Genomic DNA, 144179 nt, shown 5'->3' with positions numbered 1-144179 from the left:
AAGTAAAAGCTCTATACCATTAAGGGAAAGGATGCACATTGATATGTAGTTAGCTGACTGAAACACAGTCAAAATTAACTGTGGTCAACAAAATTATCTTTTGTAGAGGTCCTTTAAATTATGACTATCCAGTTTGCAGATAAAAACAAAACACCAGCAATAAGAATCAGCCCCATCAAAAAGTGGGCGAAGGATATGAACAGACACTTCTCAAAAGAAGACATTTATGCAGCCAACAGACACATGAAAAAATGCTCATCATCACTGGCCATCAGAGAAATGCAAATCAAAACCACGATGAGATACCATCTCACACCAGTTAGAATGGCGATCATTAAAAAGTCAGGAAACAACAGGTGCTGGAGAGGATGTGGAGAAATAGGAACACTTTTACACTGTTGGTGGGACTGTAAACTAGTTCAACCATTGTGGAAGTCAGCTTGGTGATTCCTCAGGGATCTAGAACTAGAAATACCATTTGACCCAGCCATCCCATTACTGGGTATAGACCCAAAGGATTATAAATCATGCTGCTATAAAGACACATGCACATGTATGTTTATTGTGGCACTATTCACAATAGCAAAGACTTGGAACCAACCCAAATGTCCAACAATGATAGACTGGATTAAGAAAATGTGGCACATATACACCATGAAATACTATGCAGCCATAAAAAATGATGAGTTCATGTCGTTTGTAGGGTCATGGATGAAACTGGAAACCATCATTCTCAGCAAACTGTGGCAGGGACAAAAAACCAAACACCGCATGTTCTCACTTATAGCTGGTAACTGAACAATGAGAACACTTGGACACAGGAAGGGGAACATCACATACCGGGGCCTGTTGTGGGGTGGGGGGTTGGGGGAGGGACAGCATTAGGAGAATACCTAATGTAAATGACGAGTTAATGGGTGCAGCACAACAACATGGCACATGTATACATATGTAACAAACCTGCATGTTGTGCACATGTACACTAGAACTTAAAGTATAATTAAAAAAATTAAACTCATGAACCAATTCTAAAAAAAAATAAAAAAATAAATGCAGGTTTATCTGACTCCAAAAAAAAAAAAAAAAGAATAGCTTCCAGGTAGATGAAATGACTTTCTATAATAACATTAAATTCATAATACATTATTGAAATAATTATGAAATAATTATTTTCATTTGTCAATGTGTGTCTGTTTTCCTCATAGCATTTATGCAGCAGAAGCATTAAGGTTCACAGTGAAACTAGCAAATAAATGACAGGAAAACATTGACACATTTCCTAATTAATTTTGTATATAAATAACTTTAATTTTATTTTGAGAGTGGCTGGGTATATGGATTTAAACAGAGAATTAAGCTCCAGAGTCATTTTATAAAGAGAAGCTTTTAAAGTAACAGATGTCAAAGAGTCTCTAAAGATGCAAGTTTTCAATATTTGCCAATTTCTATTGTTGTGGGTTTTCACGGGCAAATAATCCAACATGGTCCTTAAGATTTTTCCATTTTACATATCACATAAGCAACATAATGGGTTAGTTTTTGGCAATTTTTGTATAAATGAGGTTTGGATTTTTTTATTAGCCCACGTATTTCTTTTTAAATGAATATCGTCTCCCAGTCTCACAAAGAGTATGCCTTCTTAACGTGTTATTTTTCTGGCCTTGATGAAATTTTTTTTAAGCTGGCAAAATTGAAAATTATATTTGGAACAAATACGTTCATTCTAAGAATCTGAAACAAAAATAACACACCACCTCTTTTTTCTCTTTTAATCTCCCCATGATTCTTCTGCTTTAAATTGTTTAAATTAATTACTTAATTATATTTTACATGCTTATAAATTTTATGATAATATTTTGCCTTTAGTTTCTCAATTCTTTATTTTATTGTTGTTTTTAATCAATTGATTGCATGAAACCAAGAGAGAAATGCACTATTTGCATGTGGGAAATAAGAAGCAATTTTGATTTTAATGGTGTTTTAAATCTCCCTTATTTATATGGTAGTCTCCCCATCCATCTTTGATGGTAGAGAAAATTATTTTGGCCATCAGAGATATTTCATTGTTCTAGTAAAAGACATGTTTAGGTTATGATAATTAAATTTGTGTTAAACAATAAAATGAAAAATATATGCAATTGAGATTTGGAAGCACTTGGCGATTTGTAGCAGGCTATCCTTTGTAAACACTCTGAATTTAAGGAGCTAAGGTTTAAACATAAAGAAAAATGACAAGACAATAATCCTCAAAATATTTCATTCTCAGTGAAATAGGTATGTGAGGAAATAAAAAAAAACACGAAGGTTGTATGTATGCTTCTGATGTCGTTGACACTTTGCCAAATACCAAGAGGATAAATAATACTAGAACAAATGGAGTTCTTGTTTTCAGAGTTTTAGCAATATGACTGAAGCAGTAACGCAACTTGAGAGTTGGGGCTAACATTTTAAATACAAATATTTTTTCCAAATGAACTCTTAATTCACAGGATCTTTCTAATAGGACTATCACTTTAGGGATAGTTTCCCTCTGATCTTAAGTCACCAAACATTGCCTTAGGTTTCTTTAGCTCTAAAAAAAGTATAGTTTCAGAAGTAGAGCATGGAACACTCAGTAAAACTTTGTTGACTAGATCTTAGTCCTATGGCTACATCTAATAACAGAAGAGGCTGGGAAATAGAATCTCGATGTGTGAACAGGAAAAAGATAAGAGCCTGGAGTTTGGTAATCACTAGCAGTCTCTAATATGGAAGAAATATTGTTGCTTTTTCTTCTTTTGAAAAGCATATTTAGTTACAAAATTAACAGAAACATATATTCTCTTCAGAAAAAAATTAAAACATTACAAATGAAAGTTAAATTCTCTTTGATCACTACCACATTTTCTTGTAGCCCTCCCGCAGGCATAATTGCAATAAGAAGTTTATTGTCAATTCTTGCAGATTACTTTCTCTTTAATAAGAGAGAAGCAATCATTCTGGGAAACTAGGTCAAGGAATGGAGGAAGTAGCCTGTGTAAAAACAGCAATTGCATAGTTCTTACTATGCTACCCACTCTTCTAAGAGCTTGGTGCATAATAAATCCTCTAATCATAACAACAAATCCGTGAAGTAGTTATTGTTATTACCACCTTTACTTTACAGATGAAGAAACTGAGGCACAGGAAGGTTAATATGTTGCTTAAGCTCCCAGAATTAATACTGAAATTGCTTTTGCAAATATTGTGAAAGTGAGAAAAACCTGACATAGGAAAATTATGACAGTAAAAGAAATGTGACCTAACTGATTCTCTTGCTTCTAACCCTCAAGCTGCCTTTGTTCATTCCTGGGCATAGGCAAAGCTAATTTTGGGAGGAATTTAGTTTATATTTAACTTTGAAACAAAGATGATAACTGCCTCTTCTCAAAACAAACCTCCTTTTTGGGGGACCAGACCACCTTTGTAAAATGAACAAATTAGTCACAAATTAGAAATTACGTGGCTCAGGAGCCACGTATCCAGATGCCACAAGATTCCTCACCTCCCCAGTTGCTCCTATGGATACATCATTATTGTAAATCCTAAGACTGGTGTTCGAGGTATTTTTCAGACCCTGCGTTGTGTTGGATCTGCTGGTGCCACCCAGCCCAGTGAACTGGCTCATTTGGTCTTGTGGTCCCCATCTAGGAGCTGACTCTGAAAGAGGACAGCTTCAACTCCCTATGATTTCATCCCCAACCCAACCAATCAGCACTCCCCATTCTGTAGCCTTCTGCCTGTCAAACTGTCCTCAAAAAATCCCTAGCCTCTGAATTTTCGGAGGGGCTGATTTGAGTAATACTAAACTCCTGTCCTTCTGCTTAGTTGGCTCTGCATTTATTAAACCCTTTCTCCATTGCAAAAACCTGTTCTCAGTACGGTGGCTTTTCAGGGCAGCAGGCGATATGAACCCTTGGGTGATTACACTGTTCTGTGGATCTGAAATGGTAATGTATGCCATTTCTCTCCAGAGTCTGTGTGCCCTCCACCACCTCTGACAGAAACGATGCAGGATGTGCTTCATTCATGACAAACCTGTGAAGACCAGAATCACCCTCCCATTGTCAAGAAGTAGAAAACTCTATGATTTCATATAGAAAACTCATGTGAAACTCTATGATTTCACAAAACTCTATGATTTCACAATAGAAAACTCAATGATTTCACAAAACTCTATGATTTCACAAAACTCTATGATTTCACAATAGAAAACTCAATGATTTCACAAAATGTGGAATCATTGTTTTAAGACAAGGAACAACAGGCAGTGCAGGCCTATGATCCCTAAGAGAAGGGCAACAAATGAGTCAGGTGTTGGGGCTGCTCTAGCTACTGGACACAGAGAAAAAGGATTCAAACAGAGCCTACTGTGATCATGAGTTTTATGAGACACGGATCAGAGTTTAGGGAGGTTGAGACAGGTAGAATTGGTGAGGAAAAGTACCAAGAGGACAAAGCTGCCAAAAGAAAAGTTTCCAGAAATCTGCAAATGTGTAGAGTCAAAAAGTAGTTCTAGGAAATGACCAAGTACTATTGACCTCTAAAGAGAAAACTGCCTAGTGCTCTCACAGGAGCAAGAATCATGGCCGTTTCCAGCAGCCAGAGTTGACAGACACTTTTGGATACGTGGGGCTTTCCGTGTAGACCTTCTGAATGGCCAGGCTTATTGGGACCAAACAAGCCAAAAAGAACACCAAAGACCTGCCCTTTAAAAAAATTAAAAAAAAAAAAGATTCTCAGAGAAAATAGATATCAATATGTTATATATAAACCCAATGATAAGAGATCTTACATTAAACATAGATTGATAAATATTCCCTTTATGAGAGTAAAGAAATAAGCTTCCAAAAGATAAAAAATCTGTAAGCCACTTTACTATCCACCAGCGCAGAGTCCAAAACTCTTTAAAATAATAAATAAAAGCAAGCACTCAGTAGCATAAAGTTTGCAAAGTCAAGCATACAATCCTGAAATTACTAGACTTGCAAAATGGAGGAAAATGTGATCCATAATAACAAGAAAACACTCAATCTCTCTAAAGAAATAGAGAGGCCAGGCACGGTGGCTCATGCCTGTAATCCCAGCACTTTGGGAGGCTGAGGCAGGCAGATCACGAGGTCAGGAGTTCAAGGCCAGCCTGGCCAACATAGTGAAACCCTGTCTCTACTAAAAATAAAAATAAAAAAAAAATTAGTTGGGCGTGGTGGCTGGCACCTGTAGTCCCAGCTACTTGGGAGGCTGAGGCAGGAGAATCGCTTGAACCCGAGAGATAGAGGTTGCAGTGAGCTGAGATCATGCCACTGCACTCCAGGCTGGGCAACACAGGAGACTCTGCCTCAAAAAAAAAAAAAAAAAAAAAAAAAGAAATAGAGAAGTGATGTAGATGATGTAATTAGTAAATAAGAACATTAAAACAGATTTTATAAATATACTCAATATGCTTAAAGACTTATAGGAAAAATCAGTGAGAAGAGGAATGAAAAATACAAAAAAGGAACACTTTGAGTTAAAAATCAGTACATAAAATAAAAATTTCACTGGACAAAATTAACAGCTAATGAAATACTGTAGGAAAGAAAGATTCTTCAACTTGAAGACATAGCAATAGAAACTATCCAAAATGAAGAAGATAGGGGAAGATAAAGACTGAAAATAAATTAACAGAGACTCCAACTTTCTGGAAAAATAGTAATCTAATATAAATTTAATTTGAATTCCAGAAAGAAGAGATAGGTAAAATTATTTGAGGAAATAATAATTTCCAAATTTGATGAAAATTGTAAATCAAGGGATGCAAAAAACTCACTAATTTCAAGCACAATAAAGACAAATTAAAAAATACCAAGGTATATCAAAATCAATTTGTTGAATGCAAATAATAAAGAAAAATCTTTAAAGCAGCCAGAATACAGCGACAGATTACTATAGAAGAGTAAATATAAGCATAAGGGTAAATTTCCCATCAGAAACTATGCAAGACAGAAAACAGGGGAGGTGACTCTTAAAAATACTGGGGGAAAAACTCTGTCAATTTAGATATACACAGCTAAAATACCTTACAAAAATTAAGGAGAAATAGACTTTTTTTTTCACAGAAATTTTGCAGAAGAATAATAGCAAAGAGAATTTGCATCTTTACTGCAAAAAATGTTAAAGCAAAATGTTAAAGCAAAAAAAAGCAGAATGTGAGACCAGATAGAAATTTGGATCTCTAAAAAAGAAATATAGAACTCCAAAAATAGTTAAAATAAAGTTGGATAGGAAAGGCATTTCTTATTATTGTTATCTGCTCCTACAGATAGATGACTATCAAAAGCAAAAATAGCAGCCATGCATTTTGGGGTTTCAGCCTACATAAAAGTAAAATTTATACCCACCGTAACACAAAATGCAAGTTAAAACCACATGGTGACAATATTTCGCACCCACTTGAATGGCTAAAGTAAAAAATACTAATTTAAGAGTCAAGCAAAGATGACAAGATGTACAGGATTACCTGTGTAGGATTATGTGGGTATGTTCCGTAAGACTTACTTCCAACTCCCAAAGACAGCTGTGATAAGTTGTGTGTTGCCACTTACTCTTAGAATAACCTGGGGAAATTTTCATACTAAGCCTCCGGTTCCTTGTCAATAGAATGAGGATAACATAAACTTTTGTGCCTAGCACACAATAAGTACTTAATATGCTTTGTCAACTGAGAAAATTTACATTATAAATTCTTGTGAAAATATATTTATTATTAATTCTTCCCTTATTTTTCTGGCTGCAAAACCAGTCTTACAACTTCTGAACTGAGTCAAGAATGTGTTCTATTAGAGAAGAAGCAAATCTGATTTCTTTCACATACAAACTTGTGAAATTTGAGGTTCATAATAATCAAATGCATGTTTCGAGAATCAGAAACATGACTTCACGGTCAGTTGATTGATTCAACTTTTGAACTCCAGCATTACATTCCACAAAGATTTACAATGGTTTTAGCATTATATTTTAGTATTTATTTATTTATTAAACAAGTTAAGAATTGATAATTAACCATTCCAAAAATACGATATATACATAATATTCAGTGGACAAAATTTAAAGATACCCATGAGGCTGTAGGTGGTAAAATATGAAATGCAAATGTGAGAATATTTTTGTTTTTTAATATTATTGAGGCATAATTGATATAGAAAAATTGCACGTGTTTATGCTTTTTGATGAGCTTGAACATATGCATGTTTGCTCTGTTTTATTTTGTTTTAAATTTGGTCACAAGGTATACAATGGACTCTTTATTATCTGAAGCTTCAGGGAGGAAGCGGCAGTCAGATATTGAGGAGTGAAATGTGCACCTTCACAAAGGAGCAAGGCTCCTTCACAACCAATCCTAACTTTTCACTGCTAAGCGTCAGCCTAATATATCATTTATAAAGGCTCATGACAGACTTTTTGTAGCTACAAAGGGCTACATTTGGTCAAAGCCTTCTGGAACTTCTATTAAGTTTCCAGATGTTTTGGCAATAGCTTTCAAAAAAAGACAGTTTTTGCTAACCGTAACTTAATTTTACTAGTCTAGGCATTGGGATGAACTAGTATTCAACTCTTCTAAGCTGCTTCCCCTGTTCTATAAGGTATGAGTGCGCTGTCTCTTTCTCTGCCAGGTTTTGCATTTTGATGGTTTCCAGGAACTGCTAAGAGTGAGATCATCCCTGAAGCAGTGACTGCCAGAGGAAGGCGAGAGACATATGGTGGCCTTACAGGTATTCTTTCCAAATCTATATTAAGAGATTACATGGAAAATGTCTGCATCTAAATATATGTCTCATGAAATAAAGTTCATGAACCTTTTTTATTTCCTCTTATGACCTATGATTGGGATTTTGTCTGAATATCAATAGTGCCAAAAATAAATATAGAACTGTTAAGATCTCACTGCATTATCCATTATTATAAGGAAATTATAGTAAAGACATTATGAGTATAGAGACAAAAAAGTAGAACTTATAGGATTAAAAATAATGGATATTTTACAGTATTTCATGAGCCCAAGAGACAGAGCGTGAAGAGTTCATGCAGTCTGTGGGGCTGAGTATATTTCACTTCTGTTCTTGCACTTTACCTATTATTCTCTTAACCCTGCACACACTGCCTTCTTGTTGAAAAAAAGTTATGATAGAGGACAATCAGAAGTTCTATTGTTTAGAAAGTAAATGAGGAAAATGTGAAAGTTAGGTATGTGAGATTAAATGTGGCCAGCATGATATAGTAGAAGCGAAAAAAAAAAAAACAAACCTACAGTACAAGGCAAAACTCCTGGTTTCTAACTGTAAGTGTACACTTAAAAATGTTGACATTTAGTTTGCGTTGATTTTCCCCTACAAAGTAGGAATGATATGTACCAGCTTTGAAGCCCACATCATAGGGATTTTGTAAATGACAAATCACATGTTTGTAAATCTATTTTGAAAAGATGAGATATGTATTTCTACAGAGAAATCTTAAGTCTTCTGGAGAGTAAATGTTTAAAAAATCTTCTAAAAATCTGTGCCTTTATTACCTCTTTGTGAATGATTCTACCCTCCATCCAATCACTTAAGCCAAAAATATGGGAATCCAGCACCAACTTTTAAAATCCAGTTTAGTGGTACTTTGACAGCACCCACACTGAGACTCTGAGAGACCAACATAATGAGTTAGGCAACATTGTCTTCCTTAAAGGTTCTCAAGGTATTCTGGACCTACCAGCTTTTTACATTTTGTATCTTATTCATTGACACGAATGGTAAAACACAAGCTGAGCCCATTCCGTAAGGTGTTTGGGACTAAAAGTCTAATGAAAAAGAATTTGAACGTGGTCCACTATGAATTTCAGAGTTGTTTGATAGATGATGGGGAGGGGGACAGTGAAAGTTGAATTGAAGAGATAAATAAGAGGATCTCTAAAATAAATCATGATGAATAAGTTAGAATTTGTGCAATGTGTGCTATACTGAGAGGCAAGGCCAGAGGGTGTCAAAGAATCATGGTCACATTTATAATGTGAAATGTGCTCAACATATTCCTTGCTTGATTGACCTTTTCACTTCTTACAGAAGGCAGAGTGTAGACTGAGTAGAACAATAGTGTTCAATGATGCTGATAAAAAATGACAGTAAAAGATAGAAGCTTTGGTTTAATTGATATGCCCTCACCTTTGATTCTTAAAAGGAAAATTACCATGTTACAGTCAATTTACATGTTTAATTGCCTTATCGAACCTCTGGGTTTGAGTAAGGTATGTTTGGGAATAGTATTTAATGAGTCAGCACAGAGGTTATGAAGCATTCAGATTTGAAATATTATCATAAATGTCACACATTTGTACTTATTGGCAAGTGAGGATGAGAATTCAGCAATTGCACTTAAGTATCTCTTATACTTGTTCTTGATTTTATCTCTACTACCATTGCTGTAGTTTAGACACTTTTCTCAAATTTTTTTTCAAAAAACTTATAACTGATAAAACATTCTTCAATCTTATCCATTCCAAACCATCCTTAACTCTGCTTCCAGAATTGTCTTTAAAACTTGAAAGTCTGGAGGAGGTTCCAAGATGGCCAAATAAGAACAGCTCCAGTCTATAGCTCCTAGCATGAGCGATGCAGAAGACAGATGATTTCTGTATTTCCAACTGAGATACTGGGTTCATCTCACTGGGGCTTGTTGGACAGTGGGTGCAGCCCACAGAGCAGGGCAGGGCATCGCTTCACCCAAGAAGTGCAAGTGGTGGGGGAATTCCCTTTCCTAGTCAAGGGAAGCTGTGACAGATGGTACCTGGAAAATTGGTACACTCCCACCCTAATACTGCACTTTTCCAATTGTCTTAGCAAACAGCACACCAGGAAATTATATCCTGCGACTGGCTCGGAGGCCACAGAGCCTCACTCATTGCTAGCACAGCAGTCTGAGATCGAACTGCAAGGCGGCAGCCAGGCTGGGGGAGGGGCGCCTACCATTGCTGAGGCTTGAGTAGGTAAACAAAGCGGCCAGGAAGCTCGAACTGGGTGGAGCCCACCACAGCTCAAAGAGCCCTGCCTGCCTCTGTAGACTCCATCTCTGGGGCAGGGCACACCTGAACAAAAGGCAGCACAAACTTCTGCAGACTTAAACGTCCCTGTCTGACAGCATTGAAGAGAGTAGTGGTTCTCCCAGCACAGAGTTTGAGATCTGAGAACGGACAGACTGCCTCCTTAAGTGGGTCCCTGACCCCTGAGTAGCCTAACTGGGAGAAACCTCCCAGTAGGGGCCTACCAACACCTCATACAGCCAGATGACCCTCTGAAACGAAGCTTCCAGAGGAAGGATCAGGCAGCAACATTTGCCATTCTGCAATATTTGTTGTTCTGCAGCCTCCCCTGGTGATACCCAAGCAAAACAGGGGATGGAGTGGACCTCCTGCAAACTCCAACAGACCTGCAGCTGAGGGTCCTGACTGTCAGAAGGAAAACTAACAAACAGAAAGGACATCCACACCAAAACCCCATCTGTATGTCTCCATCATCAAAGATCAAAGGTAGATAAAACCACAAAGATGGGGAGAAACCAGAGCAGAAAAGCTGAAAATCCAAAAATCAGAGTGCCTCTTCTCCTCCAGAGGAACACAGCTCCTCGCCAGCAATGGAACAAAGCTGGATGGAGAATGACTTTGACAAGTTGAGAGAAGAAGGCTTCAGATGATTGGTAATAACAACCTTCTCCGAGCTAAAGGAGGATGTTTGAACCCATCACAAAGAAGCTAAAAACCTTGAAAAAAGGTTGGACGAATAGCTAACTAGAATAAAAGCATAGAGAAGACCTTAAATGACCTGATGGAGCTGAAAACCATAGCCCGAGAACTACGTGACGCATGCACAAGCTTCAGCAGCCAATTTGATCAAGTGGAAGAAAGGGTATCAGTGATTGAAGATCAAATGAATGAAATGAAGTGAGAAGAGAAGTTTAGAGAAAAAAGAGTAAAAAGAAACGAGCAAAGCCTCCAAGAAATATGGGACTATGTGAAAAGACCAAATCTACGTCTGATTGGTGTACCTGAAAGTGATGGGGAGAAAGGAACCAAGTTGGAAAACTCTTCAGGATATTATCCAGGAGAACTTCCCCAACCTAGCAAGGAAGGCCAACATTCAAATTCAGGAAACACAGAGAACGCCACAAAGATACTCCTCGAGAAGAGCAACTCCAAGACACATAATTGTCAGATTCACCAAGGTTGAAATGAAGGAAAAAATATTAAGGGCAGCCAGAGAGAAAGTCGGGTTACCCACAAAGGGAAGCCCATCAGATTAACAGCGGATCTCTTGGCAGAAACTCTACAAACCAGAAGAGAGTGGGGGCCAATATTCAATATTCTTAAAGAAACAAATTTTTCAAATCAAAATTTCATATCCAGCCAAACTAAGCTTCATAAGTGAAGGAGAAATAAAATACTTTACAGACAAGCAAATGCTGAGAGATTTTGTCACCACCAGGCCTGCCTTACAAGAGCTCCTGAAGGAAGCACTAAACATGGAAAGGAACAACTTGTACCAGCCGCTGTAAAAACATGCCAAATTGTAAAGACCATCGATGCTAGGAAGAAACTGCATCAACTAACAAGCAAAATAACCAGCTAACATCATAATGACAGGGTCAAATTCACACATAACAATATTAACCTTAAATCTAAATGGACTAAATGCTCCAATTAAAAGACACAGACTGGCAGATTGGATCAAGAGTCAAGACCCATCAGTGTGCTGTATTCAGGAGACCCATCTCACGTGCAGAGACACACATAGGCTCAAAATAAAGGGATGGAGGAAGATCTACCAAGCAAATAGAAAACAACAAAAAAAGCAGGGGTTGCAGTCCTAGTCTCTGATAAAACAGACTTTAAACCAACAAAGATCAAAAGAGACAAAGAAGGCCATTACATAATGGTAAAGGGATCAATTCAACAAGAAGAGCTAACTATCCTAAATATATATGCACCCAATACAGGAGCACGCAGATTCATAAAGCAAGTCCTTAGAGACCTACAGAGACTTAGACTCCCACACAATAATAATGAGAGACTTTAACACCCCACTGTCAACATTAGACAGATCAATGAGACAGAAAGTTAACAAGGATATCCAGGAATTGAACTCAGCTCTGTATCAAGCAGACCTAATAGACATCTACAGAACTCTCCACCCCAAATCAACAGAACATACATTTTTCTCAGCATCACATCACACTTATTCCAAAATTGACCACATAGTTGGAAGTGAAGCACTCTTCAGCATATGTAAAAGAACAGAAATTATAACAAACTGTCTCTCAGACCACAGTGCAATCAAATTAGAACTCAGGATTAAGAAACTCACTCAAAACTGCTCAAGTACATGGAAACTGAACAACCTGCTCCTGAATGACTACTGGGTACATAACGAAATGAAGGCAGAAATAAAGAAGTTCTTTGAAATCAATGAGAAAAAAGACACAACATACCAGAGTCTCTCGGACACATTTAAAGCAGTGTGTAGAGGGAAATTTATAGCACTAAATGCCCACAAGAGAAAGCAGGAAAGATCTAAAATTGACACCCTAACATCACAATTAAAAGAACTAGACAAGCAAGAGCAAACACATTCAAAAGCTAGCAGAAGGCAAGAAATAACTAAGATCAGAGCAGAACTGAAAGAGATATAGACACAAAAAACCCTTCAAAAAAATCAATGAATCCAGGAGCTGGCTTTTTGAAAAGATCAACAAAATTGATAGACCGCTACCAAGACTAATAAAGAAGAAAAGAGAGAAGAATCAAATAGATGCATTAAAAATGATAAAGGGGATATCACCACTGATCCCACAGAAATATAAACTACTATCAGAGAATACTATAAACACCTCTATGCAAATGAACTAGAAAATCTAGAAGAAATGGATAAATTCCTGGACACATACACCCTCCCAAGACTAAACCAGGAAGAAGTTGAATCTCTGAATAGACCAATAACAGGCTCTGAAATTGAGTCAATAATTAATAGCCTACCAACCAAAAAAAGTCGAGGACCAGACGCATTCGCAGCCGAATTCTACCAGAGATACAAAGAGGAGCTGGTACCATTCCTTCTGAAAGTATTCTGATCAATAGAAAAAGAGGGAATCTTCCCTCACTCATTTTATGAGGCCAGCATCATCCTGATACCAAAGCCTGGCAGAGACACAACCAAAAAAGAGAATTTTAGACCAATATCCCTGATGAACATTGAGGCAAACATCCTCAATAAAATACTGGCAAACCGAATCCAGCAGCACATCAAAAAGCTTATCCACAATGATCAAGTTGGCTTCATCCCTGGGATGCAAGGCTGGATCAATATATGCAAATCAATAAATGTGATCCATCATATAAACAGAACCAAAGACAAAACCACTTTATTGTCTCAATAGATGTAGAAAAGGCCTTTGACAAAATTCAACAGCCCTTTATGCTAAAAACTCTCAATAAACTAGGTATTAATGGGACATATCTCAAAATAATAAGAGCTATTTATGACAAACCCACAGCCAACAATATACTGAATAGGCAAAAACCGGAACCATTCCCTTTGAAAACTTGCACAAGACAGGGGTGCTGTCTCTCACCACTTCTATTCAACATAATGTTGGAAGTTCAGCCAGGGCAATTAAGCAGGAGAAAGAAATAAAGGGTATTCAGTTAGGAAAAGAGGAAGTCAAATTGTCCCTGTTTGCAGATGACATGATTGTATATTTAGAAAACCCCATCATCTCAGCCCAAAATCTCCTTAAGCTGGTAAGCAACTTCAGCAGTCTCAGGATACAAAATCAATGTGCAAAAATCACAAGCATTCCTGTACAGCAATAACAGACAAACAGAGAGCCAAAACATGAGTAAATTCCCCTTCACAATTGCTTTAAAGAGAATAAAATACCTATGAATCCAACTTACAAGGCATGTGAAGGACCTCTTCAAGGAGAACTACCAACCACTGCTCAACGAAATAAAAGAGGACACAAACAAATGGAAGAACATTCCATGCTCAAGGATAGGAAGAATCAATATTCTGAAAATGGTCATACTGCCCAAGGTAATTTACAGATTCAATGCCATCCTCATGAAGCTACCAATGACTTTCTTCACAGAATTGGAAAAAAACTACTTTAAAGTTCATATGGAACCAAAAAAGAGCCCGCATAGCCAAGACAATCCTAAGCCAAAAGAACAAAGCTGGAGGCATCACACTACCTGACTTCAAACTATACTGCAAGGCTACAGTAACCAAAACAGCATGGTACTGGTACCAAAACAGAGATATAGACCAATGGCATAGAACAGAGCCCTCAGAAATAATACCACACATCTATAACCATCTGATCTTTGACAAACCTGACAAAAACAAGAAGTGGAGAAAGGATTCCCTATTTAATAAATGGTGCTGGGAAAACTGGCTAGCCATATGTAGAAAGCTGAAACTGGATCACTTCCTTACACCTTATACAAAAATTAATTCAAGATGGATTAAAGACTTAAATGTTAGAACTGAAACCATAAAAAACCCTAGAAGAAAACCTAGGCAATACCATTCAGGCCATAGGCATGGGCAAGGACTTCATGACTAAAACACCAAAAGCAATGGCAACAAAAGTCAAAATAGGCAAATGAGATCTAATTAAACTAAAGAGCTTCTGCACAGCAAAAGAAACTACCATCAGAGTGAACAGGCAACCTACAGAATGGGAGAAAATTTTTACAATCTACCCATCTGACAAAGGGCTAATATCCAGAATCTACAAAGAACTTTAACAAATTTACAAGAAAAAATCAAACAACTCATCAAAAAGTGGGCAAATGATATGAACAGACACTTCTGAAAAGAAGACATTTATGCAGCCAACAGACACAAGAAAAAATGCTCATCATCACTGGCGATCAGAGAAATGCAAATCAAAACCACAATGAGATACCATCTCACACCAGTTAGAATGGCGATCATTAAAAAGTCAGGAAACAACAGGTGCTGGAGAGGATGTGGAGAAATAGGAACACTTTTACACTGTTGGTGGGATTGTAAACTAGTTCAACCATTGTGGAAGAAGGTGTGGCGATTCCTCAAGGATCTAGACCTAGAAATACCATTTGACCCAGCCATCTCATTACTGGGTATATACCCAAAGGATTATAAATCATGCTGCTATAAAGACATATACACACGTATGTTTATTGTGGCACTATTCACAATAGCAAAGACTTGGAACCAAGCCAAATGTCCATCAATGATAGACTGGATTAAGAAAATGTGGCACATATACACCATGGAATACTATGCAGCTATAAAAAATGATGAGTTCATGTCCTTTGTAGGGACATGGATGAAGCTAGAAACCATCATTCTGAGCAAACTATCGCAAGGACAGAAAACCAAACACGACATGTTCTCACTCATAGGTGGGAATTGAACAATGAGAACACTTGGACACAGGGTAGGAAACATCACACACCGGGGCCTGTCATGGGGTGAGGGGATGGGGGAGGGATAGCATTAGGAGATATACCTAATGTACATGATGAGTTAATGGGTACAGCAAACCAACATGACACATGTATACATATGTAACAAACCTGCATGTTGTGCACATGTACCCTAGAACGTAAAGTACAATAATAATAAAAAAAGAAAGATCAAAAATGACACATCTTCTAAGGCCCAGCTTCATGATCTCATGTCTTTGTATTTTTCAAGGAAAGGAGGCTCCCACTTGCTCCTGTCTGCCTCATCACCTCCTTCTATATTTTTCTTAAATAGTGTAATACAGCCTCTCTTGGTTTATTTAATTCTCCTCTTCACCTCTCTCACCCTGATGAAACCTAGCCAAACTCCAATAAATGAACAAGCAGGAAAAAAGAAACTGGAAAGTCTGATTAGGTTATTAAGGTTCATTAGTACTTTAATTCCTTCAGTGGCATCCCAAGACAAAGAATACAAGAAAATCTATTTTCAAAAGCCATAAACCTGTGTAGCCATGCTTCTTACCACTCTCTCTCATGACTTAAATCAAATGTGGAACATATATATATATATATGTATGTATATATGCAAATGTGTATATATACGTATATAAGATATAAATTATACATACATATGTATACACATACATAGTCATTTTTCAGATTCTTTCTGAACACCTATTGCATTTTTTGTTAGAGGAACTTACATTTCCATGGTCAGAGATGAATAATAAACAGCAGCAGCAAAACAAAACACAACAAACACCAATTCAATAAAATAATAAATATGGTAATACGTTCTGAAGAAAATGAAAAATGATACGAAATACAGTGACTAAAGTGTAGAGATGGAATAAGCCCTATGTTAGGTAGGCTGGATCTTCCAGAGGAAGTGATATCTGAACTCAGACTTGAAGTAATTCATCGATACAAATAGCTGGGATAAGCAAAGTCTAAGAAAAGAGAACAACATGTGGAAAGACCTTCAAAACAATAAAACCTTCAGAGTGGCTGGAACATAGTCAGGGGTGCGTGGAGAGAATTGGTTTAAGGTAAAACTGAAAAGTCAATAGGGCCAGGTAGTGTATAACAATAACTTTTCTATTAGCAAGAAGAACAATAACAGTAATAATAATAAATATACAACATGCCAAACACTATTTCAAACAAGCATTTACTGGTTTTATCTTAACAATATCTGTGTGTCAAAGGAACTATTATTAACCACTATTTTGCAAGTGAGCACATGGAGCAAAGAGAAAACTAATGGCTTGCCTAAGATCACATAGTAAAACTTACAGCTGGTAAATGATTAAATCTGTCACTACCACGGGCAGTCTGACTTTAGAATCTATGGTTGTAATCATCATTCTACACTATATGTAGGAATTTATCAGACTAAATAAGTATTTTGATTTCTTCTAAATGTAATGGGAAGCTAATGCAAAGTAGCAAGCAAGGAAGATAAGATATAATTTACCCTTGAAAAAGATCCCTCTCACCACTATGTAGGAGATAGTTTGTGTGTTTGTTTGAAGGGGGTTTGCTTACAAAAATGAAAACAGAAAGGTCGGTTAAAGCACAAGTGCAGTCATTCAGGCAAAAGATGGTCATGATTTGGACTAAATGGTAGTAGGTAAGCTTATGAGAATTTGTTAAATTCATATGTATCTTGAAGGTAAAGATAACAGATTTATTGATCAATGAAAAGAATAGATTATGAAATTAGACTATTAATGAAGACTTAATTTTTGCTTACTGAATGTGTAGATGTCAATTCCATTAACTAAGATGGGAAATATCAGGTGGGAGGGAAGTAAGTTGGGAAAAGTAGGAAATAAAGGGTCTTTGCTTGGAAAATGTTAAGTTTGGCATGCCCATTGGATATCCAAGTGGAGAGTTTAAGAAGATAATTAAAAATAAATGTTTGGTGCTCAGGGCGAGGTGAGGACTAAATCAATAAATTTGGCATCATCAGTATATGGATAAAATTTAGGCCCGGCGCGGTGGCTCACGCCTGTAATCCCAGTACTTTTGGAGGCCGAGGAGGGCGGATCATGATTTCAGAAGATCGAGACCATCCTGGCTAGCACGGTGAAACCCTGTCTGTACTAAAAAAAATACAAAAAAATTAGCCAGGCTTTGGTGACGGGCGCCTGTAGTCCCAGCTGCTCCGGAGGCTGAGGTAGGAGAATGGCGTGAACCTGGGAGGCGGCGCTTGCAGTGAGCCGAGATTGCGCCACTGCACTCCAGCCTGGGCTACACAGACAGACTTCGTCTCAAAAAAAAAAAAAAAAAAAAAAAAAAAAAAAAAAAAAAAAAATTAAAGCTTTTTAAAGCTAAAGGGCTGAATGAGTTCGTCACCTTGGAAAATAGTAGTCATTCTGATTTACCTGTTACGTCTCAAACATTCCATGCTTTCTCATACCTCCACCATTATAGGCAGTTAGGTAATAGTTTTCTCTGAAAAATACAGCTAATCTTTCACATCTTACCCAAGTCTTCCATCTGTAGTAAAACTTTTCCTGATGACCTGTAAAGAGTTTCGGAGTGATTAAAACATTTATTCCAACCATCCATTCATCCATTCAACTAGTGGATGTTGGATAGCTAATCTATGCTACAGAGTTTGCTAAACATTTGGGGTTGCCATGGTAAATACAAAATACTGTATCTCTGTCTTTTGGAATTGTTTGTCTTCATACATCTTCTGGAGCCATATTTCTCTAATGTTGAGTTGTAACATTGTGGGCCATTAAAACAATTTCCTAAGTTTTGGTTAGCTTGAAGAAAAGAGATAGAAAAAATAAAATAGAGGATATCAGAGTGTATCATGCATAACAATAGTAAATAATGCTTTATGAATTATTTTTTATCCTGATACAGCTATCTACCATATTGAAACAATGTTTTATTTTTATTTTTTATGGAGAGTGTTCAAAAAAGTTGGAAAGACATTGTAGGAAACCACTTACCACTTTGTAAGTCTCTCTCTCTCAATTTGACTGAACTCTGTGGGGGAAAGAGCCCAGTCTTCTTACAGCCTTATTACATTTGAATCCTCAGCATGTAGCTCCTGATGTGGATCAGGTAAGCAAGAAATGTTTGTGGGAAAAGATGGTGGGAGGGAGAGAAATCATAGAAAGTGGGATGTTACAAGCAAGCAGCACTTAGTACACTGAAAGTTGGCCTCTGGGGAGTCATGAGTGATTAACCAAGCATTGGGGTTCTCTGCATTGTGATTGGAGGGTAAGTACAGGGCAACTCCAGAAATAAATAGATTTTGCAATTGCTGTACGACAGAATGAAATAATACCTACACATCAAATCAAAGGAAAGTCTTCTTAATGTCTGGTCCTGTATTGGTTGTTATAAGAAACTGACCTTTTGTTTTATAATACCAATTCTATTTGGTTTGAAAAATAAATAAATAAATATTAAGTCATTGTTACTTGCTTCATATCTAATTTATTGATGTAAAATTTTGTCCTCTGTGCCAATGTGCATCTCTGATTTGTAGATAACTTCTTTATTCTCGGTAATAATTAACAGCCTTAGGAGAAAGAAGTCTGTGCTTAAATGGAATGCTTGATCTCAGAAAATGGAAAGAATTTCAAGACTCTGATTACTTTATGACAAAGACATTTTACTACCAGGAAAAATGGTAAAAAGCTTTTACTTTGATTTAGTCCTTGTTTTTCAATTCTTCCATTAAATTCAAATTTTATGTAATAGACCGTAAATATCCATTTTTAAAATTTAATATTTTTTACATAAAATATTTATTTCCTATGTCTTTGAACTGGAATAGAATTTGTGCATGCTGTGTTTTAATTTAAAATACCATCATGACCATAATCTGAACATGTAGAAAAATATTTCTAGACCTCTTTGTTTAGTTTACTATTTTATTAAGAACTTTTCTAAACAAAATGTTCTTATTTTTACAAGTTTCTCAAAACAGAAGGGTAAAATTTTATAAGCTCTGAATATAAGAGGGCTTTGATAATGTTTTGATTAAGGAAGGAAAGAGGGAAGAAATTAAAAAAGGAAAAAAGAGGGTAAGAAAGGAAACTAAAGAAAGGAGTTAAGGGAAGAATAATGAAAAAAATGTATTTAACATCTACGTCTTGCTATAAGGTTAGATTCCCACTTCTTCCAACTTTTTCTCCCTTTTTTCTTTCAGATTATGGTCATAATGATATTTTAAACCAAACAACATTAATAATAATAATAAAGTTTTACCTGGAAACAGAAATAGAAAACACCATAAAAAAGCATGGTCCTGCAGCCACACAGTTCAATCCTATGAAGGTATTCAAATTAAATTCTAGAGTATCAAAACCTTTTTTAAAATCAAATTATAGAGCAAACTACTCTTTAAAAAACAGATTAGACCAGGCGCGGTGGCTTACGCCTGTAATCCCAGCACTTTGGGAGGCTGAGGCAGGTAGATCATGAGGTCAGGAGATCAAGACCCATCCTGGCCAACATGGTGAAACCTCATCTCTACTAAAATTCAAAAAATTAGCAGAGCGTGGTGGCACATGCCTGTAGTCCCAGCTACTCGGGGGGCTGAGGCAGGGGAATTGGCTGAACTTGAGAGGTGGAGGTTGCAGTGAGCCGAGATTGCGCCACTGCGCTCCAACCTGGCGACAGAGCAAGAGTCTCAAAAACAAAAAACAAAACAAAACAAAACAAAATAAAAAAAAAAAAACAGATTATATGTAGCCACATGCCCAGCAGAGGTGACAATGTGGCGTATACTTGCAGTAAAGTACAAATGTGTTGGGGAAAGAAAATTGTATTTTCATAGATTGTTTCTAAGAAGAACATTATTTTCTCTTGGCCAAAAACCCTGAAGGCAGGAAGGGAAACGGAGTGAACTGCATGCGGAGATGAAATAGGAGTGGGAAGTTTCAGACAAATAAAAAGCTGAAATCCCTTTCCACTCTCCCTCCTCACACACATTTTCTATATGGTTACTAAATTCATAACATGTTTGGCACACTGATTAGCATATGGTAGCACTCAATGAATGTTAGATATTATATTGAATGGATTGAAACTGATGGAGTTGAGGCAACACTCTTGAAGAGATACATAAATGTGGGAAGCTGACCAACAGTATCCAAAAGACATCCACATCCTAATCCCTGTTATCTGGCAGAGGGAAATTAAGGTTCCACATGGAATTATAGTTGCTAATCTGCTTTTTTTTTTCAATGAAAAGAATATCTTATATTATCCAGGTAGGCCCAATGTAATCACAAGGGTCTTAAAAGTGAAAGAGGAAAGCTGAAGAGAAGGTCAAGGTGACGTGATGTGAGATAGACTTAATGCAATTTTGCTTACTTGGAAGTTGGAGAAAATGGCTAGGAGCTGAAGAATGCGAGCTTGGTCTAGAAGCTGGAAAAGGCCAGTGAATGGATGGATTCTCTTATAGTGGCTCCAGAAAGCAACACAAGCCTGCTGAAATCCTGATTTTAGCCCATTAGGACCTGTACCAGACTTTTGATCTGCAGAACTGTAAGATAACACACTCCATGTGAATTTAAGCCACTGACTGCGTTAAATTTTCACAGCAATAAAAAACTAATATAACGAGTAAGCAAACTTACAGGGATCTGCAGAAATGATTTTGCTAGTGATGTTTAGGAAAAGTGCAAACAGATCTCAGAGGAGATTGTGAAGATCTCATTTAATGGTTTACATTCTTTTTTTTTTTTTTTTTTGAGGTGGTGTTTCACTCTTGTTCCCCAGGCTGGAGTGCAATGGCACAATCTTGGCTCACTGCAACCTCTGCCTCCCAGGTTCAAGCAATTCTCCTGCCTCAGCCTCCCAAGTAGCTGGGATTACAGACGCTGGCCACCACGCCTGACTAATTTTTTGTATTTTTAGTAGAGACGGGGTTTCACTGTGTTAGCCAGGCTGGTCTCGAACACCGGACCTCAGGTTATCTGCCTGCCTTGGCCTTCCAAAATGCTGGAATTACAGGCATGAACCACCATGCCTGGCCCTTCCTTGGACTTTTCATCATTGCAAAGAACAAAGACTCACAGAAATTTAAGCACTATGGGCAGGGAATGCTTTAAATATATAGAAAGCAATATGGGAGGCAGAAAATCATGGGAATTCTAGAGCAGCAAATGTGAGCATCTAGGTCCTTCAAACCGAAAGATCTGGACCTTTGGAGGAGGAGTTTATCGACCTTCATTTTAAGGTCCTCTATTTAAAAGGCAGGTGCTCTCAGTCTCTCATTCTTTTAGTGTGTCTTCTAACTTCTTGCATAACCACTTTTTTGACTCTACTTTTCCATTGCCCAGCTTTTGATTACGTTTAAGTCTGAGATGCTCTGGTCATAATCCCAAATCATAACCTCTTATTAATGTGAGACCTATTTTATTTACCATCTACTTTATGCTAGTCACAAGAAGCTGGGATGAAATGATTAACAATATGAAAACATCTCAAGCCTCTTGAAACTTATTTTTTGAAAGGATGATTCCAAAATAAAAACTAAATACACCTATTTAATGGCGGAGCTTTTTGAGCAGGTGGGTTGATGATAGTGCCATTTACTGAGCTGAGGTGGGAAAGATTATTGGAGCTTAAGGAGATTAAAGATTATTGAGGCTCAGATTAAAGAGATTAAAGATTAAAGAGGTTTGAAGGTAGAAATGAAGAGTCTCATTTTTGGCATATTAACTTGGAAATGCCTATTTGACATGCAAGGGGAAATGTTAAATAGTCAGTTGGCTACGTGGATACCAGCTGACTGATGTCTCCATATTTCCCAATTTAAATTTATAAGCAGAAGCTTTTTTCTTTTAAATCTACTGAAAAATCCCCTTATCAGTTTACATCCTAGCTTCCTTTGGGTCAGATCAACAATCATGATTCACATGTTCCCCACTTCTTGATTTCACTCCACAGGAACTAATATTTCCTTTACAGGCAGATACATTTGGGTTCAAATACTGTTGCCTTTAGGAATTTAAATGTATTGTAGGACTCTAAGTTCAGTTTTCCCACCTTTAAAGATGTCTAGTAATACCCACCTGCAGAGATTTTGTGGGAATTAAATGAAGTAGGTATACAGAACTGCCTAACTTGAATATAGAATTTCATTCATATTAAGTGATTAATGTGATCATACACATTACCATTTTAATCTTTTAATCTTTACCACTACAATGAAAATACCTTGCTCTAGCTGTCAGATATTTGGCCTTGATTAACTAGAATGTGTATGAATTTGGAGAATTAACAGGGTTTCTGAAATTCTAATTGAACAATATATCAGACACAGAAGAAATAGTTCACAAACATAATTTTAAGGTAATTATAGGTACTAGATGCAGTCTCTGGTCAGGCCACCATTCTCTTTAGATGCCTAATGGATGATTATATTATTGCTATTATTATTATTGGCTCATCTGACCTTTTCTCCTTTCTAAGGAGCATCTCAGTTTTATTTTGTGGACTTACATTTTCCCCTTTGAACATATCTTCATGACACTGTAATCCAGTAGTCACATCCCTTAAGCCAGGCAACTTGACTCTCCCTCTATGGAATATCAATTTTAAACAGGGGACTAATACACTTAAAAAGATTGATGTTTATCCGTACCAGAAGTTGCATGCTAACTAGACTCTTCTTGCTAGAAAACCTTGCTCATAGTTTTTACTTTCTAGTCCTGGGGTGTAAGTCTTGGTCTCTGTGCACTTCCAAATCTGATGCATTAGTATGCCCTGTTGACCTGTGGGTTCCCAAAATGCTCCCAGTAAGTTTCTTTTCATATAAATTAGTTAGAATGGGATCTCTAGCTTGCAAAGAAAGAGTCTCAACTGATACAAAATGTTACTGTAAACATCATCTTAATTGTGTCAGTCCCTTTGAGACATGAGGCTTGACTGAATGCAGGTAGACTTCCTTGGTGCTGAAAGTTGAGGCAGAAGTTTCTTATCTGAGGGATGCCAGAATTCAAGGGGTTGAGAAAGGAAAATCTATGCAGAAAAGGCAAAGGAATATGGGAAAGAAGTTCAGAGAGTCATCAAATTAAATTTGGCCACAAATGGATGTCAAAGCCAGGATTATGGTGGTGGAAATTTGAGTCCAAGAAGAGCTCAAATCAGTCCGGGACAATGGAGCAAGCATGAAAGGGAAGGAGGGTGGAAATGGGAATCTTGGAATTGAGATTAGAGGTTTTGCTGAGCTTCCCTCCTATGGCCTATGAACTGTGTAGGGAAGAGGGCTAGGATAGCTACCCCTCTCTTAAAGTGTTCAGACAAACAGTATCTGCTAAGAGGTGAAAAACTAGAACTTTGTTTCATCCAAGTGTGTCTGTATCGATCTTTCCCCACACCTTTATTGTCACAGGTTCTTTGCTGGAGGACAGGTTGGGCTTATTTCTCTTTATTATGACAACTTTGCATTTCATCTGCTTCAAGGTATATATTTTGAGTTTTTATGCACATTTGACTTTATTTTAATTGGTGTTACAATGCACTTACCATAACCCCAGTTATCAATGGAACTTTCAGTGTCACTTGTATTACTTCTATCTTTAGCTATAATATTTTGGAACAAAATAATATTTTCCTTTTTAATACTAGAAAATGTCCTTCCCTACTTTTGTAATGTCCATAGACTATAATAAAAGAGTGCTCTAATATACAACATAATGTTTGCTCAGTGTCAAAGATGCTGTCAGTTAAATTTAGAAATTTTTATTTAGCTTTCCCACAAGGCCCCCCTCCACCCCATACCCAGCGATGTTTTTTGTTCATTTACAAGTCTGGGCATTGGTAGACCTTCTCTATCATGTAGACAGTATGAAAATTCCCAGCAAAGTTTAAGTTTTTGTGGGGATGGGGCGGGGGAAATTTCAAAATAAAGGTGGGTCTTTCTCAGAATTTCTAGATAGGTCAGTATTAAGAACATACTTTATAATATTTTCTTCTATAAAATATAGGACTTTAAAACTTAACAGATGGCACCAGAAACCTTTCCCTTCATACTTAGCAAGGGGATTTTTCCAAGTTCCTCCTTACATTCCGAGGCAGAAAATGAAACAGCAGGTAGTGACAATAATGCATTTCTAGACACTGTGCATCTACATGTGATTTAACTACAAATATGTATCTTTGGCATGGAATCACTTCCTCTGAATATAATAGAACCCAGCAAAATCCCACCTTTAATGTAATTGTATGCATGAATTTTTGAATGCTATTCTTTCAAATGAGTATGTAAATAAAAACTGATGTGAGAATCTTTAAAAATCCATGTTAGCTTCTGCAATCCACATAGAGCTTTCTACAGGCTGACACAATTTTAGGGTAATACACAAGTAAATTTAAGCTATTTGGAGCCTATAGAGATTATATCAGAGGATATCTGCAGAATGTCAGCGTTTTTGAAAGAGGTAGGATATGAATGGTATTTAGAAAGAAAAGCTTGATAAAGATCTTTTGTACTATTGTATAGAATTGTTTCAGAGAAATATTATCTTTTGTTTGCTATTAAGCTTTGTCAGATGCGAATCCCAAAAGCATATTGATTTGTTGTCAGTAAGTTGCATATGCTGGATGGATCTGTTTATAGAACTATTGTAGGAAGCTGATTTCATTCTGCCTGTGTGGGGCAGATAGCAGTAGAAAAAAAGATCCGATTTACCTCCACTATACCGTTGACAAGTAATTTCTTCATGCATTTTGGATTTGATTCATAAATAAAGTATAGAGGAAGCCAGCTCATAAATCTAAGGATAGGTTTGAACTATTTTGTTGTGACATACTCTGCAAATTATTTTCTTTCTTCATTTTCACTGCTAATGCTTAATGGATAGGATGTGTTCTTCAGTCTGTCTCAAGATATGAGATACTAGTCATGTTTAATTTATTAGCAGCTAATTTTACTCCCTTTACTCCAAATTTGATTATCTAAAGAATCAGAATGGAAGCTGACATATGGTTTCTCTGCAGTACTGATTGAACATCTGCAATTTATGCATTATTTTAAATTTATCAAGTAAATTGCTTACATAAGTAAGACAATGTTTTATCTTTATTCAATTAGGTTGACTTGAATCTCTACGCTTTTATTCTAAGATGTACAATGTGCTCTGTTGTACAAAAAAAAAAAGAAGAACCAGTGGGCAAAAAAAAAAAAAAGTTTTCTTGAGTTTTGAACTCAGATGCAAATACTTAAAAGGGAAGCTATCATTCTTTGGAAGGGAAGACATGCTTCAGTGGAGAGAAAAATGAGGAGGAAGAAATTTAGAGCTGTAACTCTGGCTTTATGGAAGTATGTACCTACTAGGAGAGCAGCAAAAATGTTATCTGTCTCCTTCTTCTCCTCCTCTTCCTCCTTCTCCAGAGAAAAATGAAGGTTTCCTTGAGCATTTTACCAGGTGATCAATCATATGTGCATGTCTATTTAATTCAGGAATTGGATTAGGTATGAATCACAAGAAAAATTTGCCTGGAATTGTATGACTTCCCTTATTTCATTCATTGTGAGTTTCTCCAGGGATCCTGGGTCTTCATTTAAGACTAAGTGTCTAAAATTCTCCTTTGTAAAGATGCATCCAAACCTGATTGATTGCACTTATTAACAATCTGAAATTCTTTACGTTGTGTGATTTCTGAAAGTCTTTTTCTCATCAAATTTTTCCTATGACTTTCTTTTACAGATACCATAAATTCTTATAGGTGATATACTCGAATAAAATTCCAAACTGTGGTGCTCATGTTTCAGAGTCTTTGGGCTTCAAAATATCCATTTAAAAACTGACAGCACCATTATCCCAGTTCTTCTGCGTTATATCCTGTGGAACATCTTTTATTCTATCTACTTGACTACCCCCTTGTAGATAATAAGCACTGAAACTTTTTTTTTGGTCAAATAGTATCAAATTTGCTATATTTTCCTTGGGATTTTATAAACTTTCAGATTTACTTCTTAACACAGAGTGCCAACCTATGTACCAGACACTGTTCTAGGCACAGAAATATAGATGTGAACAAAAATATGCACTCTTTAAGCTTATATGTGTGCATCAGGTGGGACAGGGAAGGGCAGACAATACTAAGTCAACAAATAAATGAACAAAGTGATTTCTAATAGTGATAAGTGCCAAGAAAGAAACCTGGGCAATTTTCAGAGTGTGATAGGACTAGGTAGTTAAGGAAGGCTCATTGGAGAAGGTGTTATGTGAGCTAAGATATCACTGTTACAAAAAAGCTGAGGATGTAAAAATCTGAGGAAGGACATTCACCCAGAATGAGGGGCAACTGCAAAACCTGTGGAAGAAATAAATTCTTTGTGTCTGAGGAGTGTAAAGAAAGTCAGTATGAATAACGTATAGGAAACAAATGACACAGTGGCAAGAAGAAGGTTGTAGGGCACATTCAGGTCAGATCATATTGGTCTTGTAGGCCCTGCGTGATTTTGTTTAAGGAGCCATCTATGATTCTAGGTGTGCTGGTATTCCACTGGTTGGTGTAAGCCAGGGAGTGACAGGATCAGATCATTCATTCAGGCTTCTCTGTGCAGGATGAATATGAATAAGGGAGCTTGACTCAATGAGTTCCTAAGTGCAAGCAAAGAAACCAGCTTTGGCTGGTTTAAGCAGAAAGTTATATTTTTTGGTCAGCATATTGATTAACCCAGAAAATTGCCAGGAAGGTTGGGGAAACAGACTGAAACACAATGAGAATTACATCACCCAGCTGGTAGACCAGGCTGCAGCTGAGGTCTCACCCAGTTCTGCACACCTAGAGGCCCTGCGGTATTCTGTCTCTGGATATTGACTCCTCCCCAGAGATGTTCTAGTCTCTCTACTTCTGTGGGTCACTAGCTTTGGACTCAATGTCCTGGGAGTTGTCTTTGGTTTCTGAAGTTCTGCAAGAATAAAAGCTATAGAAATGTGCATCCTGTAATTTCAGCTCCTAGAGCAGGAAGCAAGTTTTCACGGCACATGCTATAAGTGTAAGAAAGATTTCATAAGCTACACATATAATAAGGTGACATATATTCACTATAGCAGCTTGTGCAGTGGTTTAGTGGAGTAACCATTTGGCTTGGAATAGCCTGGTGGTAGTAGTGAGAGAGATCTTGAGATTCTAAATTATTTGAAGGTAGAGATTTCTTTTGCCTGGATAAGGAGGATGAAAAGAGAAAGGAAGAACTGAGTGAAATTCTTATGTTTGGGAATTGAGAGCCTGGGTGGATGGTGGGAACACTGAGAATGGGGGAGATGAGGTAGAAGGTGGGTGTGTGTTTGGCCACATAATCAATGCTCTTTTGGTTATGTTATATTTTATATAGCCGTTAGACATTTAAGTGGTGATGCCAAGTTCAATTAATTCTAAAATTTAAGGGCAAAGTCAAGGGTAGAGATATAAATATGGCTTCAGAGGCATCTTGTCCCTTTTTCCAATAAGACATTATGTTTATTCCTGCCATTTGAGACTCTTAAGAATTTGCTTTAATGGTATCAATTATCTTCCTACTTAACTTAATAACTTTAAATAGCTATGCTAAATAGTATGTAATATGAAGTAGAAACTCATCTACTGAGCTTTCATGGCACCCTGTAGTATTTTTTCATTTTTTTCAATTGCTTTATTTATTTCAAATGGATTTATTTAATGGGTAAAATATATGTATTTATCATGTACAACATCGTGTTTTGAAGTTCATGTACATTGTGGAATGGTTAAATCATGCTAGTTAACAAATGCATTACCTCACATGGTTGTCATTTTTGTAGTGAGAGCACATATTATCTACTCTCTTAGCATTTTTCAGACATATTCATATTCATATGTTATTTTCCATTGCTTCCTAACACACAGATAAGTGCTTCTGTGATTAGGCCAGCTTTGTCACTCGATGTCCCGTAGGCCTGATCCAATTTTTGTTGTTGTTGTTATTTCCCCAAACTGGAAACATTATAGAAGAATGTTTAAGAGAATTTTGGAGTATGACAGACCAGAGGTGGCTCCTGGACAATACCAGATATTGGCTGTATAATCTAGGGATTCATTAAACCTTTCTAGTCCTCATTTGTAAAATGAAGATAATAAGACCTATTCCATGGGGATGTGGTGAGAATTAAATGAGAGAGTGTTCATAAACACTTGGCACACATTGAGGTACTCAGTACATGGTAACTATTTTTGCTAGCCATTCCCTTACCTTTCCAAATACAAAAAAAAAAATCATCCTTCAAGCAAAAATTTATCCTTCAAGTCCAAACTCATGAAGCTCCTTGAAGTCTTCCTCAGCTGGTCAAGGCTGTAATTGAAAGCAGTAGCTGTCCCTCCAAAGGTTTGTTGAAAGAATGACAAAAGTTTGTAAATATCCAAAAACAAAATGCAAGGAACAGTCAGCCCTCTGAGGTTGAGGCTGGAAGTCAAGTCTAAGAGGATCCCCTTGCCTTGCCACAGGACTGTGAAGTCTTGGAGTCTTTTATCCCTGCTTCTATCTGTGCATCTGTGCCACCCAACTAGATAGATGCCATCTAATTTCTCTGTGCTCGCCTAGTTTCTCTGCTTACAAAAGACTTCTCTGCTTCCCTTAATTTCCTGTTGCATATGCTTCTGGCTTGTTCTGATTTATTTCCACTATAGCACCATGTGAGTTTACAGGTCACATGAACTGTGACTCTTAATTTACATGTCTGTGACCTTCATTTAAATTTTCCAGAGACAAAACGTTTGGCTTAAAGTGTTTATGATTCCTTTTGGGTCAGATGTCCAGCTGTAACCTGGGTGCAAAATGAGGCTGCGTGTATTAGGCTTACACCATTATAGAAGTTGTAGGCAGAACAATTTAAGCTAGCTAGAGTGGTTTTTGGGTACAGAAGGTAAAATAATTTGTTGTCGGGGTAATTTGTTTATAAAGAGTAGAAGGCCACTCAAACTAGCTCGGGTAATAAGGGATTTAACTGGAAGGATCCACGGGGAACATAAAAATGTAGGACATAAAATACAGCTGGGTCACATAGGAATTGGAAAATTGTCAGGAAAATTGCCTCTCTCTGTCTTAACCTGACTTTGCAGATCTCTATTTTTCTCTCTGCAGACTGGATGTGTTTACACATTTAGTACTATTAATTGCTTGTTCGACATAGGCAAAGAATTTGTCCAGGCACAGTTCTAGGTTTTCTCTGCTTATTTATGGAAGCAAATCTTTATAATTCTGCTTACCTTGATTCTATCTCCATTGATTTACTTAATTGTAACATTGCAGTGTCCAGGGCTTAGTCTTTCCATCTGTTTTTTTTTTTTCTTCCCTTTATACTAATTCCGTTAGTGATCTCATCCAGTCTCATGGCTATAAATTCTATGTATATGCTGACAACCACAAATTCATATCTCTAGCCTGGTCCTCTTCCCTGAACTCCAGACCCATATCCAGCTACCTGCTTAATATCTCTGCTTGCATTTATAATTGGCAGCTCAAACTTAACATGTCCAATATATGACCCCTGATTTCACCTCCCTTTCTAAACTTGTTCTGATCACAGCCTGTCTCCTCTCAGTTGATAGTAACTTTTATTTTTCCAGTGGCTGAGGCCCAAACCCTTGATGTTATCTTTGACTCCTTCCTTTGTCTCATACCTTATCTGAAGTCAGCAATTCCTGTAGGCTCTACCTTTAAAATATATCCACGATCCAACTACTCCTCATTGCCTCCATCACTACCAGGCCACTATCATTTTGACTTGAATAAATGCACTGAATGTCTAGTTTCCCAACAGTCTATTCTCAATAGATTTTTCATAGTGATCCTTGTAACAAATAATTAAGACTGTCGACTCCTCTGCTCAAAACCCAACTTTGGCATCCCTTCTCATGAAGAATAGAAGCCAATGGTCTTATAATCCCCGCTAAAGCCCACAAGCTCTACCCCCTGCCCGTTTACTTCCAACTTTGTTACTATCACTCTGGTTCATTCTTCTCTTGCTGCACTGACTTCTTTGTTGGTCCTTTAGCCAGCTAGATGAGACCATGCCTCAGGGCATTGTCACTTACTTTTTCTTCTGCCTGAAAATTCCTTTCCTAAGATGTTTATGTGCTTCTCTTCTTCAACTCCTCTAACTTTTACTTAAATATTACCTTTTCTGTGAGGCTTTCCCTTACCGTCTTAGTTAAACGTGTAAGCTCTCCACCTTGCTCTTCCTGTTCTTGCTCTCTGTTTTAATCCATAGCACTTATCTCAGTCTGAAATGATACCTGTCTTATGATTGATTCATTCTCCCCCTCCAGAAGAAAGTAAAGTCCGAGATTTCTGACTGTTCCATTCATTGCTGTGTCCTCAGTATCTAGAAAAGTACCTGGTCATTAGCAGCAGTCAATAATATATACTGAAGTAATGAGTGCATTGATGAATGAGCAAGGAAATAGGAAGTTGTCATGATTTTGTTTGGTTGCTATGTAGAGTATCCATGGAGGAGAGATCATCTTTCTTATATAACTAGAATTTGAAAAGCATTTCACGTTTTCTATTTCATATAACCTATTGTATGTGGTACATGATATTCTCCCCGTTTATCAATGAGGACACAAATGCAGAGAGTGAAAGCAACATGACTGAAATAGAGCTGTCACTTCAACCAAGTTATATCTCTTTTCATCGTCGGTGCTCCTTCTATTAAGACATGCTGCAGAATTATAATTTCTATCCTCCTCCCTACACATAACATTTCTGTTTCTCAAGTGATAGTGAGCACCTTCACTTCTCTTTTCATTGCAGAAACAGCATTGGAAAAAGACATAGAGTTTTGCTGCTTTTTTTTTTTGGTACATAATGTGAAGAAATATATTTTCACAAAAGATAGTGGACTTTGGAGTAAAGTCTTCCATTACTGGAGCTATTGCATTCCACCTCTGACAGTCATTAGTGACCCTTTGCCCTTCTTTCCAGATAGTTCTCATCAGGCCCTTCTGACTTCTGTTCTCCACAGCCTTCCTCCCTTCCCAGCTGAGCCATTTCCTGCTTAAAAGCCCAATCCATTCTTAGGTTCTTGCATCGTGAAGGCAATATTTCCGCCTAATGTTTCCGAGAATGGTAGTTGCAGGTTTTCTAAAAATTTCTTCTGTTCCCCACATTGTCTCTCCTTTCTACAAGATTATTCCTTTTTTCCCTCTTTGGTTTCTATCTCTAATCTTACAAAGTTTTCTCTGTTCTTGTTTGCTTGTTTATTCATATTACAGAGTAAAAGGAAGCATTGGTTGCCTGGTAGGCCTTAAGCATGAAGGCATATCAATGAGTAAACCCACTTCCAAGTGTGAATATCTGGTTTCCTCTTGGTCTCTCCATCTAAGTTTCTGGTTTGGTTGTTGCATTTTGCAAGCTGAAAGTGCTGAGGAGGCCAGAAATCTCATTATTCAGTCTGTAGACTTCCCTTAATCCCTAGTTTGTGGTACAGCACATCAGCTCTCCTTGATGTGTGTCTCCAGGTCTGCAGGACTAATTACTTCATGCACAGAGAGGGCAGTGGAGTTAATCAGTCCTCTGCTTTCAGCTTCCCTGCTCTCCCACAGACACCCATTTCACCTGCTTCAAAAGTACATGTCTCCGATTCCTGAGTCCTTCTGAGATTCTGTGGCCCAAACATAACAAATTAACTCTTGCAGTATTCTCCCCAGACAGGCACGTAGATGAGAACTTTCTGCATTCTTGTGAGTCATTTACCACCCAGAGCAACATGACAAATAGTGTTTAGGTGTCCAGGCTCTGGGGATAAACTGCCTTGGTTCAAATCTTGACTGCCACTTATGAAGTAAATGATCTTGGATAACTTCTTCAGCCTTTCAGTGCCTTCCTCACCCATCAATTGTAGATAATAATATTGCCTGACTTATAGGGCTAGTACAACAATTAAAGTACTTACAAAAATATCCAGCAGGTAATAAGTGCTAGAAAAATGTTTGGATTTATTAGATACTTGTAGGCTTTCCAAAATTTGCTGATATCAATCAGTTACTGTTGTCCTCTCTTCTATTCTTTTGTCTTTGTGGATTTAAAGAGTTGTTCCTCTTCCCTTCTTGTCAATTTAGTAATGTTTTGGGAGGGTGTTGAGTGAAATGCACACCTTTAATATCTTATGATTACCTCTAGCTCAGTAATGAAACTCCCCCAAATTGATGTACCATAAGTGATACATCTCCTTATGTATCACTATGGTAACTGAATACCCATTTTGGTAATCTGTCTGGTACTCGAGTGCCTCTAGAAGATGGCTTCCCTTCCATTCGCCTTCCTAGGCACCTGGGTCCTACTACTGAACTCCAGCCAGAAATCTGCTTAGATTTCTGTAAATCTCATATGCCTGGAGTAACCTTCACCATGCCCAATTCAAAGATACATTATTACTTTTGTATGTTGGAATTTTCCATGACTGTGGCTTGGCCTCAGCAATTCTAGTCACAGTGTTCTTGTTGACTGGGACCAAATTTCTTTTCTTTTTTTTTTTTCATCTTTGGATCCTCCCCAGATTTTAACTGGACCATGCACAGGTGGACTCAACTTCCTTTTTGTTTTTTCTTTCTTTTGATTTCCAAATTCTCCCAGCCATGGATGGTGGCTGACATCTGTAATCCCAGCAATTTGGGAGATTGAGGTGGGAGGATTGCTTGAGCCCAGGAGTTTGAGATCAGCCTGGGCAGCATAGCTAGGCCCCATTTCCCCCCTCCCCAAAAAAAAAAGAAAGAAAAAAAAAGTTTAAGTCAGATTCTCACTTCTCATTTACACTTTTATCTTTTTTCTCTAATTCCTTTCCTTCTGTGAAAGTTAAAATTGTACTTTTAATAAAAGCTTTTAATCCTATGAATTGATAGCAATAAGATGACAGATGTATATTAAATCCACTGGAAATAAGTTTGAGTGGCTATATACATGTGAAATGATAATCAATGCATTATTGTTTGGGGAGATATGATTGTCTTTCCCATTACTAGAATATGAGGCATTTTTAATTTGTTATTGTACATTAACAAAACATTCCAATTTCACCCTAGTTGCACATTAAACTTCCTATTCCAAAAACAGAAACAATAATATATTTTTATTCATAGTTTACTATAGTGAAAATGTCATTTTCATAACCACTTTCCTATGCCACTATTGTCATTACTATCAAATTAAGAAATATAAATATTTATTTAGAGATTGCTATGAATATGAAGGGTTTAAGATTGTACTATATTTACTCTTTCCTCTCACAAGCTTTTGGGAGAAATAGTCATTTTGAAGTGGATGAAAATGACCTCAAGATTACAGAGCTCATCTAAAATATTTAGTAATGTAAGCTGCTGTGTGCTGGAAAACAGAAATTATCTTTACAGAAGCCAGAAGCATTGTAAACAGTGGAATTGAGACTACTAGGCCTGGAGTGGGAAATGTCCCTTGCTAAATCGTCAACTACTAATTAAAATAAACTGCATTTTTTCCTTTATATGACTTTTTTTTTTTTTTTTTTGAGATGGAGTCTTGCCCTGTCACCTAGCCTGGAATGTAGTGGCGTGATGTTAGCTCACTGCAACCTCCACTTCCTAGGTCAAGAAATCCTTGTGCCTCAGCCTCCTGAGTAGCTGGGACTATAGGTGTGTGCCACCACAACCAGCTAATTTTTGTATGTTTAGTAGAGATGTTTAGTAGAACACGTTTCATCTTGTTGGCCTGGCTGGTCTCGAACTTCTGACCTCATGATCCACCCGCCTCAGCCTCTCAAAGTGTTAGGATTACTGCCATGAGCCACCATGCCCGACTTAAACTGCATTTTTATTTGCTTGTTCATTTTTGGTTACAAGTGTGTATACTACTGTGCTATGTTTATTCTTTCTGTGAGGGAGCAGGTGTCTTAATCACTGTACCGGGATCAGCAGAATTTCCCTTATAGAGCTCTAATAAAGCAGAAATCAACTTCTAGGAACACATCTCATGGAAGGAAGGAGGGAAGCAGGGAAAGAAGATAGAAAGGAAAGAAAGGAGGGAGGAAGAAAGGAAGGAAGGATGGAAAAATTTGCTTGAACTAGTTCCTATTCCAATATTCCTTGCCTCCAGTACTGATTTACTGTTTGCTAATGTCATGCATACTCATTTAGACTACAGTCTTAAAAAGATTGCCATCTAAATACAGAGAATCATGTAGGAAGTCAAATAGGAGAGTATTGCTTCTAATTTGAGTTTAGGCCCATTATTGGCTTTGTAAATGCTCAGTCAAAATTACTGAGTACAGCTATCTGGAGACTTAAAATTTTGTAACACTTTTAAAGTAAAAATAGATATATTACAATGAAGATAGGAATTCATCGTGTTTTAATTTTATTATCTGACTGATACTGGAGAGGCATGGTTATCTTTGTGAATTTGTATATTATACTCCATTGTACTACAACAACTCAATAACTCCATAATTTTATTGTTATACTATTATTTTGTTGTGGAAATTAAAAGGTCAAAAGTAGATAATTCAAATATTCATATTATTTCCTCTATATATTTTTGTTTGCTTGTTTAGAAACGTGTTTCTTTCAATTCTAGAGAAACAAATGACTTCTTTAAAAAATAATTCTTTGCAAACCATTTGATAGGAAACCATTTTGGCATTTAGTAAGCCTGTAGAATTATGGGCTTAGGATGCTTTCTATTTTGTTAATAAACTTGAAAATGTTTTGAAAAATAATACTTTTTAAGACATCATAGATGGCACAAACAAATGGAAACACATACCATGCTCATGGATGGGAAGAATCAATAATGTGAAAATGTCCATACTGCCCAAAGCAATCTACAGATTCAAAACAATTTCCATAAAAATACTACCATCATTCTTCATGGAACTAGAAAACACAAATCTAAAATTTATATGGAGCCAAAAAAGAGCCCACATAACCAAAGCAATACTAAGCAAAAAGAACAAATCTGGAGGCATCACATTACTTAACTTCAAATTATACTACAAGGCTATAGTTACCCAAACAGCATGGCACTGGTATAAAAATAGGCATGCAGACCAATGAAACAGGATAGAGAACCCATAAATAAAGCCAAATACTTACAGCCAACTAATCTTCAACAAAGCTTACAAAAGCATAAATTGGGAAAAGGGCACTTTATTCAATAAATGATACTAGGAAAACCGGCAGGGCACATACATGTAGAAGAATGAAACTCGATCCTCATCTCTCACCTTATGAAAAAATCAACTCAAGATGGATCAAAGATGTAAATCTAAAACCTGAAACCATAAAAATTCTAGAAGATAACATAAAAAAACTCTTCTAGACATTGGCTTAGGCAAAGAATTAATGACTAAGACCCCAACAAAACCAAAAATAAGTAAATGGGACCTAATTAAGCTAAAAATCTTCTGCACAGCAAAAGAAATATTCAGCAGAGTAAACGGACAACCCACAGAGGGGGAGAAAATATTCACAAACTGTGCATCTGACAAAGGACTGATATCCAGAATCTATAAGGAACTCAAACAAATCAGCAAGTAAAAACCAAATAATTCCATCAAAAAATGAGCAAAGGGGATGAGTAGGCAATTCTCAAAAGAAGATACACAAATGGCCATCAGACATATGAAAAGATGCTCATCATCACTAATTCTCAGGGAAATGCAAATTAAAACCACAATGAGATACCATCTTACTTCTCTAAGAATGGCCATAATTAAAAAATTGAAAAACAGTAGATGTTGGCATAGATGTGGTGAAAAGGGAACACTTTTATACTGCTGGTGGGAATATGAATTAGTGCAACCATTATGAAGAACAACATGGAGATTCCTTAACGGACTCAAAGTAGAACTACCATTTGATCCAGGAATCTCACTACTAGGTATCTACCTAGAGGAAAAGAAGTCATTATATGAAAAAGACACATGCACATGCATGTTTATAGCAACACAATTCACAATTGCAAAGATAGGAAATCAAATTATGTGCCCATCAACTAAGGAGTGGATAAAAAAGTAGTGTTATATATATATAAATATACCATGAGATACTACTGAGCCATTAAATGGAACAAAATAATATATTTTTCAGCAACTTGGATGGAGCTGGAGGCCATTATTCTAAGTGAAGTAACTCAGGAATGGAAAACCAAATATTGTATGTTCTAACTTATTTGGGGGCTAAGCTATGAGGATGCAAAGGTATAAGAGTGATATAATGGACTTTGGAATCTTAAGGGGCAAGGCTGGAAGTGGATGAGGGATACAAGACTGCATATTGGACATAGTGTACTTGGCTTGGGTGATGGCTGCACTAAAACCTCAGAAATCGCCACTACAGAAGTTATCCATGTAACCAAAAACCACCTGTACCCAAAAAACTATTGAAATATTAAAAAATTTAAAAACAATACTTTTAAAGATTTTTTTCAAAAAAGTCTCACATCAAAACGTTGTATCAGCCTCTCCCTGTCAAACATGCCAGGCTCATGAGTTCTGCAGGTCCAAGGTATGAATGTCCGCCTCCCTGAGTCTCACTGGTCTACTAAGCCAGTTACAGATGATACCAGAGCAGCTTAGTTCTAGCATTTTGTCAAAATGACTATAGCTTCCCAGTAAATTTGTAAAGTGTGGTAGATGGAAGGAGACACCTTCCTGTATATGTATGTATGTGTGTGTGTATATATATATATATATATATATATATATATATATATATATATATAAAACACTACTTTTACCTGAGTTTACTAAGACTCAGAAGAGACAAACCAAAGAGCCCTAAATGTTTTTCCTATTTTGAAGATTGATTTGAATGCCATAAAATATGCAGAGTTCAGAGTTATTTAGAGCACAGTGACTTTGGAGGCAAGCAATGCTGTGAGTTCCATCCCTCGGTGAGTTTTATAGTTCCACTCTTAGTAACTATGTGCCCAATTTCATCCGTAACTCTAGCTCAGAGTTTGCTAATCAGTGGCCCACAGGTCAGATCTAACCCTTAGTGTTTCATTTAGACCACCTTTTCAGATGTTTATTGTTGCTAACATGCAATGGAAACATCTCTGTTTCTAATTTTACTTAAGAAATCAGAAGCTCTGTCTGAGTGATATGCACACGCCCCATCTGGGACCAATCGGCTGGAGCAAAGTGGCTGCTGCTCCCTTCTGATGGCTCTTCGTGACACCACCCTCCTCCCTCAGCCCACACATCTTGAATCTGTGAACCTGCCTGGGACATGTATCATTTGGCAACCTTGCTTTAGATCTAGGGCAGCTCTTAGCCTACATAGCATCATTTTATTATTTAGAAAAAGTGACCCTGGCTGCCCCATGCAGGACATAAACTGCATTTCAGCCTCCTCTCACTACTTCAGCCAAGAGTCCTTTTTAGCAGACAAACTGCCCAAGTTTATGCAGCATATACAACCAAAGCCAACATATCTAGACAAAATGGAGGTCCTTCTTGAATTCTGAGGTTGAGTGAGCCAGTAGAGATGAATCAGCACAAGTTAATCATCGTGTCTTGGAAGAAAAGACCAAAAAAGAAAAAAAAAAACCCACAAAACTGGAAGTCTACTGCTTTGTTTTAAAGGGACGACAACATTACTGGACCACACAGGCACATTTAATTTATGTTGTATCAGTAAAGCTTTTGTAAAGATTTCCCTTAATGTTACCACTTTTCAAAGTTCAAATCCAGTTCTTTCTTTTATAAATTTGAGCTTTTTCACAAATAACTAAACCTGAGTATTGTGGAGTGACTCATATGCTGATGGATCGGGCTTCCTTTTTAAAATAAGCACTCTATAGAGACATTTGAAAACCAAATTCATAAAACAAGGCTCATTTTGTCATGTGTGGGCATTCATAAATGTCATAGCTAGGAAAGGAGAGAAGAAGAATTTCCTTTTTCAATTGTTAAGCACTGCCTAGGAGTCTCTCCACATGCAGTGGCATTGTGATGAAGTTGTACAAAACCTTTCTAGCTTTACCCCAATGACTGCTTTAATAAGGACACTTGAGATAGGCTTGAAGGAAACACACCATGCCTGTGCTTTGCTTACTGATGGTTCTACACAAAAGCCTGATATTGATCTGGCATCAGAGGGGGTTTCTGAAAATGCTGGAGATGACGTTCTGTTAAAGATATATTGGTAGAGTTATTTAGAAAGAAAATAATTAGGTCTAGTTTTCTGTGGTAACTAATCCATAAATACTTTTGGATGGAAAAGCTTAGCATTCTGAAGCACTGGGCAAAGTTCCTTGTGTATTAGAGGCAGGGGATCAAGGGCAGATATTTACAAGATCCTTTAGGTTGTCACATCCTCAAGCTGCACAGCATGAGGACTATTTGTAAGCCAGAGTTATTCTTGCAGCAAACATTCAAGACTGCTAAGAAGGAGCAGTCTGTGGTTTGTCAAGTGTGCATTATTCTAGGTGACCCTGGGTTAGATTTGCCCAGATCATATGCAAGAATATGGGAGAAAGTGTAGGCAGAAAAAATTTGTTTGTTCTGTGGTGGTTCTGTACTAAACTTACAGTCAGACAATTAGACAGTTGAATGTGCTTCATATTCTTATGATTATTATTATTTTACTAATTTCATTATCTCAATTCTCCTCAGAAGTAAATACAACAGTTAAGCTACCTGGGGTCTCAATAAGCCACATCATTGACTCCGAGGCTCTAAGACGCAGCAGCAGTGGAGGATGAAGCCCAGTGAAGGTGTACTGAGTAGTTTTCCATTTTAACATGCCTCCCACACTCTCAACTCAATATTTCACAGATTGGGGTTGACAAGCAAAGTTGTCTGAAGAATGCAGCCTGATAGTCACATATTATCTGTCAAGGTAAAAACTCCCTTAGGGTTTTGGGAAGAAGAATCTTTTCAACCTGACATTTAAAAACACTGCAGGTTTCAGCCTGTCTACTATCCCCCATTGCAGAGACCAGTCTCCAAATGCTATACCATATGATAGCACCCCACAAATACAAGACAGAACAAAGATGCATCTGACACTGTTTGAGTCCCTCTCCTCAAACAGTCCTGGATATCACAGGCAGAAAGAAAGCAACCTAATTTTCTGTTAAATCAAGTGCCCTCATTAACACAGCTTGATTCACATTGCATCAAGTCAGTACTGATGGAACTGTCTATGATAGTCAGGAATACTTAATTACTGAGGAACAAATCACTGTTTATTGTTAGTGTACCATTTTAAATATTTCCAGAGCTTGGCCAACTGTGTTTGGATGTTATCTGATAATAGAATATATATTTAAAAAATATACCTCTTCTGCCAGTGAAAATAATGATTATCCCTGGAAGGGTAAATTATTATAAAATTCCTGTGAAGGATGAGGCTATGAATTAAATTTATTTATTTGTTCCCATGCAGCCTTAATGTATCCCACCTTCAATATGGACCATCACCTTTCTCTGTGTCTGTGTCATCTCAGAAAAAAAGCTCTGGAATTCAGCATCATAAAAGTAGATATCTTCAATCTAGGCCCTCTCCCTCAGATTGATTTATGTAGTTATGGTATCATCCTTGCTGGGATTTCCCAAATCCATTTTTCCTCTGTATATCAGAGTCTTCTTCCTTTAATAATAAGTTCTGTAACTTTTCCTGCCTGCTTTTTTCATACGTCTCTTTTTAATGTTAGTCCAGTCTCTTGTTAACTCATGATTGGATTACTGAATTCTTTTAAATGTATTTCTGTTTTCAGGATTTTCTATCTTTGAGATTCTATTTTTACTGTAGCCCAAGGTATATATAGTCACTATGTTGATTCCAGGTATCATAACACTTGACTATTGGACATTTGGCATTGATCAGATCAAATATAATACCTATCTTCAGATTTCCAGTCACTTTAGCTTATTGCTTTCTTTCTTTTCTTACTGCATTTGTTTTCTTCTGTGTTGGTTGTCATGACGTCCCTCCAGGTAAGCTAACACTTCCATTCCTTTCATATGGCACCGCTGCTGAAACTACATCCAAGTTTTCTATGCCTCAGAAAGCCTAGAAACTGATTGTTCTCCCCCTTTTCTATTTCTCGTTTCCCTTCTTTATCCGCCTCCCCCCAGCTGTCTCAATGAATATTTAATGGTGGTGCTTCACAAAGATGATATCAAGAACAATCTTGCAATGGATGAATAAAAAACGGATGAATAAAAAATGGCAACAAGGAGCTTACATAACCAATATACTTGCTGGCTTTCTCTTGCTTACAAATAACATGTGATCCTCCACTTCATTCCCCCAACCATCTGCCAAAGTTATAGTCCCAGGTTTGCTGATTTAAGAGTTCACTCTTTTGTAATTTCCCCTAATAATTCATGGTAAAAACAATGTTCTATATTCAAAATCATGCTTTTACTACAGTGAATGCCATATTATATGGAGTTGGTACCACATCTCTAATAATTAATTTTAGCTTCAAGGTAATTAAAGATGGTTTAAAGTACAAGTTGGAAAATTGATATTTCATATCATTTCCCTGGGTCAGTGAAGAGAAACAGGCCCAGCTGCTGCCTGAATGGGATTACCTTTCAGCCAACACACATGTGGCTATTTGGGGATGAGGTTAGAGCTCAGTTAATATTCAGAGAGGTTATCCCACCACAAATGTAAACTGATGCTCTACTGAAGTCATTTACAAGAGAACCATCAACACTCTAGCAGGAACACCCACCTCAAGGGGACGGGGTGGGGAGTTGTATTAAGGTGGAGGTTTGTGTGGGGGCTTGAAGGATGAGAGGAGATTTCCTCAGAGGACGTGGTGGGCATTTCCAAAAAGGGGATGATGTGTACTAAAGCAAAGCAGCTGGAATAAGGTAAGGATATTTAGGGAACTGCAAGTTCAGGGAGGTAGAGACATATGTTTTTAAGGAGGAAAGTCACTTGATCAAGTTAGAAGTTTAGAAAAATCCCTCTGGCAACAAAATAGAGGTTGGATTAGTGAGTCTCAGACTATATGCCCGAAGACTGGTGTATTCAGAGCTACTCAAATCAATTAACAGTAGTTTAGCAGGAAAAACTCAAAATTGGTACTTTCTTCAACTATAAGATTTTCTTCCATATTTTCAATTTTTAACATTTCTATTTTTTTTATTTTACCATAAATCCAAGCAGGTGATATAAATAAATAACACATGTGGTATCAATTTGACAAAAAAACTGTATTAACTGAATAGTCATTTATGCTTAGTCTGTAAATTTAGTTTTTGCAAATATGTAATGTCTGTGGTTTTGCTTTTATATTTTCTCAGAAAAATATAAAATTTCACATTTTTTCATATAAAAATTCCCCAGTTTATATGCTCAAATGCATCTCTAAATGTTTCATGATATCCATAAAATAAAAATGACAGGCAAAGCAGCTCTGCTGCTCTGTCTCGTATCTTCTCCGTTTCCCCTCTGATTCTGGCTCTGCTTGCAGGCTGTTCCAGGGATTTGAGTCACTTCACTCTGACAGTGTCTCAGCTCCAGGCTCCCTCCAGCTGCCAGTTGTCTTTTGTTTTTCATCCTGTGGAGGAGCTAACCTCCTTGTGGACAATTCTCAAAAAGAGGAGCACGTGGTTGATGTGTTTTCCCTGCTGATCTGAGGGGTGGGTTCTGAGAGCATTCTGTAGGCTCTGCAGTGGGTTCCAGGTGGCATCTAGTTGCTATGTCTTCAGTGGGCTGCTGGATGATGCATCTTTGCATTTGTCTTTCCTCCTTTGGCCACTCCTGCTCTCTGGAATTTCTTCCTCGATAAGCTAACTGAACACCCATCTTCTCAGGCTCTACTTTTAAGGATAAACCTGTCTTCTTCAATGATAATCTCTCCTTTTTATTGAGTTTGAGTTTCAGTGACCAGGGCCACTGACGTCACTCTAGAAGGACAAGACCTTTTAGGAAGCTATTGCATGATCAGGGCAAATATGATCAGGGTATTGGTCCTATGTAAGGTAATACCAACTGGGAGAAAGCAAATGCCCTGGTTATTTTTTTTTAAGCCTTATATTTGTATAATGCTTTATGAAACTTTTTTTTTTAAGAACATCTCTTTTTTTCCTTTGATTTTATTTACATAAAGTTCTAAAACTGTCCAAACTAAATCCCAGTGTTGATAATCAGGCTAATAGTGACCTTCAGGAAGCAAGGGGCAGTATAGTTATCGAGAGTAGGCACAAGTCAAATCTCCTTGTAATACTTCTATGTTTATGTGAAGTAGGTAAGACAGGGGTTATTTTCATATTATAGATGAGGAAACTGAATTATGCAAAGTGTGAATGATTTTTAAGGTCAGATAGCAAGTAAGGCACAGCTCTGAAAAAGGCTTTTCTACAGATCCCTAATAATGAAATATATGTTTTCCTATGAACCCACCAAAGCTAAGCTGCTTTCTGATAGCTTTCCCAAATTATATCTACTGCAGACTTTGAAAGAGGTCAGTAAATAATACCAAGTTTTTCACTCAAATTCTGAATCAAATGAGAAACAGGATAGAGAATTGGCAGATGAAAACCAAAATATCTGTGTTATTTTTCTGATAAACCTGAAATTCATGAGTAGGGGCTTATTAATTTAACTCCAGAACCAGAAAGACTTACTTAATGGCCCTAAATGTAGTCCCACTGGTCACTATAAGAAAGGAAAAAGGAGCTGGACATCACATGTCAAGTTTTTCCTTAAAAACTCTTTAGTAAGATTAACTCAGTCACTCTGCCTCCGTAGAGGAGAGAGTGAAAGAGTGGAGAGGCACCAGGGATCTTATGTTAAATGGGAGGGAAATGGGAAATGTAGGAAACAGGGAACAAGCTATACCCCTAAACAATGCGATCACTCACTTATTCATTGATTAACAATGTCTACGGAGTAATCATAATGTTTAAGATACATACAGATATAGTAATAAGCAAGGCAGGACGTTCCCTGCCTCCTCCTCCTTGTTAGAATCTGAAATAGTCAAGTATTTCTTGCACAAAATCAAGTATTTACCAGCTTTTTTATAAGTCATAACAGATGATGGTAAAGTGTGCATCATCTAATATGAACGAATTAAACACTTCAGACTATGAGCTGCATGAAGTTGTACAGGTACAAATTTTTCTGTATTTATGATATTGGAAGAGATAATCTGATATCCGACTCTGAGTGACTCTCTCTTTAGCCTACAGAGAAATATTTACCAACCACTTTAATTGTCTGCATCACCATTCTTGCTTCAAAGTGGAATAGATATCTTACTATAACCCAAATCTTATTCCTTCACAGTTATAGAAGCATTGATTATCAATTTCTCTCCCTCTCTCTCATACACACACACACACACACACACACACACACACACACACACACACACACACACACACCACTGATCCAACATGCCTATCTATCTAACCATTTTGTTTTTCATTCCCTTCAATAGAAGTTTCTAAAAAGAGATGTTGGTCTAAAATCACACATTCCTCCTTCATCAGTTTTGCCATTGTTTCATTACTCAACAGGTAAATAATTTACTTTCTAAACCAGTCCATAAATCTTTTCTTTATTGTCATTTACCATGATCTCACAGCCACTCTGGGTAGTGACTGGCCTTCTGAATGTCCCATGCTGTGTCATGACTTTGTGTCTTTGTGCAAATAGTTCCCTTTCCATGAAAAGTCCCCATCTTCTTCTGTACCTTGTGGAGTCTTTACCTTTTTAAAAAGACTCAGCCTAAGCTTCATCTACAGATTTACTTATTTCTCAGCTGAGAAAACTGACCTGTATTTGTGATCCCTTAGAATTCTCTGAATATCTTTATAATGGCAAGTGATATATACTCCATTATAAGTACTCATTATTTATCTCTTTGCCTCCTTAAGATATGAGCTTCTTAAGAGCATAGACTTGTGTCATTGTCTTCCATATCCAAAGTCCAGCTCAGTGCCTTTCTCATAATAAGCTCAAACAAATGTTTGTAAAATGATCAAAGGAATGATTGCAAAAAATATACTCTGAGATGGTTGCATACGATGTTTTCATCAGATAGAATATACAGAAAGGGTTGTTGTAGGACAAATATGTTTGATTCAAAAATTGATCAATCTCCTTATCTAGTAACAATGGTGATCATACCTTTTAAACGAAGTAAAGAGGAGAGGGAAAATATTATTTATTAGAAGGCAGAGACTACATGTGCCTAATATATAGTATATTTTATCTATTATCATTGCTCACAGTGATGGTGGAGTAAACACACACACACACAGTCAGACAGAGAGAGAGAAAGGGAGAGAGAAATATGAGCAAAAAAGAAAGGACAGAAACAGAGATAAATATATTCAAGATTACAATAAAACCATTGATTCCATCAGAAATAGCCTTGAAAAAAGCATGGGAAGATTTGATGTGCACAAAGGAATGCAATTTAAGAGATAAGATTATGAAGCAAGGAGCAGTAAGTCTTAGGATCTATTGAAAATTATAAAGTTACTATGGAACGTTATGATTGTCTTGTGGGAAAATTTAACAAAAGCATCGTTTCTAAAGTAACAATCAATTTGATTAGGCAAAACATTTTTTCCACAATATAAGAATTCTCCTTTAAAAATGTCTTAAAGCTTTTTTGAGAAGAGTTTTACTGTAGGGTAATTAATAGGGTTTTTTGATGAGACCTATATTCATATCTCAGTTCCATTACTAATTGACAAATTGTGTTGCTTTGGGCAGGTTATTTTTTCTCCCTTGACCTCAGTTATTATTTATTCAATGGGGATAGTCTCTACCTGGAAAACTGGTTTCCAGATGTAGGAATGTATGTGCTAATAGATGATCAGTAAATGGCAGTCATCACTAGAGTTACATTAGACATTGCAACCTTATACATACTCACTATAGTGTTAACACACATGCCCATGTATAAATTTGTGAATAATTCCTATCTATTTATGTCTCCAGTTTTGCCGTGTCCCTGAGGTCCAGGTTCTTGTTACCAACTCCCTAATTATGATAAAGTCTCCATGAACATGAGACATGCTTAGAAGTAAACTCCGGTTTCCCTCTCGTAATTTGAAGCACCCGGGTTAAAGCTGCATATATTGTATCAGTGAATCAGATCTGATCATATGTGAATGTGAGTCTAAAAAATAGAGTAAAAATAGAGAACAAGAATTGTGTGAACATTCATATTGAGGTGCAAGTTGAGTTGCAGGATGAGGGTGGAAAATTCTGGCCCTGATCGAGGCAGAAGTGTGCACACCTGCTTGTGACATGAGCACTGGTGAGTTAGCCAAGGCACTGGCATGGGAAAAGCTAGGAGGGAAAGCAATGCCTTTTTAGTAAACTACATGGCTATGTAACCAAATTATTGTCTGCAGTGCTCTTTATTTAAGAACATCTTAATATGAACTATTAAGTGTTTTGAATGTTTATGTAAAAGGAACAATTGCTAACTCTCTGTTAACCACTCTCTTGCTTGTCTTAGTTCACTGCCTAGGGTCTCTAGTGCAATGTTGTAGGAGTGACAGTAGTACCATTCTCGTTCTATTTCTGATTTAAAAGGGAGTATTTTTAATATGACTGCATTTAGACTATTTATTGCAGTTTTCTGTGTATTCATAACCTTTGTCAGGTCAACCACTGTCTTTTTAAGAAACTACTTATTTATCAAAAATTCACCTGCCTACATGGAAACAAAGTAGTAGAAGAAATAATTTCTCTTTCAACAACATAAGTTTTTTCAATAACACAAAATGGAATGAACATTTTGTGTTGTTGAAATACTTATGTAATCAATGCCTTGCAGACCAAAATGAGATGAATTCATGATTCATCTGCAACATATAAACAACTAAGACTAATAGTTTGGGTTTAAAAGGCTGAAAATTTCTGATGAGAAAAGGCATAAGCCTCTGAAATAAAATATTTTGCAATTCTAATTAGAGTCCAATTGCAGTAAATCCTTTAGTTGCAATTTTGCACTTGCATATATATTTCAGACTTACAAATATATTCAATTAATCCCTCAAGGAATCTTACTCTCTTCACTCCAAATCCAGCTTTAATATTTACAGAAATCACCTCAAATTATGTAAATATTAATGAACACCAAATTAAATATACTAACATTATAGGGTTATTCTTGAGAAAAGTCACTTTATTTTTATTTGGTTCGGTTAAATTAAGGTGTATGTTGTCAGTTCCTGTATGAAATTTATATTTAGTTTTTGTAAAACTTAGAGACTGAGTGAGTATAATTTAGTATTTTAAGTTATGATTGAGGTTCAATATTGATATAAGATAAACCTAAAAATATTAAGCAATTGAAAATGCAGGAATTAGGGAATAGGAGCATAGATTTCTCAGATTTGGTTCCTGGCTCTGGCCCTTCTTTGCTGTGTGGCTTTGGGTGAATAAATTAACCTCTCTGTGCTTCAGTTTTCTTTTCTGTAAAATTAAGATATTAATAATGCCCTCTTCTTAGAAGTAGTATGAGAATCTTAATGTGATAATATAACAAAATGTCTTAGAACAGTGCTTGACATATATAAGCATTCTGTAAATTTTTACTATGGTCATCATCATCATCATCATCACCATCATCTCATGAAATAAGTGATAAATGATTCTTTGAGTATCTCAAATGTACTTCATGTTAACGTTTTAATAAAACATCATATATGGTTGCTATAGGAATAGCATTTTGAATTCATGCCTTCAGTGAGTAAAATTTTAAGCATAAGTCTACATTATTATTATTCATTATCGTTAAAAATAAAACAAGGAAGGGACATACGGCATGGGCTTTTCCTAACAAGTCTAGAGTGGTACCTATTGTCTTTACCAGCTATGATTTCTCTAAGCTATCAAAGGTGGGCAAAATTGTATTTATATATGCTTCATAACTGGCAACACTATTATCTATCCTGCGTTAGTCTTCTTTTCGGAAAAATGCTCAAGTTCCCATTGCCATAACAACAGGCTGCTCTCTTTAAAACAAGATATGCTCTGAGTCAAAGTAAAATTGTTTCCATGGTAACTGCTACATATTTAAGTTCAGCAGCCTGTTTTTTAATCAGTCAAATTGTCCTTTGTCAAAAAGCAACATATATGGTTACTAATATAATTACATATATTTTAGAGTATGATAAATAAAGTAGAAAAATTATCACAAAAACAAAAAACAAAATTGATTAATCCCTTTTCATAGTCACAGTTTCTTGTTGGTAAAATAAAAACCCCCACTGTACATACATGTGCCAATCCATAGTATATCTCTAAATTGTAAAATGTTTCCATTTTATGTATATTTTACCACATTTAAATACAATCCTTATCACTAAAAATGAAAATGTTCATGGTCCATATCTGTTTTATTCTTTGTCTTTCATAAAAAATAATGTCCAACTATTTTACATATGTTTTAAGTTTCATAGTAATGCTTTTATCCTTTTGTTTCAGATAATCTTTTAACCAATGAGTTAGATAAATCATTTATTCCCTCATTAACTAGAGCAGATTCAGAGTTGACTTGGTTATTCCCTTTATCACTTACCTACTTTCTGATGGTTCTTCTTAAGGTGGGAGTGAAATTGGTCATGATTGCTGTGTTTACATTATCTGTCCAGGAGAGAAAGGCCAACAGTTTCATTTAAGTGATATTCTAGTGAACTTTATTTCTTATTTACCATTGTGTTAAAGGTCACATTCTTTGTATTTAGATAGAACTGGGTTTAAGTCCTGCTCTGCAATTTTTCTAGCTATGGGACTTTGGGCTTAGATGTTCTCATTTGTAAAGTGGAGTAAAATGCATACATTACGTATTGTTGTGAGAATTAGATGAGACAATGCATGTAGAAGGCTTCATGTGTATATTACCTTACCTAACAATGCCTGGCATATAGAATGCACTCAGCTGTTAATAGCGACCAGCATCATTAGTATTATCACCTTCATGAGTCTGACTTGAATACTAACAGTATATGAAAAAGTTACTGATATGAGCATATATACAGCTCTTCAACATTGTTTTAACTTTCATTTAAAAATATTATTTTTATAGTCTAAAGATCTGTATAAAATACAATTATATATCTTATGAAAGCTTTTCAGCATTCTGAGATCAATGTTAAAATAGTTAATGTAAAGTTGTTTTAATCACCAATTGGTTTTTTGGTTCTTAGACTAAAGAACTCCAATTTTATTTTTCCCTCATAATTGTTATGGCACCCAGCAGATCAGATAACTTTAGGCTGAGATATATGTCAGATTTTTTAGGACAGTTCTGAATTTAAATGCCCTGTTTCATTGTTCCCATATGTATAGCTGCACCTGTCAGACACTGTGTCCTGATTTTTGTGTAAAAACTATTGTCACTATAACCGTGAGACTTGTACTGTCTCTGACTTTGGCATTGGCAGGTAATTCCAGTCAAGATTCCAGGTCTCAGAGTGCAGACGGCACCTCAGCAGGGTCCTTGTGCTGCTGCAAAACATGCTGGCGAAGTCCCATGATGCCAGCCGACCTGACAAGAAGCTTCAGAAGACAGCAGGTGGCTCTTGTTCATCTTTTCCTTGTTTGTTTTCATGGGAAGGGCAAAAAGGGCAGGGTGTCCAATACCTCAATAATTGACTGCCAACTCTTTGTTTTATTGTCCAGTTTTAACACCTACTATTAGGTCTGGTATTGCAAATTATGAATATTTCAGCCATCGTGGTATAAAATTTCATGAAGGAAGGCCCTTTCTATGCCAAGTGTGGCCTGTCCTGAAAGAAGAATTAAGATCAGAATGATTAGCCCTGAGAGATCATCCAGTTTAAATCCCTCATTTGATGGCTCTTGGTGAGAGATATGCCAGGCAGGGCTGAAGCCACATCCCTCTTTCTACTGGAATAGTGAAAGAGTGAGTTCACACTTTCAAAGGAATCTTTAGCTCATCACCTCTCTTCCAACTCTTCTGACTATGGAAAATTATTTGAAATTTTGTTTAAAAAATCTATGGATCAATGTCTTCAAGAGGTTTGAGGGAAAACAAGGCAAACAGCAGACAAGATGAAAGGTGCTTGAAATTCAAGCATCCAGGAGAAAGTATTTGAACTTGGAATAGAACAGAGAAAGACTGTCTTAGTCTGCTTGTGCTACTATAGGAAAATACTCCAGACCCGGTAATTTATAAAGAACAGAAATTTATTTTTCACAGTCTGGAGGCTGGGGAGTTCTAGATGAAGGAAGTGGCAGGAAGTGAGGAAGGCCTGTTCATAGAAGGAACTGTCTCGCCCCTACATTATGGAAGAGGCAGAACGGGTAAAAGGGGATAAATGCTGTGTCATGACATGGTAAAAGAAAGAGCAGAAAGGGCCAAAGGTAGTTTACTCCAGCCCCTTTGTGTGTGCTAATCCATTTATAAGGGTAGAGCCCTCAGGACTTAATCACTCCTCAAAAGGCCCCACCACTTAATACCACCACAATAGAGATTAGGCTCCAATATGAATTTTGGAGGGGGCATATTCAAACCATAGCAAGGACTCCATGAAATAGCAGAAAAATTATTCTTGGATAAGCATAAAGAGAGAACAGGGTAGATTAAACAAAAACATTTGGAGTAAGCATCTGAGTCTGTAAAACCAGTTACCCAGTGTATTAGTTTCCTAGGATTGCCCTAACAAATGACCACAAACAGCAAAAGGCTTAAAACAGTAGAAATGTATTGACTGACAGTTTTGGAGTCTAGAAGTTCGAAAGAAAGGTGCTGGCAGGGACAGGCTCTGGGGGAGAATTCTTCCTTGTCTCTTCCTGGCTTCTGGTGGTTGACAGCAATCCTTGATATTCCTTGGCTTGTAGAGGCATCATTCCAACCTCTACCTCTGTCTTCTTCACAGAGTCAGCTTGACTCTATGCCTCTTCTGCTTTCCTGATTAGGACACGGTTATATTGGATCATGTCACACTCTGAGATTTCTGAGATTTCAGGATGATCATGAATTTTGAAGGGACAGCGTCCAATCTAGTACATCTGTTTTTCTTTTCCATACACCCACACCTTATCTGCAATATGGTAAAATACTGGGAAGAGCTGGCGACATTGCAGAGTACAAGCCAAAGGTTAGGGATTGCATCAGACAGTGACCTGGAGGAAGAAGTATGTCGTGAAAATATAGAACCACAATTTGTATAATTGTGGACTGGCTGGTGGACTTGGGATATAAGCAGTAATAAATTAACAGTTTCATTGTACCTTATGGGACACACTATGCATAGAAGCAACACAGGCTTAGAGTAGGGAGGCTTGATTTGGGATTCTGGTTGGCAAGCTGATTCTTTAAACATTTTCATGGACAAATTAGGAATAAAATTTTACCCCATTTAATTACTGTGAGTATCAAATGAGATAACATTTACGTAAGGCATCCAGCCCAGGAATTTCCATGGTAATTCTTTTCTCTTTTTTTTTAATATGGGCATATTGATGCATTGGTGTGGTTCAATGTTAGGGATCTCTGCCTCCAGTGAGTAGAAGTTTATATTTATTCAATCTGGGTCAGAAACAAGACTTGCCTCTTTCAGCCATGTAGTAAGATTGAAAGAGAAATTACCTGATTTTTCAATTTTTTTTCTAGAAATGTCTCCTTAGAGTAGAAAAATAAATGTATAAACTGTTCCATTAAGATGGATTTGACAAAAAAAATTCTGAGAAGGCCTGTATAGGCTATATTATATTAACCAAATGTTCCACTACCTTGCAAGAATATAAATAGTTGATATGGCAATGCAAGCACATGGTATCCTTTACATCTGCTTGTGTATGAGCAGGCATTTATAACCAAGGGTCTGCCATAAGCCATAGAATTTAGCTGTATTAAGATGCAGCTTCTTCAGATGTCTTTTTTATCCTATTACTCACTCTGAATTCTGGAAGCAAAGGATCTGTTCTGCATGGAACTGCTCCGCTCTCATCAAACTACTGAGTGGGCGGCTAGAGCAGTACATGTAAATAAATCTGGTAAACAGTGGTTAAAATTAGGACGTGACAACTACAATTTTTTTCTTTTTCATAGCTTCCCTTGGGCATTAATTAAATACAGCATTTTCCTTTGCATAATTATTTTCTCCTTTGTATTTACATATACAGACTATGAATGCAATAGATGGCAATATTAAATTCTGAGGACTATTTCTGAATAGCAGAACTGGGTCATACCCAGTCTGTGAAAGACACTGGTAAAACTGATGCAGATAAATCAAGATTGAGAATTACTTTGTTCGTGGGAGAGTTTCTTGTTTTCTAATGGGGAGTCAGAATTAGGGCATGTTGCCACTACTCCTCCTTGATGTATTTTCTTTTTTCTCTCTCTATTTGTCTTCTCTCTCTCAATCTCTCTGTCTCTGTGTCTCTCTCTCTAGCTCATCTATCTACCTATCTGGTTAGCTATCTACATTATCTATCTACATCTATCATTTTCCTTCTTCCTTTCCTTTCCTTCTTTCCCCCCCTCCCTCCCTCCCTCTTTTCCCTCCTTCCTTCCTTCCTTCCTTCCTTCAATCTTTCATTCTTTGTTTCTTTTTAAAGTATTTTTCTTCCTTTTATTTCTCTTTTTTGAATGTAGATAGTTGAATTCTTCTATATAGAAGGTTTGAACTTTGTTTTTCTCATATATAAGAAGGACAACAAAAATTAAAAATAATATAAAATAGGTGCATATTAGATCTGGAAAAAACAACTTGTCTAATTTGTATTACCATAAAGGACATTTTCTTTCATAAAAAGGTATCATTGTTAATAGTAACATTTAACTATTTCTATGAATTGACTTTAAACCTGTCTGTAAACATGTTGTTTAATATTTATTTCACAAATAACATATATTTATGCAAGAAATTCTGTTTTTTTCAAAACAAGTGTTTGATTTTTTCATGCATAAAAGCATACACACAAACAACACTCATTTTGATGAGTCCCTAAAATCCTTTTAGAAATGCCCTTACATCTAAAAATAATTATTAAATGGCTGGTTTTATCCATCCATCCATTTACTCTTTTAAAAAACATTTATTGACTATCTGCCATGTGCAAAATCTCTGACATGTTGCCTAGTGTTGTAGAAGCTACACAGATACAGTGACTTGTTTTCAAAAACATTAAATCTGCTGGTGGATATATAATGCACTAGCATATATTATCTATAATACAAGTATGAAAGTGTTCATGGTCAAAAAATGTAACACTATAAACAGCTAAAAAAAGTTCAGAGAGGTGTCTAGAATATGGAGCTTTGACATAAATATTAGGATATAATTTTGTGGAAAAAAATCCATGAGGTGAATTTTAAATTTGTATCAATAAATAAGACGCATAAATCTGCATTACTTAAATATACAGAAAAAATCAAAAATTGAATTTCAATTAATGCCTGGCTGAATATGTTGGGGCGAACCCTTGCAATGGTCTCTACATTGTGCTGGGGAATGAAAGCAGGTGCTGGATGACTGAATTATGCCCTTTCACTCTAATTAGGAATATTTATTTTGAAATGCAATAGAAGTAAGGTGAAACTGTATTAATTTTTGCTTTGCCATAGTAGTTTAGTCTAATTTAGAAAATGTTTATTCACATGTTGGTAAATGTTCTCTTAAGAATCAATTTGACTCAAAAAACCAAACATTCAGAAAACACTTATTTACATGTTGGTAAATTTTCTCTTAAGAATCCATTTGACTAAAAAAATAAACTTTTTTTCTGGTATTATTCCTATGTCTATGGCAAATTGGTTCTGGTAACAAGAGGTGTCTTGTATAGAAACCATTACAAAAACCAAAGGGTGCTCTGAACACTTTGAGATCCACACTGCACTAATGATTCTAATGTTTCTAAAATGAAATGACATCTTTTCTGAGAGAATCACACACAAACACATGGATGCTTTGAGCCACCAACAGCTAAGGACAGGTCCTTTCTCTATGCTATGTTAATCACAGATTTTAAAATATTAATAACCTTTCTATCTCTGTCCTATTCCCCTCCTTACATACCCACTTCTCAAACCACCTCTGTCCAGCATGGGTGAGACAATCACTTATGCACATTTCATAATTGGCTGTAACAAAAGCAATTTCCAGAGTTAGATTGATCTTTGGTTTAGGCATAACTGGACCTGTGTTTCCTTTAATTATTATTTATAGGTAATGATAGAGGGTGATAATGATGGCAATATAAGTTTCAAATGTGGTTTGCCATTTATGAATATTTTCTCATTGAACTCTTTCAGTCATGAGATGTAAGAGAGTCAGATTATTTTGCAAATCATCCCTGTAAAAACAAAATCAAGATGTTCAATCAGCTGCCCATGTTCAATTATCAAACCAGTAGTAGGGCTGGGTTTGAAGCAAGATCTTACCTCTACAAATACTGTACTTTCCTCATTTCATCATACTGTTTGTATACTTTTCCTCTAATTCATGGCATATTTTAATTATTAGAGATATTATCTGTAACTATTTAAAATGTTTTGAATCAATAAAATTAGGCCAATGTAGATGAGTAAAATAATAACTTGTAGCTAAAATTATTTTAATGAAAAAGGTACTGTTGTTCTTTTAAAGACAAAATAGTGATTTTTTTCTAGTACTGATGAAGATAACATGGTTGTTTCATTTTGCATGTAGTCTCAGAATTCATTTTGAACAGTAATGGCTAGATTTAACATCTGATTCTTCTGCACAATCTACAGGTAAACAAGCTTTCCCATTTTCTAGTATGTTCCAGTAATAAAACTTGAGGAATTAACTAGTATTAGATGACTTATCTAAGATCATTCTTCAGATAAGATGAGATTTTTTTTGTTTTTAAAACCTTGGAGCTTCTGCTTCACTGCTGAAGTCCCTGAACCATAAAATTTCCCTGCTGCTTTGTTATTTAGCTGGGCAAAGAGCTGTGATTTTTAAATGAAAGATCATGCTGTTTTGTGATGCTCAGCATTTGTAATTAATGCACCTACCATTGACAGTATATCTTTGTATAAAGGTTATTTTAATTGGGCGAATGTAAACAATTAAACCTTGATTTTACTAAATATAGTAAGTACATTGGCTACTTGAAAGTTAATGTAAGAAGAATCACCAGTACTTGAGTTTCCAATTTTTCCATTTGCATAGTTAAAACGTTTTGAACTAAGCTATTGGGCAAAATATTACATTGGGAAATTTTTTTCTTCTTAATGAAGATAGGAAAGCAGATTATATTAATAATACAAAACAGTTAGGTTGATGTGTTTGGATCGCATTCACTAAACTAGATCATTTGGACAATGTTACCTTATTTGATCTACTTAAACATTGGAAGAAACTTGCAGCTATGTGACAAGATTCAGTACAATAAAAAAGTTTGAGATGCCTGGAACTTGCAACATACTGTGAATGAGTTAGAATAATTAAATATAAATATTTTTGCTTCGGAGCATTTGAATTTATTTAATTTTAATTAAAAAGACATCTTTAATTATTTCTTTGGTACAAGAGAAAATATTCACACAGGGGGTTTCATTTTATATATACAGCTATTGTTTAATATGTTCTGTTTCAAGAGAAAATGTATGTATTTTCTTTTCATCCATCACGTGAAAAATATAATGCTTGATTGACCCATTTTTCCCTAAATATCTGTAAATATTTCTCAGCTGTATCCAGGAGATATTTAATCTGCATGATTTCTGATTTCACTCTTAGTGAATAAGCAATAAATGAAAATACTTTTTAAATGAAACAGTATGTGAAAAGTATTAATTTATTATACTTAAGAAAAAATAAGCATTTGTCTTGGAGCACAGTCTTAGAGAAGGAAATTGAGGGGAAATTCAAGATGTTACAATAGGAACAGACAGCCTTGAGATTCCTGCAGTCCTACTGTGATTAAACCAAGCTCGGAGTATGCTTCTCAGATCTTCATTACCTCAGTGAAAGTAAGACTTAAAGTGCAAATATGGAACAACTAACATTGGTGAAAATAATGGCAAAATCCCCTCAAATCTAGTATGATAATCAAAATGTGAATCAAGATCCATTTTAAATGTTATTACTAAGGATTATTTTTAAACATCTGTTAGCTCTTATAACACCCTACATGTGGTAGCATGGAAATGTTGACCAAGGCCTGGTTCCTGAAAAATTCCCAGTGTGATATTTATACTTACTAGGAAACATGTTCCGGGAGTAATGCCTGTAATAATGTCAGAATTTTACTAACATAAATTAAAGATGTAAATTAGTATAAGAGTGTTAAAAAGCTCATTACATTACAATGAAAATCTTCTATGACTGTTGAGGTCAGTCTCTTCCATTTAGTTTTAATTAAATATATACTTGCAATGGGTGTAACAACTCTTACTGAATTTTCTGAGTAATCCAATCAATAAATTAAGTAAACGCAAGGGTGGGGGGGGGGGAAGAGTTTATTTGTTTCTAGTATTATATGAACCAGGATCCAGGTGATTACATAAATTTATTATATTTTAGTCAGTTACATGGTCTTGTGCCAGTGTCTATTTTGTATACTAAATATTACTGTTGGCCAATTACACATAAGCAAGTCAACAACTTCTGGCTCAGTACAGTGTATCCTAGAGCTTCTAGTGCTCCACAGTAAAGGACTTTCAGTGCACACGTGTGTGTGTGTGTGTGTGTGTGCACGTGCATAAAGGTTGGAGGAAATCCTAAAATTCATTTATTTGTTCCCCAGGTATTCTATTTTTATTGAGAGCCTACTACATTTAATGCAATGTGTTGGATACTGGGTACAGGGTAGATGGCAGCAAATAAAATAAATCTAGCTTCTGCCTCAAAGAATTTTCAGTATATATAAAAAGATGAACGTTGCAGAAATATAGGAAACCCAGTATATGATCCTATGTGAGTATATAGCAACTAAAAATAGACCTGTTCTTGGTAGAGATGCCAAGAAAGGATTCTGTGAACAAAATCTGTTTTTTAGACTGATACTTGGCAATGAGTAGGCAATTGCTATGTGAAATATAGGGAAAGATTTCTAAGCAAAGAAAAATAAAAAAGGGAGATTGTGATTTGTGGTATGTACTCAAGGAATTAAAAAGGTTAGTATGATTGGTTGGCATGAAAAGAACATAGGCTAGAATGAAGTTAAGATGTAATATGTTTCCACTATGAAGAAAATGTAGTGAAAAAAATAACTGAGAATGTTTATTTTTTATGCATCATATTATGGCTATCTAATAAACATTAAATATATACATAACTACCTATGATGCTTAAATAAATCTATTATTTATTTACTTGATATTTTGAAATATGGGACTAATAGTAATTAATCTGTTATCTGTCAGGTTCTCATGGTTTAAATTCCTAGCCCCCTACCATGGAGAGCAATCATTTAATTGAAAATATTTCCTTTAAACTGTATTTTCTAATATCTTTCCAGCTGTTTTCTTTCAGTCAGAATTTCTGTTAAAGTTTTTGAAAGTATAACTGAGAACTTTAACAAGAAGTCAAATAAATACATAGTGATATGGCAAGCAGGGAAGAAATAAATCGAAGCCACTTTCACCCATCCAGTCACCTGCTGAAAGATGAATTATAGGTACAAAAACAAAAGAAATATGTGTTGCACCATTGGGTGATAAAAAAGAAATATGAAGGTAACAGAATAACTACTCTTAGGACTATTTTATAATGGCTACTTTTTTTCTACCAATTTCCCTCCTCTTTTCTCCTTGTCAATCATGCTGGGTAACTACATTATAACCACAAATAAATATGTAACCAAAGGCAGTCTAACTAGAATTGTAGGTTAAAGTAAGGAGTAACGTATTATATAAGTTCCTGAATGTCGTTATTCTCTCCCATTACCTCAGTGGCAAATGGTATTCTTTTAGAATAATTATAAGTTAGCAGTTCATTGTACTCACTGTTTGCTGTTGAACACCAACTGCAGAGGGCTGAGCTGAACTCTGTCTCTATGGAACAGGAGAGGTTTCAGAATGTAAATGAGGCAAAAGAGGGCACCTTGAGATGTAATGACCATAGGGATTATAGCTGAACAAAATTCATAGCTCCCCAGTAAATAAATGCATTAATTTTAACTTAGTACATTTTTCAGTGGGGAGTCTCAAATCCTGGTGGAGTTACAGTACTTAGAAATGATAAAACTAAAGACAATGGCAGGAATCTATGTCTTGCATTTATTTCATGTGGCTTCTTTCTTGGGAAGATAATTCCCCAAAGAAATTTTAAGTGTAGATCCTATAAATCTTTTTGATTTTAAGTTTGTTATTTTAAAATAAAAGTAAGTTAGATGTGAATGGCTAGAGTACAATAAAAAGTAGAATTTTCTTGCACTAAATTGGGGTGATAGGTCTGGGACAAACTGCTAAAAGTGAAACAAAGGATTTACATTATTTATAAGAGCCTCAGAAAACTCTAGACTGGCTATTACCAACTAAAGGTATTATATTTACCCTTCTATAGTAAGCAGCTATAATACTTCATAATATATATGAAGCAATTCATTTTGAGCATGAGTAAACTGACAACACAGGGCCTGGATCCTTGAGAGAGGGAGAATATGAGTTGATCTCCACAGACACCCTAGCTTATTGCCTGGAGCACCTTTCCAACCTTGACGCAGGGAAGTGGAGACCAAACAGACAGCAGCAGATTTTCTGGGAAGAGGAAGCAAAGATCAGAGGCCGGGGTTGCTGAGGTCCAGGATTTATGGGATTTATGGGGTAGGGTACCAAAGATGAGTTAGCGTTGGAAAAAAAAAAAAAAAAAAAAAGAGGGGGGGCCAGAATCCTGTAAAAAAAGTTGCCTTAAGTGTCAGCCAAATAATAAGCTGTATGTGCCCGTGATGGGATTCCATGAGTCCTAGCAGAAGAAAACCCTAACCCTGCAGAATGCTGTGAGATGAACAGGCATCTCAGAAGTCCGGTAGCACTGGAATATATGGGATTTCTGGCCAGCCAGAATGAAGAGATCATGGCGGAATATTTCATATATTCAAATGAGACCCAGGAAGTATCTTAAGACTAGAGCTACCTTAGTCTCAGGGTAAATGCTATCATAGATTTGACCTACAAAGCTTAAAACCAAGCCTTGTTTTTTTCTTAGTTATATGTTTTAATTTTATAAAAAGATTTATAGTTTGAGTACATTTCTGACAAGTTAAATCATAATTTGCTTTATAGTTAAATAACTTATGTACAAAGATAATTTTTTCTAGTATAATTTTATTTTTTTAAAAGAAACAAAAATACTTTCTTTTCAGTGGATAAAATCCAATTTACATATAAACAGTAAAGACAATCATTTTAGTATAAATAAAAATCAAATACCATACTTTTTTGGAGCACTTTGACAGAATTATTCCTCAATCTTGATTTGTCTATGTGATTGAATAATATATGTGTGACTTTTTTTGTATTTGAAATAAACATCAGTAAAAGTCATTAGTAAATTCACTCACTGCCAGAACAAATCTCAACACTTTCTAATGGAAAAAAAAATGGATTCTCAGCAGAGTAGTACCCACAACTTCAATTTACCATAAAAAGTTACAAACATATACAAAAACAAGAAAGTAAAATGTATAACATGAAGAAAGATACAGTTGTTAGAAATTAACTCAGAAATGATAAGAATGTGAAAATAACATTATAAATATTTTCATAATTTAATGGGAAAGATGGCTACCATAGGTGAAGAAAAAACTGGGAGATTTCATTTGTGATATAGAACTAATAGAAAGACACCTAAATGGAAATTCTAAAACTACAAAACAACATATGATTTTATAAAATCACTAGATAGGCCTAATATTGCAGAAGAAAAGATCCGGGAACTTAAAGACTGACCAATAGAAACTATCCAACTGAAAATGGAGACATATTTTAAAAAGAAAACTTCAGTACCATGTGGATTAATGTCAAGTGGTCTACCATTATAGTCTTAGAAGGAGAGGAAAAAGAAGTTGAGAAACAAAACTTATGTGAAGCAATGCTAGCCAAAATGTTTCCAAATATGATGGAAAATATGCTGAATATCCGCCCAAGCAGGATAAAAAAAAAAACTAAACTACATCATAGTCAAATTATTGGAAAACAAAAGTAAAGAAAAGCTCTTGAGGCAGCTAGAGGGAAAAAATCATTTCATACAAAGAAACAATGACAAATCAATTGGCTTCTCGTTGGAAACAGTGCATGTCAGAAGACAGTGGTATAATATTTGTTAAGTGCTAAAAGAAAACAATTTTCAATTAGAATTCTATATCTATAAAAATATCTTTCAAAAATAAAGGGAAAATAAAAACATTTTTAGAATTTGTTACCAGCAAATCTGCACTACTGGTAATAAAATGTTAAATGAAGGTCTCTGGGCCAAAGAAAAATTATGCTAGGTGAAAACTCATACCTACCAAAAAAATAAGTAAAAATAAAAATCACAAAATAATGGCAAATATGTGGGCGTATATGAAACCAATTTTCTTTCTTTTATTAATGCCTTCAAAATAGTAAACTTTTTCACAAAATGTAGTATTGTATTATAATACATATAGAAAATATGACAATAATAGGAAATGGAAAAAGGAATAAATGGAAGTATAATATTGTAATGTTCTCATATTATACATGAAGTGGTATGACATCAGTTTAGAGTATTGTGTCACAAGTTAAGCTTGCATATTATTATTCCTAGAGAAACCCTATAACACATTTCCAACAGAAGTGGTCCAATGAAACACCAACACATATTCGACGCACCCAAAAGGAGGCAGAGAAGGAGGAACAAATAAATAAAAAGATGAGATAAAAAGAGAACAAATAGCAAGATGATAAGCTTCAACCCAATCATGTCAGCAATTACATACAATATAAATAGGCTACATACTTTAATTAAAAGGCAAAGACTACAGGCTAGATAAAAGAAGTCAATCCTTCCATAAGCTGTTACAAGAGAAGTACTTTAAACACAAAGGCACCCACATATTAAAAGAATGGAATATATATATATATATATATATATATATATATATATATCATGGAGCCCAATCTTAAGACACCTGGAGTAGCTATATTAATATCAGATAAAGCAGATTTCAAGAGAAAGTGTATTACCAGAGATAATGAGTGACATTTCATAGTGGTAAAATTCATCATGAAGATGTAAGTGCATTGAAGAAAGGTTGGGAAGTGCTGCAATAATACAAGAAGAAAAATGGAGTATTTTGTTTCCTTTTTATTTTAAAACTCAGTAGCATTTCTCACAATACCTACACCTATAACCAATATCAGTTTTAATAATCTCCATGGTTTTGTTTTAAGATGTTTTTGACTATGGAAAACATTTTGGTTGTGGGTACAATAGTTATTTCTCCATTCTTGCTCTCAGAATCCTAATTTTGTTTGGATGGTAATGTGGCCCATCCCAAAGGATAAATCATAATCAGTCTAAGTTAATTGGACTAATTCATTTTCATTTTTTTAATGATGGAAATACTTATGAGCCTTTAGTTTCTCTTCAGACAAATAGGATATAAGAAATAATCTGTTTCTGTGAAAATTTGTCTGCTTCTGTGAATATGAGTCACATAGGGAGAACTTTCTCTCATGCCGTTCATTCCCACCTGAAGTACTGCTGTATGAAGACATGATGTCTGAAAATGCAGGCATTTTGAGGTCATGAGTGAAGCCATTGACAACTTTATCAGTGAAAAAAAAGCTGTAGAGTTTGGAGTGAATGAATTAAACTTGAAATGACCTTCCTCCAGACGTTTTGTGATAGATATTGAATGGCCTTCTTGTTTAAGGAATCCTTGAAAATCCTTGGGAATCCTGTAAAAACTTACAAAAACCTTAGAGATTGATATGACATATTTAAGAATAGCTCCCCAGAATGTCTAGTTATATATTGGATTATATAGTCAAAATGAAGAGCCTATGGAAATAATATATCTAGATGTGATATGTTCCATATATTCAAAGTTCAAAAAATATTAAGTAAAAAAATAAGTATTTTATTTGCATTTTTATAAATGTATAATATTTCAAATTCATTATTCTTATTGCATGTTTTCAATGTCAAATCTTTATTAAAATGGCTACAAAACTGTATTAATATTTATGCCTTTAAGAGTATACTATTTTCAGAATAATTTTAGCTTTATATTATCTACATTATTATAATTTTATAATGGACTTAATTAAACAGATTATTTAAATTGACTGGACTAAGATGTGACTTGTTAAAGACTGATGGCATGTGTGTAATAAGGCTCTTTTTTTGGCTTCCTTCTAATTGATCCTCAAGTGGTGAGTCTGTCACTGTAAGCTCAACTGCCTTTCCCTGGGATCTTTTCTCTGCTGTCTTAAATAAGTACTTCAGACTTCAACTACCATTTGTTTTATTTCATACCATCATAAACTCCATGCTTAGTCATTTTCAATGAATTTGAAACAAACTAAAAATAAAAACTCTATTTTTCATCTTTGGCTTTTTCTTTTAAAATTTCTTTATTGTTTTACATCTTTTTCAACATCTATTTTATACTGAGAAAAATATAAAGAAGCCTCAAAACATATTAGCTTATTCACTCATTTATTAATTTTTATTAATTTATTTGACAAATAAAGAAGAGAGACATTATTCAAATTACATAGGATCATAAAACTATGCAAGAGAGTTTGAAATTTGAAATCTTAAAGGCAATAGGTTCATCAAAGTCTTTTAAGAAGGGAATGATAAAAATAAATTTTACACTTTGAAATACCCTTAAGAACAGAGGAAGGATGGACTGAAACCAGCAGACTGGAGACAATAATCACTTAGAAGATTGATGCACATGATGCATTAAGAGGGTAGACACCAAAACTGAATAATTGAAATGAGAGAGACAGAGACAGAGACACTATATTCAATAGATATTTGGGAGGTAGAATTGTTTGGACTAGGAAATAGATTGAATGTGAATTGTCAGGGAGAGGACATTATTAAGGATGACTCTCTGGTTTGGTTCAGAAGAACATGTATTTACTTTTAGATAGATTGAGGTCAAAATGGATCCGAACTTCAGAAGAGGCATCTGGACTGAATTGCCTTCTTACAACATTGTTGTAAGAGCCCTGTCTTCTTGGCTGGCTCTGATAAATGATGAAGTGCCCTAGGACTCAGTACTATGCTTTTCAATCTTTGATCTTATCTGTCACACAGGTTTTTAAGCTGGTGATTCTCAAATGTGTACTTCCATCTTGATAACTCCACTGATTTACAAACTCACATATTTGTTGTCTGTGATTTTCCAATTGGGCATCTCATATGCACTGTATATTTAACATGGCCAAAACAAAATTCTTAATGACCACTACTTTAATATATTCCTCCAAGCAATAGCATTTCCCCAGATGCTCAAACTCCAAACCCTAGACTTGTCTTTGATTCCTTCCATTTATTAATCTCCCATATCCAAGCTATTAGCAAAACATTTCATCTCTATTTAAAAAATAGATTGTCTCTTCATTTTTTCACTATCTTCATTGTTACTTCTCAATTCCAAGTAAACACCTCTTCTTTCCTGAATTATTGTCATTTCCTTCTCCCAGAACTTCTAGCTCTTACTCTTGCCCTTATACAGTGTATTCTTCAGTTAGCAGGCAAGTGTAATGCTGTCAAAATATATCTAATCATAAACATTTACATGATCTAAAACTTCCTTCACCTTCTCATTACACACTCAGAATGAATTCAAGTCTGAGTTACATATTTCATCTACCATTCCCCCTACTTCTTTATCTACAAATCCGAACTTCTTCAGCTTTCTGTTTCTCAACATGCCAAGTTCATAGCTCCATTAAGACTTTTGTATTTGGTGATTCCTTTACCTGGAATGCTTTGCCTCCCTTTCTTCTCCTGGTCAACAACTACTTATCTTGAAAGTGTCAGCACAGTGCAATCTTTTTTGAGAGAGTGACCAGCCTTCTCTAGTCACTGTGGCATAAGAACGTGTTGGTTTATCTGCTTCATAGCACTTATAATATGATATTATCATTTTCCTTTATTTGTTTGCTTATTTATTTACTCTCTCCTCACACTAGCATGTGATAGCTGTGAGGTAAAGAATCTTGTCTTTCTTTTACCACTATTTCTAGCAGATGGTAAAATTCTTGGTACTTGATGAGCACACAATAGAAAGCTATTGAATGAAATAGCAAACTGCTGTATAAGAAGCAAGAGAAAAAGATATATGGGCCTATAACACAAGGCATTTCAACATTTAATCGGAAAATAGGTGACAGTAGGCTGACAGTCAGGAGAATGCAGAAGGAACACATTCTTTTTTGCCCATATACATATTTCATCTACCATTCCTCCCACCAGTCACATGTAATACATGCAACAGTTTGACACATGGTACAATACGTATTTTAATAAATGTATTAGGAAGAAGGAATTCAATAATAGCATTAGGTGATTATGTGCCACTATTTGAATGTCATAACTCCCCAACAACACTATGAGGCAGTTTTTTCATGTGCACTTTATTGATGGGAAAAGTAAGCTCAGAAATGTAAGTCACTTGCTCAAGTTGCATCCATATGAGTGGCACAGCCAGGGTTTTGGCCCTGTGGTCTGACTCAAAAGTATTTCATCCTTTCAGTATTAGCTTTTTCTGACATTTTCCATAATGTTAAGGGCTTAAGAACAGACTTTAAATTTGATGATTGTGAGGTGTAGATATCTTCAGAGAAGGAAAGGTGGCTTTGTTGGAGTCGTGGTAATGCCTTTTTTATTCCAATAGGTAGAGAAGTGAAGAATTATCATCCGGGAATGGTTGGCTGTCGATGGATGGGAAACCCAACACAGTATCCAGAGATAAACAAGCTGTTGCTGATGTTGTTAATTTTATTTGCTTTTTCTTTTAAGGTCAGATGGACTTGAGTATGTTAAATTCTTAGGAAGAAGTCAGAATGAAGGGGAAGAAGGGAAAATTTAAAGTACATAAGAGAGAGGGTAATTGGGAGTCAAAATGGATCTGAACTTCAGAAACCATACTATTAAAGGAGTGACATTAATAGTATGGTTGGGTCTTTGGTAGAAAAAAGAATGCTCCTCTACAGAAATAAGAGAAGGACGTAAGAATACTATAGTGCTGTTAACAATTCATGAAAGCTAGGAGATGAGAATGCTAAGGCCATGACAAAAAAGTAGAGGTGATGCTCTGGGGAGATTAGATAGCAGTGGAAAATAAAGAGAGATGAGGAGGTGGATTACAGATTGGAGTAAAAACATTCTTCAGGGACTGGAAGCCACAGGGGCCAGACACAGTGGGAATATTTTAAGCATAAGGCTAAATGGATGTGTTTGGTCACTTTAGGTTGAAGATCATATGTATCCAGTGAGACTGAGGTTATTTCCAAGAAAACTTCAGTTGGTTTTATAGAGAATTGACTGAACAATGTGATTTTGATGAGTTTATCAAAGTCTAAAATTGTGGTCTTTTATGTCCAGAAACTGGTGTTTATCTCTACAATTAATGATAATGAGCCCAGTATGAAAATAGGTAGAGAGAGTTATCCATTTCTGGAACCTGGAATGCTCACATACATCGTTGTTATTAGAGCTCAATGTGTAGGTATCAGGTAAAACTAATAAGGAGAAATACATAGGTTGGAAGTGGGGTGCTCAGGGACTTAAAGAAATAGCAGTATTTTAAAATAGCTATTGACAGGAAAAAACAGGAGACTTCACCAAATGTAAGTGAAGCATAGTTTATCAATAGTTTAGCTCAACCACATTTCCAGAAAAAAAAATCCCAATTTTTGAATGATCTTTAATTGCTTCTGTAGTTAAATATGAATATACATTCTTAAAAATAATCACAAATTTTGCATTATTTTGTTATCTTTCTATTTGGACGGTATGCCCCAAGAGATATATATTACTTAAAAATTAGTGTCTTGCCTTAAAATGGTACAAATTAAATTTAAACCAAATCATACAGTACATTCATTGGAGAAGCTAATTATGTTACAATATTTTCTCAAGATTCACTTTGTGAAGCAAATATATATCTATAATATGTATAATATAATATATTAGATTATATATTATTACCTACAATATGTATATGTATTATATACATATTATAGATATGTAAATAATCACTTAATACATTCTTTATAAATAAAAATTTTGTATAATAAACATTTATTTTGAGTCGGTCATACATGCTATGGGAAATATTAACTAGAAGAATCTTTTTAACAATAGTTTTTCATGTTTTCATATTGATTATTCATTTATCATTTATATTTCTAGTATATAGAAGTAAAGAAGGTGATATAAAAGTAATAAAATTATTCGACTTTCTCGAAAATGCAGTGAAAATGGCATTTTTGATAGCAAAGTTATAGCACATTATATTTTAAGATATAATTTGCATTCAACCCACACGAAAGCTTTAGAAATCCATTCCATTTGAAAATTAATTATTCCTGTCCTCAATATAGCCTTTGACAAGGTAAGAAACAGTTGGATTCATTCTAATTTGCTTCAAGTAGTGGTAATTAGAGAGGGTGTGAAGAACAGCTCTCTGCTCAATTCTCTCTAATTATTATAAGACACATATTAAACCTCTTAGGAAAGCAAATGCTTTGAGTCCACTACCTCCAACACTCTGGAAATATAAAGTAACATACTCTTTCCCTGTTTCAGTTATTTAAAGAGAAATACGTTACTGAGGAGCCGTGGCAGATTTTCACTAGAACCATTTTAGATCTAAGTCTTTTAAAAGGGAAAACATGGCATAGACTAAAACTCTCTGAAGATTTTCAGAAGTTTTCCTATCAAATCATATCCTATCTTGTTATTAGTGTGGCATTATGTGTGACATAATGTTCATTCCTGATTAATTTGGTGTCCAATCAGTCCAGCCTAGTGAAATAAGCTTGAATCTGGATTGTTCTATCATTTTTGTGCCCAATATTAGATCATGTGCAAATATGAGGACAATGTCTTCACCCTCTTCATGGCACCGGCACAGAAAAAGTCCAAGCCCTGTGACACTTTACTAGAGACTCCCAATCATGCTGACCAGGTGTTAATAGCCAGTTCTTACTGGGGCTTTTTGACCAATGCGTTCCAGGTTTGCCTAACACTGGATAGATTGTTCGCCATTTTATCCATACTTACGTCTTAGAAGAGTCACAGCATGCTTCCATAGTATTTGTGTAAGTGTGTGGACTACCCAATCAGTAATATTAGTAAAAGATCACAAGTAAGAACTGAAGAGGCAGGAAATAGAGGTGGGATAAGGCGAGACTGGAAACTGGGCTTTAGGCTCCAATTACATAAGATATTACACAGCAGTAACATTTTGGTAAGGGCTATTATATTTCCTTCTGGAATCAGGTAATTGTAGTAACAAGAATAATGGCCCTCCAAAGATGTCCTTGTACCAATTCCTAGTATCTGTGAATATGTTACCTTACATAGCAAAAAACACTTTGCAGATATAATAAAACCATGGAACTTAAAGTAGCAAAATTATCCCAAATTATTTGGGTGGGCTTGATCAAATCCCATGAGCACTTGAAATCAGAGAATAGTCTCCACCTAGAAGAAGAAGATTGAAGAGAAATGTGGCAGAAAGAGAATCAGAGCAATTCCAAGAATGAAAATGATTTGACATGCTGGCTCTGAGATGCAGGGCCCCCTTGCAAGCATGCTTCTTTTAGGAGATAAGGAAGACCTCTAGCTGCCAGCCAGCAAGAAGATGGGGACCTCTATCCTGCAACCATAAGGAACTAGATTTTAATCAACAAACTGAATGAGCTAGGGAGCAGATTCTTCCCTAGAGCCTTTTGAGGAAAACCCTGCAAAGCAACATCATGACTTCAGCCTTGTGAAATCCAAAATAGAGGAACCAACTGTGTCAACAATAAACTTCAGACCTGCAGAACTGTGAGATCATACATTCATGTTGCTTAAAAGTGCTGAATGTGTGTAGCAACAATAAAAAACGACAAGTAATTAATATCATTGTTAATAATTTTTGTGTAAAGTTTGGTTAATTTTTTAGGTAAGCAAAATGACAATAGTGATTTCTTCAAGTAAATGTTTCACTTAAACTCATCAAATTGATTGGTTGTAATTTTAATGTTACCTGATTGCTAATCTAATCTTAATGTTTACCTGTGAACAACATTATATATGGACAATATCTGCCAGGCTTTAGTTCATGAGCAAGTATTTTCACTTATCTCAAATTGTTATAGAAATAGAGGAATAGAAATTAAATACTTTGGTTTATTACGATCAGTTTTCACAAGTAAACACCAAATTGGAGTTAAAAGTGTTCTTCATTTAATATCAGGACATCTGGGTTCTTCAGTGACTTTGACTTAAATAAAGCAGTGTCCTTGAGCAACCCCATTTATTCCCAGGATGAGTTTCATTGTCTGTGAAACAGAAGAATTCATAAAAATGATCTGCAGGACCCTTGCTAGCCCTGAGTCCTGTGGTCCTGGGAGCAGTGCACTGAGGGACAGGTGGAGATTAACTATAGGAGCTGGACGTGGGGAGACAGTTCATATTTTATCTTTCTCAGAGAATTGTTATGAGGACAAAAATGATAACAAAAATAATTTTCTCTCTCTACCTGCAAGTGCTTTCCATCTGGGATTAGATCTGAATTCATTTGGGCTAGCCAGGTGCTCACTTACTATCCCATTGTCTTTCCTGGACTACAAGTCCCTCCAGATGTTGTATATCTTCCTTTAGGTTGGAAAAATGTTTAACTTTTGTTTAAAAATTGCAAAGCAAACACAAGTTTTGATATTATACTTCTGTCAGTCGTTCATTATTTCCGAATTTTCTATCTCTACATTGTTTTAAAAATCTTTTAGGACATTTTGTTGCATTTAAAATATTTCTTTGTTTTATTCTGTTAATAACAACTATGCTGAGCCAGGCATGGTAGTTGATAATATTTTTGGTTAGATAGCCATTTAATGTCTGTTTTAAGCAATTCCATTACTGGGTATATACCCAAGGGAATACAAATCATTCTACCATAAAGATACATGCATGTGTATGTTCATTGCAGCTCTATTCACAATAGCAAAGACATGGAATCAATCTAAATGCCCATCGATGGTAGATTGGATAAAGAAAATATGGTACATATACAGCATGGAATATTATACTCCCACAAAAAAAAGAATGAGATCCATGTCATTTGCATTCGGAACATGGATGGAACTGGAGGCCGTTATTCTTAGCAAACTAATGCAGGAACAGAAAACCAAATACCACATGTTCTCACTTTTAAGTGGGAGATAAATGATAAGAACACATGGACACGAAGAGGGGAACAACACACCCTGGGGCCTACCTGAGGGTGGAGGGTGGGAGGAGAGAGAGGATCAGAAAAAAAACTATTGGTACTAGGCTGAGTACCTGGGTGACAAAATAATCTGTACAACAAACCCACAAATGTACCCCTTAACCTAAAATAAAAGTATTTTTAAAAAATGCTCAGTTGCATTTCATCATCATATATATATTGCTACAAATGGGATTTGCATAACATTTATGCTATGAAAAAATAATAACTATGTTAAGTTAAACAAATGTAAGTAAAATTAAATGATCTCAAATGCCCGAGTCACTTCAATGTTTGAAAACTAAACAATTATAAAATGTTATTAATTAAATGAATATATTTTGTGTAATATAATAGGTTGCCTAGAGGGAGCAGGAAACTTTTTTGGACTCATTTGATTATGCAGTTGCTTAAGGCTGAGATGTCATGTTGCATAAGTTATATATATTAACATAAATATGAACCTAGAGGGGTGGATTTTTTTCTAAACATGGATTATAGCTGCCATGCCTGTGACTTGTTATTTTTTTCCCTTAGGATTGTGTGTGTGTGTGTGTGTCTGTGAGAGAGTATGTTAAATTTGTATTATAGTTTTAGAGTATGCCACCTACAGCCTGATCTCTGTTGTGCTGTAGGGTATTAGGAAAGATCTTTTCCATGTTCTAGAAGGAGCAGCTTGGAGGACACCAGGCTACCATGAAATTCCCATGGCTGCACGCATCACCTTAGTGGTTGACCTGGGCTTTCATTTGATATAAACATTCTTTAACTCCCTGCTAGCAAACTTTACATCTCATCTCTGTATGTAAAGGAGCGTCTCTTCTACACATAGCAAGTCCCCCTCCTGGACTTTAAAACCTATCCTTCTCACCTTTCACAATCCTCTCTCTACTTATTATTCATCCTTCCCCCCAGATTTTCATCACTACCTCTTGTCCAGATTTATCTAAAATGTTTACACATGCTCGAGTGTCTCATGTGTTTAAAACAATCATTTCATTCCCACTACTTTCCATGTATCACCTTCTCATAGCAAAATCCTTGAAACTTGTATGTGCAGTTTCTATTTCCCCATTTCCTACTATCTCCTTAATCTACTTCATTATAACTTCTAATAGCACCAGTTGCTTTTAAGAGGCTAAAATGCATGGGAAATTTTCCAGGACTTATTTTAATAGACCTCTCAGTAGTTTGGGACACTGTTGACCATTCATTACTTATTGATTGCTCAAAGGGTATAATCTTTTAGTTATAAGATGAATACGTTTTGAAATCTAAGGCATAGCATGGTGACTATAGTTAACAATACCTGAAATTTGCTAAGAGAATAGATATTGTATGTTCTCACTACAAAGCAAACAAAAAAAGGTAATTAGGTGAAATGATAAATGTATTAACTAGCTTGATAGTGGTAATCATTTCACAATATATTTGTGTATAAAATCATCACTGTACACCTTAAACTTATAAATTGTATTTATCAACAATGCCTCAATAAAGCTGATTAAAAAAGGAAAAAGAAAGTCTCTTCCCTTGGCTTTAGATATCACACAGTCTAGTTTTTTTCCCTTCTTTCTGGCTGCTTTGTACCTTTCACTGATTAATGCAAATGTTGGAATTTCTCAAAGGTTTATTCTAAGCTCTCTATATTTTCTTCCTCTGTATTCTCCCTACCTAAGACTTCAGTGAAACATGCAGTCTCCCCATGGATGCTTCAAAGGTTTGTCAAACTCAGCAGGTCTGTGACTGAACCCATAATCTTCCTGCCCACACCAGGTCCTTGACTTTCTCCCACCTCCTCACACCTGTCCTGTGACAAATCTGTCACTGAATCCTGTGGATTCTCCCTCCTAAATATCTTTTGAGTCTGCCAACTTGTATATTTCTACGGAATGCACCCTAGTCCGATCCAACTCTCTCTCTCTATGTTAGCATCCTGACAGGCCTCCCTCATCCATCGTGCCCACCTTTCCGTTCCTGTATATATCTCAGCCAAGGTACATTTTCAAAATACACAACTTGGCCCTTTTTATCTGACCCTTTAATCATTCTCATTGCAGAGCAAAAAAGTTAAAAATAAAAACAAGCAAACAAACAAAAACTGAAATCCTCCACAACTTTAAATATAGTTAAAAACAAAACAAAATATCTCTCTATGGACCGATCCTTGCTTTCTGTCTAGGCTTTTTTCTTCTATGACTCCACCTCCTGGTCTTCTGGCCGCCAGTCATATTGTCCCTCTGTGAACTTCTGGAATGGGCCATTTTCCCTGCAACACCATGGTGTGCATGTTGTTTTATCTGTTGCCTCCTTTCTCCCCGTAGGTAACTCCTTCTTACTCTGAGGTCTGAGGTCAAAATCTCTTCCTCATTATGCTGTTACAGCATAATTTATTTTGTATTTTTATGTTTTTTTCTCTTCATTTGGTCAGATACTTATCTCAGTTTGTATATATGCTTTTGTTAATGTGATGCTTGGAATAATTTCCCACTGCCACTGGCTTGCCAGACCCCTAAAATTTGAAAATATATCACTATTTTGCTTTTAGTTCCTGGGTGCCCCGTAAATGTTTCTTTTACATTGAATGAATGATTCTTGTCATCCTTAAGCTATAACCCACATGCAAGTTCCTTCACACCTTCGCAGTACCTTCATTTACATTTCCAAACGTTCCTGCCCACCATCCTCCTAGCACTAACTCCCTACTTACCCTTAACACTCTGTCCTCATTAACTTGCATTTCCAAGAAATATTATCATCCTCTTAACTTCTTCAAAAAATTATTCTACCTATTTGCCTTATCACTACTTCTCATGTACCTTGGGGCTGGAATCAGCTATGAATAGTTTTAGTAAAGTCAAGATAGCCCAATCTAAAATACAGCTTTTCTAGCCCTCTATAAAGTTCTCTCCTCCTTTAATGAATGATAACCAGCTACAACACCTTCTAGCCTTTCCCACTGTTGTTATCTATTAACATCCCGGGTCATTCTCCAACATTTTCCGAAGGCTTTGCCTTCTGTTAACTTACACATTCATTTAAAATAGTTAAAATGATGCTAGGCATGGTGGCTTGTGCCTATAATCCCAGCACTTTGGGAGGCCATGGTGGGAGTTTTTTTAGAGCCTAGGAGTTTGAGACTAACCTGGGCAACATTGCAAGACCCAGTCTTTTATTTTATTTTTTAAATTTTATTTATATGTTATATATTTATATTTATTTTTTATTTTTGTAAAGATGTAGTAATTTTCTGATGCCGAAGGGGTTAGGCAGTAAATAATGCAAGGTGGCCAGACAGAGACTGAGGTGAGTATGCAGTTTAGAATGTCTGGATGGTCTAGAAAAGCCTATCAAGAGAGGCTATCAATTTTTATATTCATAATTGTGTAAAGTGGTGAAGTTTAAAAGTCTGAACCCTAGCTTTTGAGTTTCCAGATGACCTTAAGGAGGGGTGACAGGGCTCTGATAGATGCACCTCAGGTTAGAGAGCTTCTCGTTATAATTTTGCCCTATGCTTCTTTATTGTTTGTCTTCTCTCCAACTCTCCAACCGCCACACACACACAGAGGAACACAAACTGGGTTGACACCCTACCTCACTCACTTATCTTTGTGTCTTTGAAATTATCTAACCTTTGGGGGAATGACAGGGGTGAGAAGGAAAGTTCAGGTACTACTTAGTTCTAAGTTCTGTTGGCTCAGAATAGGCAATGATCTGTCGCGAGCCAAGTGGCTCTCTAGAAACCCTGCCCCATTTACCCGCCTTCCAAAGTGACTGACCTTCTTCTGCTTCTGTGCCTCCCACCCCATACACAGCAGATACACCACCACCTCTGCCTCCCCAACAGTTTGCCAGTTTTGTGTGTGTGTGTGTGTGTGTATGTGTGTCAGAGAGAGACAGAGAGACAGTTCTATGATTAAGTATGCCCACTTTTGTTCCTCTGATATTTCTAGAGTTGAATCAGAGTAGAAGCCGCCAACCTATATCGAGTTCACTTTCTAGTTTTGAAAGAAAAACCCACCAGTTACCTAATTGCCAACAACAATTAAAAAACCTTGTTTCAATTTTTACCTGATGCCTCGGTAAGATTTAATTCTGCTGACCACTCTACTACTTGCAACTATCCTTTCTTACAGAGTTTACTACCTGATTCTCCCCTAAATGGCCTCTGAAAAATGGTCCCTCCTATGTGTTTCAAGATAAACTGTAGTGCCTTAAATGCAGTCTATGAGATTTTATTGTTCTCTCTCTATCAGGGAAGATTCATCCTTCACCACTGAGCTGGGACCCCTGGTGCAGCCTGCCTGAGTCATTAGTCACCAATATGTGCCCCGTGTCAGTCTCTTTCATGTTTATCATGTTTTTACACATTCTGTTTCCTCTGCTGGAAATGTCCTCTGTCCCACCTCCTTTCCTCTTTCCAAGCTTCTCAGTAAACTGCTTTTTCCTCTGGGGAAAAATAAAAGACAAAACAAAAACAAAAACAAAAAATGGAAAAACAAAAAACAACATTACTGGCATTGTCTAGTATGTCAGAATCCTCTCCCTTGTTTCTATATTTTGATTTCATGATTTTTTTGTTGCTCTAATGTTGGATTTACGCCTCTCCTCATGTCCCCTCTGCCTAATCTGTGAGCCGCTGCATGGCATAGACTTTGGTCCTTCAAAAATTTTTGTTATACACTAGTCAGTTAAGAAACCTGTTACATTAGGCCAGGCGCGGTGGCTCACGCCTGTACTCCCAACACTTTGGGAGGCTGAGGCGGGCAGATCACTTGAGGTCAGGAGTTCAAGGCCAGCCTGGCCAACATGGTGAAGCCCTGTCTCTACTAAAAGTACAAAAATTAGCTGGGCGTGGTGACACATGCCTGTAGTCCCAGCTACTTGGGAGGCTAAGGCAGGAGGATCACTCGAACCCAGGAGGCAAAGGTTGCAGTGAGCCACTGCACTCCAGCCTGGGCAACAGAGTGAGACTCTTTCAAAAGAAACAAAGAAAGAAAGAAAGACAGAAAGACGGAAGGAAGGAAGGAAGGAGAAAGAAAGAAAGATGTTACATTAATAAACCTGAAGCACAATAAATATTTGCTGTGAACTAGATCTTCACAGAAATAAACAGTGGGTTTATTGCTAAAAATTTTCAGAGAAAAATTAATATGATTTTTTTCTTTGTTAAATTTTTAGTGAGTAAACAACAATGTTGCCAGCTTTCTACTGGACTAGAGCAATAAATTACTGATTTTCTAGAGGCATAGATATTGATAGACCAAGAAAATTAAGTGTCTTTGTGGAACATGAGTTTATTTTAATGGAAAATATTTGCTAAACTTATGGATTTTATATTATATATTTCGATACCATTTAAACAGTTTAAAATTAAATGAAGTTTGAGCATATTTGTATAATTGCACAAAACAGAAAAATCAGCAAAAAATGAACATATCTGACTTTCAGCTATCTCTTTCCTTTTTTGAGATCACAAAAGTAATTTGGAGGATGATAATCAAGATGCTTAAAGCACCACAAAGGAGATAATTCATTTCTACACAATTATACTACTTCCAAAATGCCTTTGGGTTTGAAAATAAAGTTAATAAAAAGAAAGTCTTTCCTGTAAGTCAGCTATAAAACCAGAACATACGCTCGTCCTCTACCAAGGTGAAAGAAATACAACTGCTCTAGGGAACTGTAAAAGAGCCTTAAAGTCAACACAAACAAACAAAAGTCACTTAAGACTAGTTTAAATCCTTTCCCTCTATCTACTTTACGTAATAACATTTCTTATTATTTTTCTTACAATTTATGACATATTAGTGCCTGCTAGTTCCATTCTGACATTCTGCACATTTTTTTTAAGTAAAGGGCAATTTCTCTTTAATTAATGCCAAGAAGAATTACTTGCACATTAGAATTGATTCATGATTCATCAGTCATATTTTCTGAAAGACACTTATTTGATTAGAAGGTAAAAAAAAATCAACCTTGTATAATTCCCATTTCATTTGATATGTACTCTCTTCATGTTAGTGAGCCCAGCTATTTTTCCATAAAACTGCTCCCTCTTCAGTTCCTATTACTTTTCTGCATATTTGACAATTAATACTTTTTTTCCTGCTACCTGCTGCTGAACTAATTTTCTTGCAGGTTATGTTTGTTAGTCTCCTTCTATTTTTATCCCCCTGGAGAGTGACTCATTGGTCTTTTATTTTTAACAAGCTTCATGTTCCCCTGTACAGTCCCAGTGTGGCATGTGAAGACGGGTACAAAAGCGAACTCATTTAAAAATCTGGGTCCTGTTGCAAAAAAACGATTATTTCCAAAATTTTACAGGTTTTCATTTTCAAATTCTTGTCCCAGTTAGATAACAGGTCTATTCTGGTTATTCTGACTCTGAAAACTCAAGCATATTACTAAATAATGTTGCAGCTTTTATATTATAAGTGAAATATTATAAATCCTATTTGTCTAATTTATCTGTGGTGTTTTTCTACTCAACTTTATTTAATATTATTAAATTCTTATCTAATTATAGTGCAAGCAATCTGATTGCCAGAACTAAGACTGTGTGGGCATGTTTTTGGTAAACCTCTAAGCTCAAGGCCTTGTTATAAATCAACCAAAACATGATATATGGTAATATATCTTAGAATACCAATTCTCAGACCAAAAGTGAGCTATTTGGTTATTCTTATTTAGAAATATAAACATGCCTTTCCTGTGCTTGTTTTAAATATCTCAAGATAAGCTAATGCTTGAGAGATAAGATTATTTTTATAAAAATATCTTTTTTCATGAAAGGCTGTTTTCTTTTTATTTCTGAAAGGCATGATCAGTTCTTTCCATTATTGTGATATACTGCTTCTCTTTCAAGATGCTCTCTAAGTCTCCTTCATATCTGTCATGACTTTTTATCAAAAAGCTTCTGTAGCTATTTGGGGGCATATCTAAAGGTAATGTATGATAAAATTATAATGAAAAAGCCAAGTAATAAAAACGTGCAAGTTTATTTTATTTAGCTGGTCTAATGCCACCCAGGCTAAGTTGCTCTATTTAAACTTCACACAAAATATTTAAAATTCTCTTGTTATTTTCATTGAGATATATTTAACATAAATAATGCGCAAATCTAACTGGTCAGAACAATGAGCTTTGACAATGACATATGACCTGTAAACGCAACTTACAACAAGATTAACTTTCCATCTCCTGGGAAAGTCCCCTATGTTCCCTTCCAGTCAGTTCTGTTCTCCAGTGCTCCATCAACTATTATCAAATTGCCATCAGTTTAGAATAATTTTGTCTGTTTTTATATTTTGCAGAAACGAATCATTTAGTATGCACTCTTTTGTGTCTTGCTTTTTCTTTTTTTTCATGTAGAAATGTTTTATTTACACTGTATTTCAAAATATCACATAAAGTCTTGTTGGTATTTGGATGGTTATTATACTGAATTTTAGATTTACTTAGAGACATTTGACTTTTTTATATATGTATTTTTTTTATTATACTTTAAGTTCTAGGGTACCTGTGCACAATGTGCAGGTTTGTTACATATGTATACATATGCCATATTGGTGTGCTGCACCCATTAACTCGTCATTTACATTAGGTATATCTCCTAATGCTATCCCTCCCCACTCCCCACACCCCACAACAGGCCCAGAAAATCATTGTGCCTATCAGTAGTTCATTGTTTAAATTATTGAATAAAATTCCAATTTCTGTGTGTATTTGTGTATTTTTTCCTTTTGGATGCCTGGGTCATGGCATGGATGTATGGTGAATATCATAAATAAATAACAAACATTTCTCCAAAAATGTTGAATCATTTTATACTCCCATTATTTCAATAATGTACGAAATAACTGCTTCCTGCAAATCCTAACCAGTAGTTGCCTTTGTAGTCATTTTGATTTAGTCATTCTAGTTGATGTGAAACTGTATGTGATTGTAGTTATAATTTGCATTTCTCTAACAAATGACATTAAACATATTTTTATGTGTTTATTGTCCATTCATAGATCTTCCTTTGTAAAGTATCTGTTCAAATCTTGTGCTCATTTTTTGCCATATTGTTCATTTGTAAATTTATTGATTTATAAACGTTTTTCTATATTCTGGAAGCAAATGCTTTTGTCAGACATGTGTGCTGCAAATATTTTTCACAGTCTGTGTCTTTCATATAATTTTCTTATTGGCATTTTGATGAACAGGACAGAAATTTTAAATTTTAAAGACTTCTAATTTACCATTTTTTTCCTTCAGAACTTATGTTTTGTTGTTGTTCTGTCCTAGAAATCTTTGCTCATAACAACAAAACATAAGTTCTGAAGGAAAAAAAAGGTAAATTAGAAGTCTTTAAAATTTAAAATTTCTGTCCTGTTGTTCTAAGAACATATTAAAAAGATTCCTTTACCTAATAAATTAACTTAAATCAGTTGTCCAGAGTCTATTTCTGGACTCCCTATTCCTTTTTATTGATCTATTTGTCTATGTTTATAGCAATAAAATACTATCTTTATTACCTAATTTGGTAGTAAGTCTTGAAATTAGGTATTATGAGTCCTTTAAATTTGATCTTCCTTTTTGTTTTCAAGGTTGTTTTGGCCATTCAAGCTGTTCACTATTCTTTTCCTTTCCCCCCAAAAAATTTTACAATAGGCTTGTTAGTTTACAAAATTTGCAAGAATCATTTTTTTAAAGTTACAGACATGATTCTTGCAAATATCATATACCTGAATCTTACCTTTTTTACATTTCATGAAGTTTGACAATCTTATCCTTGAAAATGAAGTGTTTAGTCTATTTTTCTTTAATGTAATTTGTAATATGATTGAGAATCAGTCCCCTATGACGGTATTTTTTTTTATAATTGGACCATTTTTTTTCACCTGTTACTCAATTTCTGCCTTATTCTGGTAAAATTTAAAATATTAATAATATTCAATTTTATCTTCTGCATTGGTGTTTGTGACTATGGCTCTTGGTATTAATTTGTAATGACTGCTCTACAGTACAGTGTAAAAACCATATACAATTCCATTTACCACTCAACCCACAACTCTTGTGTTATTGTTGGCATGTATTTTACTGAAATATATGCTATAATGCTATAATACATTGTGGGTTTTTTGCTAGAATATTCAATAATCGCCACAGTTTTTAAAGATATCTAATAAAATATAAATACATGGTATATGTCAATATAATTTGTTATAAATATATTACATATACTTATATGTAAATGTAAACTTTTTACGTTTATCCTATTTAGTTATTGGCAATAATTTGGTTATACTTTTAGACAACATTCATAAACTTTAATACTTCATTAAAATAATAAATAATTGGAGGGTTTTTATTGTAGCTTGTATTGCTATTTCTATTTTACAAAGGCAGAAACTTGCCAAGATAATTGTTAGAGGGAAAACTTTTTTAAGAACCTATGTTTTTCTGACTCCTGGGACAATATGCATTTTATTCTACCATTGTGAAAGTGGCAAGAAAACTGATGGATAGAATAAAGTTTCCTCTTCGTTGGCCGTATAATCCATATTAAAGGCAGGCCTAATTTGAATAGTTTGGAATGATTCTCCAACATGCTAGTCAGCAAAAGCCCAGGCTATGTTCCTGTCTCTGAGATCCACTCATCATCTACAACCTCATACATACTGTTTTATGCAAAAGCTTTTAAGTTAGAATGTTTAACACTAAACTACTTTTAAAGGATTAAAAATGATATCTTTATTTATAATTAATATATGTCAGTAGTCCCACCTTCATTTTTATTTTGTAATCTGAGGTTCTGTCTGTCATTTATTTGCATGTGAGGCCATTGCTGTTGGTTGGGTTTTTCAGTAGGCATTGCAAACTCCTTCAACCCATGTTCCAAAATACCTTTCCTGCAGAGACTGGAAAAGCTTAAAGTTGCATTTTGTAAACCCACTTATAGCTAGGAGTCTAGCTGTGACTTAGATTCTACTACTCTGATATGGACTTGGATTTGGAACTGAGTCATGCCAGAGATGCTCAAAAATGGGGATCTATTTTGCTGCTGTGAAGCATAGTGTCATTGTCCTGGAGTAGACAAGTGTAGAGCCACTTCCAAATTTAACAGGCAGCTATCTGATCAAGTGGCCTGTGGGTCAGGGCAGAAGAAGTGTGGTTCTGAAGCCAGCAGTTTCTTAATTCTGTAGCCATCACAGGTGGTTGTTTTCTTGGCTGCAAAGTTTGACTTTATGAGTTATGTGTGATAACTCATTTTAGATTTTAAGAGCTCTTCTAAAGACTCTATAACCATTTCTTACTTCCTTAAACTACCTAAACTAACTATTTTACTTAGCAAAATCCGGAGCTCTGCAGGAAGTCTGGGATCACATTTATATGCAACCTGTTAGTAACTAAATGATACTAACAAAATTATACTGAGCCTGAAAACTTTGGAGACATTTCTAAAATGGTAACCATGAGAGGAATAAAAGTGAAAAGGAAAATGAGGAACTTTAAACTTTTTGGAAATGGCATGAATAAACATATTGTTTTATATGTCAATAGATTTATATGACATTCTAAATCAAAGGTAGTGAAAACAAGAAAACTTTAAAAAAGTGAAATACTTTCATTTGTTTTAATCAATAAAACATCTTACTTTCACTGAGTGTATCAAATAGCTGTTTTGTTCCTGGAAGACAGGACAAAATATTTTACCTGCTAAGTTGTTATGGGAAAAAAAAATGGGAGGGAGGTGTTAAAACTAAAAACATTCAAATACAGGTGTAGACTAGACTAACCTGACTCCTGGACTTGCTGAGTAATTTACCTGGAAAACTGACATTCTCTTTACACAACATCCCTGTAAATGCCAGAAACGTGCAATGGCTATTTTCCTTTGGTTATTTGCTCAGAAGGCCCCAGATCACTAAGGGATATGTAGGCTCGTAGAAATTTGTAGGGACTTGGGAAGTCATTCTTCTCTCCATGTTTTCTCTTGTAATTTGTAAAACTCTGTAAACTGTGATATCATTTGCCATGAACTGTACATTTTGGTCTCTTTCTGCCATTTATAATACCACCCCATTGTGGCAACTAGCAGATGGACATATTTTAAATGGGCAAACACATTCTTTTCCAGTTAAACTTCATATTTCTAAAAATGTATCAATTGTGTATATCTGCTATATTTTTATGTTACTAACTTCAATTAAATATTAGCCAGTATTCTCTTCATATTTTCTGCTTCCTTCTTTGAATGAATTTCTACTCAACCTAAGTTGTGTTTCCTTAGAGTTATAAACATTTATGATTATCTTCATTGTTCCATATTTCCTCAGCTATAACTGAACACTGAATTATGCATTAGAGACTGTTTTCCTTTTATAATGTAGGTTTTCATTATTCAGTAATATATTTTATTTTAGTTTTATGTATCTATAGATATAAAACTTTTAGGGTTGCATACCTGTATTTATATTGATTTTTATTATGCATACCTATTTAAAATTATCTGAAGTTTTCTTTTTTAGTCGTGGCTCTGCCAAATTTTGGTATCAGGATGAGTTTGGCTTCATAGAATGAGTTACGGAGGAGTCTCTCCTCAACTTTTTGGAATTGTTTCAGCAGGAATGTTACCAGCTCTTCTTCGTACATTCATCCATATGAATGTGGCTGTCAATCTGTCTGATCCTGGGCTGCTCTTGGTTGGTAGGCTATTTATTACTGACTCAATTTCAGAGCTCATTATTGCTGTGTTCAGGGATTCAATTTCTTCCTGGTTCAGTCTTGGGAGGGTGTTTGAGTCCAGGAATTTATTCATTTTTTTTCTAGATTTTCTAGTCGACATGTATAGACTTGTTCATAATATTATCTGATGGTTGTTTGTATTTTTGTGGGGTCAGCGATAATATCCCCTTGTCATTTCTGATTGTGTTTATTTGAATCTTCTCTCTCTTCTTCTTTATTAGTCTAGCTAGGGGTCTATCTATTTTATTAATGTTTTCCAAAAAACAGCTCCTGGATTAGTTGATCTTTTGAATGGTTTTTGGTGTCTCAGTCTCCTTCAGTTCAGGTTTGATTTTGGTTATTTCTTATCTTCTGCTAGTTTTGGGATTTTTTTGCTCTTCTTTCTCTAGTTATTTTAGTTGTGATGCAAAAGTCCTCAGCAGAGTACTGGAAAACTGAATCCAGTAGCATATCGAAAAGCTTACCCACCACAACTAAGTAGGCTTTATCCCTGGGATGCAAGGTTGGTTCAATTTATGCAAATCAATAAATGTGATTCATCACATAAATAGAACTAAAGACAAAAATCACATGATTATCTCAATAGATGCAGAAAAGCCTTTTGATAAAATTCAACACCCCTTCATGTTAAAAACTCTCAGTAAACTCAGTATTGAAGAAACATACCTCACAATAGTAAGAACCATTAATGACAAACCCAGAGCAAACATCATACTGAATGGGCAAAAGTTGGAAGCATTCCTCTTGAAAACCGGCACAAGACAAGGATGCCCTCTCTCTCTGCTCTTCTTCAACATAGTATTGGATGTCCTGGCCAGGGCAATCAGGCAAGGGAAGGAAATAAAGGGCATTCAAATAGGAAGAGAGGAAGTCCAACTTTCTCTCTTTGCAAACAACATAGTCGTGTCTAGAGAACCCCATTTCTCAGCACAAAAACTTCTTAAGCTGATAAACAACTTCAGCAAAATCCCAGGATACAAAATCAATGTGCAAAAATGACTAGCATTCTTCTACGACAATAGGCAAGCCAAGAACCAAATCAGGAATGCAATCCCATTCACAACTGCAACACACACACACACACACACACACATACACACATGCAAAATACCTAGGAATACAGCTAACCGGGAAGATGAAAAATCTCTACAAGGAGAACTACAAAAAACTGCTCAAAGAAATCAGAGATGACAAAAACAAATGGAAAAACATTCCATGCTCATGGATAGGGAGGAACAATATCGTTAAAATGGCTGTACTGCCCAAAGCATTTTACAGATTCAGTGGTATCCCTATTAAACTACCATTGACATTCTTCACAGAACTAGAAAAAACTATTTTAAAATTCATATGGAACCAAAACAAGAGCCTGAAAAGCGAAGGCAATCCTAAGCAAAAAGAGCAAAGCTGGAGGCATCACACTGCTTGACTTCAGTAACCGAAACAGCATAATGTTGGTACAAAAACAGACACATAGACCAATGGAACAGAATAGAGAACCTAGAAACAAGGCTGCTTACCTAAAACTATCCATCTTTGACAAACCTGTCAAAAACAAGCAACGGGGAAAGGATTCCCTATTCAATAAATGGTGCTGGGATAACTGCTAGCCATATGCCAGACTAAAACTGGACCCCTTGCTTGTACCATATACAAAAATTAACTGAAGATGGATTAAAGACTTAAATGTAAAACCCAAAACTATAAAAACCTTGGAAGACAACCTAGGCAATACCATTCTAGACATAAAAAGAGGCAAAAATTTCATGAGGAAGATATGAAAAGCAGTTGCAACAAATGCAAACATTGACAAAAGGGGTCTAATTACACTAAAAAGCTTCTTCACAGCAAAGAAAACTATCCATGGACTGTAAAGACAGCTTATAGAATGGGAGAAAATTTTTGTAAACTATGCATCCGGCAAGGGTCCAATATCCAGTATTTATAAGCAACTGAAATGAATTACAAGAAAACAAACAAACAACCCTAATGAAAATTAGGCAAAAGACATGAACTACTTTACTTTCGTGTTTTTTATTTTTCTTTTCTTGAAACAGTCTCACTCTGTCGCACAGGCTGGAGTGAGTGGTGTGATCTCGGCTCACTGCAACCTCCGTCTCCCAGGTTCAAGCAATTCTCATGCCTCAGCCACCTGACTAGCTAGGATTACAGGAATGTGCCATCATGCCTGAATAAAATTTTTGTATTTTTAGTAGAGAAAGGGTTTTGCCATGTTGGCCAAGTTGGTCTCAAACTCCTGGCCTCAAGTGATCTGCCAGCCTCGGCCTCCCAAAGTTCTGGGATTACAGGCATAAGCCACTGCACCCAATGACACTTTTCAAAAGAAGACATAGATGCAACCAACAGTCATATGAAAAAAAAAAAAGCTCAACATTACTAACCGTTAGAGAAATGCAAATCAAAACCACAATGAGACACCATCTCACACTAGTTAGAATGACTATTATTAAAAAGGCAAAAAATAACAGATGCTGGTTTGGTTGTAAAGAAAAAGGGACATTTATCCATTGTTGTTGGGAGTGTAAACTGCTTAAAGCACTGTGGAAGACAGTGTTGTGATTCCTCAAGGACCTAAAAACGGAAATACCATTTGACCCAGCAATCTCACTACTGGGTATATATCCAAAGGAATATAAATTGTTCTGTTTTAAAGACAGATGAACACATATATTCTTTGCAGCACTATTCAAAATAGGAAAGACATGGAATCAACCTAAATGCCCATCAGTGATACACGGAAAGAAAATGTACATATACACCATGGAATACTATGCAACCATAAAAAGTAATAAGATCATGTCCTTTGCAGGAATGGAGCTGGAGGCCATTATCCTTAGCAAACTAATGAAGGAACAGCAAAACAAATACCACATGTTCTCACTTATAAGTGGGAGTTGAATTATGAGAACACATGGACACAAAGAGGGGAACAACACAAACTGGAGCCTATCAGAGGAGGGAGGGTGGGAGGAGGGAGAAGATCAGGAGAAATAACTAATAGGTAGTAGGCCAAATACCTGGGTGAAGAAATAATCTGTACAACAAACCCCATGACACAAGTTTACCTATGTAACAAACCTGCACCTGTACCCCTGAACTTAAAATAAAAATAAAAATAAAAATAAAATCATCTGCAGACTTTTTCTCATCTCATGTTCTTTCAGGTTTGGGGTGGCATTGAAAAATGAAACCATCTCTTGACTTTGCCTAGAGAATTTCACCAACTAAGCCTGGACCTTAGATTCTCCATGGGTCTTGTAGGCAATGTAGAGTCTGTAAGGTGAACAGTGGGGATTGGGTCAGACTCATTCCCCAGGTGCACACCTCTTCATGTGCTCTACAGTTTATACAATCTCTTGTGCTGATACATGCTGATTACAATGGCTACGTGTTGTACAATTGAGTGAATATTTAGTAATATATTTTTATTCAATATTTATGTTTCTGTTTCTTATTTCTATAAACAAAGCTTCGGTAAACTTTCTCATACACATCTTGTAAAGAACATGAGCAAGATTTTTCTTTATAGTGTAGGTATTGAGGCAGAAATGCTAGGTTGTAGGATATGTGCTTCTTCATCTTTCCTAGGTTGTGGCAATTTCTCTTTAAAGTGCTTATACCATTTTGTATTCACATCAGCAACATATGTGTTTCTCTTTTCCTCTTGTTTTCAGTACTACTCGGTACCAGATTTTACAATCAAAGCTACAATAGAAAGGGTTTTCTTCAATCTCACTTTCGTTTTCATTTGTGTTTCCATGATGCAAAACTGATAATTTTTTCATGTATGTTGAAAATTTAAGCTTATCTCTAGGAAGTGTCTACCCAAGTCTTTTGCCCTTTTTTTCCTATTTTTGTTATTAATTTGAAGAAATTATTGACATATTCTGGGTATTATTTTTACTGTTGGTGTTTTGTTTTTTCATTGCAAATATCTTCTCCAAGTCGGTGGCTTAATATTCTACTTTATGATATCCTCTGTAATGCAGAAATTTTTGTTTCAAAATAAAGTGGCATATAATTTTTAGATTATGTGTCAATAAGCAAATTATTTTCTGTTTCAATTTCATAAAGATAGTTTTTTCTTCTAAGCATTTTCAAGTTTAGCTTTTCGAACTTTAATACACATGGGAATTACTGTTTGTTTACATGATATGAAAAATTGACCTAGTATTAATTTTTTATATGGATAACCACTTGTCTATGACCATCTATCACATAATCCCTCTTTTCTCACTGTTATATTCTAAGTGTGGATATTCTCTATCTAGATAACATATCCCCCCTCAATTTGACAATATTTAATCCAAGGAATTTGCACATAAATTCTTAAGTGAGATTGTCATGTAATTTTCTTTGCTCAAATTGTTTGTCTGTTTTTGTTGTTGTTTTCTTCCTGTGCTGGATGCAGATCCAGACATCATCTTAGACCATGGAGAAAAGAAACAGAATTCTACAGTAAGCTGAAGCAGAGCCGCCCACAGCCTTAACCTGCTTGAACTTCCACCAGAGAAAGCACTACAGTTCTGCTTTGCTTGATCCCTATGTGGGGAGATCTTTTCTAATTACAGCTACAAAGCTAATCCTAAATAATACTTAGCTATATTCCATATTTTCTTGAGCTAGACTTGGTATTTTACATTTTTCTGGAAATTTTATATACATTTAAAAATTTTCAATTCATTGCAATAAGATTGTTCATAATAAACTCTTATGCTTTTTTGCTTTTCTAAAGTCTCTACCCTAAAGCTACATGCTATTTTGCAGACTTGATTTTATTTGTGACTTTGTCTCTTTTCCTTAATTAATTTTTGTTTTGAATTTGTCTTTTTAATAAACTAAATTTCATTTTATTAATCACTTCTATCAATTCTTTAATTTTGGTTACATTACTTTTTACTCTGACTTGAGAATTCCATTCATCTAATACTCTTAATCTAGTTTTATTTTATACTTTAATACTTTGATTATTTAGCTAATTAATTGTAAATCTTTTTAAAGATCTACTTAACTTTATACATTTCTCTATAAACACCAATTTAGCTGCATTCCACACATTTAATCTCTAGTCTTTTATTTTATCACAGAATAGTGCTTTCCCACATGTAAAACTTCACTTCTTGTAATGATGTACTCCAAGTACATTGCCCTATTTTCCACTCTAAGATCCTAACTTACTGCAGGTGGACTATCTTCAGCTTACTGCTTCTCACATGCCTAACATAAATGTTCCGATTTCATGTAAATATTAATACTTTCTCTAGCACCTAGAAGCTTATATAATGTCAAGATATGTACCTTGATATACACACTCTAGCCCTGGAGAGGCCTCTCCTCTCCAACACATCCCCACTATGACAGTTCTTGAAATTATTGTCTCATTTTTTAGTTACTTCTTTTTGTCTTTTCTTAAACTATTTCCATTTCTTTTAAAGTCAGATATTGATTTTTTCCTAATATTTCTGTGAAAGGGGGTACACATTATTGAAACTTATTGCTGTAAATGTAAGCATTAGATGTTTACTATAAGTATATATGGTACATTACATTATTATTTTATGAGGTTGTTCTATGTAAAACCATTTCTTTTAAATTAGCAATCAATACATTTTTGGCAATACTTTTTGACATCGTCTATGATATCCATGTTTTTCTTCTACTTATTGATATGTACACTATATAAATAGACATCCTAATATTAAACACATCTTTTATTCCTGGGATAAACGCTAGGTAGTCAACATGATGGTCGGACTGGATTTTCTTTAGGGTCTCCATAGTTGCATTTAACAGGTGTCATTGATGCATAGCTTTTATTTAAGGAATCATTCCTAATTTCTAGTTTCAGGACTAGATTCTGTAGCATAGAAAACTATAATGATATGTGTAAAACAATATAATCCAAAATTCTTTTAAGAAGGCAAATTATTGATAACTTACTCTATATCTTATGTAGTTATTAGACTTTAGTTTTCAAAGCTTTGGTTTGGGTAATTGATTTATTACAAAAATATAGAATTTTATATGTATTAACTATAATTATAAACATGATTTTCTTATAAAAATCTCTGTATTGTTATAGTTCTTTTCTCATTTCCAATTTTTTTCATCTTGTTTACATTTTTACTATGTGTCCTAGAGATTGGTCTACTTTTATAATTTTCAAAAATTAATTGTAGCTTTTTTTAAACATATCCTATTATTTTTTGAATATCATCTCATTAGTTTTTTAAATCAGTCCTTAATGTTTTATCTCTTGTCCTACATTTTTTTCTTTATTGTTAATCTACCTAAAGAAAATTTAAACATGGAATACGCACCCCTACTTCCTCATCAATTTATGGTGGTATTATCTTAAACATGGGGTTTGGTTTTTTTGTGGTAGGTTAATTCATATTTTAAGAATGAATGATTATATAGAAAAACACTTGAGTGACTAAGGTAGCTAACATTGGGAGTAAACCTATTAAAAACTTTAACAATATTTTTTAATACTCTAAAAGAAAGCAAGGACAACATCATGCCAAATAAAGACAATGTCAGCGATGTTATACAATTTAAGTAAGGAACGTATCCTTCACTTGAGTAGGGTTTTCAAGTAGAAATTTCACTGTTTCTCTCTCTATTGTTTGTGGCACTCAGAACGAAGGTAAGGCAGAGAAGAGCAGAAATATTTTTGCACATTTGTCTTTGACCTCCAGTACAATGCCGATCTCCAATTTTCCCTTTCCCTTTTCTTTTTTAATTTAGATAAAATATGAAGACAAAGTGAATTAGTAGTAAATTTGTCTTTGACCATGGCATCTATTCTCTTTGTTGCAATTAGTGTTTTAAATCTTTAGATGCAATTCCTTAGGAACAATCTGGAGTCATATCTCTTCCGGAAAAATCTGAAGCTACTTGTGGAAAGCTAGTAAATGTAGACTAATATTTCACGCTTTTATTACTATTATATAGCTTTGCCAAAGATTACTTTAAACGAGTGTTCAATGATTAGAGGTGTGTAGACTTTCGCAGAGAAAAGGGAGGATTTTTCTGTGTAATATCTCAGGAAGATCAATTTTCATCATGCCCTTTGTGTAGTCACTATTGAAATGGCTTCTGCAGAACATTTGAGGCCTATTTTTGTAGTAACTCTTACTTTTTACATCTCTGATGAGATGAAAATCATGTGATTTCAGTAAGAAATTTGCTTGGGGACATATTATAATAATATCCAATTACTGATGAATGCATTATATGTATTGGATCTCTGGGCCCCTGAGAGATGACAATGAATCAGATTCTTGCAGTGAAACCCTGAGTCCTTATTTTAGCACATTTCCCCCAGGTTATTCTGATACATAATCGTATTTCCTTTCCACTGCCTTAAAATAGCAAGTGTTTTACTTGTAATAGACATTTCTGTGGGATGAATAGAATGTAACTATTTCTTAACTGTATGCAAAATGGAGTTTTGGAAAAAGTTTCATTCTCTAAGGCATTAGATGAAGTCCTAAAAGATTCACATCTTTGCTTCATTACATCATCTGGTAATAAGTATCTGGTAAGCACTTTTCTGGTCACATAAAAATAGGCTCTGAAGATGTTCAGCTGATTTGCAAATATAATACATTTTAAATTCATGAAAAGAAAGCTGTTTTGGTATATTGATGAATTTTAAAATGTCTTCAATCTCTCTTTAAAAATGATCTTGGTGATGTTAGCAACATGGTAGTTATAACTATAGAAGTGTAGTATTTCAATGATACTTTTGAGAATGACTCATTTTCTGCAAGTCTTTTAATAATCCACACTTACTTACAATGGTCAATGATCTCCACCTCAATGTCCCACGGAAGTGATATGCCAATTCTCAAGAGATAGGCCTCACTTCCAGTTGATGATGCCAACGAGATTTGACATAGTGGGGAGCAGCCCTTGCTCATGTTGACTGAGATAGCCCTGCTGATTAAATAGCCTTCCAAGGCACTCCGTAAATTCAGCCACACATCGTTGATACTGACACTCTCGTTCTCTCACTAATTCTGTGATGCTGGGGAAGTCATGTATGTTTTGTATTTTTCAATTACTTATTTCTATGATGCAAAATTTGGGGAAGAATATGAAAATCATAATACACTTGACATTATATTAACATTTTACAAATCCTATTTTTTTGTGATCTAGTGGCTATTTATCACATGTTCAATGATCTGGTATCTTTTGAACATCCTTCCTATGGTTCCTAATCAGCACCTTGTTCTCAAGTTAGAAGTGAGAACGCCATCTCTCAGGCTTCGTATTGGCTGGCTAGATTACCTTGGCTCTGCCAATCAGAAAATTTGGGAGACTTTGGATTTGGAAGTAAGCAATAGGGGGAAGTGCATACAGTGCAGAATGCATTCTTCGGTGGGGATGGAGGCAGAGTCCTGGGAACCTTGTATCCAACCTTAAAGGTGTGAGCTGCCATGTTTGTGCTGAGCAGCAGAGGGAGTGATCATCTCACTGGAGCAATGCCCACATTGTGGCATGTATGCAGCTCCAACCTGCTGAGACTGACTCTACAGCTTTCTTAGAGATGAGCTTCCTAATATTTCTTAATTCATTTCCTAACATAATTTAGAGTAGATTCTCATCTCCATAACAAAGAACTCTGAACTCACGCATCCTCTCACACTTGTTAACTACTTTCTAGGCATTTTGTTTTCTTCCTGTTTTTTCAAAAACATCATTTTGTTCCCATTTCAGGACTCTTCATGGGATGTTCCATCTGCCTCAAATACAAATATTTTCAAGCTTGACTCTTCTCATCCTTTACACCTCTGCTCAAACACCACTCTCTCAAAGAAGCCATTCTCCTTATTCCTCTCCTTTCCATTCCAGTAATCTCTATCTCCATCTCTTGTTTCATTCGTTTGTTTGTGTAGTTTCTTTTTTATTTTTTCATTTCAATAGGTTTTGGGGGAACAGGTGGTGTTTGGTTACATGAATAAATTCTTTAGTGGTGATTTCTGAGATTTTGGTGCACCCGTCACCTGAGAAGTGTATCCTGTACCCAATATGTAGTCTTTCATCCATTGCCACCCCTCACACGTTCCCCAAGACCCCAAAGTCCAATGTATCATTCTTATATGTTTGCACCCACATAGCTTAGCTCCCACATATGAGTGAGAACATATGATGTTTGTTTTTTCACTCCTGAGTTACTTCACTTAGAATAATAGTCTCAGTCTCCATTTCCATCCAGGTTGCTGCAAATACCATTATTTTGTTCCATTTTATGGCTGAGTGTAGTCTATGTTATGTTTATCACGTTTTCTTTATCCACTCATTAGCTGATGGGCATTTGAGCTGGTTCCATATTTTTCCAATTGCAAACTGTGTTGCTATAAACATGTGTGTCCAAGTATCGTTTTCATATAATGACTTATTTTCGTCTGGTAGATACCCAGGAGTGGGATTGCTGGATCAAACAGTAGAGCCACTTTTAGTTCTTTAAGGAGTCTCCACACTGTTTTCCATTGTGGTCGTACTAGTTTACATTCCCACCAGCAGTGTAGAAGTGTTCCCTTTTCACTGCATCCACGCCAACATCTATCATTTTTTGATTTTTTTATTATGGCCATTCTTATAGGAGTGAGGTGGTATCGCATTGTGGTTTTGATTTGTCCATGATGTTGAGCATTTTTACATATGCTTGCTGGCCATTTATATATCTTCTTTTGAGAATTCTTTCATGTTTTCCTCACAGAATGAGGGCAGAATTTGTTTTTGTTTTCTTTACATAAGCACTCTTAGAATCTGGAATAGAGAGCCAAACAAATAGTAAGCATTTGCTATTTGGGAACAAGTGAATAAAATGCTTAATATATTGTTTCTCTTTGAAAGCATCATGAAGATAGTATTAAGAACCACAGATGTGTATTTTGGCCTAATGGAGAGGAATAGACAAACTCAACGGAGAATTGAGCTAAAGGTAGAAAGAAAGGACATGGGAAAAAAATGAAGATTTCTCAAAGGGAAAAAAGGTGAAGCAAAGGGATGAAACCAAATCATAGTAATTTGAAGAGATCATCAAATATGCATTCCTAACAACTCCATGCCCAGCACCTCATGAGAAACTGCAGAGGGTACTTGGAAAATCTAAGAAGTCTACAATATTGTTCCTGCAATTTAATATTCTGGATTAGAGAAGAAGGAACATTTATGTAAAGGGAGAAAAGGGAGTTACCTGCCGGACACGGTGGCTAATGCTAGTGATCCCAGCACTTTGGGAGGCTGAGGCTGGCAGATTGCCTGAGCTCAGGAGTTCAAGACCAGCCTGGGCAATATGGCGAAACCCAATCTCAACCAAAAAAAAAAAAAAAATTAGCCGGGTATGGTGGCGAATGCTTGTAGTCCCAGCTACTTGGGAGGCTGAGATGGGAGGGTCCCTTGAGCCTGGAAGGTGGAGGTTGCAGTAAGCTGAGATTGCACCACTGCACCCCAGCCTGAGTGACAGAGTGAGACCCTGTCTCAAAACAAACAAAACAAAACAAACAAAACCAAAAACCCCAAACAAATATGAGTTATGCAGTTCTAACATTTCTGGAAATGTTCCCCTAAGAACTTACATTGCTGTGAGTGAAAAATCTGAAGCCATGCTTTGGAGATAAGTTCTTCATAAGCAGAAATAATTGTTTAGGATTTGTTTCCTCAAGTTCATTCCTATAAACATGATGAAACACTAATAATTTTTTAGATAAAAGTAGTCTAAGTTTCAATATCTAATAGCACAATACCAGTTAATCCCTAATACTGACAAACTTTCAAATTATGCCTCTTCAATCACTTTTCTAATTAGTCGGAGGACATCTTGAAGCACTATGATCATTTAGATTTTAATTGTCAGACAGTGCTGTGTACAGTTACTCCATATGTTTCTACCAAAAAAATATGAACAATTATGCCAAGATAGCAACTATAGTTTTGATGATGGTGGCTAATTGGGTAACTGGGCATGATTCATTCTACTGCTTATCCAGTCAGAAGATAATTATCACATTTGCCACTATCTCATATGCATATTTATTTTTCTTCTTTCCAAAAAATTTTAGTGTGTAATAAGCAAATAAGTAAATAAGGTTTCTGTCTCAAGGAGAAATACACATTACCATTCAACTCACTTAAAATATATTCAGACATTATAACAACATGCTAAGTGGATACATACACACACACACACACACACACATACATACTAGAAGTTATACAGTGTCACAATAACAAGAGCAGGCATTTATTGAGCTCATAATGTGTTGGGAACTCTTATCAGGGCTTTACCTATAGTAACACTTTTAATCCTCACAACTAATTTATGAGATAGGTTTTCTGTTACTCCCATGTTGCATATAAGAGCAAATGACTTGTTCGAGTTTAAACGATGAATGAGAAACAAAGCCAGGATTTTCACCCAAGAATCTTGCCACCGAAGCTGTGTTTTTAACCATCAGGCAATACTGCCTTGCTAGTGGGAACAATATGGGGCTTTGAGTCAGATCAGTTCAAATTTAGGATAAAATTTTAGTGCTGATTGGGACTTTGAGAATATTCCTCAATGTCTCTCAAACTTAGGCTCTTCATCAGTAATAAATAAGTAAATCAATGGAAATCATTAAACCAATCTACAATAATAGATCCTGTAAAGGGTTGCCACATTGCTTAAAAATGATGTAACATATATAAAAGTATTTGGTAAACTTGTCAGAAATAATTCCCTCTTCCTGATATACCTGTTCTTAGTGTGCTTGCATATTGGTTATAATCATCTTTCTCCAAAAGGCCCAGTTGGGACCTGTCTTCCTGCCTTTCTCCCTGAACACCCACCCCATCCACCCATCCACCCCTCAACCCAGCAATGTTTTTCCCTTTGATTTATATTATTGGAAGTAATCTGTGGAACTGAAAATAATTCCCAAAGTCAAGATTTATAACACTGCTGCAAAATGACCAAGAAGCATTAGATTTGATAACCCTATAGTCAGATTACCATTTTTCCCAGTTACTACTGATTACTGTGGCTTACTACTCTCATTTTTAATCCTTGAATAGACATCATGCAATTAAAAATAGTACTAACAACTGTACGTATTCTATAACATGTTCTGATTTGTTTCAATTAATGTTATATGTATTTCTCCTTATCATTAAATATTGTCCTCACTACCTACCAACCAACCAACCAACACAAACAAATACATAAATAAGCAAAAGCAAATCTGAAAAAAAAAGTAGTAACAGCTCATCACACCACATTACTCAGGAGACCAGAAACTGAGGCTATTTCAATAGCCTGGCCTCTACAGGTTCCAGTTTAGTAGAAAGTAGCGTATCTCATATTTCCTATCATTTCCAGTCACATGTCTGAGGTTTGGATTATGTTTTTCCACACAGGTCGAGTCAGGGCTCCTATGTGGTGTGACTTAAGTTGTGACCAAGACATAGTTCTTGCCTTTTTATTGTGTTACTTACATTCTCACAGTGCTTATTTCCCTATATCTCCTTAATCAATACTCAGGTATAGTTGTATTAACAGATAAGTTTCAACCTACAAATAGAATTAAATAAGCTACCAGACAACTATGCCATGTTATGAGTTATTTTGGTGAGAAAACATGATTTCTTAATAGGTGGCTGATAACATGTACTCTAGTGAAAACCAGGAGATAGAATAAAGTGGATACTTTGGAGCCCAAGTTACTGTATGGTGAGAGGAGATCATTGACACAGGACAGTGAGAATAATGGGTTACTGAGAGCAATGGAATAACGGGTTAAAAAGGGAAGTTGTTAAATATATGTCTGAGTTTGCTCCTGGACTTACTATTTTGTTACAATTTATTTTTCTATTTTTTTTTTCCCAATATCACATGGTCAGAATACCATAGGGTAAAATAAGCCCTGAACTTAGGTAATTCGAGTCCTCTAACAGATAACTTATTTTGTCAATTATATGTTCAGGTGTTTTGCCTGCTTTTTACTCTGCCTTTGTCTTTTTATTGTTGATTTGTGTTAGTTATATATATTCTGGACAAAAATCTTTTGTTGGATGCTCCAATTGCAAACTTTTTTTCCCACTCCTTGGATTGCTTATTCATTTGTAAATGACGTCTTCAGATAAGGAGACTATTTTTTTCTGATCAAGTCAATGTATCAATTCTGTTATTTTCTACTGAGTACTGTTGTGTCTATTGAGAAATCTTTGCCTTTCTTAATGGCTTGAAGATATTCTCCTATAATTCTTTTAGAAGCCTTATAGTTTTAGCTTCTGCATTTGGACCTATGACCTATCTTGAATCAGGCATTTACTGAAGAGAAGTGAAAATCCATATCAACATTAACAAGAAATTTCATAGCAACCTTATTCATTATGGTCCCACAATGGAAGCAAATCAAATTACTGTTAGGTTGGTGCAAAAGTAATTGTGGTTTTTGCCATTACTTTCAAGAAGCAACCGAAAAACAAATTTTATTACTATATTCATAGAACGGAATATTGCTCCACCAATAAAAAAGTGAGTCACTGATACACTCAACAACTGGATAACTCTCATAAACATTAATTTGCACAAAATAAGCCAAACACAAAAGAATACATTTACATGATTCTATTTATTTGAAGTCTAAGAACAAAGAATTATTTGAGGGCAATAGAAATCAGAAAGTGGTTAACTCTGGGGCAGGTTCTTGTTTACCTGTAATGAGAAAGAGGGAAATTTCTGGGATGATAAAAATGTTCCATATTTTGTTTCCGATGGTGGTTACATGGTGCATATAATTGTCAATATCTGTCAGAATGAAAACTTGAAATCTGTACATTTTATTTTGTATTCCTTGTAAATCAGTAATTTTAAAATACGGTAGTAGATGGACATTACAAGGAATAACAGCATTTTATCAACAGCAAACCGAAAGTCAGTAGTCATTTCCTAAATAATATCAATAGTGCCCCCTTGGAGTTGTACTGTCCACAAACTCTGTCTGTGCTCCGCAGCCATGGTAGCATACAAGTACGTAATTAGAGCAACATTACTATGACTTGGTGTAATATACAAGTAGCCATTTAACAACAGCCAATATTTTTGATGTTTACTTTGTTTTAAATGCTTTGCAGATATTATTTCAATTAATTGATCATTAGACGCCAGCAGTGAATGTCATACTAACTGAGCACGTTGCTTTCTTTTTCCCCTGTTAAAGAGGTTAGTAATGTTAGCCCATGACTTTAAAAAGGGTAAAAGTCATCAAAAGCCAACACATATATGGGAAGATGGTAAAGAAGAAAGCGTAGTGGGGCAGAGATCACCAGAGATCATCCCCGTTTAAGCTCTCGTGTGGGCTCTTTGGCTGTATCTAGAAACTAAATTGTCACCAGGCAGATTAACAAGAGGAAAGTATAGTTTTACACGTACATGGAGTGAAGTCCAAAGAAGTGGCCAAAGCAAGATGCTTTTATAAGTTTTAGACAAAGAATGACAAATTTGAGAAGAAATGGCCCTAGGGGGAGCAAATTTTCTAGGGGAGTCAGGAAACATATGTGGGATATAAACCTAGCAGAAAATAAGGGCCACTTGGTTAAGTATATTTATTCAGAGATATTACAGCCCTCAATTCCCAGTCTCTGGTGATAAGGGCTATTTTCTCTTCCTGGTACTGTGAGTGTACTCCTTCCAGAGGAATCTTTAGGCTTGCTACATGTTGGAAGAGAGAGGTCAGCTATCCCTTTCTGAAACTATAATTTCTTCAATGTTTCAACTTGAAATAATCAATATAACAATCTGGCAAATTTTGAGATGTACATTCTTCACTCTTTCAAAAAGTATCCCTAAGAGATTAAAATACTACTGTTAGATTGTTTTAATACCCAGAACTCACTCTAGGCCAAAGTCTCCATAAAGAAGTGTATTTTCAGCATCCCATGAACAACTTCTATTATTTTCTGTAAAAATAAAATCACTTGCACAACTATCTGAAATACTACACTTCACTTTACCTGGGGACTTACCTTTTCCTAAGTGTCTGAGCTTTTTTGTGTGTTCAGTGCATGCTTGCTATGTTTCTGTGCAGATTGCTTGTGGTAAATCACTTATGTTTCACCATAAGCTTCTGTGTTAAGTACACTTATTTCTTCATTTAATGTAAGATGGAAATGAGACACAAATGGTAAGTAACTTCCTGAAGCCACACAGCTTATAAATAAAAGATCTGGCCTTAGAATCAATGTGGTTTGATGTCAGAGCCTGCACTTTGATCACTATACACTGTGACTTTATGCCCCTTCATTATTATGCTATTTGCCTCTAAAACATATGGACTTAATATGCGAATCACTCCTTATTACACTTTCATTTCTTTAAAAATGCACTCTGTCTTAATCCACACGAATAAAAGGTGCCACTCAGACAAGAATCAGCTAGTGGAGGAGGTGTTTTTATTCATTATCTAATCCCTTTCCTACAAATTATTCGTAGGCAGCCATTTTCTCCAACCATTAATTTAACAAGTATAGACTAAGCACTTACTCTGTGCTAGAAACCTAAATGGACTCTGAGAGCTCAAATGCTACCTAAGTACACTCCTAGAAAATAGTATCAAATTTCAGAAGGGTGATAAATATTTCCTAATACCCCTTTGATAGTCAAGATTGGTGATTTCCTGGAAACAATTCAATTTTGCCTTAAAAATTGATGCAGCCAGTTCCACATTCCCCCAGTTAAAATTCCAAGCCATGAAGACTGCAAAAACAGTCATCTACTTAGAATGAAAGTGAAATAAAAAGATCCAAGTACTTTCTGCATCTATTCTTGTGTCAGTTTCCTATTGCTGCTCTAGTAAATTACCACAAATTTACTGGCTTAAAACAACTCAGATTTTACAATTTGAAATGCAAACATCTGAAATGGCTCTCACAGAGCTAAAATGAAGGCACTGGCAGAGCTGTATTTCTTTTCTTCTGGAGACTACCAGGGAGAACCTCTTCCCTTGCCTTTTCCGGCTTCTAGAGGCTGCCTGGACCCTTGGCTCATGACCTCTTCCCCATTTAAAAGCCAACAACAACATATTCAAATCTCCTTCTGACTCTGACCATCTTGTTTCCTTTTTATTTGTAAGGACTCCTGTGAATACAATGGAGTCACTGGGATAATTCCAGATAATCGTCCCATCTCAAAACACTTAATTTTATCAGTTCTACAAAGTCTCTTTTTTATTTTTTCCATGTACAGGAACATATTCATAGATTCTGGATGTTAGGACAAGGGTATCTTGGGGAGGGAGACATTTTCTGCTTACCACATTTGTGAAACTTGTCTTACAGTTATGTATTCCATAAAAAATTCTCTCTTTTGAGAATGTAATTTTCCATAAAATTATATATTTAATAGACAGGATATGTATTATTTTTTAAAGTAAATTACTTTTTAAATTTCCCCAATATCGTGTCATAAAGAACACCCTGAAAGCATTCTTAATTGGTACAGAAATTACTTCCAGATGTATAAATAATAGACATGTATTTTTAATAGCCTCTCTTCTTTCGCTTCCTCTCCCTCTCCACCTCCCCCATCTCCCTCTTCGTTTCTCTCTCTTTTCCTCCCATCCCATCTCTCTTACACACACACGTATACCCACACAACTGAATCTCCTCTGCTTCTTACTAACAGCAAATGCACAACTATAAGGAAAATATCTGGTTCAGAAAATATATTTTTTTGCTTGGTATTAAATAGAAAGTGCTCATACCAGGAGAAACATATTTAACATGTCCGAGGGATTGCTTGAATGGTGTGAAACATCCTTCCCAGGAGAAATAATCTCCTGGCTTAAACCAAATTGATGGCAGGAATTTGATGGGTTGGCTTACTCCTCTATTGCCTTTAGGACATAATGCAATGTGCTGGACTTGGCAGATGAGTCAGAAAGCAGTAGTTCACATAGAACTTGCTTCTGAGAGGCAGGAAAAAAATCCCTCTTTAACGGGTGCTTTGAAAGAGTTCCCTGAGCTATAACCTTGGTGGATGTTGGATTCAGGATCATTAACCACCCAAGATAAAAACAGTACATGGGAGGCAGTGTTCTCTGCATGTGTGGGTTGCAAATGGAACTAGTTGTTTACAATAGCTGCGGTTAAATGAGAACAAAGTTAAGTAGTGATGAGTCAACTATGCAACGCTCTGTCTTGCAAAGTACAACAAAGAAAATAACATCAATTTTCAAATTGGAAAATTATTCAAATTACACATATATACAATTCTCATGCTGTAATCCCAGCACTTTGGGAGGCCGAGGCGGTAGGATCAGGAGGTCAGGAGTTTGAGACCAGTCTGGACAACATGGTGAAACCCCATCTCTACTAAAAATACAAAAATTAGCCAAGCATGGTGGCGGGCACCTGTGATCCTAGCTACTCAGGAGACTGAGGCAGGAGAATCGCTTGAACCTGGGAGGCGGAGGTTGCAGGGAGCCGAGATCATGCCATTGCACTCCAGCCTGGGCAATAAGAGCAAAACTCTGTCACACACACACACACACACACACACACACACACACACACACAAATTGCAGGTGAATTACTTTGAGTGATGAACAGAGAAAAGGAGAGGATTAGATTTCTGAATCTACTACTTAGTAGCTGGGAGACCTTGCACAAATAACTTAACCTCACTATGTTTCAGAGTGTCTACTTTTAAAGTGGGAATAAAATAATTTGCCTAGCCTACAATTCAATGTTATGAAGATTACTGTATACCTGAAAGAATACATGGGAAATCACTTGATATGCTCTCAAGTAAAAGAATTAATACCAGCTTTGAAAACACACCAGTTTATTAGTTATTGCCAAGTAACAATTCGAGGTATGAACTAAGTAGTAACAAATGAAGGTGCATACTTTAAATCTTTTTCGTGTTGTTCAGCTTTACTATAGTCAATATCCATTTACAGATGCAATCCAATGAGTTATGGCAGATGTATACACTTGTAAATCTACTGTTTCAGTCAACACAAAGAACATTTCCATTGCCACTGCTTAACAGTATCACAATAGATTAGTTTGAAATGTTTAGAATTGTATATCAATGGAATCATAAATTATATATTCATTGTGTCTAGCTCCTTTTACTCTGTATAAAGTTTCTGAATTGTTTCATATGACAAAATGTATGTATCAGTGGTTTGTTTCTTTTGGTAGCTGAGCAGTATTTCATGGCATCACATATTGTATTATGCTTGCTCATTACCTTTTGATCAACATTTGAATTGCTTTCAGTTTGGGACTATTATAAATAAAATTGCTAAAGACATTTTCATGAAAGTCTTTGTGTGGACAGAAGGTTTTTATTTCTTATGTAAATAGGAATGAAATTATTGGGTCATATGTAAATACATGTTTCCCTTTATGAGGAATTGCCAAAATATTTTGCAAAGTGATTTTACAATTTCACTTCCCGACCAGCAATGTAGTTGTTCCATATAATTGGCAACATTCATGCTTATGATTTTAAATTGTAACCATTTGAATATGTATGCAGTTGCATGTCATTAAGGTTTTACTTTACCTTGACGCTTTTGTCAACATCCAATTGACCATATGTGTGTGTGTTTATTTCTGAACTTTCAGTTTTGTTCTATTAATCTGTGTCTATCCCTTTGCTAAGTTTATCCTACATGATTGCTATAGCTTTATATTCAGTTTTAAAATAAGGTAAGGTGATTTTTCCCCCATTGTTTTTCCTTTTAAAGATTGCTTTGGCTATTTTAGGTCATTTGCATTTCTGTAACTTTTATAATCAGATTGCCAAATTTTACAAAAACACTTGCTGGAATATTCATTAGATTTGTGTTAAATCTACAGATTAATTTGGGGGTAAATTGACAACTTAACTATATTGAGTTTTTTGAATCATGATCATGCTTTACCTCTCCACTTACTTACACGCTTTTTTACTTCTTTTAGCAAAATTGTTTCGTTTGGCAAGTATTTTGTTAAAATATCTCTAATAGTTTTGAATGCTATTTTAAGCTGAAATGAGTTTTTTACTACATTTACAATTTTATTTTGCTATCATATAAAAATTTTTGTATCTTGTACTCTACGGCCTTGCTATTCATTTATTATTTCTGTTACCTCTTTCATAGGTTTCAGGGGGTGTTCTAGAAAAAAAAAATGCCATTTTTGAATAAAAGATTATTTTACCTCTTCCTTCCAATTTTAAGTTTCTTTTTTTTTTTTTAATTAAGGCTTTTTGCTTGTCTAATTGCATTGACTGAGATTTCCAGTACAATGCTGAACACTGGGGGAAAGTGCAGACACAGTAGCCTTGTTTCCAATTCTAAGTAGAAAGCATTAACTTTTCCATTATTAAGTATGATGTTAGCTGTAATGTTTCTGTTTCCTTAATGATGTTGAGGAAAATTATTCTCTGTATAATTTATTCTGATATTTTATTGTGAATAATGACTTTTGTCATTCTTTTAATATTTATTTAGATTACTATATGCTTTTACTCCTGCTTTATTTGGTAATCTGAGTGAATTACATTGCTTGATTTTTATAAATGTGTTAAACCAACCTGGCATACCTGAGATAAACCTGGCATATTCATTGTATATTATGCCTTTTATATACAACTAAATTCTATTTGCTAATAACGTAAAAAAATCTTTGTATGTGTACTCCAGCAGGATATTGGCCCATAGTTTTCCTGCTTATAATATCATTTCTTTTCTATCAGACATAAATAGAGAGATAAATATTTATAGAAATAGAAATAAGCCAGGATTGGTATTTTATCATAAAATTACCACATTACAAAAAAATTTCTATGCCTTTCTCACTAGATTTTTATGGATCTCAAGAGTAGGATTCTTTTATCCCATAACTTAGTCGAATGACTTAAATTTGGCAGATTACATTATTTCTTGGTAAATATAAAATTTTACCTCTCCCATGGAAAGAGTGTACCTCTTGCTCATTGATGTTGGGTTTGGTCATGTAATTTGCTTTGACCAGTGGAATGTGGGAGGAAATGATAGGGCTGTGTGCCAGATTTAAGACTAAGCCTAAAAGAAATCATTTTTTGTTTCTGCTTGTTCCTTGAATGTTTCCAATCTCTGCACTAGGAGAAGAACATGTCTCAGAGAGCTCCTACTCCTCCAGTTTTGGCCCCAGAATGAAACACAAGAAGAAGACCTGAATTTGATTTGCATTTCAAAGTAGAACTGTCCCAGCTGACATGAAGACTGATGAATAAGGAATAAATGTTTATTGTTGTATGCCACTGATATTTCTGTGGTCAATTATGTGTAGAAGAGCTGACTTGTACACTTATATAAACTTGAAGAAGACTGAATTTAGAAATGGAGTTTCTGCATATGGTTATGTCTGAGTAGCTCCAAGTGGATCATCCCTCCCACAGACAACAACTCTAAACTCTGGACAAAATATAAAAATAACAATTTCCTGAATATCAAAGAACAACCCAAATCATGCAGATACTGGGTAAGTTTTATAGGAAATTTTTTATAGCTTAAGACTATGCAGCAGTCAGTATCATATGGCATGACTAAAACCTACATAGGGAGAAATGGTGTAGAGTATGAAAAGCAACTACCACAGCTAAAAGGTGAGGAGGAATATCCAGGAAGGAGAGAGCTAAAGAGAGGCTCCTGGTTTTTGTGGATACATGCCACCCAAATCTATGGTTCATCCCTGAACTCTGCATGCACAGTAAATTTTATTACAATTTCACCTAGGAATAAAATAATTGAACTGAAATTTCAAAGTTGAGGGTTTGAGAATGGCTAAGTTAACTACTTGCTATTATCAAAAATCAATACGCTTCAGAAGAACATAAAGGAATCCAGAGTCTCTAAAACATATAGTTCATAAAGTCCTAGATAGAACTCATGAAAAAAATCACAATCTCACATGGAAACTGAAAAATATGATCCAATATCAAGAGAAAATGTAATCATTGGAGACTGACCGAGATATTGGAATAAGCAGATAAGAATATTAAAGCAGCCATATAACTAATGATTCCCAGGTACATGAAGTAAAATATGCTAATAATACATTAAAAATAGGAAACCTCATTAAAGAAATAAAATCTTTTTAAAAGAACCAGTGAAAATTCTACAACTAAAATTATGATATCTGAATACATGCAAACACACACACAGGCTAGATGTATCAGCAAATGGGAAAGGAGAAAAAGTGACAGTGAAATTGAGTTGACGATAGGTGAAACTTCAATTTACTATTGAAGTGAAATTTAACAAGGGACAAAATATTCAAGAATTATGACAAGAACTTAAGAGACTGGTAGGACAGTATCATGAGCATTATTACCATTGTGTAATTAGAATTCCAGAAAAAGAAAACAGAGTGAGCAGAAAAAAAATTAAGAAATAATAGTTGAAAAATTCTGTTATTGGTGAAAGACATAAACATTTGTATTTAAAAAGTTCAGAAAACTTCAAGTAGGGTAATAGTAAAAAAAACCCACATCATATTTAACTTACTGAAAACCAAATATAAGGATAAAATTGTGGAAACAACCATAGAAATGATTTATTACACTCACAGGAACAATAATTTGAAATTCCATTGACTTTGCATAAGAAACATTAGAGACCAGAAGGTAGTAGAAAATAACTTTAAAATGCTGAAACTAAAGAACGATTATCCTGGAATACTGTATCTAGCAAAAATATATTTCAAGAATGAAGACACAATGTCAGCACTTTCTGGCCAAAAAAAAAAAAAACTAAGAAATTTATCACTAGCAGACCTACACTAAAGAAATAGAAAAGGAAATAATTTAGACTAAAGGAGAGTTATAAGAGATGGAAACTTGGAATTTAGGGAAAGAATAAAGAACATTCAAAATAATTATTTGAGAGGCTTATGCAAAAACAATAAAAGCAATGAATAACTGAGATAAAGAGTCTAGTAAAGGGTTCAATCTTGAGTGTAATGATGAATGATATTTCCTTAAATGAGAAAATAAGATATGTAAAAATAAAAACAAACACAGATTCTAATTTAAAGTAAAAATAGAGCTTTCAAAACAGATACAGCTGATGATTCTCATTATTCATGGTTGTTATGTTTTCTAAGGTCACTGCAAACACTGAGTTAGTAATTAGGGAACAACTGCTCCTAAGGGAAACACAGGTTTAGGTTCCTGCAAGTGTCTGGTCGAAACATTTCATCAAACAATCAATATTTAACCTTGTTTTATGTTTATTTCTGTTTAAAGACACATTATTTAAGATATATTTCATGTGAATAATTGTATGGTTTTGAATGAGTTAACTGTCAGGGACTTTGAGACCATTTGCCAAAGGTTCATTTGCCAAAGACCTTGTGAAACAAACCAGTCTTATCAGTGTTGACAGGCTCCTATTACACATAACTCCTTTACAGGTAGCAGGGAATTAAAAAGAAAAAAAATTCTGCAGACTCCTGATCTGCAAAATTACCTCACCTGCAAGTTTAACATATTTTATGCCTAGCCCAAAAGAGTTTAATATTTTCCAGGCCCTAGATAACATAAGTATTTTTGCACTTCACCCCCACAACAATGATTTTCACCATGCTTTCTAAAAAAATCTATTTTCGGCCAGGCACAGTGGCTCATGCCTGTAATCCCAGCACTTTGGGAGGCGGAGGCGAGTGGATCACTTGAGGTTGGGGGTTTGAGACAAGCCTGACCAACATGGAGAAACTCTGTCTCTACTAAAAATACAAAATTAGCTGGACGTGGTGGCACATGCCTGTAATCCCAGCTACTCGAGAGGCTGAGGCAGAAGAATTGCTTGAACCTGGGAAGCTGGGCGGTGTGGCCATTGCACTCCAGCCTGGGCAACAAGAGCAAAACTACATCGCAAAATAATAATAATAATAAAATAAAAAAAAATTTTTATCTCACGAATCCAGAAATTTATTTTCTTTTTCATCTTTCTCATAGCGTTATCAGACACCAGTTCTATTGGATCAGGGTTCCACCCTTATGATCTCATTTTACCTTAATAACTTCCATAAAGGTCCTGTCTCTAACACAGTCACATGGTGGAGAGTAGGGGTGGTTAGGCCTTCAACATATGAATTTTGGAGCAGTACAATTCAGGCCATAGCATGGTGCTTTGGCGCTATGTTTGAGAACCATTTTAAATAGCAAAATTACCAACATATAAAAAGGACAGTAGATTACAGTATGAGAGCTGAAATAAGAAGACAGCACATCACTTTGTTAGACTGCAGTTGAGAACGTCAGAATGTGTGTGACTCAAAAATGTGCTGCTCTCCACACCTACAGAAAAAAACTGTGAAAGAACCATGTATATTGATTTGGTGCTAAAATTACAAATACATTTTAGCAAGTAGGCAAATTTTCCATTGTAGAATCCACACATAATGAGGAGGGTCAACTGTATGTGTATTTGCTTCTTAGAAACCTCTCTCCTTTTTGACAAATGTAGGTGGTGGAACATTTTATAATCTGAATCAGTGAGGAAAAACAAGGTGGATTATTTAGATAAATTCATGGTTAATGGCATAGGTATAATATTCTGGTTCATTCTTTACTTTCATTATAAAAGGAGGAATGAAAATAATAATAATTACAGCTAATACTTGTTGAGTTTGCATTTGGCATAAACCACTCCTCTAAGTGCTTGACCCTCAATCAGCACAAAAACTCCATAAGGTGGGTACTGTCATGTTTATTTTACACATCAGGAAACTGTGGTGCAGAAAGTTTTGGTAACATTACATTAAAAAAATTATGTCAGAATATTTTTCTCTGCCAGCCATGACAGAGATAGTCCCTAGTATGTGCTGTTCTACTTCTTCATCATTTTAAAATTAAATGTAACTATCCCCTTTTTGAATATATGGTTAGCATCCCAAAATAAGAAAGAAGGGGAAAAAGCACATGTTATACAAACATACGTGTAATATTCACTTATGCATATGAACCAGCATATTAAGATCCATGTTTAATTTCTTATTTTATGATACAGTTTGGTAAGCTCCTCTCTCTTTTCCAGAAATTTTAACCAAATATGTTTGTATGAAGAATATCAGGGGGAAATTAGAAAAGCAAGAATGTGCTGCAACTCCAGTTTAGCATAGATACAGAACATACATGGATGGGCTTAAGGATTCAATGAGAATAGAAAATTTAAGCGAGGGAAAATCCTGAAAAATCCAGAAAATCTTGTGATGAAATGGGTTTCTGGTCAATGCCTAGACTGGTTATTATTAATAAATATCACATCATACTGGGCATATCACTATTTTTATTTTTTTTCTTTTTCCATAGGTTATTGGGGGTACTGGTTGTGTTTGGTTACATGCGGAAGTTCTTTAGTGCTTATCTGTGAGATTTTGGTGCACCTATCACCTGAGCAGTATACACTGCACCTTATTTGTAGTCTTTTATTCCTCACCCCCTTTCATTCCTCCCACGAAGTCCCCAAAGTCCATTGTATCATTCTTGTGCCTTTTCATCCTCATAGCTTAGCTCCCACATATCAGTGAGAACATACAATGTTTGGTTTTTCATTCCTGAGTTACTTCACTTAAAATAATAGTCTCCAGTCTCATTTAGGTCACTGCAAATGCCATTAATTCATTCCTTTTTATGGCTGAGTAATATTCCACTATATATATATATATATATAGTGGAATATTATATATTCCACTGGTATATATATATATATATATATATATATATATATATAGGAATATTATATATTCCACTGGTATATATATTCCACTGGTATATATATATATATATTCCACTGGTATATATATATACCAGTTTCTTTATCCACTCACTGATTGATGGGCATTTGGGTTGGTTCCATGATTTTGCATTTGCGAATTGTGCTGCTATAAACGTGTGTGCAAGTGTCATTTTCATATAATAACTTCTTTTCCTCTGGGTAGATACCCAGTAGTGGGATTGCTGGATCAAATGGTATTTCTACTTTTAGTTCTTTAAGGAATCTGCCACTGTTTTCCATAGTGGTTGTGCTAGTTGACATTCCTACCAGCAGTATAGAAGTGTTCCCTTTTCACTGCATCCGTGTGAACATCTACTGTTTTTTAATTTTTTGGATTGTGGCCATTTTTGCAGGAGTAAGGTGGTATTGCATTGTGGTTTTGATTTGTGTTTCCCTGATCATTAGTGATGTTGAGCATTTTTTCATGTGTTTGTTGGTCATTTGTATATCTTCTTTTGAGAATTGTCTATTCACGTCCTAGTCCACTTTTTGATGGGATCGTTTATTTTTTTCTTGCTGATTTGTTTGAGTTCATTGTAGATTCTGGACATTAGTCCTTTTTCAGGTGTATAGATTGTGAAGATTTTCTCCCACTCTGTGGGTTTCTGTTTTCTCTGCTGACTGTTCTTTTTGCCGTCTCTTTTTACTTTAAGTCCCAGCTATTTATCTTTGTTTCTATTGCATTTACTTTTGGGTTCTTGGTCATGAAATACTTGTCTAAGCCAGTGTCTGGAAGGGTTTTTCCAATGTTATCTTCAGATTTTTTTTTTTTTTTTTTTTGCTGTTTCAGGTCTTAGATTTAAGTCCTTAATCTATCCTGAGTTGATTTTTGTATCAGGTGATGATCCGGTTTCATTCTCCTACATGTAGCTAACCAGTTATCCCAGCACCATTTGTTGAAAAGGGTGTTTTATCCCCACTTTATGCTTTTGTTTGCTTTGTGAAAGATCAGTTGGCTATAAGTATTTGGGTTTATTTCTGGGTTCTCTGTTCTGTTCCATTGGTCTGTGTGCCTATTTTTATACCAGTACCATGCTGTTTTGGTGACTATGGCCTTATATTATAGTTTGAAATCAGGTAACATGATGCCTCCACAATTGTTCTTTTCTGCTTAGTCTTGCTTTTGCTATGTGGGCTCTTTTTTGGTTCCATATGAATTTTAGGATTTTTTTTTCTAATTCTGTGAAGGATGATGGTGGTATTTTGATGGGAATTGCATTGAACAATATGGTCATTTTCACAATATTGATTCTACCCATCCATGAGCATGGGATGTGTTTCCATTTGTTCGTGCCATCTATGATTTCTTTCAGCAGTGTTTTGTAGTTTTACTTGTAGAGATCTTTCACCTCCTTGGTTAGGTATACTCCTAAGTATTTATTTTTTTGCAGCTATTTTAACAGAGGTTGAGTTCTTGATTTGATTCTCTTCATAGTCATTGTTGGTGTATAGAAGAGCTACTGATTTGCGTACATTAATATTGTATCTGGAAACTTTGCTGAATTCTTTTATCAGTTCTAGGAGCTTTCCGGAGAAGTCTTTAGGGTTTTCAAGGTAAACGATTATTGTCAGCAAACAGTGACAGTTTGAATTCCTCTTTACCAGTTTGGATACCCTTTATTTCTTTCTCTTGTCTGATTGCTCTGTCTAGGACATCCAGTACTATGTTGAAGAGGAGTGGTGCGAGTGGGCATCCTTGTCTTGTTCCAGTTCTCAGAGGGAATGCTTTCAACTTTTCCCCATTCAGTATTATGTTGGCTGTGGGTTCGTCATAGATGGCTTTTATTGATTTAAGGTATGTCCCTTGTATGCCAATTTTGCTGAGAGTTTTAATCATAAAGCCATGCTGGATTTTGTCAAATGCTTTTTCTGCATCTATTGAGATGATCATGTGATTTTTGTTTTTAATTGTTTATGTGGTATATCACATTTATTCACTTGTGTATGTTAAACCATCTCTGGATTCCTGGTATGAAACCGACTTGATCATGGTGGATTATCTTTTTGATTTGTTGTTGGATTTGGTTAGCTAGTGTTTTGTTAAGGATTTTAGCAACCATGTTCATCAGGACTATCGATCTGTAGTTTTCTTTTTTGGTTATGTCCTTTCCTGGTTTTGGTATTAGGGTGATGCTGGCTTCACAGAATGAATTAGGGAGCGTTCCCTCTCTCTATCTTATGGAATAGTGTCAATAGCATTGGTACCAATTCTTCTTTGAATGTCTGGTAGAATTCTGTGAATCCGTCTGGTCTTAGACTTTTTTTCATTGGTAATTTTTTAACTACCATTTCAATCTTGCTGCTTGTTATTGGTCACTGAGGGTATCTAATTCTTCCTGATTTAAACTAGAAGGGTAGTATTTTTCCAGGAATTTATCCATTTCTTCTAGGTTTTCTAGTTTTTGCACATAAAGGTGTTCATAGTAACCTTGAATGATCTTTTGTATTTCTGTGGTGTTGGTTGTAATATTTCCCATTTTGTTTCTAATTGAGCTTATTTGGATTTTCTCTCTTCTTTTCTTGGTTAATCTGGCCAATGGTCTATCAGTTTTATTTACCTTTTCAAAGAACCAGCTTTTTGTTTCATTTATCTTTTGTATTTTTTTGTTTGTTTCAATTTCATTTAGTTCTGCTCTGGTCTTGGTTATTTCCTGTCTTCTGCTGGGTTTGTGTTTGGTTTGTTCTTGCTTCTCTACTTCCTTGAGGTGTGACCTTAAAGTGTCAGTTTCTGCTCTTTCAATCTTTTTGATGTAGGTGTTTAGGGCTATGAACTTTCCTGTTAGCACCACCTTTGCTGTATCCAAGAGGTTTTGATAGGTTGTGTCACTGTTGTTGTTCAGTTCAAAGAATTTTTTTAATTTCCATTTTGATTTTGTTTTTTACCCAATGATCATTCAGGAGCAGGTTGTTTAATTTCCATGTATTTGCATGGTATTGAAGGTTCCTTTTAGAGTTGATTTCCAGTTTTATTCCACTGTGGTCTGAGAGAGTGCTTGATATAATTTCAATTTTCTTAAATTTATTCAGGCTCATTTTGTGGCCTATCATATCATCTATCTTGGAGGAAGTTCCATGCACTGTTGAATAGAAGTGTATTCTGTGGTTGTTGAATGGAATGTTCTGTATATATCTAAGTTCATTTGTTCTGAGGTATAATTTAAATCCACTGTTTCTTTGTTGACTTTCTGTCTTGATGACCTGTCTAGTGTTGTCAGTGTAGTATTGAAGTCCTCCACTATTATTATATTGCTGTCTATCTCATTTGTTAAAATTTGTTAAGATTTGTTAGGTCTGTTAGTACTTGTTTTATAAATTTGGGAGCTCCAGTGTTAGGTGCATATATGTTTAGGATTGTGATATTTTCCTGTTGGACAAGGCCTTTTACGATTATATGTCCCTCTTTGTCTTTTTTCACTGCTATTACTTGAAAGTTTGTTTTGTCTGATGTAAGAATAGCTACTCCTGCTCACTTTTGGTGTACATTTGCATGAAATGCCTTTTACACTCTTTTACTTTAAGTTTATGTGAGTCCGTATGTGTTAGATGAGTCTCTTGAAGGCAGCAGATAGTTGATTTGTGAATTCTCATCCATTCTGAAGTTCTGTATCTTTTAAGTGGAGCATTTAAGCCATTTACAGTCAATGTTAGTTTTGAGATGGGAGGTACCATTCCATTCATCATGCTATTTGTTGCCTGTGTACCTTGGTTTTTGTTTTTTCTTGTTTTTTAAATTGTATTTTTGTTTTATTGGTCCTGTGGGATTCATGCTTTAAAGAGGTTCTGTTTTGATGTGTTTCCAGGATTTCTTTCAACATTCAGAGCTTTTTTTTTTTTTTTGATGGAGTCTTGCACTGTTGCCCAGGCTGGAGTGCAGTGGCACGATCTTGGCTCACTGCAAGCTCCGCCTCCCGGGTTCATGCCATTCTCCTGCCTCAGCCTCCCAAGTAGCTGGGACTACAGGCGCCCGCCACCACACCCGGCTAATTTTTTTTGTATTTTTAGTAGAGACGGGGTTTCACCATGTTAGCCAGGATGGTCTTGATCTCCTGACCTTGTGATCCACCCACCTTGGCCTCCCAAAGTGCTGGGATTACAGGCATGAGCTACTGTGCCTGGCTGGTTTAGATCTTTTTTAAGAAGTTCTTGTAGTGGAGGCTTGGTAATGGTGAATGTCTTAGTTTTTGTTTATCTGAAAAACACTGTATCTTTTCTTTATATATGATGCTTAGTTTCACTAGATACAAAATTCTTGGCTGGTAATTGTTTTGTTTTAGGAGGCTGAAGATAGGGCCTCAATCTCTTCTAGCTTGTAGGGTTTCTGCTGAGAAAGCTCATGTTAATCTGATAGGTTTTCCTTTATAGGTTACCTTGCGTTTTTGTCTCACAGCTCTTAGGATTCTTTCCTTCATCTTAATTTTAGATAACCTGATGACAATGTGCCTAGGCGATGATCTTTTTTGTGATGAATTTCCCAGGTGTTTTTTGTGCTTCTTGTATTTTGATGTCTAGGTCTCTAGCAAGGCCAGGGAAGTTTTCCTCGATTATTCCCCCTAATATGTTTTCCAAACTTTTAGATTCTCTACTTCCTCAGGAACACTGATTATTCTTAAGCTTGGTCATTTAACAAAATCCCAGACTTCTTGGAGGCTTTGTTCATATTTTCTTATTCTTTTTTCTTTGTCTTTGTTGGATTGGGTTAACTCAAAGAGCTTGTCTTCATGCTCTGAATTTCTTTCTTCTACTTGTTCAATTCTATTGCTGAGACTTTCCAGAGCATTTTGCATTTTGATAAGTGTGTTCATTATTTCCTGAAGTTATGATTTTTTTTTATTTATGCTATCTATTTCCTTGAATATTTCTCCCTTTGATTCTTGTATCTTTTTTGGATTTCTTTGCATTTAGCTTCACCTTTCTCTGGTACCTCCCTGATTAGCTTAATTAGCTTAACCTGCTGAACCTGTGTGTGCCTTGGGTTACTTGCCTCCCAGGTGGAGGTGGTGAGCGGAGATTGCGCCATTCTACTCCAGCCTGGGCAGCAAGAGCAAAACTCCATCTCAATAATTTAAAAAAAAGATAATAAGGCTTTAGTTCTTCCCTGGCCTGTGGAGTCTGCTTGCTGGATTCACGCCCTTCCTCCTGAGCGGAGTTTTGGCCAGGAGGCTTCTCAACAGGTTCAAATTGTTACAAAGTTCAGCTGGAGAGTTCCTTCTCCCTATGGCGTTTTCCCTGCACCTGCTGAATTGTTTTTCAGGTAAATTAGGGATTTCTTCTCGGTTTGAATCCATTGCTGGTGAGCTAGTGTGATTTTTTGGGGGGTGTTAAAGAGCCTTGTTTTTTCATATTACCAGAGTTGGTTTACTTATTCCTTCTCATTAAGGTAGGCTCTGTCAGAGGGAAGGTCTAGGGCCGAAGGCTGTTGTTCAGATTCCTTTGTCCTGCAGGGTGTTCCCTTGATATAGTACTCTCCCCTTTTTCCTATGGTGTGGCTTCCTGAGAGCCAAGCTGTAGTGATTGTTATCTCTCTTCTGGGTCCAGCCACCCAGCAAGTCTACCAGGCTCCAGGCTGGTATTGAGGGTTGTCTGCACAGAGTCCTGTGATGTGAACTGTCTGTGGGTCTCTCAGCAGCAGATACCAGCACCTGTTCTGGTGGAGGTAGCAGCGGGGTGAAATGGACTCTGTGAGGGTTCTTAGCTTTATGGTTTAATGCTCCATTTTTGTGCTGGTTGGCTTCCTGCCAGGAGGTGATGCTTTCCAGAGAGCATCAGTTGTGGAAATATGGAGAGGAACGGTGGTGGGTGGAGCCCTAGAACTCCAAACAGTATATGCTCTTTTTGTTTAGATACCAGGGTGGGTAGGGAAGGACCATCAGGTGGGGGCAGGGCTAGGAATGTCTGAGCTCAGACTCTCCTGGGGCAAGTCTTGCTGTGGCTGATGTGGGGGTTAGGGGTGAGGTTCCCAGGTCAATGGAGTTATGCACCTAGGAGGATTATGGCTGCCTCTGCTGAGTCACGCAGGTTGTCAGGAAGTGGGGGAAAGCTGGCAATCACAGGCCTCACCCAGCTCCCACGCAATCCGAAGGGCAGGTCTCACTCCCACCATGCCCCGCCTCACAGCACTGAGTCTGTTTCCAGAAAGTGGGCAAGCAGGGCTGAGAATTTGCCTTGGACTACTTGCCTCCCAGGCAGAGGTGGTGAGCGGAGATTGTGCCATCGCACTCCAGCCAGGGCAACAAGAGCAAAACTCCATCTCAATAATAAAAAAAAAGATACTAAGGCTTTAGTTCTTCCCCGGCCTGTGGAGTCTGCTTGCTGGATTCATGCCCTTCCCCCCAAGCAGAGTTCTGGCCAGGAGGCTTCTGAACAGGTTCAAATTGTTACAAAGATCAGCTGGAGAGTTGCTTCTCCCTGTGGCGTTTTCCCTGCACCTCTGGCCACCCTCCGGAAGGATCCCTGTGGTGCCAGGCAGGAATGACCTGCTTGGGGACCCAGTGAGCTCACAGGGCCTTTCCCACTTCTTCCTCTACCTGTGTATTTCACTTGGCTCTCTACATTGACTCAGCTCCAGGTAAGTTCAGAATCTTCTCCTGTAAACTAGACCTTCAATTTCCCCTGTAAGGGTGTGTGTTCCGGGGCAGAGGATCTCCGTTTTCCACTTCTGCAGTTTGGGCACTCACTGTATTTGGGGTGTCTCCAGGGTCCTGCAGGCGCAGTTGGCTTCCTTCAGGGGGTCTGTGGGTCCTCTCAGGTTTCCTGATTTATTCCTGCAGTTGTTCTGGAGCTAAAAATCCATGATGTGAGCCGCTGCACGCTGCTCTGTCTGTCCAAGTCGGAGCTGCAATCTAGTCCTGCCCCTTGTCTGTCATAATGCCTCCACTATTTTTTAAATTTAATTTTTATTTTAAGTTCAGGGGAACATATGCAGATTTGTTTTATAGGTAAATGTGTCATGGGGGTTTGTTGTACAGATTATTTTGTCATCCAGGTATTAAGCCTAGTACCCAATAGTTATTGTTCCTGAGCCTCTTCTTCCTCCCACACTCTATCCTCCAATAGGCCCCAGTGTGTGTTGTTCCCTTCTTTGTGTCCATGTGTTACTATTTAGCTCTAACTTAAAAGTGAGAACATACGGTATTTGTTTTTCTGTTCCTGTGTTAGTTTGCTAAGGATTACTGCCTCCAGCTCTATCCATGCCCCTGCAAAGGACATGTTTTTTATGGCTGAATAGTATTCCATGATGTATATGTACATTTTCTTTCTGTGTATCACTGATGGGCATTTAGGTTGATTCCATGTCTTTGCTATTGTGAGTAGTGCTGCAAAAACATACACTTGCATCTGTCTTTATAATAGAACAATTTATATTCCTTGGGGTATCTACCCAGTAATGGTGTGTCTGGAATTGGTGGGTTCTTGGTCTTGCTGACTTCAAGAACGAAGCTGCAGACCCTCGCTGTGAGTGTTACAGTTCTTAAAGATGGTGTGTCCGGAGTTTGTTCCTTCAAATGTTCAGATGTGTCCAGAGTTTATTCCTTCTGGTAAGTTCGTGGTCTCACTGGCTTCAGGAGTGAAGTTGCAGACCCTCGCAGTGAGTGTTACAGCTCATAAAGGTGGCACATCTGGAGTTGTTCATTCCTCCTGGTGGGTTCGTGGTCTCACTGGCCTCAGGAGTGAAGCTGCAGACCTTCGGCGTGAGTGTTACAGCTCATAAAGGTAATGCGGACCCATGAGTGAGCAGCAGCAAGATTTGTTGCGAAAAGCGAAAGAACAAAGCTTCCACGGCATGGAAGGGGATCCCAGTGGGTTGCCGCTGCTACCTCGGGCAGCCTGCTTTTATTGCCTTATCTGGCCCCACCCACATCCTGCTGATTGGTCCATTTTACAGAGAGCTGATTGGTCCGTTTTAGAGACAGCTGATTGGTCCGTTTTGACAGAGTGATGATTGGTGCGTTTACAATCCTTTAGCTAGACACAAATGTTCTCCAAGTCCCCACCAGACTAGCTAGACATGGAGCACTGATTGGTGGATTTACAAACCTTTAGCTAGACACAGAGTGCTGATTGGTGCCTTTACAATCCTTTAGCTAGACACAGTGTGCTGATTGGTGCATTTACAATCCTTTAGCTAGACACGAAAGTTCTCCAAGTCCCCACCCAACCCAGAAGCCCAGCCGGCTTCACCTCTCAATGGCACTCTGAGTGGGACTGGACAGCCCAGAGGGAGCTCTTCCCCTGATCAAGCCCAGCAGGCACCTGCCAGCCACTTGGAGTGCGGGGCCACAGAGCCTGCGCCCACCCAGAATCTGCGCCAGCGCCACTAGCACCCAGCACAGCCTGGCTCCCGCCCGCACCTCTCCCTCCACACCTCCCCGTGAGCAGAGGGAGCCTGCTCCAGCCTCGGCCAGCCCCAGAAAGGGGCCCCCACAGTGTAGTGGCGGCCTGAAGGGCTCCTCCAGTGTGGCCAGAGCGGGCGCCGAGGCCGAGGAGGCGCCGAGAGTGAGTGAGGGCTGCTAGCACCTTGTCACCTCTCAAAGGCATTTCTGATTGAATGGTATTTCTGTTTTTAGGTCCTGGAGGAATCGTAACATTGTCTTCCAACAATGAATTAAGCAATTTACACTCCCACCAACAGTGTATAAGTGTTCCCTATTCTTCACAATCTCACCAGCATCTGTTATTTTTTGCCTTTTTAATAATAGTCATTCTGACTGGAGTGAGATGGTATCTCATTGTGGTTTTAGTTTGTGTTTCTCTGATGATCAGTGATGTTCAGCTTTTTCTCATATGATTGTTGGTCACATGTATGTCTTCCTTTGAAAGTGTCTGTTCCTGTCCTTTAGGTACTTTTTAATGGTGTTTTTCTTTTTTGTAAATTTGTTTAAGTTCCTTATAGATGCTGGATATTAGAACTTTTCAGCTGCATAGTTTGGAAAAATTCTTTCCCAGTCTGTAAGTTGTCTGTCTATTCTCTGGATAGTTTCTTTTCCTGTGCAGAAGCCCTTCAGTTTAATTAGATCTCATTTGTCAACTTTTACTTTTGTTGCAATGGCTTTTGGCATCTTCACCATGAAATCTTTGTCCATGCCTATGTCCAGAATGATATTGCCTAGGTTATCAACAAGAATTTTTATAGTTTTAGGTTTTACATGTAAGTCGTTAACCCATCTTGAGTTAATTTTTGTATATGGTGTAAGGAAGGGGTCTAGTTTCAGTCTCCTGCATATGGCTAGCCAGTTATCCCAGCACCATTTATTGAATAGGGAATACATTCCCCATTTCTTGTTTTTGTCAGGTTTGTCAAAGATCAGATAGTTGTAGGAATGCAGACTTATTTCTGGGTTCTCTATTCTGTTCCATTGGTGTATGTGTCTGTTTCTGTACCAGTACTATGCTGTTTTGGTTACTATAACCCTATAGTTTAGTTTGAAGTCAGGTAGTGTGATGCCTCTAGTTTTGTTCATTTTGCTTAGAATTACCTTGGATATTCATGCTTTTTTTTTTGGTTCCGTATGAATTTGAAAATAGATTTTTCTAGTTTTGTGAAAAAAAGTCAATGGTAGTTTAATAGGAGTGGCACTGAGTCTGTAAATTGCTTTGGGCAGTATGGCCATTTTAATGATAATGATTCTTTCTATCCATGAGCATGGAATGTTTTTCCGTTTGTTTGTGTCATCTCTGATTTCTTTGGGCAGTGTTTTCTAGTTCTTGTAGAGAGTTTTCTCCTCCTTTGTTAGCTGTATTCCTAGGTACATTTGTTTTATTTTTGTGTGTGGACATTTTGAATGGGGTTATATACTTGATCTGTGTCTCAGCTTGACTGTTAGTATATAGCAATGCTAGTGATTTTTTCACATTAATTTTGTAACATGAGACTTTGCTTAAATTGTTGTGCCTCATTTGGAGGAAAGAAGGCACTCTGGCTTGTCAGTGTTATTGTGTTGATTTTTTCTTTGTGAGCTTATCGACCTTCAGTCTTTCAAGTTTCTGACCTTTGGTTTTTTTTTTATTTTTTTAATCCTGCTTGATGACCTTGAGGGCTTGATTGTGGTATTAGATGAATTCAGCCAACTGGCTTCATTTCTGGAAGATTTTAGAGAGCCAGCCTCAGCTCCAAACTCCTGGACTGCGTGCTCTAATTCTGGAGGACCCATATTGGACTCCGACTTTTTTCTCTGGCTGCTCGAGGTTAGGAATCCACTGTGCTGCGGGGAACGGTGCTGCAGGGGGCCCAGGTGCTCCTGGACCACTCTGATGCATGGTGTCAGCCAAAGCATTTAATAAAGCAGTGACAGCAGGATCTGTCCTCATTCACATGTGCCAGCAGCAGCAGTTGCAGCAGCGCAACAGAATGCTAGCCTGCCAGGATGCCTGCCTCCCTGTGGGCATTCACCTCAGTGGTGGAGGCAACTCAGTTGTGGGTGCCGCGAGGTGCCGGAGGGGGCATGCCTGCGGCTATGTGCAATGTCGCACTTGAGGTGGTGTTGGCTCCAAGGCGGGGCGCTGGCGAGTCCAGATCTGGGTGCTTTCTCTGTGCCCTGTAAGCAGGAGTAGTCACTTAGGGTGGAGGCTGATCTGCTGCTGTTCTCTGTACAGTGTTGTGCAAGAGCGTGTTGTGGGCAGGAATGGGGCTGGCTGGCTTTGTACCCGACAAGGCTCGGTCTATAATGGCAGTCAGTGGGGCTATCGGAGGTGGATGGAACTCCTGTGTGCTGGCAGGGCAACAGAAGCAAAACTCACCTGGCAGACACCTGGCAGACACGTACTAGCAGTGTGAAGTGGGGAGTTGCCGTGAGGCAGAAGGAAGCTGCAGTGTGGAGAGGGAGCGTGACGGCTGGTGCGTGGCCACAGGGGACACCCCGCTGGAGCTCTCCGCCAGTCAGGCACGGTCCACCAGTGCAGAAGCTATGGTGAGGACCCCCAGGGCGCCTGCGGCTGCCCTGCAAGCAGGCGTGGCCAGGCTGGAGCACCAGGAGAGGCCAGCAGACCAAAGTGTTCTCAGGTTGGACCATCCCTGCCCGATGGGCAAGACTGCCCGGCAGAAATCAGGTCTGACAGGTCGCTTAGGGCTAAAGTCTCCTATGAGAGCGAGCGGAGCCTAGGGGGACGACCAACCCCGGCTGTGCTCTGCTACCAACGCTCCCGCATCAAACCCTCTGGGCTCGACATCTGCTGGCTTGCTGCACCTACCACTTCTCTAAGCAGGTCTCCCGGCCAACTCCGGTGTCCCTGGTGAGCGAGGAGTTTCCACCTGCTGAGCTTCCAGAGGCTGGGGACGACAGCGAGCTGCTCCTTAACTATTCAACTCCACTCCTTCTCCTGGAGCTGTTGGGGGTCAGGAATGAGTCCCAGTGTGCTGCAGCCCCGTGTAGGGTTCCAAGCTTTCTCCTCCTTCAGCCCAGCTTCTGTGTCTTCCCTCCATCCACTCTCAGTGCCTTCCCTCTGAAGATCTGTTAGGAGCACAGCAGTCCTCTTGGTCCCTGGGAGGGAGAGGTTCCACCTGGCTTTATCTAATCAGCCTTCTTTCCCCCGTCCCCCATGTTATTTTTTTAAACTGCTCTTTGAATTCAGTGATATTTTCTGAACGCTGCAAACTGCTACATATAACCATTTCGGTAATGTTGGAAGTTTTATAGGTGGAAAAACAACTTGTTTCAATTTACAAGTAATTGATTACCCGTGAGGTGGAGGTTTTTTAAACGCTTTATATGCTTGTTACCCATTTGTGCAAAGAATTCTAAATGTGTCAGGCTTATTAATCACATAAAGACGATAAAACGGTTAGGATTGGAAGAAATGTTATGTAAATTCTTCCTCAAATGTAAGACTAATCATATAAACTATAGCTTTTACACTGTTGGTTCAGTTAGAAACAAAGATACATCTCTAGAATTCAGTTAAAGAGGGATTCTTGGTCTAGCCCAGTAGTTCTCAAATCAAGATGCATATTACCACTGCCTGGAGGCTTTTTAATAAATACTAACAGCAGGTTTCCATCTTCAGATACTCTAATGTGTGACCTAGTCATCAATATTAAAGCTTCTCAGGTACTTTTAATGTGCAGCAAAGGTTGAGAACTTTTAGTCTAGACTATATCTGAAGTCTGTAGCCATCTAACACAGATTTTAATTCTCATTTATCAGCATCATCTAGAACAATCTTCTTAATCTTTATTCCATATTTTTCTTTCATGTAGTCACAAGTCTGACTTTTGTTATAGTTAATTACTACATTAAATTATATCTTTGGTTAACATCTCAGACTGTGTTTCTACTTTTTGGATGGGGGAAATATCCTCAGAAATGTAAACATTTGACTGTTTCATACTTGGATTTGTTTAAGGAGTGAAGCTCTTTTAAACTATGCTGGAGTAATAGCATCATAAACTCAGTTGACCATTTTCTAATAGTATTTAATTTTAAGAACCTAGAGAAAGGAGTTAGAGTGAACTTCCAAGATCACTTTTAATCTGTGCTTAGCACTTACCTTTTTCGTTTTATTTGTAGTGAGTGCATAAAAAGTCATTTTTATCTTTTTAAGTCTAGTGCATTAACACATTTTATATTCAAGTACAAATTATGTTTTTTTAACAATTTCCAGACTTTAGGTTACACCTATCTTTCCAGTGATATGAATAATTTGCAAGTGACTGCCTGAAATAACTTCATAACTTCCAGACCAGACTATTAGACTATATTAAAAGTGGAGCCATGTCCTTTCTAATCCATCGGTGTAACCTCTCAAGGGAAAATAAAATACCGCAGTAAAAATGACTGTTACATTTCTGTTCTTTAATCCATTATTCACCTTCAGTGCTGTCACCTGGATTCTAGTTAGGTCTTCATGCAGGGTTCTGATCCTTGGAGACAGATTGGTTTATTTTTCCTCTGGCCTGTAAGTATCACCGAGCAGGCATGAAAGATGATTCTTTCCTTCTCTCAGCCCTACTTTCCTTTCAAATCTTTAGAAAATAATATTTTGCTTCTGTCATTTATAATCTGGTACTGCTGATAGTTATGCATCTCAAGATGTTTGTATATTAATGAGTGTGGTTCACTCTTATTTCCTACTGTATCCTGTTAATGTTACAAATTATTTTTTCTTAAGGAGTAAACAATTTCTCCTGTGTTGTGGTTTTCTGAGTGTGGCTGGTCTGAGATTGCAGTATGTATTGAAAAAGAAAAATTAGAGGTACACTTACATCATAGTTTGTGGATATCTTCGACAAGATGACATTGTACATTGAGGCAAAATCTCATGAAATCTTAAATTGTATTCTTTGAGGCTGCAGAATATGAATGTATTATAAGAATGTTGACTCTATTCCTAGTTCAAACCATTTGATTTTCAAGAGTAACTGAAGAGCTATTTATATAGCTTTACGCAACTCTATTAAGTATAACAATATGTAAGGCAGAGAGTAATACTGACAGTTCAATTTTCACACTCAAAGTACTCTATGTCATCAAAAAGAAAACCCCTAATTTGTAATACATATTTAAAAGTTCATTTGGGGAAGTTTATCTAAACCAGTAAAGAACATCATTTAGTATAAAAACTCTAGGTTTCTTCATCCATCTACCTTCTCTCACCACTACCACCACTACCATTAGCAAAGTGGAAACAAAAGGAAGTTATTATTCTCAAACTATTTTATGACATTTTTACATCATAAAAAGTAGCACGCATATTCAAATTGGGAAATCACAATAAAAGAGACTTGCAGACTTTCCTTAATATTAATCGACACTTATTTTTAGAAATTTTATATAGTCCTTGATAAATAACCATCTGTTTGGGTTTCTGAGGTCATCACTTACTGCATTTGATTTAGATTACACCTCCTTGTATAGACTCACATTAGGTAAAGCAACATGGAATTAGTAGTTGTAATTAAAATCTACTCTGGATGCAGCCTCATGTAGCAGGCCAGAGGAGTGGGTATTGCAGTAGTTTGCTACTGTTTCTCGTGGATATAGAAATTTCTAGTCCTAATGCTTTGTCACAGACAATACAGAATGCTGTGTGTCAAAAGACAAGACCAAGGAAAAACATTTTCACTTATACTTTCTTTTTTTCCTGCTGAGCACTCCTTGTTACTTGAGAATCCCTTTGCAAACTAATTTTATAACTTTTCGTCTTTGAAAACCTGTGGTCTATGTGCTGTCAAAATTTCTAAATCCTGGGGTGATAATTTCTGCCATTTTTGAAAATTTTGGCAAAATTTTCTGAAGAAACATGTCATTTGCTCAATCCTGAAACAAGAATAAACTCAGAACAGGTACTTTATTAGAGGATTTTGAAAATAAAGGTGATTTACTTCTCTTCTGTCAAATACCTGTGCCTCAAAAGCATTATCTTAAAAATATATGAAGACTGAAGCTTCTTTAAAATAAGATCTAAAAAATGGATTAGTGATTATATATCAGTCATATAATAATGTATTTTCTCAGTAGGAATTTGAATAATTTATTTAACATTAATTGACTAGTTTATGTCATTTTCCCAAAAAATTGTTAAAATAATTGATTGGATGCTATTTTACTTTAAGAAGCCATAATCCTACAACTTAGATATTTCATTCTCTCTACTCACAATGTTAAACGTATTATTATTTTTTCCTTTGCCACCTTATCTTATTTTTTATTTGTAATTTTTATGGATACATAATAGCTGTACATATTTATGGGGTACATGTGAAATTTTGAAACAAGCATATGATGTGTAATAATCAAATCAAGGTAATTAATTGGAATATCTATATTCCAATATATGAGATATATGATATATCACATATATATCACATACATCATACATATCACACATATATGTGTGATATATCACATATACTGTGTATCACATATATATGTTCTGTTAATAAGTTCTGTGTCCCAGTCTGGACACTGACCATTGAAAAGCAGATGCTTTTCTGTACCAGGAGCTGTTGATGCATGCCGTGCTCCTTGACTTTTCCATCCTAAAATACCACTGTTAACTCTGTGCTCTGAGTGGTGGACAGGTGGTGAGGTGATGAGTGATCACGCTGCAGGTGCGACATTCTCTAGCTTTAACCAGGACTTCTTGTACGACTTTTCCGCTTTCAGTATCCAGAGCTGATATGTAGCTTTATCCAACTATAGGATTTGAGGTTATCTGATGAGGGATCAGGCAATAGCAATCCTCTGTTTTTTGACCTCCTGAGAGCTGAGTCCCCTTATCTTCCACTCTTGTTTCATATTTGTAGGGTAATGTCTCTAAGAAAAAATGTGTCTTGGCAGCTTTGTCTGCACTCACAATTTCATCCTGTGATACAACCTGGCTGTTGTCTCCGTAGGCAATATTCTCAGTAATATTTTATATATATAGATAATATCAATTATATATCACATATTATATATCATATATATTATATACCAAATATATCATATCAAACACACACATATATACATATATGAAGAAATATGTTATATATATAATGGTTTCTTCATTCATTCATTGATAGATTCTTAGGTGCATTCCATATCTTGACTATTATAAATATTGCTGTAATAAACAGGAGAGTGAGGACAGATACCTATTTGATATACTAGTTTCCACTCTTTTAGATATACACCCAATAGTGGAATTGCTGGATCATATGGTAGTTCAATTTTGAGTTTTTTGAGAACTTCCGTACTGTTTTTTTGTAGTGGCTGTACTAATTTACAATCCCCCTCCAATAGTGTAGGAGGATTTGCCTTTTCCCACATCTTCCCCATAATCTGTTATTATCTGTTTTTTAAAAAATAATTTTAACTTTTATTTTAGATTCGGGAGGTACATGTGCAAGTTTGTTACATGGATATACTGTGTGATGCTGAGGTTTGGGGTATGATTGATCCTGTCACCCAGGTACTGAGCATAGTACCCAATAGTGAGTTTTTCAACTCTTGTCCCCCTCCCTCCCTCCCCTCTCTAGTATTCCCCATTGTCTATTGTTGCCATCTTTATGTCCATGTGTATCCAATATTTAACTCCCACTAATAAGTGAGAATATGCAGTATTTGTTTTTTTGTTCCTTCATTCATTTACTGAATTGCTTTTCTTTTTGATAAAAGCCATTTTAACTGGGATGGGATAATATCTCATTGTGGTTTGATTTATATTTCTCTGATAACTTGTGATGTTGAGGATATTTTCATAAACGTGTTAGTCATTTGTATATCTTTTGAAAAATGTCTATTCATATTTTTTGTTGATTCAAAAAATTGGATAATTTGCATTTTTTCCTATTAAGTTATTTGATCTCCTTCTATATTTTGGTTATTAATCCCTTGTCAGGGGGGTATTTTGCAATATTTTTCCCATTTGGTGGGTTGTCTCTTCATTGTTTATTGTTTGTTTGTTTTTGATGTGCAAAAGCTCTTTTGTTTAATATAATTTCATTGTTCATTTTTGCTTTGGTTGTCTGCTTTGAGGTCTTACTCAAGTCTTTTCCCAGACCAATATTCTGGAGCATTTCCTCAATATTATCTTCAAGTGGTTTCATAGTTCAGGACTTACATTTAAATCTTTATTCAATTTTGACTGGGGTTTTGTATATGGTGAGAGATAAGAGTTAAATTTCATTCTTTTGCATATGAATATCCAGTTTTTCTAGCACCATTTATTGAAGAGACTGTTCTTTCACCAATGTATGTCCTTGGCACCTTTTTCAAAAATGAGTTGACTGTAAATACATGAGTTTATTTCTGGATTCTGTATTCGGTTTCATTGGTCTATGTCTGTTTTTATGCCAGTACCATGCTGTTTTGGTTACTTTAGCTTTGTAGTATAATTTGAAGTCAGGTAATATGATGTCATCAGCTTTCTTCTTGCTCAGAAATGGTTTCACCATTCAAGGTCTTTTGTGTTTTCATATAAATGTTAGGATTTATATGAAATCCTATTTTTCTATTTCTGTGAAGAAAGTCATTGTTATTTTGATAAGGATTACATTGAATCTGTAGATTGCTTTGGGTAGTATAGACATTTTAACCATATTGATCTTCTAATTCATGAACGTGTGATATCTTTCCAATTTTTTGTGTCCTTTTCAATTTCTTTCATCAATGTTTTATAGTTTTCATTGTAGAAATCTTTCACTTCTTTGGTTAAGTTTATTTCTAGGCATTTTGTTTTATTCGTAGCTATTAAATGAAGTTACATTTTGGCTTTATTTTTCAGATTGTTTATTCTTGGCAGATTAAAATATTCTTAATTTTTGGTATGTTGGTGCTTTATTTTACTGTGGCTGAGCTGGTACCCAAGTTGCAAGACAAATTCATCTGTACTCTTCTCTCTCCTTTCCCTAGGCAGAAGGAGTCTCCTCCATGCTGTACTGCCTGAAGTTTGGGAAGGGGTGACACAGGCATCCTTATGGTTGCTGCAGCTGTTGTCACCCTGGGTCACACCCTTAGCCCATTGTCTCTGACAGCAGAGTAGCTCCAGGGCCTGCCCAAGGACTGCAGTCAACCGTGGCTTGATTGCCATTCAAATGTATTCCACTTCAGCCAGTAGTGAAGCAGGCCAGGACTTGGGTTCCTCCTACTGGGGTGGAGGACTCCCCTCTGGCCTAGGACTGGTCCAAATGCTCCCTTGGATGATACTGGCAAAATTCTGCCTTGTGTTGTGTCCCCCTGTGACAAGATGGGACTGAGTTCCAATGCAAAGGAACACACTCACTCCACTCTCTCTCTTCCAAATACAGGGATTCTCTCTTTTCACTGCACTTCCTGGAATTGGGGGAGACATGATGTAGGCAATGCAAGTGGTGTAGTTTGGATATTTGTCTCTGCCCAAATCTCATGTTGAATTGTAATACCCAATGCTGGAGGTGGGGTCTGGTGGGAGGTGTTTGGATCATGGAGGCAGATCTGTCATAGCTTGGTGCTGTCTTTGTGATAGTGAGTTCTCATGAGATCTGATTATTTAAAGGTATGTGGCACCTCCCCCCGACTCTCTCTCACTTGTGCCTGCTTTTGCCTTGTAATGTGCCTGCTCCCCTTTTGACTTCTGCCACGATTGAAAGCTTCCTGAGGCCTCCCTAGAAGCCAAGCAGATGCCATCACCATGCTTTCTGTAAAGCCTGCAGAACCATGAGCTAATTAAACCTCTTGTTATAAATTACCCAGTCTCAGGTATTTTTCATAACAATGCAAGAATGGCCTAATACAGCAAGACCGCCCTTTCTACCCTCTTCAATGCTTCTGTCTTTGTTATGTTAAAACCAGGTACTGTGATTGCTCACCTGATTTTTATTTTTTTATTCTTATGAAAGTGCTTTCTTGAATTGATAGTTGTTCAGTTTGGTGTTCCTGTGGTAGGGACAATAGCTGGAGGGTTCTATTTGACCATCTTGTTCCTACTCCTCTTACCGATATATCATTATTTTATATTACAAAAAAATACTTTCATTTTTATCCATTTATTTTTATAATTTGAGTCAAAGCAGGGAACATTTCTACTATGATGACTGTCAGTTTTCTCCTACATGCTTTAAAAATTTCACAACCAGCATTCAATTACAGAAAAATTCCAGTGGGGAAAAAAAGATGTATTCACTATGCTTTCTGGAGAAATAAATACTTTTGGTTTATCATACCTTTTTTTCATAAACTTAAAACTAAAATAGCACTGTTCTATATAATAAAGGGTTGAGATATTTAAAAATCCAGTAAAGGCAAAAAATGTAATGAAGAGACATTTAATTTCAAATACAGCAGTAATATTATCTTGCTGATTCAATCAATATAACACTGAAACTGAAAAAATATGTAAGTTGCTGACAATTTATTGATGCTGGAAATGCTATTCTGACAATTAAACTTTTATTTCGTTAGCTACAAATATTTGTGTTATGTTTCTCTACCAAGAAAATGTTATTACATCTTTGCAGTTTTGAAAGTAGTGGAATACTGGTCATTACTAGAAATAGCTATGTTCCCATTTGGCTAATAACATTTTAGTTCATGTAACTGTGAGATAAAAGACTAAGGATTATTTATGTGTCTAAAGGATGATCCTAACTAACAATGCAAAGAACATGGGAAGCCTGTAACTTATTCTCTGAGATTCCAACCCTTTAGCTGGGACATTTTTCAAGATTGGGATATTTTATGTCAATATAAATCTAGACAACTCCCGAACACGAACCAGAGGATCACTAGAAGCTTTGCAAATCCAACATTATTTCTGGGGCATATTGGCTTGGACAAAATAGACTGTGTTCTTTTATGTCCACTTCTCCTCATTTTTTCTTGAAGAATACATAGGTTGTTGTCCCATAGAGCTAATAATTTTTTCATAACTCTTCCACTAGATAATAATAATAGCAATTACTGAAATCTAAGGTGCCAGCCATGTTACTAAGTTCTTCAAATACACTATGACACTTAAACCTCAAAACAATCCTGATGTATCCCCAGTGCTTAGAATAGTGCCTGTCACTACAGAGGTACTCAGTAAGCATTTAGTAGTGAATGGGCAAGCCTGTGAACAAGGTATTATAACTCTGTGTTACAGATGAGGACATTAAGGATAAGAAAATGAAATAACTTGCTCAGGTTTATATTACCAGCAAGAAGGAGAGGCAGAATTTGAAGACAGGTCTAGCTGATTGACTCAAAAGTTTATGCTTTGACTCTTTGTACACACAGCTTCACCTAAATTCTCAGAGCCTCAGTTTATTATTAGGAAAATAAAGATATTCCACAAGTGATCTCTAAGGGCCTTTCTAAATTAAATAATGACCAATCTGTGAAAAATTAGCATCAAGCACAGACTTGAGAAGTGGGTATGAAACCCCAGTGGTGATATGTTTTTTCCACCTAGGAAAAGTTGGAAAGATTTCTGGATTTGTTGCTGAGTGTAAAAAGTGAGCCTGAGTCTTCTGCAGATCTATGTAATCTCTCACCAGCAGTTCTAAAGTCCAAACAGCTAAACACTAAAACCTTTTAAATATCTTTGTCTGCAAAACCTGTCCTGACTTGAACTTATTTGAGTGCAAACACTAACCTGAACTGATGTGAGGCTATTTCTAGTGTTTATTCATCACACATGTGGGCATTTGTTTGATTTGCTGCCAAAATATTAATATATTAGGCCATGAGATGCTACATCCACTCCTTGAGAGAAGAGGGCTAGAATGTGAATGCATTAGATAATTTATGCAATATATACCTTTTTATAAGCCTAAACAATTCTAAATCATAAACTATATTTGGTCAATGGCTTTGGGATAAGAAGTAGTGGACGTGCTCATGCTCTGATGGCTACAACTATAGTCATTGGAGGAAGAGAGAGCCAGAGGCAGGCAAACTTTTAGTTTTAAGGGTGCTGATTTCAAGATATCAGGGCATCTGCTATAGATGTGTTTTCTTATTTGTAAAAAGGAAGAACACCGGAAATCATCATGGTGTGTCCCCTTCTGAAAGAGCTAGAATCCCTAGGAGTGAAAGTATGTTCTAGTGACCCCTAAAACAGAAAGAAACTAAAGTCATCCAAAACCATTTAAATCACACTCAGCTTGTCTTTGATATATCTACATTCTGTTTCTGACTTGTACCTATATTTTCCCCAAATCTCTCCTGGTTTTAGAGTCATCAGGGCACTTCAAGGTAGCGTAATACTAAAAAGGAAGAAAGAAACCCACACCTTGCACCTATTTACAACCTCCTGGTTTTATTAGATTTTTACTCACATTTTCCTATTGAGTATTCATATAAAAAGGTAGAGAAGAAAAAAGAAGAGTTATTATAGCTCCATTGAAAAGATGGAGAAATGTATGCTTTTCAGGTTAAGTGACTGGCCATTGTCACACAACTATTTAGTGGCAAAAGAGGGACTGGAATTTGGAATCTAGATTCCTAACTGAGTGAATTTCCCACTATATGAAATGACTCTTGAACTTAACTTCCATTATCTGAATGTGCTATACCTAGGATATTTCTCTTTTCAAATAGATGTTATATAAAAAGCATACCCGATATTCCACAATATCGTGGAAAAAAATAATAGAAAATTTATATGAGATGATAGTGCAGTGTGACTCACAAGATTTCCTGACTGCTTCCCAAAAAGATTTTCCTAGTTTATTCAAGACACAGAACAGACTTCCTAAAATGGCAGTGTTAAAATTCCTGTATGTCTTCTTTGAGAATCTGGAGACTAGCCAAACATTCATTTTGATACTGCTGGAACTAATGCTGTACTTTATAAAATGGGTCACAGCGTGCTCCTGAGATGTCTTAAAGGCATGATGGGCTTTGACTAGTGTGATTGGAGCTGCCTTTTTTGCACACGGACTGACTTGAGTAGTCCCTTGGCAGCCTTCACCTGGGCATACACACAGCAGTCAGGCTCCCAGGTGATTATGTGTGTGTGCTGCAGGGTCCCAATATTGAACTTCCTTTCATCTTTCTTGTCAACTTTTAGTCTCCTTCCTTCTTTTCATTAACAATAAATAAATGCATCAATTTCTGTATCTTTTTGCTAAGGATATGAGGGTATGCCATGGACAGAATTATTCCCCTCAACCCTTCACAAAATTCCATAAGAAGCCCTAAGCCCCAATGTCTTGACATCTGGAGATGAGGTCTTGGGAAGAAAATTAGGCTTAATGAGATCACAAGAGTGAGGCCATTAAAATGAGAATTAGTGCCCTTATGAGAAGAGACGCAAGACAGCTTGCATGCTCATGCTCCACCTCCACCCTCCTCTGTCTTTCTCCCCAATGTGAAGATACAGTGAGAAGGAAGCCATCTGCCAGCCAGGAAGTGAGCCCTCTTTACCAAAACCTGACCATACTAGCACCCTAAACTCAGACTTTCAGCCTGCATAGTATTTTATTACGGAAGCCTGAGATGACTAAGACACAGTACCTATATAGCATTGTAAATGATACCTCACTGGAGACACTGACAATAATTGATGCCTTTATACTCTTAGAAACTTCAAATATGTTACAATAAGTTATTTGTTAATACTTAACTCTGGTTTAATAGTATGCATTTTCTAGATTTATTAAGAAAATAACATGTGACAGGGTTGAAAATGAACATATTACTAACCTAGAAATGCAAGAAACTTAACTGAGAGAGCATAATCTAGTTTGTGTTAAGTTGTAGAAGAATGACTTAAACTTTTCTATAAAACATGTTTCAAATTCTCCCAAATTACATGATATATGGTCTCTTTTGGGATAAATACTCAGTCAATTAGCAGCCCAACTCCCTCTCTAGTTGTTTTCCTAACTTTGTAGGTATTTAACAAACTTAGAACCATATTTGGGAGTCACTTTCACCAAGTTAAACTGTTTTGAGAAATTATTTTTTCAAGCTAAACTCCTGGCTTCATATTGCTTTCTTTTACTTCTCACTGCCTCCTTTTCCCAACATTCTCTTTCAAAAATCTAGTTTATCTTGCTGTATCATATGCATCTTTACAAACCAGTTTATTTCCTTTTAGGAACAAGGCAGGACACAAATAAAAATAATGATAATTAAATAAACTAATTAGCCAGCCTCAAGGTACTCTGCTAGAAATAATAATGCAGATTAATTATTCATGAATGTGGGAAATAGCTGAGAAAGCCTAGATTCATATATTTAAAAATCCCAAGTATATCGAATCACAAAGTTCTGCAAGATGGAAACTATAAATAGGGGGTGATAGGAACAAGGCAGTCCAGGATCATTTGTAGATGTTTATTCTAGCATGTATGAGCTAGAATAATCCCTGCCTCACAATAGCATAAATTAGTTAGGCATACTTTTTGATGGCTTCTTCATATTTTGAACACAAGGATTCTTATAGTAGAGCCCCAAACAAAAACACTGGTTAACTCAGGTTAAAACAAATCATTAAAATTGCCCATTATGTTGCATAGAGAACTACCAGCAAATATCTGAATACATTTGGAAGCAGATTAAATTATTATATGAGTGTCACTATACCAGCACAGCAAATATCCAAATACATATGGAGGCAGATTAAATTATTATATGAGTGTCACTATACCAGCACAATATAGAGATCTCCTATTCTATTAAAAAGAAACAGTTTATAATATATTTTAATGCCACCTACTAATACTTACTTTGAGAAAAATAAATATTAATTTTTCATTATTTACCAAACTGATGCAAAAATGAATTTTTATAAACTTTTATTCTATCTATTTATTTCTTGCTAACATTCTGACTGAAATAACAAGATGAGTAAGAAATTCTTCATGGGGAAATTAGCCTCTTTAGATTTCCATTATGATATTTCCAAAGGTAATTTTATTTTTCATTTGGGCTATTGATATATTCTTAAAACTTCCAGATAAATTTGTAAATTTAGCAGTATTCATTGGGCAACAATATTTTGTTGATGTTTGTTTTTCAAATTATCTAAACCAAAAAGCTTATTGAAGTTCTACTATCCCAGGTTTCTATGTAGAAATAGAAATTGTTAGTCCAAATTTTATTTAAAAATGATTTATAAAGGATGATTCGACTCTATCTTTGAAAACAAATAATTTCCAGTTTGAATAATGATATGTTAATTAAATTAAAATTGATTAAGTCAGGCGGCATTACATATTTGCTAGTGCTTCAATTTTAGTCAGGAGAGGAATGGATATGCTTTAGTATTCAAATGCCATCGTCATGTTTAAATTCATTGCTGTGCTGTGGAAAGAGAAACAACAGAAGCAGCTGTGTGCTCCCTCCGCATTGAGCAGAGAATTCAATAACTCTCAGAGTAGGCAGGATTAGCTACTCACTGTCAAACACAGTTGCCCAATTCTGTGCAGCAGATTTTTTTTAATATTCCATTTTGGAATACTAAAAGGTTGAAATATGTAAAATATGCAAACATTTCCATTTGCAAGTCACAATGAGAACACAGATGCACAGGTTCTATTTAGCATTACAGCTTTACTGGTTGAACTCAACTAATTTACTAGAGGTATTATCTTTATTAATAACTGAATAATAATTTATTAACAAAAACAAGTTTCTGAACATAGTACTTATTTTTAATCAGTGAGAAAATTTTGCTAAGCTTTTCACCTTTACTAATTGGATACTCTGACTTTTCTTGAAGATTATACCAACAGACTCCATTAGCCTTCTAGACAATGAGTAAAAACAGATTATGCAGTTAAGCCTTCAGGAGTGCTAGCCCAGGAGCATGCTGAAAAATACTACATTAGAAATAACCTGACAGTGATAACTTCAGGGCAATTGGGGAACTATTTTCAGCTTAGATCCAAACTGAAAATTAGCTTTCTTGCCAAAAAGCTACATTTTAGAAAACTCTCACCTGCATATAACATGGGTGAGAAAACACAGAGGCAGCAGAGAGAAGGAGCCATATGAACAACAGCAAAAAAGGTGGTTATATTGGGCTATTGACCATGTCCAGCACAGATACCATTTGTCTGATACAAATATCATTTGAGAAGCACGTACAGTATAATTTTATTCCTAAAACTTATCTTCCTTTCCTTTACCCATTATTTAAAAGGAACACAAAACAATGTTAAAATTACTATAAGTACCTAATATCAGATCTTTCTAGTAAAACTATGTGAAATATATATTGTGAGGCCCTCATGAGTACAGCTTGGTGGGTCTGATTACCTTTGTACTTTTTAGAACTTTTTGCCTAGGCTTAGCCTGAGTGAGGGTAAGGGGATGAAAGAGTGAATGTGCAATTTTCATTGTTCTGTCAGGGTTTCTCTGTAGTCACTATCCTCTTCCTGCATAGGTATTAAGGCTGAATTTGTCTACACACCAAACATGTACCTAGGAGGAATATTTGCTCTGTGCCATCAGCAGTGTAGAAATTAGAATAACCAGGTGAGTGTCTGCAATGTCTGTTCACTTCACAGAAACTCAGAACAAGCAGACCTGTGTTCTTCTTGCAGCCTCAAGTGGCAGCAGAGGAAAGAGGGCTATGAGTGTTCTCTTAGACACAACAGCAAGTAACAAATAAATGCAAAGGGAAATTTTGCTTAATTAGCTTCAAATGTCTCAAACATTATAGATAACCATGTGATAAATGTATAACAGTAAAAAGATAATATTGGGAAGTTTAGCGGAGTACAGCATCAGCTATTATTAATCTGATGAACTTTTCATTTGTAACCTTTGAAAATACTATTACCATAAAGTGACACGTGGGGACAAACCCCTGCAGAAGACATCGTTAGGATTTTAAAGTGTACAAAGATAGACAACAGTAATAATTTGGAGCCCTAAACTTTTTTGTTAATAAGAATTTTAAATAAATTATAGTGGGATAGACACATATTCTGTTTTAAAGTAGAATGCATACTCCTAAAAGTTTTTTTGTAAATAAAAAGTATATTTTAACACTACCTAGTTATATTAAGAAATGCTATAAAAATCACTTTGGGAGGGTAGTTATACTTCATTAATTTAGTTTCATTTCCACTTCTAAGCCTTATTTTATTACTTGTTTAAGCCTTATTTCATTATTTGTTTATATAGGGCTATCATTTGTATTTAAGAAAAGGTATTCCAATATACTATATAGAGCAGCTGAAGAAGAATAAAGCTGGCTCAAAATCCCTGGATGAGTTTCTGCTGTGGTCATGTTTCAGTAATTGGGACTAGACTTGCCATCCGCCCATAAATATCTAGAAAACTAAGCATAATAGATAACACATCTGTGTCCAAAAATGGGACAACAGTCAGTGTGAACTATGACCTGTGAGATAAGGGAAACAAATGAGGAGAGGCCTGCAATTGCCCTTGCTCTCTGCCTGGAGGCACTCTCTAGAACACAGTGTGGGATGGGAATACAAAACAGAACATAAGGGTCTCACTAATGAAAAACAGAGCAGAGCAGGGGGAGGCAGAGCTGGCTACAGTTTAGAGGACTTAATGTCAGAGAGAAGGGAGCTCTGCAGAGCTCCAGAAATCCATATAAGGGTCTCCTTGAGGCTGTTGCTAAATATTAAGCAAAATTTGTGTGGGGATTAACTCCATGAGGTCAGGCAAAAAAATAATGTAGGAGTTGTGTACCAAACAATTCCCAGAGCTCACTGGGTAATGTTGAAGTCTGACCACTCAGACTGCCAAGTCTTCATCTGAACATCAAGGGTATCCTGTAGATACCTAATGACAGTTACTCCTTAGTAACTGTTGTAAGTGTTGTAAGCAGTTTCTGAGATGCTTCCAATGACTCAGACCTCTTAATATTCATGAACTTTTGTAATATTTTCCCATCAAGTGCTAGTGGGACATAGAACTTGTTTGTAGAGAATAGAATACAGCAAATGTGATGAGATGTTACTTTTGAGATTATATTAGAAAACAAAACAATGCTGGTTTACATTTTACTTGCCTTCTCTCTTGCTGACTTGTTCTGATGGAATCTAGCTGCCGTATTGTGAGCTGCATTATGAAGAGGACCATGTGGCAAGACACTGAGGGAGATCTCCAGCCAACAACAACTCATAAGCAACTAAATCTTGTGATGAACCACTGGAGTCATCTGGAAAGAGGATCCTCCCACCTTCAATCTTTGAAATGGCTAGAGCTCTGATGACAGTTGGATTACAGCCTTAGGAGAAACAGAGAGCCGGAGAAATTTGTGCCCAGGTTCCTTTCCCACAGACATTGTCAGATAATAAATGTCTCTGCGTTTTTAAGCTTCTGTGTTCTGGGATAATTTGTTATGCTGCAATAAATAACAACCTGGAAGTGAGGTGCTGCCATAGTAAATATCTAAATATGGATCATTAACTCATGTCTAAACTAGCCTTAGCATAATGGCTACTCTAGACTTGTTAGCAGAGCTTAAAACAAGCCTTAAGAGAACCAAGCTGATCCAGAAATAACATACATTAGCAGATTAAAATCCAACTTTCCTTAAACAGTGATAGAAAAAGTAAAATTCACAATATCTAACATTCAATCAAGAATTACTATGTGAGAACATGGAAAAACATGACCCATAAACGGGAGAAAATTTAGTGAATAGAAACAGATCCCAAGATGATAACAATAATAGAATTAATAAACAGGACTTTGTAAACAACTATGATAAATATGCTTGACTGTTTAAAGAAAAACATGAAAATAATAATAATGATGAGAGGAATTAAAGATATATAAAAGGACCAAATAGAACATCTAGATTTTTATTTAACTCAGGCACTATATGAAGTTAAAGATACACTAGGCAAGACACTGTAGAAGATAAGATAGATAAACTTGAAGACACGGATCTCAAATTTTTCTAAACTGATTTTCCTATGGGGACAGAAAAGACCAAGAAAATATGAACAGTGTCTCCTTAACTTTTTATACTGCCTCAGTGTCTCAATTACTTGTAATGATATGAAACAGTCCAATGTATGTATCACTGGAGTCCTGGAAAGAAAATGAGGGACCAGAAAAAGGTTAAAGAAATTCTAGCCTAAATTATTCCAAAATTGGTAAATACAACATATACTCACTTTGTAGAAGCTCAATGAATTTCATTGAGCTAAACAGCAAACAGACAAACAAACAACCCCACCAATTCTCAAAAGCAAAAACAGAAAAAGCTATAAGCACATCATAATCAAATTATTAAATACTAGCAATGAATGAAACTCTCTTACACAAGTCAGAATATAAAATGCAAATTATTTAGAGAAGGGAAAAGATAACCTATGACAGAAAATAATTAAATAACATCTTCAGAAAACCATGGAACACTGCTAAGAGAAATCACAGATGACACAAAAGAAAACACATACCATGCTTATGGATGGGAAGAATCAATATTGTGAAAATAACCATACTGGCCAAAGCAATCTGCAGATTCAATGCAATTCCCATCAAAATACTACCATCATTCTTCACAAAACTAGAAAAAACAATCTTAAAATTCATATGGGACCACAAAAAGAGTACATATAGCCAAAGAAATACTAACCAAAAAGAACAAACCTTGAAGCATCACATTACTGAACTTTAAATTATATTACCAGGCTATAGGTACCCAAACAGCATGGTACTAGTAGGCACATAGACCAATGGAACAGAGTAGAGAACCCAGAAATAAAGCCAAATACTTACAGCCAACTGATCTTCAACAAAGCATACAAAAATATAAGTGGGAAAGGACACAGTATTCAACAAATGGTGCAGGGATAGTTGGCAAGCCACATGTGGGAGAATGAAACTCTATCCTCATCTCTCATCTTATGAAAAAATAAACTCAAGATGGATCATAGACTTAAATCTGAGACCTGAAACCATAAACATCCTAGAAGATAACATTGGAAAAACTCTTCTGGACATTGGATTAGGGAAAGACTTCATGACTAAGACCCCAAAAACAAATGCAAGAAAAACAAAAATAAATAAGTAGTATCTAATTAAACTAAAAGCTTCTGCACAGCAGATAGCAGAGTAAACAGACAACCACAGAGTGGGAGAAAATATTCACAAGCTTTGCATCTGACATCTGACAAAGGACTAGTATCCAGCATCTACAAGGAACTCAAACAAATCAGCAAGAAAAAACAAAAACAATCCTATCAAAAAGTGGGCAAAGGGCACGAATAGACATTTCTCAAAAGAAAATATACAAACAGCCAACAAACATATGAAAAAATGCTCAACCTCACTAATTATCAGGGAAATGCAAATTAAACCATAATGAGATACCACCTTACTCCTGCAAGAATGGCCATAACTGAAGAGTCAATAAACAATAGATATTGGTATGGATGTGGTAAATAGGGAACATTTTCACACTGCTGGTGGGAATGTAAATTAGTACAATCACTATGGAAAGCAGTACGGAGATTCCTCAAGGGACTAAAAGTAAATCTACCATTTCATCCAGCAATTCCATTACTGGGTATCAACACAAAGGAAAAGAAGTCGTTATATGTAAAAGACACATGCACATGCATGTTTATAGCAACACAATTTGCAATTGCAAAGGTACGGAACTAACCTAAGTGCCCATTGACCAATGGGTGGATAAAGAAAATGTGGTATATTTACACCATAGAATACTATTCAGCCATAAAAAGGAACAAAATAATGTATTTGGCAGAAACTTGGATGGAACTGGAAGCCATTATTCTAAGTGAAGTAACTCAGGAATGGAAATCCAAATACTGTATGTTCTCCTTACAATCGGTAGCTACCTTATGAGGATGCAAAAACATACAGAGCAATATAATGGATGTTGGGGACTCAGTGGGAGAATTGGGGAGGGTGAGGGATAAAAGACGGCATATTGGATACAGCATACACTGCGTGTTTGACGGGTGCACTAAAATCACAGAATTTACGCTAAAGAACTCATCCATGCAATCAAAAACCACCTGTAGCCCTAAAACTAAAGAATTTTTTTTAAAAAATAACATCTTCAAACTGTTAAAAGAAAAAAAAATCAATCTAGAGTTCCATACTCTGCAAAAATGTACTTCAAAAATAAAGACCAAAAGAAGATTTTTAAAACAAACAAATGCAGAAGTTGTCACTAGCAGACTTTTACTTCAGAAAACAATAAATAGAACTCTTCAGGTGTAAGGACAATGATACCAGATGGAAACTTGAATTTACTGAAAGTAATAGTGTTGTGATTGGTGAATATGTTACTAAAAATAACATTGAGTCATTTTTTTATTTTTAATCTTTATAAAAAATGACTCTTTAAAACAAAAATAATAGAGTGTATTGTGAAGTTTGTAACATGTATAACATGTATAAAAACAAAAGCACAAATAATAGGAGATGTAATTATATGTAACTTTTAAAATATTACATGTGAAGTTGTATAACATTATTTGAAGTCAATGTGACAAGTTAAAGATGGACAAATCCTAAAACCCTAGAACAACAGCTAAAAATGAAACAAAGTGATTGTTATAGTGAATCAGAGAAAATAAAATGGAATATAAAAAGCTATCAAGATGTCAAAAAGAGAGGGAAAGAGGAAAAATAGCAGAGGTATAAATACAAAACAAATAACAAAGTAATAGCTTTAATCTCAACAATATCTGTAAATTAGATGAAGGAAAATGGAATAAAGGCTGCAATTAAAAGGAAGAGATTTCCATGCTGGATAAAACTGCAAGACCCAATTATATGCTGGCCACAAGATACATGTTTCAAATATCAAGGCACATATAGGTTAGTTAAAAAATATAAAATTCATATATATTTTCAGCATGTATCTATGTATCCCTAATTGTGTATGCCCCTAATAATAGAACTTCAAAATGCGTGAAGCAAAAGGTGACTGTACTGAAAACACCATTAAAACTACACAGTTATTTGTGGAGATTCAACAATTCTCTCTCAGTAATTGGCAGAACAAGTCAATGTTAAAAATCAATAAAAGTAAAGAAGGTTTGATCGATGTAAGTTAATTGATATTTGTGGAATTTTCTATTCAGCAACAGAAGAATATACATTCTTCTCAATTGCAGATGGTCCACCCACCAAGATGGACCCTGTACTGTTCTGTAAAACATGTTTTAAGAAAGTTAAAAGACTGAAACTGTACAAATTGTGTTCTGCACATAATAGAAATTATATTCTATATGTGATAAAATTTAATTTTAAATTAACAGCAGAAAGGTATCTAGAAAATTCCCAAATACTCTAACATTAATCAGTATACTTCTAAATAATCACAAGTCAAGGGAGATTCACAAAGATAGTATGAAGTATTTTGAATTGAATAAAATAAAAACATACAATGTCAAATTTGTAAGATGTAGCTAAAACAATGCTTAGAGGGACATTTAAGGCTTTAAATGATTATATTAGAGAAAAAGAAAGGTCTACAATATTCTATATTGACATCTAAAGAAATGAGACAAAGAAAAGAAAAATCAAATTCGAAGTTACTGGAATAAAGAAATAAGATAAAAAGAAACAGACAAACAAAACAACAAAAAAGAAATGAAAAGGTGAGTGCAGAAATTAATGAAATAGAAAACAAGTAAATAATGAAGTCAGTTATGCCAAATAATTTTTTAAAAGCTTAAAATAAATTTCTGGGTAGACTGGTAAAAACCAAAAGAGTGAAAATACAAATTATTAGTATCAAAAAGGCAAGAAAGAGCATTACTTCAGATCTTGCAGCTATTAACAAGGCTCTAAGAAAATATTATGAGTAACTATATCAATAGTTTTGACAAATTAGAGAAAATTTTAAAATTATTGGAAAGACATTATCAAAATGGATAAATCTCTAAATAATTTATACAAAAGGATTAATATATTCTGTATTAAATTTTGTCATGAAAAAATGGTAAAAAGTTGAAGCCTTTTTGGCACTGATATCTGTAAGTTACTAGTTTAAGATTACACTTTCTAACTGTGTTAGTCCACTCTCACACTGCTCACACTGCTATTAAGAACTATCTGAGACTGGGTAATTTATAAAGAAAAGAGATTTAATTGACTCGTAGTTCTGCATGACTGGAGGGCCTCAGGAAACTTACAATCAAGGCAGAAGAAGGAGAAGCAAGCATGTCTTTACCATGGCAGATCAGGAAAGAGAGAGAGTAGAGGGAGAAGTGCCAGACACTTTCAGACAACCAGATCTTGTGCTAACTCACTCACTATCACGAGCACAGCAAGGGGATAGTCCACCCCCATGATTCGGTTACCTCCCACCAAGCCCCTCTCCCGACATGTGGGGATTACAATTCGAGATGAGATTTGGGTGGGGACACAGAGCCAAACCATATCACTAACTTTCTAGGTGAAATAATGCATATGTTGTTATATACATAATTGATACTCAATATCATTGTTTACTAGGGACTATAAAGTATAGCTATTATAGGATACCAGTACACAGCTAATAGAATAGTTGCAATTAAAAAGACTGACAACAGCAAGTATTGGAGAGTATATGGCACAACTGTGACTCTCATACGTTCCTGGTGGATGGTAATGTGGTACAGCCAGGATGGAAAACAATCAGTGATCTATGCTTGCCATGTGATCCATCCATTCCACTCCTAAGTATTGATCCAATAGAGATGACGATACGTGTTTGCACATGTGTTTCAGCCCAGAACTGGAAACCAACAGGTGGATGGATGAAATGCTTTATTCATATTAGTTCCAAAATGGAAACAGGACAAATATCTATCAAGAAGTGAATATATAAACAAACTGTTGTACATGCAATGGATAAATATATTGTGGTGCATATAATGGAATATTATTTATAAATAAAAAGAGAATAAACTTCTGATACATGCAACATGCATATATCTCAACACGCATAAAAATGTTTTGCTGAGAGAAAGAAGCCTGATGCAAATGAGTATACAGTATTGAAATTCAATTGTATGAAATTCTATAACATGTAAGTCTAATCTTTAGTGACAGAAAGAAGATCATTGTTTACTGGAGCCAGGGTTGCAACATAGGGATACTTACTGCAAAAGGGCTCAAGGGACATGTTCTGTTTCTTGATTGTGTTGTATCCAGTGTCAAAAGCAATCAATATGTATGCTTAAAATGCATGCACTTTATTGTGTATAAAATATGGCTTAATAGAGTTGACAGAAAACTTTTTTTAAAATAGAAAAAGAACAAGTTCCTGGAATATTTTCTTAGTATTCAAATGTTTTAATACATTGGAAAATAAGACAAAAACTTTAAGAAATTAAAGAATACAAAATCTATATTCTATAAACAAGACATAAAAACCCTAAATATATTTGTGTTTATGTTATATTAAACATAAGGATCAGTATGTGTTTACTTTTCCATAATCAAATACCATATAGAAAAATGAAAATTTAGTAAATATGACTTTCTCTTCTTACTAAAAAAGATGCAAGGAATAAAGGAAATAAAGAGAAGGAAGTGAGAGAAAATGAGTGGAAAAAACCGAGGTGGTTTTGGGTTATATGGTCACAGTGTCTAACATAGATGCTATAGTGCTCAAAAATCCTTGAATTTGAGGACAATAAAAAAATCATTGCTTGGGTCAGTGGCCTAAAGTAAAACATTGATTTTCAAATTTCGTTATGTTGTCTGGGGACTATACCTAAAATTGCTTGTATAAGTCTCATGTATCCCTTTGCTGTAGAGAGTCCAAAGACAGAATGTCTTACTCAGAGGAAGAAGAAGTCATAAGAAATGTATTTAGCCTATGGAGGAAGTCTGGAGCAGAGTTTTGCCAAAGTGGGGTCCTCACATGGTGGGGAGATGGAGATGATACACTGGGATTTGAAAAAAAAAAATTGGAAGTTTATTTGTATCTATTTTATCTACAATTTTAAATTAAGCTTTTTAGTAGATCACATACTGGTTGACCATTATTATTTTATTTTCCAAATATGAATGGTTTTGGGCAGATTACCACAGTAACCACCACCTCTGAAGGATTATACCTTTCTGCTTCTCTTATCTTCTTTACCTGTCTGGGCCCCAAAGGAACCTGACTTCCACTGTGGGGACATAGTCAGTGAATCATTGCATTTTATGGGGGTGGGGGGCAGTGAGGTTTTTCTAGCCTAGAAAAGAAGAAATGGAATGTATTTTTCAGATGCAGATTTTTCTTACTAGAATGATTACTCAAAAGCCAAACATAGCTCTTTGAACCAAGATTGCAAAACTGGGGAGCACATACACATCATAATTTCTTCGGTGGAGGCAACTCAATTTTTTTAAGGTTCATATAGGAAATTCTTCCCATGGGGCTTCAATTTTCAGAGCAGCTTCCCCGTTGGGGAGTCCATCTGTTTATCTTTGATGAATAAAGAGAAGCCTGAATAGCGATTTAGTACACAAGGAAACAGGAAGAAGGAGCTCATTCTCTAGAATTAGGAACTTTTAGAAAAAGTGAGGCAAGTCCAAAAATATGTTTTGAAGTGTCTGTGAATCATTAAATTATGATCTGTAAAATCTGTATAAAATTTCACTTGCTATCTCAGTTTGCTTTGAATTGTAATCAATGTTCTTAAGTGTATCAGCATCCTGACTTTGTAGTTTCTAGAAAGAAATCATTTAGTAGAATCAGGAAAGCACATTTCTGCATTCAATAGCTCTTTACTTAAATGCACACAGCAGTTTTCAGAAGTGGCTTTTCCTCATTGCCTATATTTGCATAACGTTTATTGCCAGAAAGATTATTTAAAAGCAATGAAAGTTTGAATTTCAGGGTGTGCTCTTTAATCAAGGCTGTGTTTATACATCTGGAATCGTTTGGTTATTCAGAAAAGTCTAATATGTTGCATTATTTTCTGTGAATTTTTACCAATAAGTTATTTCCAAAAAATGAAAAATACAAGTTTTGGAATAATGCATTTTAAATTTGTAGTGTATATGCATTCTTAGACTATTGCTTATTTGAATTGATGAGAGTTACATAATTGGTCTAGAAGGAGGCTTGTCATCTTGTCAAGCAGAGGAAGAAAGAGATTTGGAATCATGAATAAAAGACATTTTATTCTTGGCTCTTCATTTACTCTTTGGAAAGTCTTAGGCAAATACATAGTTTTCTTTTCCATCTATAATCCAAAATGCAAATAGAGCAATAATATTGTTCATCAGACATAAAAGAGATTTATCTTGCATTATTTTAATTCTCCAAAAATGAAAACATCATGCAAGGCTTTAAATAAACCCCTGCAATTTCTAATCTATTTTTGCATATATAGAGAATTCAACCGTTGTTCCCATTTACTTTTTTTGTTTTTATCTGAAAATACACGAAATCAGAATCTTACATTATAGAGCATTAATAATGAAGCTCCAAAATTAAAGTTATATATATTTACTTAAATATGTGCCATCAAATTTGTTTTCTAAATCTGGGGAATGGAGTAATTCACTCCACAATTCTCAAAATTGTTCCCCAAATTTCCTTCTCTCCATAAACGAATGAAACTACTATTTGTTATGCAGCATTAGAACTGGTGCACGGTCCAACAGAAAGGCAGCTGATTGACTGACTATATTTAACAAGGAATGTTCTATTTTATACATAAGGAAAAGAGTAATGATTGTAAATAATAAGCACTAATCTTTTAACCTTTATTTTTACTTTCAGAATTCTCACATCTATATCTAATAAATTTCCTTCAATGTTTCTACTGACTGTAGTCTTCATGAAATGTATCAGTAGAGAGTGTAGTTATTCTGTAAGATTTTGTCCTGGGTTTACTTTGTTCAAAATAGATCTGGAGAAATGATACTATCTCATCTGTGTGATTTCTCACTAACAAAGCTAAAAACTCATTTTTCAATCCAAACTCACAAAAACATGTATACATACAGTTCCCCATATTTGTCTCATACATTCCTGCACTACTAAGCCACCCCAAATTTCAACTTTTGTAGAATGTCTTCCTTATTTGTTATATAAATCAATCAGCAAACATTTATTTGATGCATATATATGTGTATGTATTCAAGACATTAGGTTTTGAAAATATACCTGCTTTCTTTGACTTTAAATGAAGAAATATAATTATCTGCCAAAAATATTTTCTATAACAAATATAACCTCAAAGCAGTAAGTACCTAGTTTAGGGTAGGAGGCTTTTAAACACATCTCTCTAATTTATTGGAAATTTCTTTCTTTTTGGAAAAGAAATCAAGTGAGAAACTCAACTATGTAACTAATAGATACAGCATATAGTTCTTACTTAAATTGTATAAGTGGTAAGTAGATATTTTCTAAACTGTCTTTGTTTTACAAATAAAGGATCATGGCTACATTAGTGTGTTGCACTCATTATCAACCGCTTTTTTTACTCGGATATTCATTCTTATATTTGGAAAGTGTGGCCTCTGTTTTCAAATTAATTTTTAACTAAATTTTTATTAATATATTTGAGAATTATTTTTTAATTTCCAAAATTTGCCTCCATGGATAAAAAGGATTTTGATAAGCAGGTAATGGGGGAAGAAATCTCAGTGAGACAAAGGACTCTAAACTCTATTACCATCTCCAGAGTGGCCTCTTCATGGTACAGATTCCTGCTGATTCTCACGCCTGTCTAGATCAATCTTTTTCTATCCTGACACTAAAACAACTCAGAAGTTCTCTATGGAATGAGAATGAAAATAGCTTCACAGAACTTGAAATAGTGCATGCCTCATTGTAGACATTATAGAAATGGCAACAATTATTGATAAGTGTCATTATTATTCAAATATCAAGTACATATATATACACACCTTTCCTTCCCTTCTGCCAAAGTTCCATTGTGAAATCCAGTTCTTTGGACTAAACTCCTTGTTTCGTTCAGAAAAGTGATTTCTCTCTCAGGATTTATTATAATCCATGTCATTAAAACTGGATTCTGTCACACGGGGTTTCTCAGTCTCTCATGCATGTCTATACACACGTGAAGACCCATGGAGAATAGAATTGACTAGTTTTATCTTTGCCTTTTGCTTGACTGTTTTATCTTTCTGTTTTTAGTAATGTGTTTTCATTAGTTCAGCTACTCTTGTTTGATATATTCTAAGGTTTTAAATTGATTAGAGTCAAGCCTAATCTTGACTCTGAATTACATCTGAACTTTACCATAATTTACTAAATAAATCAGTGTTTCTCAACTCTACTGCTTATTAGGATCACTTGGGAAGCTTTTAAAAGCTACGGGTGACTTGGCCCCCACTCCTCCTATAGTTGGACCTGGATATTTTTAAGTTAGCCAGGTGATCCCACCTAAAAGTCAGAGACAAAAACCAGTGAAATAATAAGCTCACTGACCAATCTCTTGTGGGCAAGATGCCAGTCATTAAGATACCATTCAGCTTTCTTAATGCAATCACTTAAGTTCTGTAAGTTCGTATCACATTTATCGATCATCTACCAATGAGAATTCGCTGTGCTCAGGACTGAAGGAACAAAAATAAGTCATGGGTTTAAGTGCCAAAGAAAGCATTTCTAATGTTTCTGTGGAAGTAATGTTTTCTGCTTTCATTTTTCCCTATCATACATACTCATACCCAACCTATTTTTTGTATTGATGCCTGTGTGAATTCTAAGGCCAATCAACATTATGTCAAATGATTTGTAGCATTCTGACAGATGTTTATTATTCACTATTAAATGGTACCATTTGCCTACAAAAGGTTTTAAACAGGATAATGACAAAAACTTGAGTTGTTCACAAATGCAGTTTTATGGTTAGCAGGAATGAAACCCAGAAGGTATTGGATTCTGGCCTTGCCTACAGTGATTAGGTAGAGAAAGCAACTATAGTTGTCAGCAGACCCTTTCCAAACATAACATCAAATACCTCTCCAATGGTTGAGTAACAGAAGAGAGAGCTTAGATTGGAAACTCTGCAAAATGCTTTCAACAGTAAAGTTCTGTGATTCTAAGAATTTAGGTAATGTGTGGTCTAGACCTGATGGTCCAGTGTGGTACCCAGTAGCTGCATATAGATGTGTCTACATATAATCTACACATCTACATCTACACAGGATCTACAAAAAATTTAAAAATCATTTTCACATTTGCACTAGCCAGATTTCAAGCGTCTGTTAGGCACATGTGGCTAGTGGCTATATATTGGACTGCCCAGAATTGGAGCATTTCCATCATTACAGAAAGTTCTATTGGAAAGTACTGGTCAAGATAGATATTTTAAAACTCCAAGTAAAATAAATAGCACAATAAAGGGAAAATTCACATGTAGGTCTCTATAAGCTACTTTGCATTACTCCATTTAAAATAAGAGGCATGTGATCAGTAGTAAGTCTTGACCTACTTTTCAATAACTGTAATTAATTTTCCTTCAACTGAAATTCTCTAGAATTACATTTACTATCTATAACCATGAAGTAACCATTGAAAAATGCCCAAATCTGCTTATATAAAGAAGGTACATACTTTCTAAATTTATCTGTATTATCAAGGCCATACTGTTGTTTGTCTCAATTTTATTAAAACATCTCCCAAAAAAATCAATTTTGGGGCCCTACGCCGTAGCACAGGAGGTGATAAACTGCTTTTGCTAGGTCTGGCCCAAAAGAAGAGGCTGCGGTGATCATTTAAAGTCTATTTACATTGTGCCTGAACTTTCCATTTAGTCTGTATACAGGCATTTGATATATGACTTCTGTAACCACAGAAACAGTGCCCTTGTCTGCAAAGTTTCTCAAGTCTGACATGGGGTCAGATCCTGGACAGTGGTAAATAGCAGGACATGTCTGATAGAGAGTGAGCAATGACTGTTCAATTAGGAGATCAATAAGTTACTTCTTATACACATAAATGGTTGCAAATGAAAAATTCATGGATGTTTATCTTGTTTTCCAACACATTTAACCAAAATAAAGTCAATGGATACATGCTGAGCCAAAAGAGAGTAAATTTAAAATATAAAAGATATAGTGATATTTACCAGGTAATTCTTCTAAAGAAAACACACCCCCACCCTCAGGTCTATAGGTAGTTCATTATCCGTGGCAGAGGATTTTGGTCTATCCTTTCTTATTCAACTATGTTGTTGGGAAGTTGCTGACTTTTAAGTATAACAATGTAAATGGAAAAAGCAATTGATAATTTTCATCTCTAATTCCTGTGATTCTACCATCCTACTGAAAAGGCCAAGAGATTAAAAACTAGCTGAATCACTGTATAATAAAAGCATCCGGCAACAGTGGGTGTAAGTGCCATTTTAAAAGAAGGAATGTGAGTGGGAGAGCAGTGTAATTTCACTGAAGATG

General features: G+C 35.9%; 1 long non-coding RNA gene across 1 annotated transcript; it reads left to right on the top strand.

The window, feature by feature from the left end:
* Window positions 1-24898: 24898 nt before the first annotated feature.
* Window positions 24899-132135, top strand: LOC129532977 (uncharacterized). The gene is made up of 3 exons (XR_008678965.2): window positions 24899-24969; window positions 100789-101167; window positions 131877-132135. It is a non-coding gene; the product is annotated as an uncharacterized lncRNA (long non-coding RNA).
* Window positions 132136-144179: the final 12044 nt, after the last annotated feature.

The sequence above is a fragment of the Gorilla gorilla genome, chromosome 3 (assembly GCF_029281585.2).
Source record: "Gorilla gorilla gorilla isolate KB3781 chromosome 3, NHGRI_mGorGor1-v2.1_pri, whole genome shotgun sequence".
Taxonomy (NCBI): Eukaryota; Metazoa; Chordata; class Mammalia; order Primates; family Hominidae; genus Gorilla; species Gorilla gorilla.
The sequence above is the reverse complement of the archived record's forward strand: the minus strand, read 5'-3'. Positions and strand labels throughout refer to the sequence as shown.